This window comes from Anolis carolinensis, chromosome 2 (genome assembly GCF_035594765.1).
Source record: "Anolis carolinensis isolate JA03-04 chromosome 2, rAnoCar3.1.pri, whole genome shotgun sequence".
Classification (NCBI taxonomy): Eukaryota; Metazoa; Chordata; class Lepidosauria; order Squamata; family Dactyloidae; genus Anolis; species Anolis carolinensis.
In genome coordinates, this window is record NC_085842.1 from 190583135 (window position 1) to 190700637 (window position 117503).

Sequence of the window (117503 nt, forward strand, 5' to 3'; positions counted from 1 at the left end):
ACAGTAGAATTAATGTAGTTTAACTGCACTTTAACTATCATGGCTTCGTGCTGTGGAATCCTAGGAACTGATGAGGCACCAGCACTCTTTGACAGAGACGGTTTGTAATACTGTATATATATAAAAATGTTCTGACCGTTTCTGCTTTACGTTAAATGGCAAAACTAAACAACCAATACACACAAAATTTGGCCACAAAAGACATGGTCATCTGGACTATGTTTCGACGTCAAAAAACAAAAACCATTCAATTGGGAAGTCACTCAAAACACCAAAAATGAATACTGATCTCTGTGCATGCACAGACGAGCCCCCACCATAGGAATACCTATGTCACTGACAGGCAGCAGCGCATGCATCCCAACTGAACTGTGAAAACTGTTACTGCACTTGCCGGGGCAGGCGGATTGCGTTACGTGAGGGAGGAGGACATTAGGTCTGCTCAACCACATCAGGAAAGTCCTCCAGAGTGTGGAGGTGAATGAGGCAGAGGAGAAAAGGGTGGAGGACATTAATATGAAAGATATTATGGGAGAAATCCAGAAAATCTCTGAGAAGCAAGATAATTATCAGAAAGAATTGCAGTCCATGTCAGAAAAGCAAAATGCACAACAGAAGGCAATGTATGAGTTAATTTCGAGATGAAAAAGGAAATAAAATAAAAAATTGGACAGATGAAAAGTGAGATGACCAAAGTTCACAGTGATATCAAAGAATTAAAATCAGATAACCTCAAAATGGAAAAAAAACCCATTCAAAAAAACAAAAGAAGATGGAAAGTTTGGATAATAAAAATTCAAGATTCAAAAAACAAAAGAGAATGGAACAAAATGAAATGGAGTTCCAACTAAGGCTCAGGAATGTCCAGGAGGAAGCTAAAGAAAATTTAAGACAGATCACAGTTCAGATAATGGCAAAAATTTTACAATGCTCCAAACAAGACTCAGGAAAGGAAATCGCCCGGGCTTACAGAATTCAAACAAACTATGCCAGAAAGAATAAAGTACCAAGAGACATTATTGTCCACTTTGTCAGGAAAAGTGTCTGGGATGAAGTATTAAGACAGAATAGTTCAAATCCAGTTTACTACAAAGGTGAAAAATTGCTTTTCTTAAAGAATTCCCACTGACAATATTAAATAGACAAAGAAAATATATTTTCTTAATGAAAGAACTTAAAAATTATATATAAGATTCAGATGGGAAACATTCAAAGGAATAATGGTCACTTATGAAGAAGAAAGATATTGGTTAACTATGGAAGAAAAGGCAAAAGATTTCTACAAAAGATTGAAAAAAGATTCAGACTATAAATTTCCAAAGCAATCACTGATGAAAGGAAAGAAACCAAAAAGACCAAAATTTCACTCTAGAAGAGGAGGAAATGAAAACAGGACAGACCACAATGAACCTGAATAACACAGAAGAAGATGGACTCAGAAGACAAACAAAAGCTGGAAGATGAGTGAATGCATTCAACAATTTAAATGTTATTCCAATAATGTAAATGGACTTAATTCACCAAGAAATGGAAAAGGATTTTTAACCAAATTTGAAAAGGAAAATAGGACATTGTGGCCTTTCAGGAACCCCACATCTCCCAGAAACATGTAGCACATTTGACACAAAAAATTGGGAAAGAATTCTATTCAGCCTTTGAGGGGGGAAAAGAGGAATTGTATTATATATAAATCAAGACATTCCATCAGAAATTCTATTCAAAGATCAAAAAGGAAGAATGTTTACTGTATTAATCACAACTGGAATATAAAATATAAAATATAAAAAAGACCCAATTTGTGAATAACCTAAGAGAAAATATAACAAAAACTGAATTTGCTCATATAATAATTTCCAGACTTTAACGGGGTAATGGCCATAAAATGGGACAAAAGTTAAAAAATTAAAATTAGGGAAAAGGAAGAAATAAGTACACTCCCCCAAAACATTCAAAGCCAAATTTGATTTGCAAGATGTGTGGTGACTGCACAATCCTGATCAAAAAAAGATTACACCTCTATTCCCATAGACACCAAAGTTGAATTGACCTCATCTGGACCTCAATACATTAACTACAAAAACTAACAAGATAAAATATTTACCTAGAAAAATATCGGGTCACAGCCCCTTGGAAATTACAATTAACCAAAAAAAAAGTGTTTGGAAATGGCAATTGAATGATAACTTAATTAAGTTGGAAGAGGATATAAAAAAGAACAGGACTATAAAGAGAGAATTCTTCAGTTTGAATGATATTCTGGAGATTAAACCCCAGACAATCTGGGACACATACAAAACTGTAATGAGAGGACACTTGATACAACAGAATGCAGCAAAAAATAGAATAAGAAACCAAAATATTAATGAGATAAATAAAAGAATAGGGAACTAAAGAGAAACTCCAAAAGCTTAGAAACCTTGAGACCAAATGGCAAAGCAACTAAAATTCAAAAAGCAAGACTCCTTTGAAAATGCAAATAGGCTAGGTAGATGGCTCGCAAGGAAGATAAGAAAAAACAGCAACAACAAATAGTTAAAATCAAAGAGGAATACAAAATCTGCATCACAAACAGTGAAATAATGAAATAAATTAAATAGTTTTATAAACAATTATACTCAAAAGATTTAATAGACAAAGAAGAGATTGTACAATCTCTGGGAAAACAAAGACTCCAGAAAATCACAAAGGAACAAAGAGAACGGTTAAACAAGGAAATCTCAGAAGCGGATATTACAAAAGCAATAAAAATATGATCACAAATAAATCACCAGGCCCCGATGGATTTACTGCAATTTTCTACAACCCAGTGCAGGAAGAAATAATTTATTTTCTTAAGAAATTAATGAATCAGGCTTTAACTAACAAAGAGATCACAGACTCCCAGAAAACTGGAGACATAGTTATGATTCACAAAGAAAGTACAGACACCACAGAGGTACGTAATTATCGCCCAATGTCTCTCTTGAGTACGGATTACAATTTTTTAACAAATATTTTGACACATAGATTCAAATAATTTTTAAAAGATGTTATAGGGGAGGAACATACATGGTTCTTACCAAATAGAAATATGAAATACAATGTTAAGAACATTTTGGATATAATAGAGTATTAAGAGACTAATCATAAAAAAATAGCATTACTATCACTAAACGCGGAGAAAGCCTTCGACAACCTAAATTGGGATTTTTTCAAATTATTACGTAAGAAACTTGACATAGGCTTCCAATTCAATAACTCAATAAATGCTTTTTATGAACCCACAGAGAACAAAGATTTTGTTAAATGGCCAATTGACAGAGGCATTTAGTATAAGGAAAGCCACACGTCAAGGCTGCCCACTATCACAGTTGATAAGGAAATTCTGAATAAAAAGAATGACACCTTCCCCTGAGAACACAAGAGGAACTAACCCAAAGTTACAAAAACTGGTTCCAATATATGCAAATTCAAGAATATTATAATGCAGGCCAGAAAATAGGCTTCAATGACACTGAAGAATTTTGGGACAAATTGATACAAATGGGTAAGAAGATAATAACTAAAATATATAATAAATTAATTGATTGGGCCATCGAAACAGAAAGGATTAAGAACTGTATGACAAAATGGGCAAGGAATATTGACAGACCAATCAAATTAACTGAATGGGAGCAAATTTGGACTAAAAAATTAAAATATACTTATGCATCAGACCTGAAAGAGAATTGGCTTAAAATGATGCATCGTTGGCATATGACTCCAAAAAAATTAGGAATAATGTATAAAAACACACAGAACAAATGTTTGAAATTCATATCACAAGAAGACTCCTTCTTGTGGACCTGTAAGAAAACAATTGGATATTGGAAAATGATAAATGAAGAATGCCAAAAGATTTTAAAAGGAAAATTCTCAATGAAACCTGGATACTACTTACTAGGAATGACAGACACAGAGACAGACTTTGATTTAAACAAAGATATTTTATTTGCATACTTAACAACTGTGGCAAAGACAGTTTTGCAAAACACTGGAAAACAGAGGTAACACCAACTAAAGAACAATGGTTAGATAAAAAGACAGAAATCAAGGATATGGTCAGATTAACTTTTTTAATGAAGATAAATACTGGAAGACCTATTAAAGCAGCTGGAGAGAGTATGAGGAACATTTGAGATTGATGAAGAAAGAAAGTCTAATATGAAGACAACAAAGTGGGCATAAGATAATATATTTTTCTTTATTTTTTTAAATACGGAAATAAAGACTAAAAATATTTTATGTGAATGTAAGGAAGAAGAATGGAAGACAAAACTTTTTTCTTTTTCTTCTCCTGCCCCCTCTTCCCTCCCCCTACCCTCTCTTCCCTTCACCCCTTTTTTCTTTCCTCTCGCCCACTTCCCAGTCTTTCCAGAATTCTCACTTTCCCTAGCCTATAACTCCAATCTTTTAATGTATAAATAACTTGAAACTTCTTTAATAAAAATTATAAAACAAAAAAACCCTCTTATTTGCATTTTTTCAAAAACTTACCGTATATAATCAAATATAAGCCAACCCAAATATAAGCCGAGGCACCTAATTTTATCACAAAAAATTGGGATAACTTATTGACTTGAGTATAAGCCGAGGGTGGAAAATGCAGCAGTTATGGGTAAATTTCAAAATAAAAATAGATACCAATAAAATTTCATTAATCCAGGCATCAGTAGGTTGAACGTTTTTGAATATTTACTGTATTTCAAAGAAAAGCAATAAACTAGCTCTATAAGTGGAAAAGTAGGGGCAACAAAAACAATATGGTATCAATAATAACCTAATAATAATAATAATAATAATAATAATAATAATAATAATAATGATGATGATGATGATGATGATGATGATGATGATGATGATGAAAACTTCATTTGTACCCCGCCCTATCTCCCCATGGGGACTCAGGCCGGCTTCCAACATAGTAACAGGCAAACATTCAATGCTTATATAAACAATGCAGAGCTAGATATAGATCTGTAATTATAGACACTAATTTCACATATGCATTTCCCCCTGAAACATTTGCAAATCCCTCTGTGTGTGTGCGTGCATTTCCCCTACAATATTTGCAAGATAGATATTCATATCTATCTAGGCATGTCTATAGATATTTGTGTATTCATTTTCCCCCTGTAATATTTGCAAACCCTATATATAGGTAGGTAAGAATATATTCATATCTATCCAGACATCTCTCTTTATATAGATATTTGCAGAGACTTGCAAACATATGAGGGGAAATTCATATATAAAAATAATGTATATGTTGGCTACAGATACACAGGTACATGGAACTATATGTATAAAGGATTTGCAAAGACCTGCAAATATATGAGGGGAAATTCATATATAAAATTAATGTATATAAATAGATACACATATAAAGGTACATAGAGATTGTAAAAGCTTGCAAGGGGTTAATGCCTATACTGTATATCTGTAGGAGAGTTTAACAAATATTTCAGGGGAAAATGCTTTCATAAGATTAATGAATATATATTTTTCTTCTTCCTGACTTGCAAGGGTGTCTCTCTTTTCAAAACATTCCTTTGATTAAGAGCATGAGAGGCTTTGCAAAAGTAAACACACTGATAAAGGGAGAAGAGAAAAATAGATCACATATTGCAAGCAGTAGCCTGCAGGCTCTGTTGCTGGCCTTGACCTTGACCCGATTATAAGCCGGGGAGGCTTTTTTAGCTCATAAATAAGGGCTGAAAATCTCGGCTTATCTTTGAGTATATACGGTAACTATACTTCAGAATTAAACACAAATTTCATGTGTAGGAAGTATAGAACATGTGTTAATTATACTGCTCTTTCCCTGACAAATCCAGAAAAATCTATTACACTATTCTCAATGTATAAAGTAAATTCTCTTGTTATCCTAAACTTGGATCCTGAAGGATTAGGATTCAGATGGATGACCTCTTGATACCCCACACAAGTTTTGGAAGCAGGAAACATTCCCCTGTTATAAAGTCCTGTCTGTTCTCTCCCTCCAAAACACCATAGGAACAAGTTTTCAAAAGACACAGAAAGTTCCTCATCAGCTGAGACAGCAGGCTCAGCAATATGATTGGTATTCAGGTGGACAATCAGCGGCAAGCCTATCATACTAGGGCATAATAGATTTTACCTGAAGCAAGCCAAGAGCTCATTATTGCAGCCCTGCTTTCCATTCTTTCATCAGAGACCGGAACACCTCATTACCTAAGGGCCATTCCTCCCCGATAATGATCACGGTCACCACTGTTCCCAGTCAGACTCATTTCCTCATGCAGAAAGCCCCATCCAGCCTAAAGGAGACAGACTCAAGCACAGCAAACAGATTTGGGTTTTGTCGAAGGCTTTTATGGCCGGAATCACTGGAGTGTTGAGGGGTTTCCGGGCCATGTTCTAGCATCATTTCCTCCTGATGTTTCACCAGTCACAGATGCAGGCGAAACGTAAGGAGAAAGTGCTGCTAGAACATGGCCATACAGCCCAGAAACCACACAACACCACAGACCCTGAAATTTTTTAGGTTAAACCGAAATGAGTGTCCACTGAAGTTTATCGATGGAGCCTGATTTCTAAATTACTTTGCGCTATGGAACTACTCTTCATTATTCGCTTTAAAAAGTCCCCTCTCCCAACCAAAACTTTTTTCTGGCTATGGTCCTGGTATCTGCATAGCCAGAACACAGCAGAAAGCCCATCAGGAATTTATTTCAAACATTACAACTTAAAATATACAAACAAACAATAATAAAATAGTATAAGGTAAAGGTAAAGGTTTCCCCTGACGTTAAGTCCAGTCATGTCTGACTCTGGGGGTTGGTGCTCATCTCCATTTCTAAGACGAAGAGCCGGCGTTGTCCGTAGACACCTCCAAGGTCATGTGGCCGGCATGACTGCATGGAGCGCCGTTACCTTCCCGCCAGAGCGGTACCTATTGATCTACTCACATTGGCATGTTTTCGAACTGCTAGGTTGGCAGGAGCTGGAGCTAACAGTGGCCGCTCACGCTGCTCCCGGGGTTTGAACCTGGGACCTTTCGATCTCCAGCTCAGTGGTTTAACACACTTCACCACCAATAAATAGTATATCATTATATATTATCAGTAGTAATTATATCTAATATATTAGTATTACTATATTTATTTATTTATTTACTACATGTATATCCCGCCTTCTCACCCCCGAAGGAGACTCAGAGTGGCTTACAAATAATATTTACATACAGTGTATTATATCAATAGCACAGCACAACATTAGCACTATATACCAGCATATTGCACCACACCACTATATTGTAATATTACCAGTAATATTACATGTAATAAAAATATATAATTAATATTATTGTATTGCATTACATTATATTACTATCAATATTATATGCATATACAATATATTATTATTTATTATTGAAAATTATATTGTATGTTATATACAATTACACACACACACACACACACATATATATATATATGCATAGCATTTTACTGGGGGGAGGGGCCTCCAGCTGATGGCACAGAAGACAACATGGAAATGTCTTCCCTCTTCGCCCCAGAGCGTTAGTTGGTGATGGTTATAGTGTATTATTATTATTAGTAGTAGTATTATACTGTATTACATTATAATATTATCAGTATTATATGTATATATAATATATTATTAACATAGCACAATAGGAGCCTCTGGTGGCCTAGGGGATAAAAGCCTCGTGACTTGAAGGTTGGGTTGCTGACCTGAAAGCTGCCAGGTTCGAATCCCACCCAGGGAGAGTGTGGATGAGCTCCCTCTATCAGCTCCAGCTCCATTCAGGGACATGAGAGAAGCCTCCCACAAGGATGGTAAAACATCAAAACATCCAGGCGTCCCCTGGGCAACGTCCTTGCAGACGGCCAATTCTCTCACTCCAGAAGCAACTCCGATTACTCCTGACACGAAAAAAAATAGCACAATGTTAGCATTATATATTACTATATTTACAGCATTTCTGCCCTGCCTTTCTCACACGAGGAGACCCAAGGCAGTTCACAAAACTGACAGAAATTCAATGCCAATAACACAATACAATAAAATCAACATTAAACATTTAAAACAATTGGGCAATCAATAAAAACAAGATACAAAGCTTAAAACATATAAAATGCTCAAATCCATTTGTCCAGGAACCTTGCAACATAGTCCTTAGTCCAGACCGTGTTGAGCCATGAAGTTATTCTTGTCGTGGGTGTCTACTACAGACCCCCGAGTCAAGATGAAGGACTTGATGAAGCCTTCTGTCAACAGCTGACCAAACAGGCACAAAGAAGAGATATAGTAGTCATGGGCGATTTCAATTATCCCGATATCTGCTGGAAAACAAACTCAGCCAAGAGTACAAAGTCCAACAAATTCCTCACTTGCCTTGCAGATAATTTTATGGTCCAGAAGGTAGAAGAGGCAACAAGGGGATCAGCAACTCTTGATCTAATCTTAACAAATGTGGAAGACCTGATCAATACAGTTGAAGTGGTTGGATCCTTAGGGGCAAGTGACCATGTGCTCCTGCAGTTTGCAATACAAAGGAATGCTGAAACTAAGACAAGTCAAACACGCATTCTGGACTTTAAGAGAGCTGACTTCCAAAAAATGAAGGAATTACTGAGCGGCATTCCATGGACGCCGATATTAAAAAACAAGGGAGTTAAGGATGGATGGGAGTTTTTCAAAAGTGAAATACTCAAGGCGCAAATGCAAACAGTGCCAACAAAGAAGAAAAATAAGACAAATGCAAAGAAGCCAGAATGGATGTCCAAAGAACTTCTAACTGAGCTAAAGCTCAAAAGTGACATGCACAAGAAGTGGAAAAGGGGAGAAATCACCAAAGAAGAATTCAAACGTATAGCCAACTCCTGTAGGGAAAAGGTTCGCAAGGCTAAAGCGCAAAATGAGCTCAGGCTTGCCAGGGACATAAAAAACAACAAAAAAGGCTTTTTTGCTTACGTTGGTAGAAAAAGGAAGAAAAAGGAGGCGATAGGGCCACTGCAAGGAGAAGATGGGGTGATGGTGACAGGGGATAGGGAAAAGGCAGAACTGCTTAATGCCTTCTTTGCCTCGGTCTTCTCACAAAAAGAAAGCCATCTTCAACCTCAGCAACATGGAATGGACGAAGGATTGGGGGAAATCCAACCCCAAATAGGGAAACAAGTTGTCCAGGAACACCTGGCCACTCTAAACGAATTCAAGTCGCCAGGGCCAGATCAGCTACATCCAAGAGTATTGAAGGAACTAGCGGAAGTTATTTCAGAACCACTGGCAATCATCTTCGAGAGTTCTTGGAGAACAGGAGAAGTCCCAGCAGATTGGAGGAGGGCGAATGTGGTCCCTATCTTCAAGAAGGGAAAAAAGAACGACCCAAACAATTACCGTCCGGTCAGCCTCACATCAATACCAGGCAAGATTCTGGAAAAGATCATTAAGGAAGTGGTCTGCAAACACTTAGAAACAAATGCGGTCATTGCTAATAGTCAACACGGATTTACCAAAAACAAGTCATGCCAGACTAATCTGATCTCTTTTTTCGATAGAGTTACGAGTTGGGTCGATACAGGGAATGCCGTGGATGTAGCATATCTAGATTTCAGTAAGGCCTTCGACAAAGTCCCCCACGACCTTCTGGCAAACAAACTAGTAAAATGTGGACTAGACAAAACTACGGTTAGGTGGATCTGTAATTGGCTAAGCGAACGAACCCAAAGGGTGCTCACCAATGCGTCGTCTTCATCATGGAAAGAAGTGACAAGTGGAGTGCCGCAGGGCTCCGTCCTGGGCCCGGTTCTGTTCAACATCTTTATTAACGACTTAGACGAAGGGTTAGAAGGCACGATCATCAAGTTTGCAGATGACACCAAACTCGGAGGGATAGCTAACACTCCAGAAGACAGGAGCAGAATTCAAAACGATCTTGACAGACTAGAGAGATGGGCCGAAACTAACAAAATGAAGTTCAACAGGGACAAATGCAAGATACTTCACTTCGGCAGAAAAAATGGAAATCAAAGATACAGAATGGGGGACGCCTGGCTTGACAGCAGTGTGTGCGAAAAAGATCTTGGAGTCCTCGTGGACAACAAGTTAAACATGAGCCTACAATGTGATGCGGCAGCTAAAAAAGCCAATGGGATTTTGGCCTGCATCAATAGGGGAATAACGTCTAGATCCAGGGAAGTCATGCTCCCCCTCTATTCTGCCTTGGTCAGACCACATCTGGAATACTGTGTCCAGTTTTGGGCACCGCAGATGAAGGGAGATGCTGACAAGCTGGAAAGCGTCCAGAGGAGGGCGACTAAAATGATTAAGGGTCTGGAGAACAAGCCCTATGAGGAGAGGCTTAAAGAGCTGGGCATGTTTAGCCTGCAGAAGAGAAATCTGAGAGGAGACATGATAGCCATGTACAAATATGTGAGGGGAAGTCATAGGGAGGAGGGAGCAAGCTTATTTTCTGCTGCCCTGCAGACTAGGACACGGAACAATGGCTTCAAACTACAGGAAAGGAGATTCCACCTGAACATCAGGAAGAACTTCCTCACTGTGAGGGCTGTTCGGCAGTGGAACTCTCTCCCCCGGAATGTGGTGGAGGCTCCTTCTTTGGAAGCTTTTAAGCAGAGGCTGGATGGCCATCTGTCAGGGGTGCTTTGAATGCGATTTCCTGCTTCTTAGCGGGGGGTTGGACTAGATGGCCCTTGAGGTCTCTTCCAACTCTACTATTCTATGATTCTATGATTCTATGATTCTATGATTCTATGATTCTATGATTCATTAAATGCTTGTGCACATAGCCATGTCTTTAGCTTCCTTCTGAATCCCATAAGAGATGAAGCCTGCCGGATGATGCTAGGGAGGGTATTCCATAGCTGAGGGGCCTCCAAGTAAAGCTAGGAAAGTATTCTTATTGAAATTCTTGGATGAACTATGGGCTGATTTTACAACTGCCTATTTCCATGCTTCGGGACCTATAACACTGAATGTTAAAGTTAGAATGGTAACTGCCATTATATTTCCCATTTCTATTTGTATATAGTTGGCAAAGATGGACACTGTAGAAAGCGGAAAGGAAGAAAATCAAATAATCTGAAATGTGGTGCTGAAGAAGAGTGCTGGGGATACTGTTGACTGCTAAAAAGGCAAATACAGACACACACATACCACATTTGCAGATTTCACTTTTCTAGGAGAGAAGAACAAAATTAAAAATAGAACAAAGCTAGTACATTTTGCTCAGGTATGTCTGTCCAGCTAGTACAACCAGTTTTGAAATCTTATTGTACAATTCCTCGTCATCTGGACAGAAAATTGCTTAATACTTATTGTCAATCAGTTAACTGTGAACTTCTCTGCTTATCCCCCTTACACTCCCGCAAATTCATTTTCCTCTGCTTATTATATCACTGTGTCCCATCTTATCTGTTTCTTTGAAATCTTTTCTAGATCCCATGAGGCTCTTTTGTGTTCTTATTTCATCATCAGTCCCCACGCAATCCATTTTCAGGGAAATTCCTCACTTTTTGTCCTTGTGATAATTGCTCTTAAAACAAACCACTGTGTTATATACAAAGAAAGCCCATTGCTACTGGTGAATAAAAAAAAATAATCCCTGGAAAATGAGACTGCCAAAATGTTTCCAAGGGATTAATGATGGAAGCTCTGTTTGCCAGCAGAGCTGAAGACATTATAGAGGTGGCTTCATCACAGAAAATGGACAGAGTTTAGAGAATCCTGGGAGCAAGGAATGAACCTGAGAGAGAAGGCAGAAGGAATGCCAATAAAAACAAAATGGATTTTACAGGGCATAACGTTTATCTGATAGAACTTGCAAAATCACTTAGGTCACTGATGTCAACCAAAGTGCCATAAAATCACAACATTAAATGTCTCTATATAAACAACTGCACCTTCAATACAGCAATGACATATATTTGCTGATTCACGGATAACTAACACAAATTGTTCCTCAAACTGATGGCTTGTGGATATTTTTCTGATGTCACTAATGGGTTGGGTCAGGGGGAATACACTGAAGCTTAATCAGGACAAGAGATGGTCAGGAAAAAATGGGTTCAATGCATATTAGCATATTATGTGGGCTTACACTCCTGGATTCAGTCCTGAGTCTAGATCCCCAAATTCATGCTGATCAGGAATGCATATGTACAACTAAGATAGTGAACCACCTGTGCTTGTACTTAGAGGAATGTGACCTTTTCACAATGGCATCAGAGTTTGTTACAACCTGTTTGGATACATTGTAATGTAATTTAACTGCAGCTGCCTTTGAAAAATGTTTGGAAATTTGAATTGGTGCAAAATGCTACAGCCTGATTGTTGACTGGAACTGATCACAGGGAGCCCATACATTCCTTGTTTCAACTGTCTCATTGTCTCAATGAGCTGATGGAGTTGTGTCATCTCAGGGCCATTCTCAGCAGGTTCACTGGCTTTGTTACTTTTAGTTGGTTGATGGTTTTGCTAAATTACTCCAAACTAGGCAGAGCTGCAAGCTCATCCCTGGTTTGTTGTTATGGGATTTGAAAGAGAGCCATTTTGGCAACGTTGGAACTGTGGTTAAGGAGATTGTGGTAGTGCTCTTTCCAATGCAGTGAAATAGGGTTTTTTTTATCCTTTAGAAGTTTAGTTCCATTTGATGAACTTAGAGGGTTTGTGCCATGATTATTTGAGCCATAAGTGACTCTTATGGCTTTAAAGTATCACTGTGCATAATGGACATCTGCAAAGTGTTGGATTTCTTGTCATGGTTCTTGTGCGTGTGTGTTTTCTATGTTTTAATTATAATGTTCAGTAAGTTATATCAAAGTATATTTGTTTTTTTAAAAAGATTTTTATTTATGCTTTTATTGTTACATTAAAAGTGGGGGAACAATTTAAGCAAGATAGACAAAGACTGAAAGAAGAACGTCAGAGGAATAGTCAATACGGAAAAAAAAGAGAAAAAGAAAAAAAAAGAAAAAAGGAAACTATATATATATATATATATATATATATATATATATATGCATATACATTGTATCTTAGTATATTCATATATATATAAAACAAGCACCAGAAAACCCCCATAGCATCCCCCAACAAAACGTATTTTGTAGCGTCTTCCAGATCCTCTGCTTAGCAGGTCCAATTTTCTTCATACTTGTTCCTTGTCCAGCATTGGTGTTTTTACTTCTACTGGCCTTGGGTTGTTGTTTTCTCCTGTTCTATAATGTTCTATTGTTTATTTTATTTATTTATTTAGTTAGTTATTTTTTCTAGATATTGTTCCAATTTACTCCAATCTGTCCTTTGCCTTTTTGCGTGGTTCTGTGATACTATTTGTGTCAAAATGTCCATATTTTTTATATCTAAAGTATATTTGTGATCATATTTCATACACAATCATTTCTAAATAGGAAAATCAATAGTATTTGTCTATAAAATAAGTTGCTCTTGTCTGTTGGCACGAAGTGCACAGATACAGGATGGGTGACACCTGGCTTGACATGTGAAAATGATGTAGGAGTCTGAATGTGAGTCAACTGTGTGATACAGCAGCTTTAAAAAGTCAATACGATTCTAGGCTGCATCAATGTTGAGATCGAGGGAAGTTATAGTCCCACCCTATTCTGCTGTGGTCAGACCTCATGTGGAATATGGTATCTAGTAGGCTTGAGCGATCCATGAAAAAATTGATTCTAAACTCGTTTCAAAAGTAGGGGGCGCTAGCGTTTCGTTTCTGATGTCATTTCCGAATTTTGCCCTCCAAAATTTTCAAAATTTAACGAAAATTCGTTAGTTTCAAAAGTAATTCGTTAATGGCGGACGCACATGCGCTGTGGCCCAAAACAGCCCGGGGGGAGGACTTTTACGGGGCTCTCCTGCACTCATTTTTTCAGCTATCCTGATCAAATTTGGTACAGTGGTAGAACACAATCCACCCTGCTTGCTCACCAAACTGCAGAGCATTTGCCCTTTCCGCAGATTTACTGCGCAATTTTATAATTTATATAAAAAATCTTTATTTAACAATTGCAAAAATCTGTTCCTGCTTTTAAATTGTTATTTCCTGTTCAATGGAGTTTACTTCACTGTGAAACTCCTTCTTCTACTTGTGTAATATTGTTTCAGTGCCCGTAAATCTGTCAAAATGTTAGGACATTGGAGGAAGGGATTGCGTTACAGGGGGGAAAGAAGTGTTGTTTGTTGTTTGGCAATGTGTTCTCTTACTGTTGTTCTTATTCTGATACTGTAAAATGGGTATACCAGTATTTGCCTGACTTTGCAAGCGCTGATAGGAGTAAGATACCAGCCAAACCGCACTAATGTGCTGCACTGAAGGAAAATAAAAGGCAAAAATACAGCCTCCCTTTTTGTACAAGTTCTATTTCTGTGGATTATGGGTGCTGCTGCACTGTTTGCCTGACTTTACAAGCGTTGATAGGAGAAAGATACCACCCAAACCGCACTAATGTGCACTGCAGGAAAATAAAAGGCAGAAATACAGCCTCCCTTTTTGAACAAGTTCTATTTCTGTGGATTATGGGTGCTGCTGCACCGTTTGCCTGACTTTACAAGCGTTAATAGGAGAAAGATACCACCCAAACTGCACTAATGTGCAGGAAAATAAAAGGGGAAAGTATCCCCCCCTTTTTGATCAAGTTCTATTTCTGTGGATTATGGATGCTGCTGCACTGTTTGCCTGACTTTACAAGCATTGATAGGAGTAAGATACCAGCCAAAGTGCAGTGCAATAAAATAAAAAGGAAAAATACAGCCTCCCTTTTGTCCAAGTTGTATTTGTGTGAATTATGGGAGTTGCAATGAAAAGATTCCTAATAAAACCCCACAAAAAGCTGCTGAATTAGTAATCCTTTTGCCACCAGCAGAAAAATTGCAGTGCTGGTGGGAAAATGGCAAACGCCAAGCTGGTGGGGAAAAAAAGCCCACACACAGGCCCTTTTTAAAAATACCCTCCTTCCTCCAGAAAAACCCACCCTTCTTTCCCTCCTCACCCACCCTTTCCCCCCGGTCTTCTTTGCATCAAGCTTAGCTCAGCCAAGGAAGCTGTGACGCAGCACTGAAATCTTGCTGGAATCTCAGTCTAAGCCTAGCCTAACCTTCCAACCACCCTCTCTCTCCAGATCCCCGGTGCGAATGGGCCATGAGGCTCCCTGCAGTCTCTTTGATTCAGCACTCTTTGAGTGAAACGTGCTCTCCGATTGGCTACAAGGGGGAAACAACAAGCTGGGAAGCCCCAGTGCACTGAAACAAGTTTGGGTGATTTGCAAATGCATTGTTTTTCTAACGAAAAAAACCGACGACATCAGAAAAATTGGCTATCGCGGTTCGAAACCGAGGGATCCACACGACGGGATAATGAGATTCTAATATCGCTTCAAAAGCGACAAAACAAACGAATTACTAACGACAAATGGGGAAATCGAATTATTTGAGCAACCCTAGTATCTAGTTCTGGGTACCACAATTCAAGAAGGATATTGACAAGCTGGAATATGTCCAGAGAAGGGTGACCAAAATGATCAAAGGTTTGGAAACCAAGCCCTATGAAGAATGGCCAAGGGAACTGGATATGTTTAACTTGGAGAAAAGAAGGCTGCAAGGTGATAGCTATGTTTAAATATCTGAAAGGATGTCACATTGAGGAGGGGACAAGCTTGATTTCTGCTGCTCTGAAGTTTACGACAAGGAGCAATGGATTCAAATAGCAGGAAAAGAGATTTCACCTAAACATTAGGAAGAACTTCTGGATGATAAGAGTTGTTTGGCAGTGGAATATGCTGCCTCGGAGCATGGTAGAATTTCCTTCTATGGAGGTTTTAAAGCAGAGACTGGGTGACCATCTGTTGGGGGTGCATTGATTCTACGTTCCTGCATGGCAGGGGGTTGGACTGGCTGGACCTTTGTGGTCTCTTCCAACTATATGATTCTATGATTAATACACATTAAAACAATATTATGACATTGTATTACGCTAATATGACTTAATGTAAGCTTTTTTACCTAGCAGTATAGTTCTCAGGTAAAGTAGGTCTCTTTATATATAGAAAAAAATGTGAAGCCTAAGATTGCAGGTGTCTCCTAGTACAAGCTGTTCCTTCCGGATGTAACACAACTCAGTAGAAATCCTTCTAGAGTTTAAGAATGCGGAGAACAAAAATGTTTGTCAGGAACTGTCTGAAGGGAAAGTCCAAGGGGAAATCCCTCAAGGTGTTCAACGAACAAAACTGATGAGTTAATATTTGGACAGGTGAGCTTGCTGAAGACTCTGTCAGGGTAGTTGCATCAATTTTCCCATAGACAACTGATAGATGTTTTGTGGGTTCTTTGATTCTATGTTCCTGCATGACAGTGGGTTGGACTGCTTGGACCCTTATGGTCTCTTCCAACTCTATGATTCCATGATTAATGCATGTTAAAATATTATGACAATGTATTATGCTAATACAACTTAATGTAAGTTTTTCTTACCTAGCAATACAATTCTCGGCTAAAGTAGATCTTTCTTTAGATTTTATATCTATATATAGAAAATTGTGAAGCCAAAGATTGCAGGTACAAGCTGTCCCTCCCGGATGTAACACAACTCAGTAGAAATCCATCTGAAGGGAAAGTCTAAGAGGAAATTCCTCATGACATTCAACCAACAACATTGATGAGTTAATATTTAGACAGGTGAGCTTGCTGCTAGGTTGGCCCCAGGTGTGTTAAAACGCTGAGCTGCTGAACTTGCGAACCAAAGGGTTACAGGTTCGAATCTGGGGAGCGGAATGAGCGCCTACTGTTAGCCCCAGCTTCTGCCAATCTAGCAGTTCGAAAACATGCCAATGTGAGTAGATCAATAGGTACCGCTCTGGCAGGAAGGTAACGGCGCTCCATGCAGTCATGCCGGCCACATGACCTTGGATGTGTTTACGGACAATGTCGGCTCTTCGGCTTAGAAATGGAGATGAGCACCAACCCCCAGAGTCGGACACAACTAGACCTAATGTCAGGGGAAATCTTTACCTTTTTACTTAGCTTGGCAGAAGCTGGGGCTAAGAGTGGGAGCACACTCCTCTCCCTGGATTCGAACCGCCAACCTTTCGATCAGCAAAATCAGCAGCTCAGCAGTTTAACCCACTGCCCCCCCTCAGAAGTTACTAAAAGCCTTATTATATCCAACTTGTTGGGAAAATCTAACAATTTGATTTACTATAATAAACTTATAACCTAGGTCTGGGCTGTGGCGCAGGCTGGAGAGCAAGCCAACTGCAACCAGCTGCAATGAATCACTTTGACCAGAAGGTCATGAGTTCGAGGCCCACTCGGAGCCTGTGTTTGTCTTGTCTTTGTTCTATGTTAAAAGGCATTGAATGTTTGCCTATATGTGTAATGTGATCCACCCTGAGTCCCCTTCGGGGTGAGAAGGGCGGAATATAAATGCTGTAAATAAATAAATAAATAAATAAATAAAAACCTTGTTGCAAAATCTTTAAAATATGCATATTACTGAAGATGGATGCCAAATATATTATAATTTATTTATAATTTATATTTTAATTTACATATTCAGTCTTCACTTTAGAAATAATCCATTTAATGTAGTGGAACAAATTGCAGAAACAAATGAGCAAAAACAAATGTTTGCACTGAGTGCTCTTCTTTCTATTTGTTTAATATCACTGTTTTCAGATATTTTTTGTCAATAGTACTATTTAATCTACTGAGATGTCACTTCCAAGTTATTCAGGGCATTCTCAGCCAAGCCAAAGGAACAAGCAAAGTTGAAAAATGCAATCAGGCTTTGTTTGCTAGGAGTTCTGAAAAGGACAATTTGTCAAATTGGTTTTTGTTCTAATTCAGTCTTCCATAAACTCCTATCAATTTTTCCAGAGCTGTGGGGAGGCAGCAGCCGCTGAAATTAAACTAGTCTGACAGGATTGTTCTGCCATTTTTGGTTTGATTTTTCCTGCATTTTCTGGTTTTCTTGCGTTATGTTTAGAAGTATGGTCCAACCTGTTCTTGCAACCTGCTAACCTGTTAAAGATATCAAGGCAGTCATAGCTAGTCATAATTGGGTGGCAGAGAGAGGTTTTTTTTAATGTTCTGATAGGCTCTGGAGGTTCTCAGGGGATGGACATGGGGATGAAGTCATCCTTTGCTGAGATTATAAATTTGCCAGTCTCTAAAAGTGAAGAGACAGGGAAAGAAGAATGAGGCAGAGCTAGCTTATTCTCCATTTTGGTAGCTAATAGAAGTCATATCCAAGGGCTGTTAAATCAGGCAATAACCAAACCTCCCTAACAAAAAACGTCCAGCTCTGTTCCTTCTCAAATCCTTCAGAGGAACTATGTTGTGGCTGAAAGTCTTCCTTGGCATCTTTATCTTGCATTGTAGTGCGACTGAAGGAAATGAGCTGTAAGATGCAATACTTTTTTTTTACATTTTTAATGATTATTTTATTATATCAGCTTCTTCTAACATTTGGGGAAATAGGTCAGAATCAAGTCATCATATCAAGTATAAATAACAGAAAGAGTAATTCTTATAAGTTTTGTTTATATTAATGTGTGTTACACAAACAGGCCATAGATAAGAGCAAGGAGCCCGGCTTTTCTCATTTATAGAGTGTGACATGGCAGCATCCACTGCTAAAGCTCTCTTTTTGTCCAAATAGCCCATCTACTGAAAGGTTGGAAATAAGGGATATGAAGGGAAATAAGGGAAATGGCACTGCTGCCATTTGTGTACAAATAGTGAAGTCTTATAGCTAATAATAACTTTGTGGATCTTCCGATCGAGTTAATCAAAGATTATTCATTTATGGGGTCACTTTTTCGATGGATCTGAAACCAGCCTTTCCATTCAAGAAGGCTTACTTTTTCCATGCCGTGATTTGTTTTTGTTGATAGGCACTAATACTATCTTCTGGGATTTCACAGGCAATATCTCCTAATAGTGCCTTCAGTCTTGCAGAGCACCTCCCCAAATACAGCATGTGTGCAACTTGTCAACCTCAATGAGTCTGTGAACCTGAATGTTCTTCTGGAGTACCAAGGACAAAACGTCACCATTTTGAAAGAGCAAGTGAGAAAGCAGAATTTTTTCAAGTGCAGCACCTTTCAGGTAAGACTCAGATTTAGGATACTCGGAAAGAAGTGTAAATGGAGAAAAAGAAGGAAACAAAAAAGCACTGTGAAATTGTAGGATAGCAAATGAAAGTAGACCAAGAAGACTGGGAAGGAGCAACAAAAAATGTAATAATGTTGTCTAAGACTTTCATGGCTGGAATCACTGGATTTCTGTGAGTTTTTTGGGGCTGTATGGCCATGTTCCAGTAGCCTCAGACTTCTGAAGATGCCAGCCACAGGTGAGAATGCTATTCGTGAGAACGTCAGGAGAGAATGCTATTCGAAAATAGCGATACAACCCGAAAAACTCACAGCAATCCAATGTAATCATGCTTAGGTAAAGGTAAAGGTTTTCCCCTGACGTTAAGTCCAGTCGTGACCGACTCTGGGGGTTGGTGGTCATCTCCATTTCTAAGCCGAAGAGCCGGCCTTGTCCGTAGACACCTCCAAGGTCATGTGGCTGGCATGACTGCATGGAGTGCTGTTACCTTCCCGCCGGAGGGACCTATTGATCTACTCATATTTGCATGTTTTCGAACTGCTAGGTTGGCAGGAGCTAGGGCTAACAGTGGGCACTCATTCCGCTCCCAGGTTTTGAACCTGGCACCTTTTGGTCTGCAAGTTCAGCAGCTCAGCGCTTTAACGCACTGTGCCACCAGGAAGCTTAGCATGCTTCAAATCCATCTATTCCAGTATTATTATTAGTAGTAGTAATATTTATTTATTTATACCCCACTTTTTCTCTCCACAAAAGAGACCAAAAGTTGCTTACATTTAAAGCATTTCAATACAATTTAATATCTACAAATATATTAAAACAAAATTAAATATCTATGCTATTTTCAAAATTACAGTTAAATGCCAGTATTGTCAACTTTGGGTTGTTGTATGTCTTTCGGGCTGTGTGGCCATGTTCCAGAAGTATTCTCTCCTGGCGTTTCACCCACATCTATGGCAGGCATCCTCAGAGGTTGTGAGGTATGGATAAACTAAGTAAGGAAAGGAAAGAATATATATCTGTGTAGAGTCCAGGGTGTGGCAAGAGTCCTTTGTCACTGGGAAGCCAGCATTAATGTTTCAGTTAATCACCCTAATTAGCATTGGAAAGGTTTTGTCTCTTGCCTGGGGGGCATCCTTTGTTCAGTCATTAGCTGTCCTCTGCCCTCAGAGTTTTGGTTCCCATCTACTGTTTTGGTTTTAGAGTTTTTTAATACTGGTAGCCAGATTTCAGTGGCTTCTCTGTGTAGTCTGACATGATAGTTGTTGGAGTGGTCCAGCATTACTGTGTTCTCAAATAATATACTGTGTCCAGGCTGGTTCATCAAGTGCTCTGCTATGGCTGATTTCTCTGGTTGAATTAGTCTGCAGTGCCTTTCATGTTCTTTGACTCTTGTTTGGGCGCTGCGTTTGGTGGTCCCTATGTATACAGCTGCATGGTATCCGGTAGACTCCTGCAGAGGAGAGAGGATCCCTCTTGTCCTTCGCTGACCGTAGCATTTGTTGGTTTTTCTTCATGGGTCTGTAGATAGTTTGTAGGTTGTGCTTCTTCATCAGTTTGCCTATGCGGTCAGTGGTTCCCTTGATGTATGGTGAAAACACCTTTCCTCCGGGTGAATCTTTGTCTTTACTGTCATGGCTTATTCTTGGCCTTACAGCTCTTCTGATGTCTGTGGTGGAGTATCCATTGGCCTGTAGAGCCCAGTTTAGGTGGTTTAGTTCACCTTGGAGGAGGTGAGGTTCACAACTTTGACTGACTAGAATAGTTTTCCAGAGTTTCAGGAAGAATTATTTCTGACTCCTACCTGGAGATCATACTGGAGGCTTTTTCACAGAGGCTGTCTATCAGGAGTGTGGTGGAGCCTCCTTCTCTGGAGACTTTTCTGCAGAGGCTGTCTATCGGGAGTGCTTTGATTGTGCCTTCCTGCAGGTCAGGGAGTTGGACTGGATGGCCCTTAGGGGCTCTTCCAGTTCTAGGATTCTTGGATTATATCAGGAGTAGGTAATATGGGATTTAATTGATACACTTTTTCTTTCCTGTCCAACATCTCATACTGACCAAGGCCTTATGGGATCCAAACATTTCTCATATTTTCTTCACTATCTGCCTCCAAAAGAGAAGAGGAAGTGGGGGAGGAAGGCAGGGAGGGGGCTTGAGGAGAACCCCCTTTCTCCTGGCCCACCAATCCCGCTCAAGTTAGAAGGTTTGCCCATGCCTGATCTAAAGTGTTTCATAGATATGAATACTATGTGCACATGAATATTAAGAACATTATATATGCAAAGCACTTCATGTGCATTTGACAATCTTTACAATAAAGCCTTGAAATCAGATTAGTCTTATTATCACATATACCGAGAGGCTATGATCAAAGGCTACCTTACGGGTTCTTGAAACAGGAACCATTAAGATGGGTTTTTACCAGCTTGTAAATCATACTTTACTTAGCCATTGTGCCTCCTGCACAGAAGAAAAAATCATAGTAGAGTTACTTGGGGTAGAGGATTCTTTATGTAATACTAGTTACATATACAGTGGAGAAGAAGTTAGAACAAGAGTGGATGGCCATCTGTTTGGGGGTGCTTTGATTTGCTTTTCCTGCATGGCAGGGGGTTGGATTAGATGTTCCATGTGATCTTTTCCAACTCTATGATTCTATGATTCTACATTTTGCTAGACGATTACTTGACCATACAGGCATATGTTAAAAATATCCGGCTTACAAACGGGACAAAAGAGTGGGAGTGAGACAACAGGAAGTGAAAGAAATCTACCCCAGGAAGGAAAATTCACTCCTGGAAGTGTTATCATGGGGGAAAGTGTATCCAGTGAATGTTTCTCACCAATCCTTGTTTCCACAACAAACCATTTTTTTTTTCAAAATCCAATTATTACAGAGACAGAAAGTGAGATGAAATCTTCTGAACCAGGGCACAAACAGCAAAACAAACACCACAGGGGTTTGCTATGTTATCCAAAGCTCATATATATTATATACTAGCTTGGGGACCCGGCGGTGCCCGGGTCATTTGAGAATGGTATTCTTTGTCTTTCAATGTTATGTATTCTTTTGGAGTGGGTGAACTACAATTCCCAGCATCGTGGCTTAATCCTCCCCAAACCCTGCCAGTATGAAAAGTTGGCCATTTTGGGGCCTGTGAAGCAAGTGTGGTCCAGATCTGTCATTGGCTGGTTATCGCCTGGGTGCAGTACTCTTTGGATGGGGGTGAATGACTACAACTCCCAGAGTCCCGGGACAATTGCCCAAAAACATCTGTCAGTATCCACAGCAGGCAATGTTCAGTCTGTGTGCCAAGTTTGGTCCATATCTGTCATTGGCTGGGTTCAGTGGTCTTTGGTTGCAGGTGAAGTACAACTCCCAAAATAAAGGCCCATTTCCAAAAACACCGGCAGTATGTTCAATTGGTCATGAGGATTCTCTGTGCAAAATGTGGTCCTGGTCCATTGTCAGTGGGGGTCACTGTTTCTCTGGATGCAGGTGAACTATAACTCCCTTTTCCCCAAACTTGTCCAATATGTTCTATTGGTTATGGGGGCTCTGTGTGGCAAGTTTGGTCCTGGTCCATCATCGGCGGGGTTCAGAGTGGTCATTCATTGCAGGTGAACTATAAATTCCAGTACCTACGACTTCCAAATGTCCAGGCCAATTGCCCTGTAAACCCCCCGGTATTGAAATCTGGGCATATCAGGTATGCATGGCAAGTTTGGTCCAGACCCATGATTGTTTGGGTTCGTGGTGTTGTGGGTGTAGGTGAACTATAACTCCTCTACATTCCCCAGTAGGAGTCAAAGTGGTCTGACTTGGTGCAGGGTGAACTACAACTTCCACCATGTGGCGTCAATCCCCCAAACTCCTCCAGTAAATGTAGTTGCAGCTCAGTTCTGCTCTGTTTGTTATGCAGACAGATTTGAAAGGGAAGGGCAGTAGGCGGGGTCATGCAAATTTCACAGCAATGGAGAACCCTGGGGTACCTGCCTGTGGTGGGGAAAAAACCAAAATCTAGGATGAAATGGTCCCCAAATGAAAGCATTCCTTGGGTGGTGGGCCATAGTGCTTGGGGAGGACATTGGCAGGGTTTGACCTACATGTTCATGGTGCTCGCTGTAACTGCAATGTCAGTGCAAAGGAGTGACTTGCTGGTTTTTCCGGAGTGAGAAGTGTAGCCTGTTTGTGGAGGCCAGAGGCTGTCTGTGTGAGTGGACACCTGTGCCACATACACACATATGGGTTTTCACTTTTATTATGGATATAGGTTAGATTTTTGGCTGGAGTTACACTTTAAAAATTTACATGTTCCAGTGTACAGTGTTTCCTCAATTATCGCGGGTGTTTTGTTATAGGTGTTCCGTGCGATAAGTGAAAATCCACGAAGTAGCGGCACTATTTTAATTTTAATAAATACTGTAAAGCCTCCCTCACTCCCTTCCTCCCTCTTTTAATGTACAGTACCTACTGTATTAAGCTGTGGCCATCAAGCTGTGGAGGGCTTTGTGCATGGACTTGGAGGCGGGGTGCCGCCGCTGGTGTTGTTCCATATGCACGCGCCCCATCACCACTGCCGCTCCGCACACACGGAACGGCAGCAGGGACAGCACCATGTGAAGTGACACTGTCCAGAATGGGGCCCTCAGGGATCCAGCCGAGGCAGGGGAGGAAAGAGGCCTCGCCCCAGCCTGGGGTTTTTTGAGGTGCAGGCCGGGCCTACTGGCACTGCCTGTGGGTGGCTGAGGAGGACAGGACAGGCCAGGCCACACCCCTCAGCTGGGGCCCACATCTGAGAAAACCCGCAAAACAACAAGTCCACGAAAAGCGAACCGCGAAGTAGCAGGGGAACACTGTACATACAAATTCAGCTTAAGAACAAATCTGCAAAACCTATCTTATTAGTAATTTGGTGACTGTCTGTAATGTATGTGTATAATGTACTACCTTATCACATGTATCATCCCATGTCCTGCTCCGTTATGGTTCCCCTCCCCCCCTTCTCCCGGCCTCATCACATGGGAAGAAGACTCTTTGTGGCGGCTCGACCGATCTTTCTTTTTCAGTGGCAGCAGGGTATTTGCTCCAGTTCAGCCACAGAGTCACCCCGGAAGTAGTTCTCTGGCGTGTGACGGGAGCCATTGGGCTCCGTGACTGAACTGGAAAAACGCCTTTTTTGCTGCCAAAAAAAAGGTAAGTGTGAAGAGATCCGTAATCTAAATGTAAAAACTGTAATCCTTTGCGCTAAGTACAAAGAAAGCGCAAAGAAGAGAATACAAGAGACTTACCATGTAATGATTTGATCTCCTCCTAGATCCCTAATGCCAGAATCAGCCCTCTGGCTTTCATCACAATCTCCTTCAAAGGCAACACTCTTAATGAAACAGAGCGAAGGTCTGTGGCCATTCAGAACACAGGCAATGTGGTTTTCATCCAGACTGATAAACCTATCTACAAACCAGGAGAGAAAGGTCAGTAAGGCTCACATCTCTTTCATGTCCACAGCAGCATTTGAGCACATGGAGGCTTATGATGAATATCCTTGAAGTATACACTGGTCATTCTGTTATTCTAGTGTAGAAAGCTGGATCCAGAAGCAGCCCAAGATTGTTATCTGAACAATGGGGCGATTACTTTTACATGGTAAATTTTGGGGTGGAAAATTGCCTCCTGAGGGGAAGAGGCTAGCACCTGGATGCTCAGTCCTCCTCCTAAGAGTTTTTCCTCCATAGCAATCCTGATTTGGCAAGACTATCAGAGCCGGCCCTAGGTATTTTTTAAGTGTAGGCGAACAGAATTTTGGCACCCCCCCCCCCCAAAAAAAAACAATCACTGAAAAATAAAAGCGTTGGATAAGCGAAAATGTTGGATAATAAGGACGGATTAAGGAAAAGCCTATTAAACATCAAATTACATTAAGATTTTATAAATTAAACACCAAAACATCATGTTTTACAGCAAATCAACAGAAAAAGCAGTCTCGACTGTGCCCCTGTATGTTTGGCGCCCAAAGCGACCGCTTAATTTGCCTCATTGTTGGACTGGCTCTGAAGACTGTTGTCTCGTTTTTTCAGCTGTTTCCCAATTTCTTCCCTTCTTCCCCTTTCCCCTTTGTTCTCTGTTTTCTTCAGTTGGTACAAATTGCCTTCGAAGTGCAATGGCAGACTGCACTCCATTAGCTCAGCAGGGCGAGTGAAGAGAAAGGGGAGTAATATTGTCCTTCCCAATAGGCTCAGGCAAAGGCAAACTATTACAGCCACTCCTAACTTGTCTGCTTTTCTTTTCATGTTCACTTGAGGGGAATGAGACTGATGGTAAATCATCCCACTGGTCTTTCCTTGGAGCTATGGTATGAAATGAAAGAAGAGAAGAAACACTCAAATCAGAGATGTGAAAAATGTGTGCTGCAGCCTGAGGTTGCCCCCAGATCCTGAGTCACACACCACATAAAAATCCCAATGAGAGTTAATAATATTAACCAAATAATTCAAAATCATCCAAGTTACCAGAACCCCTGATGACACAACAGATTAAACCCTTGTGCCAGCTGAACTGCTGACCGAAATGTTGGTGGTTCAAATCCAGGGAGCGGGGTGAGCTCCCATTTGTCAGCTCCAGCTCCCCATGCAGTGACATGAGGGAAGCCTCTCACTGGATAGTAAAACATCACACATCCGGGCGTCCCCTGGGCAACGTCCTTGCAGATGGCCAATTTTCTCACACCAGAAGCAACTTGCAGTTTCTCAAGTTGCTCCTGACATGGGGGAAAAAAAAGTAACCACCAAATTGCTGTAGTTTGAACAATTTGCCTCATATAACCCGCTAACCCCCACCCATCCCAAAAATGTTTAATTTTGGTCGAAGAAAGGAACTAGAAATTACATTCCTGCACTTCCAAGCCTTATTTATGCCATTCACTATCCCTCATCTACATGGATATTTAATTAAGACAATTGCATATTTCGCTCCAGGTGTTTATGAAGTCTGACAACAAATTTTCAATATACATCTTCCTTTATGGGCACATTGAAGCAGAAACCATTTGAGTCTTCTCTTTAACTCTGTTGCAAAAAGGAATGGTTGGCATGCTTGTGGCATTTTCCCAATCTCATCTCACCTCCCAGAGAGCTATTCGGATATTCAAGGGTCAACTAAGCCCCCAGGTCATGGGTGACAGTCACATTAGTCACATGCAGATAATAAGTGGTGAGGCTGACCTTGAGACATTTTATGGCTTAGAAGGCATGTCACCAGGTTCCGTTTATAGGACAACATTTTTTTCATCATACGCTATCACTTGTGGCTGAGTATAATCATCTTCTGGAGGTTGAGTATTGGCAGTGGGTCTGCAAATGACCCACCAACCTATTCTAGATCTGCATGGCCTTTTGCAGGGATGGAAGGCGGTCACAGCAACAGTTAGCTTAACACACTTTCATCTTAACAAGTTTCTCTTTTTTTCCTCTACCCATGCCTCTTCAAAATCCACAGCACTGTTCTGGGGCCAGTTCTTGAGAGCCCATTCTCGGTGTTTATTCCACATTTTTTAAGGTTAGCTTTCAGCCCATCTTTAAATCTCTTTTGCTGTCCACTGACATTCCTTTTTCCGTTCTTGTAGAACAACATAATGGAGTATTAGACAGGTGATTCAAGAGGTCAGATGCCTACAGGGAGTGGGGAAAACGTGGGCATTTAAAAACTCAAATCAACTTTGCAGATTTGTTGTGTATAGAAATGGTAATGTGAGGTAACTCTAAATGTATGCCAGAACCAAAATTTGAACAAAAATATCTCAATCAATGAGCATCTACTATGTCTTGTTTTTTCCTCCTGGGGTGTTGATTTTCCTGAATTATAAACCTGCAAGAACTTGCTTTTTATTGTGGGAAATAAGTAAATTTCTCTCATAATCTTGTCTTCTCCCTCCAGTGCTCTACCGAGTTGTTGCTTTGGACACAAACTTCACACCAGTTCCTGAAACTGTAAGTATATGAAAAGGAGGAAGAATTTTCTCAAATGTCTTTGTTGATTATTATTATTATTATTATTATTATTATTATTATTATTATTATTATTATTCATTCATTCATTCAGAAATCTAGAAAAGGAAAAAGTCCAATTACACTTCCTATATGGTGGTTACAACATCATAGAAATATAACTGATTTGAATATAAGCCAGTATCTGCTAATATTTAAAAAGTCTTAAACAAAGCTAGTATAAAACATGGCTTCTCGTTATATTTATATTTTTGGAATCACCTGGTCAATTTGCCCCAGTTACAACTACAGATTAATGGATCAATAAATAGAATTGGAACGTTATCTATTTATTTGCACAAAATACTGTCAGGAAATCAAGCAATCCAGAAAACAAATCAAAACCCAAAGCTGTACGTGAAGGTCTACATGCAATGGCAGTACTGAATTAGACCAAAAAAATGCCCCCCCCCTGCTCTGATTTTTATGAAAACACTGTCACCCTCCACCAAAAACTCTTCATTTTTCATATTTCAGGAATAAAAGATGGATGACCTATGCAGTGTTTCCCAATTGCTATCATCTGTATTTTCTTCATCTGCAAATGTCCACAGAAAATATAATTATGTATTATTGATTGCTGACATGAAGTATATTTTTGCATTATTTTGCTCCTTCCTATTCAGCCCTTATACAGCAGTATTCAGGCTGAAAATGCAAGTGTTGCTTGCTTTTAATTGTTATTATTGTCAGCAAAAGGCTCCCTCCTCACCTTTTAGTTCTCCACCATTGAGACTTATGTTCAGACAGTGCAGTTTTCATCAAGTATCAGAAATCAACCCCATTCAAAGATCAGCCCATTAGGAATTTGAAGGTGTAGTTCTTTAAAGTTGTCAACATTTAAAAAAATAAAGCATTCTCCAAGTTGTAATACTTCTTTCTCATTCATCTCTTCTAGTATTCTTCGATTACCATTCAGGTAAGAGGATCTCTGTTTTTGTTTTATATATACATTTTGTTATGTATCTGATGGTGAAGCAACTCATGCTGATGAAATAGAGCAATACAAGGCAGTCATGGATAGTGAAATTCAGACTGCGGATAGCAAAACCATGCCGCGGATACCGAGGTCTCTGGGCTCTCGCTCTCCATGGCTTCCTCTGCCATGGCTCATCTAAAGTTTATTAATAACTAGCTTGGGTACCTGGCGATGCCTGGGTTATTTGAAAAGGGTATTGTTTGTTTTTGGATGTTATGTAATATCAGTTTGGTCATATATTATGCTATTTCTTAGAAAAAACTCAGTCTTTCCTGTTGTTTTTTATGAAGGCTCCATTAGAAAATGCATAAGGATGTGGGTGAACTACAATTCCCAAAAAAATCTTGCGTCAGTCCTCCCAAAACTCCCCCAGTATTCCCAGTTGGCCATGTTGGGTCTGTGTGCCAAGTTTGGTCCAGATCTGTCATCTGCTGGGTTCAATGTTCTCTGGATAAGGGGTGAATTACAGCTGCCAAGTTTGGTCCAGATCCATCATCAGATGAGTTCAGTGTCCTCTGAATACGGGTGAACTATAACTCCTGGATGTCAAGGTCAATCACCCCCAAACCCCACCTGTATGCAAATTAGGCCATGTTGGTTCTGTGTGGCAAGTTAATTCCAGGTCCATCGTTGGTGCAGGTGAACTATACATACCAGTCCCTACAACTCCTATAAATCATTGTGAATTCTCCCCAAACTTCTCCAGTGTGTTCAGTTGCTGATCAATTCTTCTGTTTGCTGTGTGCCATAGGGAAGAGTAGGAAAGGGTCAAGAGGGAGGCAGTGGGCGGGTCATGCAAATGGCGAGAGAAAGGAATGCTGGGATGTGCTCACTGTAACCCGCAGTGTTCTGGGAGGGAGCGACTTGGTGGACAGCACTGGGAACTATAGCCTGTTTGTGGGTGCCAGAGGCTGTCTGTGTGAGCGGACACCCATGCCACATACACATATACAGATTTTCACTTTTATTATGTGTATATAGATTTGACCTGGGGGGGCCTTCACGCTCCACTGACTAGGAGTGCTTTCACACTGCGCAGTTTTAGCACTGTGATCTCACTTTAACTGCCATGTTCCTGTACTATAGAATCCTGTGATTGATCAGTTGTCACTCAAAAGTTCTTGAAGCTGGTCATATCACTGCATTTTTGGGCAGAAATCACTCTAGAGGTAGATTTACCAAGTTAGATCAAGACATTTCAATATCTTAATCAGAGGCCTAGGGATTTGTGAAGTCATTATTATTATTATCATTATTATTATTATTATTTTATTTCTTACCCACCTCTCCTCACAGCTCAAGGCAGATTACAACATTACTAAAACACATAATCAAAACACATTATCATTTAAAACACTCTGTAACATACACCTACTAAAACATTTAATACATATTAAAATACACAGAACAAAACTAAGAATTGGGTTGTTGTATGGCTGTGTGGCCATGTTCCAGAAGTATTCTCTCCTGACGTTTCGCCCACATCTATGGCAGGCATCCTCAGAGGCTGTGAGGCATGGATAAACTAGGCAAGGAAAGGAAAAAATATATATCTGTGTAGAGTCCAGGGTGTGGCAAGAGTGTCACTGGGAAGCCAGCATTAATGTTTCAGTTAATCACCCAAATTAGCATTGGAAAGGTTTTGCCCCAGCCATGAAAACCTTCGACAACACATAAAACTTAGAATTGAAATTTAAAATTTGTCATCGAAACTGTCTTGGTAGACCTGCTAGAAAAGACAGGGCTTCACTTGTGTCTTAAATTCCAACAGCTGATCTACCAGCAAGTCGTTCCACAGTCATGGGGTGGATCCCAGTGGTGTTAAAAGATTGATGACACAAGGAAAGGCCTCTGATGATGTCATTTAGCATGTCTGAACTCATTATGTCTCATAATTGCATAGAGTGTGCCATTCAAATAAAAACCACGAAAATTAAGCAATGCTGAAAATGCATATACTCAAGGCCGGCCCTAGGTAATTTTCAAGTGTAAGCACAAACAGTATCCCCACCCCCATCCCCCGCTCCCAAATGCAGTGAGAGTGGAAGAAGAGAGCCATGGAGATATTAAATAGCAAAAATAATAGGCTTCTTGTTAAAGAAGAATCACTCAATTTGTTGTATCCAGAACAGAATAATAAAGTTGGAAGATATAGATATGTGTATTAATGAAATAAAAATAAATATCTTGTTTGCATTTATGTGTCTTGTACCGTTAATCTGTGTTGTGTAATGCTTCATGTCTTTTAAATTTGTTTTAATGATTCCTTTGTAGGTTTAATTCTATTTTAATGCTTATAGTCTGCTTTGGAATATTTTAAGAGTGAGAAAGTGGTATACAGTATAAATTAATAGTAATATCAAAAATAAAATATAGTATATACAATAATATACAATACAATAATATACAAAATATACAATAATGCTAATACTATAATCAATATTACACAGCTTTTAACAGCATTTTCTAAATTGTTGCTACTGTATTTATTTATTCTGTGACATACAGAATAAATAAATACAGTAGAGTCTCACTTATCCAACATAAACAGGCCGGCAGAACGTTGGATAAGCGAATATGTTGGATAACAAGGAGGCATTAAGGAAAAGCCTATTAAACATCAAATTAGGTTGTGATTTTACAAATTCAGCACCAAAACATCACGTTATACAACAAATTTGACAGAAAATGTAGTTCAATACGCAGTAATGTTATGTAGTAATTACTGTATTTACGAATTTAGCACCAAAATATCACAATATATTGAAAACATTGACTACAAAAATGCGTTGGATAATCCAGAACGTTGGATAAGCGAGTGTTGGATAAGTGAGATTCTACTGTATAAGTAAAAGGTAAAGGTTTTCCCTTGATATTAAGTCTAGTCGTGTCCAACTCTGTGTGTTGGTGCTCATCTCCATTTCTAAGCTGAAGAGCCAGCGTTGTCCATAGACACCTCCAAGGTCATGTGGCCAGCATGATTGCATGGATCACCATTACCTTCCTGCCAGAGCAGTAGCTATTGATCTACTCACATTTGCATGTATTTGAACTGCTAAAAAAACCCAAGAGGTTTCCTAAGGAGTCATAGGATCCTAGTATGGGAGAAAGCCCCACTCTAGGATCCATACAGTCAACAGGTGGCCATCCGACTTTTGCTTTAAAGCAGGCATGGGCAAAACTTTGGCCCTCCAGGTGTTTTGGACTTCAACTCCCACAATTCCGAGCAGCCATGTTCCAGAAGCATGCAATTGATGCATGGAGAGGACCTCGAAGAAACTCAGACCTGACTTGTTTCTAATTGTGTCTTGAGAAACCTGTCAGCAGATGTAACCTGGCCATCTTTTTCAGGTTGGATGTGAGGGCGATCTGGCTGTGACATCTGTCACTCCATTGATCGCCAGGGTTGATTCAGCTGATCTGGCTGGCTAGGCAGATGTCCCCTTCCTCCCTCACCACTCCATGTGCGACCCTCTTGAATCCTAATAAAATTAGGATTGAACAATTAGTTTCAATCAAGTGTGAATAAGAATCCTCAAAAGTTAAAGGCTCGTAAGCCTGTGTTACAATTTCATAGCTACTAAAGAGAACACTTGCCAAAGAATTCATTAATGCCTTATGAGGTGGATAAAATTCCATATGGATGATCAGCATATGAGGATTCAACAAGTATTGAGTGCCATATGTAAAGTTACTGCAGCAGAGAAAATGCTTCAGATTGCTTTCAAGTCCCCTTTTTTTTAAAAAAAAACAACAATATTTGGATAATATTATTGCATTGTAGACCTTGTTCTAAACAGAGTTTGCCACCTTTGTTCTCTGGTGATGGCCTCCAAAATATTAGAAAGGTTTATCAGTAATGTAGGAGGCTATTTTATTTTATTGTTTCTGCTCTTGTTGATAACTGAGGCTAAATCTACACTGTCATATGATCCAGCTTCTGAATCTGGATTATCTACTTTAAACTAGATTAAAATGAGCACACTATCATATGATTCAGTTCAAAGCAGATAACCTAGACTCAGAAACTGGATTATATGGCAGCGTAGATGTTGCCTGAGAAACAAATAGATGTAACCTGGAACAACCAGCTGGTAATCATTAATCTATGTTCTTCTGAATGTCTTTGCTCCCTGTCCGAACTCATCTTTGTTATTCCTTTACAGGATCCCCGGGGCAACCTAATATTTCAATGGCTAAATGTAACATCTGAGATGTCAATTGTCCAGTCATCATGTCAATTAATTTCTGAACCAATCCTGGGGGACTACCAAATCATTGCGGAGAAGAAGTCAGGAACCAAAACCTTTCATTCTTTTACTGTGGAGGAGTATGGTAAATATCTGCACCTGCTGTTTTTAAAAAATTTGAAGAGATTTATTTTTTTTAGATGTACAGTAGAGTCTCACTTATCCAACATAAACGGGCCAGCAGAATGTTGGATAAGCGAATATGTTGAATAATAAGGAGAGATTAAGGAAAAGCCTATTAAACATCAAAATAGGTTATGATTTTACAAATTAAGCACCAAAACATCATGTTATACAACAAATTTGACAGAAAAAGTAGAATCATAGAATCATAGAATAGTAGAGTTGGAAGAGACCTCAAGGGCCATCTAGTCCAACCCCCCGCTAAGAAGCAGGAAATCGCATTCAAAGCACCCCCGACAGATGGCCATCCAGCCTCTGCTTAAAAGCCTCCAAAGAAGGAGCCTCCACCACGGCCCGGGGGAGAGAGTTCCACTGCCGAACAGCCCTCACAGTGAGGAAGTTCTTCCTGATGTTCAGGTGGAATCTCCTTTCCTGTAGTTTGAAGCCATTGTTCCGTGTCCTAGTCTGCAGGGCAGCAGAAAATAAGCTTGCTCCCTCCTCCCTATGACTTCCCCTCACATATTTGTACATGGCTATCATGTCTCCTCTCAGCCTTCTCTTCTGCAGGCTAAACATGCCCAGCTCTTTAAGCCTCTCCTCATAGGGCTTGTTCTCCAGACCCTTAATCATTTTAGTTGCCCTCCTCTGGACGCTTTCCAGCTTGTCAGCATCTCCCTTCATCTGCGGTGCCCAAAACTGGACACAGTATTCCAGGTGTGGTCTGACCAAGGCAGAATAGAGGGGGAGCATGACTTCCCTGGATCTAGACGTTATTCCCCTATTGATGCAGGCCAAAATCCCATTGGCTTTTTTAGCTGCCGCATCACATTGTAGGCTCATGTTTAACTTGTTGTCCACGAGGACTCCAAGATCTTTTTCGCACACACTGCTGTCAAGCCAGGCGTCCCCCATTCTGTATCTTTGATTTCCATTTTTTCTGCCGAAGTGAAGTATCTTGCATTTGTCCCTGTTGAACTTCATTTTGTTAGTTTCGGCCCATCTCTCTAGTCTGTCAAGATCGTTTTGAATTCTGCTCCTGTCTTCTGGAGTGTTAGCTATCCCTCCGAGTTTGGTGTCATCTGCAAACTTGATGATCGTGCCTTCTAACCCTTCGTCTAAGTCGTTAATAAAGATGTTGAACAGAACCGGGCCCAGGACGGAGCCCTGCGGCACTCCACTTGTCACTTCTTTCCATGATGAAGACGACGCATTGGTGAGCACCCTTTGGGTTCGTTCGCTTAGCCAATTACAGATCCACCTAACCGTAGTTTTGTCTAGCCCACATTTTACTAGTTTGTTTGCCAGAAGGTCGTGGGGGACTTTGTCGAAGGCCTTACTGAAATCTAGATATGCTACATCCACGGCATTCCCTGTATCGACCCAACTCGTAACTCTATCGAAAAAAGAGATCAGATTAGTCTGGCATGACTTGTTTTTGGTAAATCCGTGTTGACTATTAGCAATGACCGCATTTGTTTCTAAGTGTTTGCAGACCACTTCCTTAATGATCTTTTCCAGAATCTTGCCTGGTATTGATGTGAGGCTGACCGGACGGTAATTGTTTGGGTCGTTCTTTTTTCCCTTCTTGAAGATAGGGACCACATTCGCCCTCCTCCAATCTGCTGGGACTTCTCCTGTTCTCCAAGAACTCTCGAAGATGATTGCCAGTGGTTCTGAAATAACTTCCGCTAGTTCCTTCAATACTCTTGGATGTAGCTGATCTGGCCCTGGGGACTTGAATTCGTTTAGAGTGGCCAGGTGTTCCTGGACAACTTGTTTCCCTATTTGGGGTTGGATTTCCCCCAATCCTTCGTCCATTCCATGTTGCTGAGGTTGAAGATGGCTTTCTTTTTGTGAGAAGACCGAGGCAAAGAAGGCATTAAGCAGTTCTGCCTTTTCCCTATCCCCTGTCACCATCACCCCATCTACTCCTTGCAGTGGCCCTATCGCCTCCTTTTTCCTCCTTTTTCTACCAACATAAGCAAAAAAACCTTTTTTGTTGTTTTTTATGTCCCTGGCAAGCCTGAGCTCATTTTGCGCTTTAGCCTTGCGAACCTTTTCCCTACAGGAGTTGGCTATACGTTTGAATTCTTCTTTGGTGATTTCTCCCCTTTTCCACTTCTTGTGCATGTCACTTTTGAGCTTTAGCTCAGTTAGAAGTTCTTTGGACATCCATTCTGGTTTCTTTGCACTTGTCTTATTTTTCTTCTTTGTTGGCACTGTTTGCATTTGCGCCTTGAGTATTTCACTTTTGAAAAACTCCCATCCATCCTTAACTCCCTTGTTTTTTAATATCGGCGTCCATGGAATGCCGCTCAGTAATTCCTTCATTTTTTGGAAGTCAGCTCTCTTAAAGTCCAGAATGCGTGTTTGACTTGTCTTAGTTTCAGCATTCCTTTGTATTGCAAACTGCAGGAGCACATGGTCACTTGCCCCTAAGGATCCAACCACTTCAACTGTATTGATCAGGTCTTCCACATTTGTTAAGATTAGATCAAGAGTTGCTGATCCCCTTGTTGCCTCTTCTACCTTCTGGACCATAAAATTATCTGCAAGGCAAGTGAGGAATTTGTTGGACTTTGTACTCTTGGCTGAGTTTGTTTTCCAGCAGATATCGGGATAATTGAAATCGCCCATGACTACTATATCTCTTCTTTGTGCCTGTTTGGTCAGCTGTTGACAGAAGGCTTCATCAAGTCCTTCATCCTGACTCGGAGGTCTGTAGTAGACACCCACGACAAGATCTTTTTGAGTCCCGGTTCCCTTGATTCTTATCCAGATGCTTTCAAGCTGGTTTCCCGGATTACAGTCTTGCATTTCTTCTGCAACGTAACTGTTTTTGACATATAAAGCTACTCCCCCTCCTCTCCCCTTTGTTCTATTTATGTGAAAGAGGTTATAGCCCTCAATGGTTAAATTCCAGTGATGGGAGTCATCCCACCAGGTTTCAGTGATGCCTATGACATCGTATGTGTGGTGCTGTGCTAGGAGTTGGAGTTCGTCTTGCTTATTTCCCATGCTCTGAGCATTAGTGTAAAGACATGTAAGCCCCTGTGACCTCCCCTCGAACTGTTTATTTGGGATTATTGTGCTCTCTGTACTTGGTCCTTGCTGTGTTTGTGCAGCCCTCCGTTTAGCCTTACGGCGGTTCCCTGTGGTCGTGGGTAATATAGTGTTCGCCAGGCTGTTGTTCCCCTCCCCCAGTGGATTTAGTTTAAAGTGCGCCTGATGAGGTTTGTGAGTCTGTGTGCAAAAAGATGTTTTCCTACTTGTGTGAGATGCACCCCATCGCTTGCCAGTAGTCCATCCTCTTGGAAGAGTAGACCATGGTCAAGGAAGCCAAAATGCTCCTCTTGACACCATTTTCTGAGCCAGTTATTGACCTGTACTATTTTTCCGGCCCTTGTAGAGCCATGTCCTACAACGGGGAGGAGGGATGAAAAGATCACATGTACATTATACAGTTTTAGCTTTGTTCCCAGAGCTCGAAAATCATTTGTGATTTTTTGAAAAGTATGCCTAGCGGTGTCATTGGTACCTACATGAATCAACATAAGGTGGGGAGGGTGATGGGGCTTTAGGAGCCTGCTGAGCCTCTGAGTGATATGGTGTATTTTTGCCCCCGGGAGGCAGCATGTTTCTCGAGCCATCCCATCCGGTCTGGAAATGATGGCTTCCGTTCCTCTAAGGAGGGAGTCACCTACTACCAAGACCTGTTTCCTTTGAGGATTGACAGGGTCCCTTTTGTGCAAGACAGTGTGTATGTCCCCTGAAGAGTGTTCCTGTTGAAGTGAATCATGTAGGTGTAAAGTGTTGTCCTCCTCCTCAACATCCCCAGTGCATTCATCAATGACAATCCATTGAGATACATCCGAGAGCCCATTACTCTCCCAAGGATGTTCCTGTTGCTCCTGGTCTATGATTGGGGATGGAGCATTTGCATGATTACATAAGTGTGACTGTGGTGATGCACTGTCCCTGTCAGGGCTATCCCCTGCGCATTGATCCAGGATGGTCCACTGAGTGGTATCTAAGAAACTGTGGTCCTCCACAAGATGTGTTTCCTGATTGTATGTTAATGATGTAAGAATTTCAAATCTGTTGTGTAAATGCAGCTGAGCAGAGGAGTTCTGTGGAGGCTGCCTGGTCCTGCGTCTCCTTCTATGGGTGACCTCCTTCCAAGCCTGAGGGTTGTCTACCTTTGAGTTGATCTCCCCATAAGGTTCCTGATCATGGTCTTGGTGGTGTTGGTGTGATGCAGGCTGCTGATCTACAGCAGCGTGTTGTGCAGTGTCCAAGAAGAGCTCGAGTGCCTGAATGTCCTTAAGGGTCTTAATACGGTGCTCGAGCTGTTGGATCCTCTGCTCCATCAGAGTCATCTGTTTGCATTTGGAGCAGATGTAGTTGTCTAGTTTTTGTGTGAAAAAGCGGAACATGCCACAGCTGGTGCATGTGATGGGAATGTTTTGCTTTTGTTGCATCTCTTGGTGAGCGTGGTGGCCAAGTGGGATCTTTGTACAGTTAAGTAATATGCACGCACTTTATGTGCAGACTGCAACAAACCACGTCTTTGTGTATTTGTTTATGTTGCTTTGTTTCCTGTATGTACTGCAAAGGATAGTTAGTAAAGGTGCCTTTACTAGCCAAATCTTAGCCAAATCCTACCTGAAGCCAGGGAGCAAAAATGTCCTCCTGCTTCCTCTGCTTCTGCGAGAACCAACTGCCCTTCTGGGATCAGGCTCTGGCAGAAACTCACACTGGCAAATAAAGCTTTCCCAGAAACTCAATTAACAGGGGACAATGCCTGCTGTCAATCAACTTAAGTACCTGGCTCTCTTTCAACACAACAGTCACACAACAGTTAGACTTTGACCACAGGAGCCAAGCCCAAACTCAGTTTAAAATCTTAGCCAAATCTTAGCCAAATCCTACCTGAAGCCAGGGAGCAAAAATGTCCTCCTGCTTCCTCTGCTTCTGCGAGAACCAACTGCCCTTCTGGGATCAGGCTCTGGCAGAAACTCACACTGGCAAATAAAGCTTTCCCAGAAACTCAATTAACAGGGGACAATGCCTGCTGTCAATCAACTTAAGTACCTGGCTCTCTTTCAACACAACAGTCACACAACAGTTAGACTTTGACCACAGGAGCCAAGCCCAAACTCAGTTTAAAATCTTAGCCAAATCTTAGCCAAATCCTACCTGAAGCCAGGGAGCAAAAATGTCCTCCTGCTTCCTCTGCTTCTGCGAGAACCAACTGCCCTTCTGGGATCAGGCTCTGGCAGAAACTCACACTGGCAAATAAAGCTTTCCCAGAAACTCAATTAACAGGGGACAATGCCTGCTGTCAATCAACTTAAGTACCTGGCTCTCTTTCAACACAACAGTCACACAACAGTTAGACTTTGACCACAGGAGCCAAGCCCAAACTCAGTTTAAAATCTTAGCCAAATCTTAGCCAAATCCTACCTGAAGCCAGGGAGCAAAAATGTCCTCCTGCTTCCTCTGCTTCTGCGAGAACCAACTGCCCTTCTGGGATCAGGCTCTGGCAGAAACTCACACTGGCAAATAAAGCTTTCCCAGAAACTCAATTAACAGGGGACAATGCCTGCTGTCAATCAACTTAAGTACCTGGCTCTCTTTCAACACAACAGTCACACAACAGTTAGACTTTGACCACAGGAGCCAAGCCCAAACTCAGTTTAAAATCTTAGCCAAATCTTAGCCAAATCCTACCTGAAGCCAGGGAGCAAAAATGTCCTCCTGCTTCCTCTGCTTCTGCGAGAACCAACTGCCCTTCTGGGATCAGGCTCTGGCAGAAACTCACACTGGCAAATAAAGCTTTCCCAGAAACTCAATTAACAGGGGACAATGCCTGCTGTCAATCAACTTAAGTACCTGGCTCTCTTTCAACACAACAGTCACACAACAGTTAGACTTTGACCACAGGAGCCAAGCCCAAACTCAGTTTAAAATCTTAGCCAAATCTTAGCCAAATCCTACCTGAAGCCAGGGAGCAAAAATGTCCTCCTGCTTCCTCTGCTTCTGCGAGAACCAACTGAGTAGTAGTTCAATACACAATAATGCTGTGTAGTAATTACTGTATTTATGAATTTAGCACCAAAATATCATGATGTATTGAAAACATTGACAATGAAAGTGTGTTGGATAATCCAGAACAAGTGTTGGATAAGTGAGACTCTACTGTAATTGAATTTTCTCAGAATGTGTAGAGAAGAAATATCCTTTTCTTAAAAAATAGTTATCTGTTCTTGGACTACGACAACTCATTGGAGAAAAGCCAAATACAACACAACTGCCGAACTGTATACAAAGTATTGTTCCCGTTCCCTTTGCCATTAATGTTTTATGTGCTTGCACGCAATCAATCAATTGATGGATTTGCACTCTAAATAAACTAATACAAATATTCCAATTAATCCATTGAAAATGGAGAAAAGCAATATTATATATAATTTATGTCCCACTTTCTGTTTTCCTGCAACAAAACAACGCTTTGCCCCTGGTCCCCTGAAGCATTTTAAAAAAACAAGAAATAAAACCATTTGAAACTAAAAACAAAAAGGGTGAAACAGGACTAGGAAACACATGGCTTTGCACTTTTTAATGGACTTGAGTTCCCATTATCCCTAAACAACCCCTACCAAATAAGGATGCGGGATAGAATCATAGAAACCTAGAGTTGGAAGAGATCTCGTAGTACCAAGAAGCAGGAAAATGGCATTCAAAACACTCCCGACAGATGGCCATCCAGCCTCTGCTTAAAAACCTCCAAAGAAGGAGCATCCACAATACTCTGGGGTTGTAGTGATAACGCATTCATATCTGGTAAAGCAAAGGAAGACAACTGAAAGCCAACATTTAGCAGGGAAATGGCTCAGAAAAGTCTTTTTAAGGAGAAAAGCCATTAGTGAAAAGTTAAGGCAAGCTTCTCCCCAAGAAATTACACAGGAAATACCATCCTGTAGCCTTCAGGCAGATACAGATGGGAAATGAAAGTGGAAGAGTTGGCACAGCTTGGAATACTTCCTCTTTTTTTTACATCAATTCCCAGAATGCCTGAGCCAGCCATCTAGGACATTCTTGGTATTGCACTCCAAAATTAAAGCACTATCTGGGGCATTCCAGGCCTTGCAGTACAAAAAGGGGGGTTGTTACCTTCTTGACGGTTTGAGGTGTGGGTTGTCAGCTGCAAGGGAGCTACGAGAAGCATGTGGATTATATGTATGCTACTATATATTCTTCTTGTGACAGAAAAGAAGAATAAATCAACATTTTAAGAAATAAATATTCAGTATGCTACAGAAAACATTAGCACAAAGCAAGCACTTTATTGCAAAGCAAGTATATCTTTGCCATATGAAAAGAGCACAATCTGTCCAAGGATCTCATCATAAAGCCCTGGTGAAACGTCCCACTTCACAGGGATCCTGGAGAGGAAAGAGATAGCAGTGGGGTGAATCGGTCACCCCAAGCCTGGCTCCCTCTCAGTGATCCTTTCCCTATCATATGAGGAAAACATCGTCATTGCAGGGAGGCTCTGTGTTGGGTCCATTTTGAGAAAGAAGTGGCCGGCAATGCTTTCCCTCCAGTTGGAGAAGGGGTTTCTGTCAGGAGTGCTTTGAATGCGATTTTCCTGCTACGTATATTTGGCTGGAGTTGCACTTTAAAAATGTACAAATTCAACTTAAGACCAGGACATGAGAGAAGCCTCCCACAAGGATGGTAAAAACATCAAAACATCCAGGGATCCCCTCGGCAACGTCCTTGCAGATGGCTAATTCTCTCACACCAGAAGTGACTTGCATTTTCTCTAGTTGCCCCCCCCCCCCCCTAAAAAAAAAACTTAAGAGCAAGCCCATAGAACCTATCTTGTTTGTAACTTGGGGAATGCCTGTATTGAAAAATCAGATACAAACTGAGCCATCTTGCTTTACAGCAGCCTTTTTCAACACAATGAAGAGCAGTTGACTGGTGATGATGGGTGCTGTAGTCATAGAATCATAGAATCATAGTCTATTGTGGCTGAAAGACAATACACTAGGAAAAGTATTTATAAAGCAACATTAGCCATCTTTCAGAACAAACATCTAATCAATCATCACAAATTCTAAGAACACAGGGATTGGGACTTTCTTCTTAGATCTGCGAGCCTTTGTAGATAGCTCTGGCTTACCACTGAATCAGACCTGTTGCACTATCCACAACCTACAACTAGCAATTTTCTTTGTGACAAGATCCAAAATGCTTTAAACTCAGGCACCATGCTTGCATTGGACAAACAAAATGATATCCATACAAATTTTGAACTCTGTCTCTATGGAGTCATATTGTTTCTTCATGGCCATTTTCTCAATTTAGATGTCTGCTAACAAAGAACAGTTATCAGAAAAATGATACCTCTTTTTGGCACTTAAGAGTTGCCAAGTCACAATGTTACTGTAATAGAGGCCACAATGGGGTAGAATTATGTTATGTAAATCTTAAATCAATAGTTGCCCAAATAAATTCTATATTTTCAGTCTCTATTTTAGATCTGGTAATCCATTGACTTATTCACTCAAGAATCTCATATCTCTGTAAACACACGAATTCACTGCTAATAGTCCACAACCCCAAGAGCCTAATTTCCACCATTTGCTCCTTTTTCTTCTCTTTTCTGCCATCTTGCTTTGATTCTGACCTTTGCATTTTAAGCTCAGTGTTTGCCCATCTTGTGTTGTCATTCTGATTTGCTATGTCTTGGTCTTATCTCACAGTTCCAGAAAAAAATACCTAAAATTTACAAAAACACATATTTAGATCACAGAATAATAGTGGTGCTTCGAGTCAAGAATCAAATCAACAAAAATACGTAAAAATTTCTAGTCAGGAGCCAAAAACTGCAACATTTCATTGAGTAGCTGCTCCTACCTTGACTTTTTCTGTCTGGCAGACTCACCAAAATGTTCAAAATTACAGACTTGAAACTCTGACAAAGCATATAGATTATTTTTATTTTTCCTTCTCCAGTATTACCAAAGTTTGATGGTACAATCCATGCACCAAAAACAATTTCTGTGGAGAATCAAGAATTTGCAGTGAAGGTGTGCGCTGTGTAAGTATTACATACCTTCCAGCTGTTCTTGTTTGTTAGGGACAGTCCCTATTATTTTGCTTTTAAAATGTCCCTGTCTGTCTCTATTTCTTCCATTTTCTCCTTTAGTCTACATCTTACATTAACTGCTGCAAACTGAATTCAAAAGTAATTTGCTTTCAGTTTATTCAGTCGAGAATCAGGAGAGGAATCTTCCCTGTTGGCTCAGACAAAAGCAAACTGCTGCAGATTGTCTGTTCTTCTTTATTAATTTTCCCAATTAATGATGGAAGAATTGCGAGGGAGGTAGTGGGATATACATACAGCTGTGCAATGTCAGTTTGTCTGTCTTATGTGACAAAGTCCCTAGTAAACCTAGAGAATGATAATGACTGTTCACTTAGAAAACATAAATATTTTTCTTACAGAGAATAAAGAAGAAACACCAAAAATAATATTATCAGAATTGAATTTACATAATGGAGGCTGAATACAATAGAGAATGTAATTTTTCTCAAAAAATCCATATATCAAACACATCTGTAGATCTGAATGGTCGACTTGTCATTTCCAGTTATAGTCTGCATTTGAGTCTCTCCTTCCTCAAATATGTTTCTTTTTCTGTCAGTTACACCTACGGGCAGCCTGTGGAGGGAAGAGTTCAGCTCAGTGTGTGTAGAAATCTCAATTTTTATGGAAGCTGTAGAAGGGATCCTCTCTGTGTGTCTGTTAATAAGGAGGTAAGATAACATGCTTCCTTATCCTTCACTGTGTTTCATTTTCTCCCAAAGATTTCTTCTTTCTTCTCCTCAGCCCTTTCCTCTATGACCCTCTGAACTTTTCTATGGCCATATTGTGGGTGCATGCAATCCTACCTACACTGAACATCACATTGCTGAAAATAAGCATCCTGGGACGCTTAGAGCCTTCTTCCAGGTCGGAGCCCCATGGCACCCATCACATGATGTTGTGTGACTTTCAGCTGTGTGCCCCCCCCCCCAAAAAAAATTTAACTGGGGTGAAAGCATCACCAGGTGCTTTCCCCGCAACATGGGAGGCTTCCTGTGTTGTGTTGGCTCCAATGGAGCCAGCATGCTTCTGCATTATTTGGGTGATGTTGCCCTGAAACAATAAAACATCACCCGGGGAGGAGGTGACTCAGTTCAGAAAATGATGCTCTCAAACTTTATTTTAGGTAACAGAATTACCATGGATATGGTCAGATCTGACAAATAGTAATTGAATAGTATATTTATAGTTAACATAATTCAAATAATACACAGGTTTTTGCCACATTTATGCAGGCTTTTGCCCCATTGGAATAATGTTTCATTAGCCTATTTTTCTTCCTGGTGTGGTCTGACCAAGGCAGAATAGAGGGATAGCATGACTTCCCTGGATTTAGACACTATACTCCTATTGATGCAGGGCAAAATCCTGTTGGCTTTTTAAGCAGCTGCATCACATTGTTGGCTCATGTTTAACTTGTTGCCCATAAGGACTCCAAGATCTAGAATGTCTAGATTTATACTTGAGTATCTAGGATAAGTAAATATGTAAACAAACAAACAAGCTATCATATCTTAACAAGAACTTTCCTTTAGAGAAGACAATTACAAGCATTTTTTCTGCTCACATTGCATTTGTTTACTATTCTTTTATCAGCTGGGTAAAGATGGCTGCTTTTCCCACATCTTCATCTCAAAGACCTTTGAGCTTAATCGTTCAGGATATTGGATGAACCTTGATGTCAAAGCCATAATTACCGAGAAAGGGACAGGTAAACTCTTTGGCTTAATCAAAAAGGAAGGGACTGGAAAGATATGAACTTGGGAGACATTTATGATCTATTGGGGAAGATCTTCACTCTGTCCCACCACCTGCTCAAGTGCCCTTGGTGGGAACATGGGAGAGGGCTTTTTCGGTGGCTGCTCCCAGGCTGTGGAACTCCTTCCCAAGAGAGACCAGGAGGGCCCCATCCCTGCTGGCCTTCTGCAAGCAGGTCAAGACCTTCTTCTTCCAGCAGGCATCTGGGGAAGGATAAACAGTGTGTTTTGGGGAGGTTGGGTGGGATTGGAAAGTGGGGCTGTGAGGTTTAAAGACTATTTTAAGTGTATTTATTGTACTTTAATCTGTTTTTACCACACTGTTACTGTTTTTTGTATTGTGCTTCTAAAACTTGACTAAGTGTGGAATTGTTAGCAATCTTGAGTCCCTAGGGGGAGAAAGACATGTAGCAAATAATAAAAAAATAATAAGGGACAACATTGGCCTCATGCAATGACTGAATTTGAGATTCAATGTGGTCATAGCTTGACGTTTACTCTTGGATTGCAGATTCTTACCCTATTTCTTCTCCTATTATTATTATCTGTACGCCCCTGGTGGTGGTGCAGTGTGTTAAAGCGCTGAGCTGCTGAACTTGCAGACCGAAAGGTCCCAGGTTCAAACCCCGGGAGCGGCGTGAGTGGCCTCTGTTAGCTCCAGCTTCTGCCAACCTAGCAGTTCAAAAACATGCCAATGTGAGTAGATCTATTGATATGACTGCATGGAGTGCCGTTACCTTCCCGTAACCTATTGGTACCGCTCCGGCGAGAAGGTAAGGGCGCTCCATGCAGTCATGCCGGCCACATGACCTTGGAGGTGTCTACGGACAACGCCGGCTCTTCAGCTTAGAAATGGAGATGCGCACCAACCCCCAGAGTCAGACATGACTGGACTTAATGTCAGGGGAAACCTTTACATTTACCTATAACACACAGGATTATAACAAATTAATTCATAAATTAATTAAAGGTGAATCTCTAATTTCACATGTTTAATGAATTTAAAATCTTATTAAAATTAAGACTAATTCTTATTTATGTTGGTGGATTCTGCCACAGGAATACAGATTGATAAATCAGCCATTATTTCAATTTCTCGAATACTGGGGACTGTGAATTTTGAAAATATGGACCCATACTATAGAAGGGGACTTCCATACTGTGGACAGGTAAAAAAAGAATCCAAGTATGTTCCACTTGAAATGCTTGTATTGAAATACATGCCAATACTTTTCACCTTTTTAAAAAAAATCATTTTTATTGCAAGATTTGTAAGCAACAGTGTTACATTTTCTTTAACATATATATATCATTTTTCTTGATACAATAAAAACCAAATCCAATACTTTTCACCTTTTTTGGTTTGCTAAGTGAAGTTTGAAACAAAATAGAGATGGGGCAGGACTTCACATGAGAGCCTAGCCTGCTTCTAGAAGACTGGCACAATTCTCTTTTATATGCCCTGTCATATTGGAAGTAAATTTGATAAAGCCTGAACCCTTCCAGATAAATCTTTAAAAGCATGACTTCTCATGATATTGGACTTTGGGTTTTGTCAGTTGATGTTACTTTCACTTCTTTTTATAGGCTGTGCCTAGCAATTCCTTCAATCTATACTCGGCCTCTTTGTTAAACCAGGGTATAGTTTTGCTGAAGTGGCCTCCTGCTTTTAGAGTTACAATGCTATAGTGCAATAATGTCATTTTACCAATTCCTGATGCAATTACACTCTAAAAAGTATACAATAGTAGGCCCTACATGTTTGCTGGGGTTAGGGATGTCTAGAAAACGGTTTTGTCCAGGAACTTCTAAGTTCTCCAAAGTGATGTTGACCACAGAGTCTTGCTGGAGAACCTATAGATTCTTAGAGATAACATACTAATAAAATATGTGAATAATCAAATCCCAAAAATTTGGACTGCAAAACTGTATTTAAAAACAAGGAAGAGGAGGACATTTTTAATGTGCTGGTGTGTCTTGAAATTAAAAGGGGATGGACTCAAGGATGGGAATAGTGTGGTATTTGGTGTCAGGTAGTGTCGGTAAATACTGTAGTCCAGGACTATATAAATATCACTTGGAGATTTAAAAAAGAGAGAGCCAAAGCAATAAATATATATTTGTTCCATCTGAGGAGCTGACTATAACACAGTGGCTAGCAATGTAAGCTAGATCAAATCTCATCATGACTACATTCCAATTTTGTGCTTTGAAAAACCCTGTATATTTTTTCTACCTCATTTGTCCTCTTGCAATATGTGGATAATATGAATCTTTATTGTAAGATAGCTAACATGAAGCACGTGGACTATTTTGAGTATTTTAGTTGTACTGTGTATGCATAAATATTTAAATTAATTTGGAGTTTCCACTATTTGTTATAAATATCTGAGGAACTTCTGGGAAGACCAAAGTGTTGCTAGCAAGCAAAGGAAACATCATGGGGTATCTAATGATAGAATCATAGAATCATAGAATAGTAGAGTTGGAAGAGACCTCATGGGCCATCCAGTCCAACCCCCTGCTAAGAAGCAGGAAATCGCATTCAAAGCACCCCCGACAGATGGCCATCCAGCCTCTGCTTAAAAGCCTCCAAAGAAGGAGCCTCCACCACAGCCCGGGTAAAGTTCTGCTCAATAAAAAGTTGACTTCTGAAAGAGTCCAGGGTTTTTCTTTCATTTCAGATAAAACTGCTTGATGTCAATGACTCACCTATTGAAAATGACAGTGTCCAACTACTCCTCAGTGACAAGAATGTGGGCAATTACAGCACCGATGCAAGTGGCACAGCTCAGTTTTGCATTGATACCTCGAACATCTTGAGTCCTGATTTCTCTCTCAGAGTAAGTTATCAACAGAGTCAAGGTGGAAAGAAAACCTGGTTGCCTTCATGCTGAGGATCAGCAGAGCAGATCCTTTCCCATTATTTCAAAACTACACTCAGAATACAAAGAGTTCTCTTGGCATTTTTAAGACTGCAATAGCAATCCAGTGACGATGTGTGTTTGCAACTGATTCCAACCTGATCCTTCTTGCAAAACTATGCATTATTGAAAAAATAACAAAGAAAAAATAATAGGAAGAATTTCAAATTACATATTTTATTTTAAATACAGTAAATGCAAAACAGAAAAACAATTTAGATTAATGTAAAGGTTTTGGTTAATTTCATGAATACTGAAAAAAGGTTTGATTTGCTCCACTGTAATATAAGAAATTAATCTGATCACCTTTCTAACAGTCCTCTCTTTCCAAAACCAACTGTCAGTGGAGAAGTATTTAGGTTTTGTAGAATAATGGGTCATTACTGTTTGGAAAAGTGCTTCATGCATTCTTCATTTTCCTTCTTCTCCCAACTTAGAAGTCTAAGCCAATTCTAGAATTATTACCATAGCTGTAGAAATGCCTGAAATGTAGAAATTCCACATTTCAGAACGTGATTCTGAATTCTGACATAACTAAAAGGTCTAATTACATATGCCAATATGTGTTGCAGAAGATTAATTCCATTTCTTTGTAAAGTAAAGCAATTTTAACACAGGGATGGGATGAATACAAAAGAAGTGGGGAATTTGGAAGGAGATGCAGGATGCTTATACCACTGTCATTGATGAATGAATTCAAAATGTGCCTTTGTGAAGTCAAACACGTTGAGAATGGTATTGAAAGAGAAAGACACTGAACTATCTGCAGAGGGTAAGAATTGAGTAAAAGAAAACAAAGGTATAAACTTCAGTGGAGTACAATAGACTCTCTTATGGAGGTCCTTTAGAGATTCAATAGTTGTGTCGCAAAAATGCTTTGTTTGTGTATTCCTGCAAGGTAGAAGTTGTACTAAATGACCCTTACAAATGTTAACACTTCTTCTTCCCTGAATATTTTTATATTCTTGATATCTCTGTCCTAAGACTATTTTTTCCTTAGGAAGATATTGGGGCTTAAAATATATGGTCAAATAAGAGTGTCCCCAAAATGTATTTACACTTAACATCTCATAATTCTTGAATTATTTTTTGATATTTTTCAAAAATGTATATTATTAACAAAATTACAATAGCAGAGAAGTGGCATGAAATTATATGAGAAATATTACGTGGGATTTGCCACTTTATGCTTCAACAATTTAAGTAGAACATGGAGCATATTGTCAGCACAGGGCTGACAATATGAACACCTTACATAAACGGTAACTTAAGATGGAATGTGTAACTGATTAAATTATTAGTACAACATTTAATATTCAATATAAATTTATTTACCAACTTTCAAATAATTAATACTATGAGCTATTAAAGGGTGTACTGTATATGCCTTTTTTTTTGAGCCCCCAATGGCGCAGCGGATTAAGCTGCTGAGCTGCTGAACTTGCTGACTGAAAGGTTGGCGATTCGAATCAGGGGAACAGTGAGCTCCCACTGTTAGCGCCAGCCTCTGCCAACCTAGCAGTTCGAAAACATGCAAATGTGAGTAGATTAATAGGTACCACTCCAACAGGAAGGTAACAGCGCTCCATGCTATCATGCTGGCCATGGACAACACCATCTCTTCGGTTTAGAAATGGATATGAGCACCAAGCCCCGAGGTCAGACAGACCTTATGCATGTAGGCCGAAAGTACCTACAATACCTTGTACAATACCTTGAATATTTTTGTGCATGGAATAAGGTTTATGTACATGAAATCATCAGAGAAAGCAAAAGTGTCACTATTTCATCATCCATGTGGACAATTTTTAATTTTTAATTATTTCAGATCTCAGAATTCTGGATAGGGATGCTCAACCTGTATACAATTCCAGTCAGAATTAAACTATTTTGTTTGCAGTGTAAAAGTTGTGACATTCTATTCCCTATCAGTTCAGGTTTGTCTGATTTCTTTCATAGAAATAATGTGAATTTGCATTGATTTGTAGAGGGCATTGCAAAATGCATACATATATCTTCTCTTCTGTGTCTACAGCTAATATATAAACCAAATGAAAACTGCAATAGTGATGGCTGGGTATTGCCTTACTATCCAGAAGGCTATTATTTAGTCCAGCGCTTCTATTCAAGAACAGGCAGTTTTGTGAAAATACATCAGGCATCAAAAGACCTGCCTTGTGGCCAGACCAGAGAAATCAAAGTGTCTTTTGTCTTCAACGACATCAAGAGCAACTCTAAAAACCTAAAGGCACGCACCACAGCAAGCTTCTTCCATGTAGTAAGTAGAAAATCCCCAACATGAAGCACTTGCCAGAAAGTTCAAGACAGAACCATATAACTGCCAAAAGCAAAATTGAAATTTAAAAATATAATGGAGGACAACAACAGACTATTAAAGCACAAAAGGAGGAAGTAACTCAGATAGCATAAGCTTATTTGTTCCACCCTTTACTAAGAGTGGCAGTCCTTCTGCGTGTAATTGGATATAAGGATGATGCCTGCAGCTGATCTGTGCTTAAAGGGACAATGTAAAAATGTAGAAAGGCTACACATTGAATATGTCATTGTCTAGGGACCTCATCAGATGGGCACAATTGCCCATCCTAGGATGCTTGGACTTCATTTGAGACACAGAGCCCGCTGGTTCCAACACATCAACTTCCGGTGGAGCTCCATGCCTCAACTGAAGTCCAAGCTTCACAGGAGGCAGCAGCAACAACACAGGAAGCTTCCCGTGCTGCATAAAAAACAACAGTGGGAAGCTGGGTGGTGATGCTTTCCCCTGTGGGATGGGGTGAGTGACAAGGTGGGCAATATGGAGCAACGGGTTCCCCATGCCCCCCACTGGGCCCTGCTGGATTTGCCACAATCCATGGCGAATCGGGGAGTGAATACATGAGTGATTGGACTACACAACCAAAACAATACCTGATTTTGAAGTATAGCGCAGGGGTTCCCAACTAAGGCCCATGGGCCGGATATGGCCCTCCAAGGCCACAATCCTAATTAACTATCTCATCAGTCAAAAGCAGGTCAACATCTCCCAATGAAATACTGGTAATTTATGTGGGTTAAAATTGTACTTCATTTTAAATATTGTATTGTTTTTTCATGTTGTTTTGCATTACAAATAGAATATCTGCAGTGTTCATAGGAATTTATGTTATTGTTTTTTTCAAACGATCGTCCGGGCCCCCAACACTCAGAGAGACTGCTTAAAAAGTTTGAGGACCCTTGGTATACAGTATGTTCTTGCTATCAAATTTCACCTTTGATGCAAATGTTAAAGTTCCCCCACAGCAGGAATCTCCCTGCACCCTTCTCTCACATCATTCAGGGTCATCTGTGACTTTGTGACTTTGGGTTGTTGTGAGTTTTCTGGGCTGTATGGCCATGTTCCAGAAGCATTTCTCCTGATGTTTCACCCACATTTATAGTAGGCATCCTCAGAAGTTGCGAGGTATATTGAAAACTAAGCAAGGGAGGCTTATATATCTGTGGAAGGTCCAAGGTGGAAGAAAGAACTCTAGTTTGCTGGAGGAAGTGTGAATGTTGCAATTAATCACCTGATTAGCATATTATTTATTTATTTATTACAATATTTATATCCCGCCCTTCTCACCCAACAGGGGACTCAGGGCGGCTTACAAAAAACACGTATATAAAAATTATACAGTGCAATATAAATCCGTTAAAAATTATTATTAACTTACATCAGTATTCATAAAACACATTATAAAATACAGATAGGCGTGTTCAGTTCAAAAAACTGGGTCTGTCAATTGAGTTCCAGTGTACATGATAATAATTAATGTTGCCAATTATTATTCGAAAGCCTGGCCCTCTAGCTTCAAGGCTAATTCTTAGCAAAAGGAAAAGTGTTCTTACTGTACATCAAGGAAACCACTGACCACCTAGGAAAACTGATGAAGAAACACAACCTACAAACTATCTATAGACCCACTAAGAAAATTCAACAAATCCTACGTTCAGCAAAGGACAAGAGGGATCCTCGCACCCCTGCAGGAGTCTACCGTATACCATGTAGCTGTGAACAAGTCTACATAGAGACCACCAAATGCAGCAGCTTTGCCCAGGCACGAATCAAGGAACATGAAATGCACTGCAGACTAACTCAACCATAGAAGTCAGCCATTGCAGAGCACTTGGTGAACCAACCTGGACACAGTATATTATTTGAGAACACAGAAATGCTGGACCACTCTGACAACCACCATGTCAGACTACATAGAGAAGCCATTGAAATCCACAAGCATGTGGACAATTTCAACAGAAAGGAGGAAACCATGACAATGAACAAAATCTGGCTACCAATATTAAAAACTCTAAAATCAGAACAATAAATAAAGAACAACACTCTGAAAATAGGGAAATTCTAGACATGAAACAATCAGGGCTGGCTAAAACCTGCCAACAAAAGATTCCCCCAGGCAGGAATTAGCCTTGAAGCTGCAAGGCCATTAAATGCTAATCAAGGTGATTAATTACAACATTCACATTTGCCTTCAAGAGACAAGAGTCCTTTCTCCTACCCTGGACCTTCCATAGATATATAATCTTCCCTTGCTTCGTTTCCAATATACCTCACAACCTCTGAGGATGCCTGCCATAGATGTGGGTGAAACATCAGGAGAAAATGCTTCTGGAACATGGCCATACAGCCCAGAAAACTCACAACAACCCAGTGATTCCAGCCATGAAAGCCTTCAACAACACTTTGGGTCTGTTGATTTCATCTGCTTATTGTTGCATAGGTTTGCTTTGCTCTGTGTTCTGTTTTCTAAAAGAAGACCCAGGGAAACTATTAAAACTACTTGGCTAGAAAAATGTGGGGTTTCCCACAATGTGCAATTTCTTCAATTAATTTGACAAATAGCCTTCCACCAAGATTATAATTGACACATGCCCATCAATAGTTCACTGTTTAAAGCAACGGAATGAGCTTGTTCAATAACATAATACATTTCAAGAGCATCAAAGATAGCAGTACTTAAATTTTGTAATACTAGAACAGATTGCAACTACGGTGAGTTAAATACTTCAGGACTGTATATGTGCAAACACAGAGTCATTATTTTATTTTATTTTATTTATAAGCAGAACCAAAGCAAAAAAGGAGCCCCAGTGGCGAATTGTGTTAAAGCACTGAGCTGCTGAACTTGCAGACCAAAAGGTCCCAGGTTCAAATCCTGGGAGCAGAGTGAGCGGCTGCTGTTGCTCCAGCTTCTGCCAACCTAAAAGTTCGCAAACGTGCCAATGTGAGTAGATAGGTACCGCTGCGGCAGGAAGGTAACGGCGCTCCATGCAGTCATGCTGGCCACATGACCTTGGAGGTGTCTACAGACAACGCCAGCTCTTCGGCTTAGAAATGGAGATGAGCACCAACCCCCAGAATCAGACATGACTGAACTTAACATCAGGGGAAACCTTTACCTTTTACTAAAGCAAAAAAAAAAAATCAATGCTGGCTATCTGATGAGCTTCCAGTCCTGAGCATTCATTAAATAACATTTTCTCATGAGATGATTTGATGAATAGAAACTCTTCTATGCCCTCAAAAACTGACTGTTTTCCTCGTTGCTCTTGTTTTCTCTCTTGGTGTTCATAGGTGCTTGTGAAGAACAAAATTGTCCATTATGGTGAACACACTGTCCCCTTCCGTGTCGGTGAGTAAATAGTGCTGCCCTGAAATTTAGACAGTGATTCTATCACAAAGCTGGATGTAAGCCCCTAGGAAATCAGTGGGATTTCTATAGGGCATTGCTTAGTATGTAGCCTTAAATTATAGATTTTTCGTGAGCATAATCTCTCAAAAACTCAACTTCATTCCTCCATAGCCATGCATAATGGTCTCTGTTGACAGGTTGCTTATAAGACTATATCCACTATGGATTAACCCCCTTTCCCCTATAGCAGTAGTTCTCAACGTGTGGGTCCCCAGGTGTTTCCCCCTACAACTCCCAGAAATCCCAGCCAGTTAACCAGCTGCTAGGATTTCTGGGAGTTGAGAGTCAAAACATCTGGAGACCCACAGGTTGAGAACCACTGCCCTATAGGATACCTTTATTTGACAGTGGAGGGTGGTGGAGTTTCCTTCTTTATAGTTTTTTAAGAGGCTGGATGCCATCTGTCAGAATGGCAAATGTTGGACTTGATTGCTCTTGTGGTCTCTGCAAAACTCTATGAATTATATGAATATATCTTGCTTAGTGACCACACAGAAATGTAGTGCAAGATGTGAATGGCCTGTAGAAAACCCTGCTATCAGTCTTGCCTTTTGGAAGGCTCCTGCCTGCTTTTCTCTCAATGTTCTCTGTAACTTCAGGTTCCGCGGGATTCTTCAACATCCGACTTGCTGTTGGTCCAAACTTGGCCCCGGTTGCCACACTGGTAGTCTACAGCCTGCACCCTGATAAGGAAGTTGTGGGTGACACTGCCAGATTCCAGATAGAGAAGTGCTTTAAAAATAAGGTAAGGTAACAAGAACCGCAGCACATAAGGAGACGTTAAATGTGAAATTAATTGCACAGGTGTTTACTATAGAAATGGCAGCTGTAGGAATGGAATGAGGTATTGGGTAGAAAAGATGTTGGACCGAAATGTATCTACACTTCATAATTAATGCAGATTGACATCACTTTAACTGCCCTGGCTCAAGGCTATAGAGTCATGATAATTGTGGTTTGGTGGAGCACCAGCCCTCTTTGGTCATGAGGGCTAAAAATCCTGTAAAACTACAACTCACATGATTCCATAACATTGGGTTATGGCAGTTAAAGTGGTGTCAAATTACATTAATTCTATACCCTGTTTCCCCTAAAATAAGACATCCCCAGAAAATAAGACCTAGTAGAGGTTTTGCTGAATTGCTAAATATAAGGCCTCCCCCAAAAGTAAGACCTAGCAAAGTTTTTGTTTGGAAGCATGCCCGCCGAACAGAACACCAGAGCATGCAGGATCGGTAAATGTACGTACCATAAAGTGTTGTACATGGAAATATTGGTAGTAACAAGAAATTCTTGATAGGATTCACAGTTTGTCTGGTTATGCTGGTTTATGACAACTACTGTACTAAATGGAGTGTTCATTTTTTTTGTTCAACAATACATGTGAATTCTTCTTCATGGAAAAATAAGACATCCCCTGAAAATAAGACCTAGAGCATCTTTGGGAGCAAAAATTAATATAAGACACTCTTATTTTCGGGGAAACACGGCAGCATAGATGTACCGAGAGACTTGGAAATCTAGATTCAAGCCCCCACTCAGCGATATAACTGATATTACCTCACCCACGGGCTTTACTAGCCTCGTGCCTTGTACTTTGGCCCAGCTTGTCATCATTTTAAACTTTGTACTGTATTTACACTTTGTTTTACTGTGCCATTGTTCCCATGTTTTGTTTTGTTTTGTTTTGTTATTGTACGGGCACCCTATGGGATGCTATTGTGTGCCTCGTTTGTATTTTAATGTTGTTTTATTGTAATGGTTTGGGCTTAGCCCCGTGTTAGCTGCCCTGAGTCCCTTCGGGGAGATTGCGGCGGGATACAAAAATAAAGGTGTTATTATTATTATTATTATTATTATTATTATTATTATTATTATTACTACTCACTAAGTGATTTTGGTTAGTTGCTCTCTCTGAGCTTAGCTTATATTACAAGATTGTTATAAAGATATAAATGGGGAGTAGAGCCACATCTGCTGGAAGCTGATCATACAATTGCATTGGAAGGTCTAGAGATTTCTAGAGAGAACATTTTAATCAAATCAGTGAATAATCAAATCCACAAAATTCAATCCCACAAATGTGAAGGGCTAACTACCGTGTTTCCCCGAAAATAAGACAGTGTCTTATATTAATTTTTGTTCCCAAAGATGCTCTAGGTCTTATTTTCAGGAGATGTCTTATTTTTCCATGAAGAAGAATTCACATTTATTGTTGAGCAAAAAAAAATGAACATTATATTGTCATCACAAACCAGCATAACCAGACAAACTGTAAATCCTATCAATAATTTCTTGTTACTACCATTATTTCCATGTACAACACTCTATGGTACGTACATTTACCGATCCTTCATGCTCTGCTGTTCTGTTCGTTGGGCATGCTTCCAAACAAAACCTTTGCTAGGTCTTACTTTCGGGGGAGGCCTTATATTTAGCAATTCAGCAAAACTTTTACTAGGTCTTATTTTCTGGGGATGTCTTATTTTTGGGAAAACAGGGTATTTAAAAAATCCAGAGTGTAAAGGGAAATAAGGACTTGGTAGCCCATTAGCCAGTGGGGATTTGAATATCAGACATCAGTGTAGAATCTAGGATAAAAAATAGGTGTATACTTTGCCATGCTGTCATTTTGAAAGTCTGAGATGGAGAGAAATGAGTGTGTTTGCGTCATCCAGAAATTGTTGGAATTCTAATGAAAAACAAGATTACTCCTTTCAATGTTTCTTGCTCATTTCCAGGTCAAGCTTGAGTTCTCTAAGAAACAAGCCCTCCCAGCTTCAAATGTCAGCCTCCGTATTGAAGCTGCTGCCAACTCCCACTGCGCCCTGCGTGCTGTGGACCAGAGTGTCCTCCTCTTGAAACCAGAGCGAGAATTATCAGCAGAAAGTGTAAGTGGGTGACCTTTTGATCCACAGTCTTTGTTCTGTGCTCAGGGTAATTCACAAAATAATGCAGCTGCTTTTCCAGAAGTGACCTCCCTATTCATCTTTCACCCCATGAAGGAGTCAAACCTCGTCCACCAGACAGAGTATCTCATTGGCCCTAGAAAAGTGACTTCTATATAGTGCTCAGCTCAGTCTGGTTATTTACTTGTTCTGGATTCTCATAAGCACCCAATACACTCATGTATAAGTTAGAGATATTTTAGTCAAACCATCAACTCCCAAAATTGAGGTAACATTTTTATCTATGGGTCAGTATGAGTAGAGTACCTTAACTTGTACGTAAGGAACTGTCCCCTTCCTGGAGCAGCATGGTGAAAGGTAAGCATTTAGTCCACCTAGGAAATGTTGGGAGGAGGGGGGAGTAATTTCCAAAAAGGAAAAACATTCAAAGCAGCAACAACAGCATTAGCAGCAGTTCAGCAGCTCAGCGGCTTCTAGTGCCAGCAATAACGCAATTGAGCTTAAGCAATTTAGGAGCAGAGTCAAGCTTAAAAGTTTAAAAAACACTTTTTCAAAGAACTCCATTTCTAGATAGGAACTAGATAGGAACAGGGTCTAGCTATCTAATTAATTCATTCATTCATAGCAGACATCTTGTCTCTATGCTGACAGGAGAAGAACAAAAATTGAAGAATCAGGGGCTTGCCATGTGCTCAGAGAAAGTGGTGTGTTCCTGAGAAACATCAGTCTAACTAGCAAGATGATGAAGGAAAGAAAGGAAGACAGGCAGACAAAAAAGCCAATGGGGGAAGGGCTTTTCCCTGCCAATTAAATCATTTGCCTATCTAAGTCCTTGATGAGGACTACAACATTGTGCAGAAGTGGTTGAGTTCCAACAGGGAAAATGTCAAAAGTCAGACGCCAATTAGAGAGCAAAACAGAGTTTATTCAAGAAATAGCCCAAAAATTGGTCACAAACATAAAAGATGGTTTAGAACACTTAACTTTCAGTGTTGTTAAGCAGTCCAAACAAAAATATGACAAAAAGTACGTTTTAACAAATAAACCGGATTATTCAAGCAAATAACCCGGATTAAACTAAAGGTTCTTCAATTCAACTCAAAACTTTCTGAGTTGGCTTGGAATAAGCAGCCAAAACAAAGCAAAGACTTAGAAACTCCCAAAAAACTCCCCAAAGTTCCAAACTAGCGATACAAACTTAAAGCCCTAAATGGGAACCCAAACTGGGCAAAGGAGCTCTCCACTGAGAGCAACTAGTAAACAAACTTGGAGGCTGGTGCGAAAGGTAAAGCAGCTCCAAGCCGCTACGGAGGCCAGCACCAAGCCAAGGAATTAAAGGGGCAGAGCAAAGAGGCGTCGTCAAACTGGTCCGGAGTCGAAACAGGAAAGGCAGCGAAAACTCGCTACAGGAGCTCAAGCAAACACCAGGAGCCCAAGGAGTGAAGAGGAGAGACGTCGTCAGGATGGTCCAAGGTCTGGAAAGGAGACAGTGATGAAGTCAAGAAACAGGCCAGGAGTCAGGAGCCGTAGATACACACAGACCAGAGAACGATGCCGAGTAGCGTTTGAGAGCGAAGGCAGAAGCAAGGTCGAGTTCCAATCCAAGGTCCAGAGGTTGTAGACATCAATTCAAGGTCCACGAAACGGAATGGCACAGAGAGCCAAGGCAACGGAGGCAACAGCAGATCTGAAGCAAAGCCCCAGTCCAGTCTTCAATAACACGTACAGGAGTCCCAGTGGCGCCCAGCAACACCTTGCCACACGCAAAGTAAAGTGGCTAAACATTCCCAATTTATCCCAATCCCCTGGGCGTCCAAACACCAACGCCCAAAGAGCAGGTGTCCCAATTCATTAATCCGAATCAGAACTCCACACAGCTAACGCCTGTGGGTCGGGTGTCCCAAATTCTTCATCAGAATCCCAATCAACCTGCCCACGTCCAGCTCCATGCACACCTGAGGGTCCATCCTCACTCCTCCAAGCAGACCAAGTGGGGTCTGCTTCTGAAGATACCCAAGTTTCCCCAGTGTCAGCAGTATCCATGCCCGTGACCAGTCAGTGCCCACTTCTTCAGCCACCACCTGTTCCCCAGCATCCATTTCTTCCACAGACTCCCCATCTCAATCTTCCTCAGAAAACTCCCCATTGAGGTCCCTAATTCTCTTTCTGTGCAAATCCTCCAACGAGCCCTCCTCGCGAGGGTTTTTCCTTCCTCTCCTGATCCCACCACTATCATTCACAGTCCCCGAAGGCGCAGTCACAACAGAAAACCTAAAAGAAGCTCTGAGCCCCTCTACTGTCTTCTCCATGGCTCTACTTCTGACCTCTTTGAATACCTGGGTGGGAAAATGATGATATTAGCCAGAAGGCAGCTCACCACCTGAGGTGACATTGATGCATTCCACTCTCTGCAGAATGACTCCTGGCTTATTCATGGGTCATATCAAAATTCTTTTTTTTTTTTTTTGCTTTGACTTATACCTGAGGTTAAGTTATACATGAGTATATACAGTAATCATGGCAAAGGGTTGACCAAGAAGCTATAGTAGAATCATAGAGGAAGAGACCTCGTGGGCTATCCAGTCCAACCCCCTGCCAAGAAGCAAGAGGATGGTTTTTAAAAGTCATACGTAACTCTAGAGTAGTAGTGTTGCATAAAATAAGAATTAAAATTCAGCTTTATGCTGATCGTTTTCCATGAACCTAGTAAACTTCATAGCCTGTTATTATTTGTTGAGCTCTATCATTTGTGTTATGTTAGAAATACTGTAACTGCAATATTATTTCCCCAGTGCCACCAACTAGAAGTTATGGTTACATACAGTGCCCTGAGAAAATTGATTAAACAACAAACGAGCTCTGAATCCTTGCTATGCTAATCACATAGATAGGAATTACCACACAGGCATTAGATATTGCTCATGCACACTTTTTCATTGTCAGAGTAACTCTATAAAATACTGATGCTTGAAATAAATCCCTGTGATGTCTCATGGGCCTTGTAGTCCCGTTCCTAGTACTATTGTGGCAGATGAGGAGGAAAACATGGGATTTCCACCGGTTCAGCCAGAATCGGAGCCCCTGCACCTGGAGGATGTTTGCCCTCAAGAAGTCAGCCAAACAAGCCTTGGGCAGAATTCTCCCCCGTTTTCTCATAGGGACAATTATAATAGAGATAGAGGAACTAGGGAGGCGAATCGCCGGAGCGCCAGAATCGCAGCCAAACAATTAGCTGATTAGGTCTGCTTCCCTTGGGAAATTCTAAGGAGTCATGCATCTGGACAGAGTTGGGTTTCACTTTTAGTTCTCCAGGGAAAGTGTTCTTTCGGCGGGAAACGAGACCCTATTTAGGTGTTTTGCCGCGAAGGAAACCTTGCGGAGTCAACTCGTCAGCTAGAGGAGTGAGATCGTGTGTGGACTACGCAACTCCAGTTCCTTGTTTCCAGGACCAAGTTCCAAGCCTGCCTTGTTCCCCGGACCTCGCCACGGACCTTGTTCTTGCTTCTGTTGCCTCGTATCAAGTCTTGTTTGCCAAGAATCTAGTTTGTTTTCCAGCCTTGTTGTCAAGCTCCAATGGACTAAAAGACCTTGTCATTTCCCCACACTTTGCTCGGCAAAGTGTGTGTTTCGGTTATTGGATTATAACTTTGGACCTTAATATCACCTTTTGGACATTATTTTCCTGGACTATATTTGACCTTTCCTGAAAGGTCTATTTCTGAACTTTATTCTTCACTTGTTTTTATTGACTTTATATATTCCTTTAATAAAGATATTAGATAGATTCTGGTCTCTGCGCATGGTTATTGGTGCTCTGCAGCCTGGGTCCTGACAATCCCATCTCTCTTGACCAGTGCTATAAGTAGCTTGGAATGAAAACACTGCTGAGACTTGGTAGTCATTGTTTTTTATCCGTTTGCCTTCCTGCTTAGTTTCAGAGCTCCTTCCAGCTCCATGCCTCATTTGGAGATGCAATAAGGCTGAAAATTCAGTCCTACCTAACAGTAGCATGTTTTGTGGACATGCCAGGCTTCTTCTTTTAAACAAGACGTATTAAAAGCCCAAACTTTGGCATTTATATAGCTTTTAGATTTCTGTTCATTGATTGTCTGTGTTAATATTTTAATTTAGTAACCATAACAATCTAGTAATTGAAGTGTTGGGCTAAAAGTCAGAGAGTAGTTGAAGAGTTAGACTAAACTCTCAATGAATCTTGCTAGAAAAGCCAACACGTTAAGACTATATTTGGCCTCATGTTTTTTCTCTCTTTAGGTCTACAGTCTACTTCCCTCTGATATGTTTGGTTACTATTTCAATGGGCTCAATCTGGAGGATGACCCTGAAGAGCCTTGCATCACAGCTGACAACATCTTTTATAACGGATTGTTTTATGTTCCTTCAGACATCAGCTATGGCCTAGATATCCATGGTCTCATTAAAGTAAGATTTATACATTCTTATACTGTTGTGAATCTGGATTCCAATACTTTCAATTCCAGAGGATTACTGGCTGAAAGGTGGATGGAGAGGTGGGACTTTTTGAATGATCTTTCAGCAATTTTGTATATGTAAGTATGCAATTTGAATATTCCTTTTGTTTTTCATGTCAGGAGCGACTTGAGGAACTGCAAGTCGCTTCTGGTGTGAGACAATTGGCCGTCTGCAAGGGCATTGCCCAGGGGACGCCCAGATGTTTTACCATCCTGTGGGAGGTTTCTCTCATGTCCCCACATGGAAAGCTGGAGCTGACACACAGGAGCTCACCCCACTCCCGGATTCAAACCGCTGACCTTTCGGTCTGTAGTCCTGCCAGCACAAGGGTTTAACCCATTCCTGCATCAGTTTTAAATTACAAATCAGGAACATAAATGGTTGTACATTCCAAAGTTGCAGGTCTCCAGTCAGTACTGTTAGTCCTCTCAAAAGAATTGCAGGTGATATAGCAGCTCATCAGCAGAGTTGCAATAGTCATGCAACTGCCAATAGACTTTGAAACCGCATCTACATTGCCATATAATCCAGTTTCTGAATGCAGATTAACTGCACTGAGCTGGATTATATTGTAGTGTAGACTCATATAATTCAGCTCAAAGCAGTTAACCTGAAGCTGGATTATATGGCAGTGTAGATCTAACCTCAGAGGCATTCAAGTGGTTTTTTGGGTATGAACAGGAGGGGAGACTAGAAAATGAAAAAAAAGTGGAAATTATTGTGTGAAAATTGTCTTGGGCCAGAAAAAAGTTCCATCACTGCTGGACTTATGCTTCCATGTGAACCAAGGGAGATGCCACACTGTCTGCTAAATGTCAGCCTAGACAGTGGAGGTTTACCATTCAAGGTAATCTCTGAGCTAGAGTTTGGACCAATTATTTGTGGACTAGAATTGTCAGAATCACTCATATAATATTCTAGCTATGGATCCTTGGAGTTGTCATCTTAAAAGATGATTTTTCCTAGGTTTGCACAAGGAATAAATATTATGTAGTGTAAGTCAGTCAGAAGAATCACAATATTTGGAGAAGATTGTGATCATTATAGAGGCAGAGTTAAAACTTGTCTCAGAAAAATGGCCAAAGGTTAGGCAGAATATATACCTCACAACCTCTGAGGATGCCTGCCATAGATGTGGGAGAAACGTCAGAAGAGAATACTTCTAGAACATGGCCATACAGCCCGGAAAACATACAACAACCCCGCAGAATATATAGATTACTAGCTGTGCCCAGCCACGCGTTGCTGTGGCAAAGTATGGTGGTATGGGAAATAAAGTACTGAGGAATTGGTGGTAGTTAAGGTAAAGGGTAAAGGTTTTCTCCTGGCGTTAAGTCCAGTCATGTCTGACTCTGGGGGTTGATGCTCATCTCCATTTCTAAGCCGAAGAGCCAGCGTTGTCCGTAGACTCCTCCAAGGTCATGTGGCATGATTGCATGGAGCGCCGTTATCTTCCCGCTGGAGTGGTACCTATTCATCTACTCTCATTTGCATGTTTTCGAACTTCTGGGTTGGCAGAAGCTGGGGCTAACAGTGGGGGCTCTCTCCGCTCCCTCAATTCAAACCTGCGGCCTTTTGGTCCAGAAGTTCAGCAGCTCAGCGCTTTAACACACTGCGCCATCAGGGGATATTATTTTGTAAAGGTTGTGAATATACAATATTTTTGATTTTTTTGTCTGTTGGAGGCAAGTATGAATGCTGCAATTAGGGGAAATGATTAGGATGTAATGGCCTTTCATCTTTAAAGCCTAGCTGTTTCCTTCCTGAGTTATTTTTTTGTTGGGAGGTGTTAGCTGGCCCTGATTGTTTCCTGTCTGGGATTCCCTTGTTTTCAGAGTGGTGTTCTTTGCGATATTAATTAGATAATCTGTGGAAGAGGCCTAAGTGAAGCCTAAGTCTGCCTGTCCCCTGGGGTGAGTCGGTTGCTAGGAGACCAAGTGGGCAGAGCTTAGCCTTCTAACTGGCAGAAATTGGATAAAAAACAATTATTCCTTTCCCTCTAATTAGGACTTTATTTTTCTTTTCTTTTTGTGGTATCAACCTAGAGCCGTGGATGATGGGTTGTGTTGTCAAATTTCGAGGTTGGGGGGCCTGTAGTTTTGTTGTTTTGTCCGCTGCCCTGATGCCATCACTCTTTTATATATATAGATAAAAAGGGAGGGTGCGATGTAAGCATGCTACAAATAGAAAAAGAAGAGGCTAAAGACCCAGAACAGGCAGCAGAAAAGGCTAGTGGAGCAGGGCGGGAATGGGGGCGGGGGGGGGGGATTTTGAGAACATGAGAGCAGAAACTGTATGTGATCCAGCCTTGGATAACTGCTACTATAATCTGAATTATTTTGCTCAGAGACATATTTTTGTGCTGTCTATCTATAGACCTCATCGCATTGATGAGGGACAGCAGGGGGATTTGCCATTCAATGTGGCAAATCCATGGGTCAGCAGGGAGAAAACGTTGTCTCACATCGCCCGCTTTACCCCTTGCCTCGTCCCACAAGGGGAAGCATATTTTACATTGGGTGCAAGTTTTTATAGAGAGTTGAATGTGTTCTGCTGTCATAGTGTTGTGAGCAATTATAATGCATGGTGATAGTTGTAAATATATAACTCATGTTGGTAAGGAGTATTAACAGATGTGATATTTATTATACATGTTTAAGGCATTTACTGTTCTCCTTCCATTAATAAGCTATTCTGTATTTTAAAGAACACAGGTATTAAATTTATAACTGATTCCAAGCTACGAAAACCCGTTTTATGTTCAAGAGGCTGGAATTCTCCTCTCTTCAGACCCTCAATGGAGATGGCTGGTCGTTTCCCCTCATCCACATCTGTTCCTTTATTTGAAGGTAAATTGTGGCTGATGTAATGCAGTCTTTTCAAATGAGACTGAGGCTGGATCTGCACTACCCTATATCCCAGGATCTGATCCCAAATTAGTTGCTTTGAACTGGATTATATGAGTCTACACTGCCAGATAATCTGGGATAAACAGATAACCTGGGGTGAGATCCTGTAGATCCAGCCAGAGAATGAATGAGTGGAGGGGGAGATCAAGGGATGGCAATACTCTTGCTATATAGTTGTGATTATAATAGCATTTTTAGTTGCAAATATGTAAACAGAAAACAAAGAGTAGAGGTGTTAATTTATTTATATTATCTGCTAGTGAAAATTCAAAACATACTTCTGATGCTGGTTTAAGTTCTAATCCCGTTACTTGGGAATGATTCCATTGATATCAGTAGGACTTAATTCTAATAAACATGAGAAAGGTTGTGATAGCTTATTAAATCTAATAAGCTAACTTCTTTTAAAGATGGGGGCAGAAGATTCCAAAGGTTCTAGGAAATCTATTCCTGAAAGAAGCATCTTTTAGTCTATTTGTTTCAATAGAGATAATTTAGCATCAAATGCGCCTTTGCTATGATTGTTTATATATGCCTTTTAAATGATAAGCTGCCCTGAGTCCCCTTACTGGATGAGAAGGGCAGGGTAGAAATACAGTAACAAATAATTAATTAATAAATAAGTGTAAAAACATTGCTTATTAATTACAGCTTCAAAATTATGATGTGTAAATGTGATGATGGAAGTATCTGGTATCTGAACTACAGGTTTTGTATTGCAAAAGACATGTCTATATAATTCCCTCTGCCTGGTACATATTACCAAATATTTGATTCCCGCTGTGCCAAACCTTTCCCTTTTTCTGATCTGCATTTCTAATGCCATACAATAAGAGACTGGCTCTGAACTGTTTGATTCCAGGGCTCAGAGGTGAAGAGTCACCTTCAAAGTACTCCATAAGCAGGGTTTCCTCACAGACTAAGCAGAATGGATGTCTGGAAATTCAAGGCATGTAACTGATCACCATCACTAGCGTATGTTGTTTTGTATTCTTTCAGCATCTGGCCCGGTACCGCCACCTGCATCAGGAGATGCACTTGGGGCTAATGTTCTCGTTGAGACGGTTAGGAAGTTCTTTCCTGATACCTGGATATGGGACCAGGTTCCCATCAAGTGAGTTTTTGTTACTGGTTTTGACTCTTAAGAACTGCTGCAAAGAACAAGGGCCATTTTGTTCAGGGGTGGAGAAAGTACAGTAGAGTCTCAGTTATCCGACTTCCGCTTATCTGACACTCCAGATTGTCCTATACAAAATCCCAGAATACTTGTAAAGTATCTATACAAACATACGATAGTCTATGTACAAAGAAAATGTGTCCAAATAACATATACAGTAGAATCTCACTTATCCAACACTCGCTTATCCAACGTTCTGGATTATCCAACGCATTTTTGGAGTCAATGTTTTCAATATATCGTGATATTTTGGTGCTAAATTCATAAATACAGTAATTACTACATAGCATTACTGTGTATTGAACTACTTTTTTCTGCCAAATTTGTTGTCTAACATGATGTTTTGGTGCTTCATTTGTAAAATCATAACCTAATTTGATGTTTAATAGGCTTTTCCTTAATGCCTCCTTATTATCCAACATATTTGCTTATCCAACATTCTGCCAGCCCGTTTATGTTGGATAAGTGAGACTCTACTGTATTATTAAAGTTCCCCGTACAAAGCTCAATTTGGCCGTACCCGACAAAATGAAAAGGAGCAACAGCTCTAACACAAAAGTTATTCAAGTCTGGTATAGGTTCCAATGTATATAGGCTTCAGGGATACATAGTCAATGAAAATATCTTCCAAACAATTTAAACAGATGGTTGGTCGTGTTGCTGTATACTGGAATGAAGAAAATAATGATGGAGCACCGCTCTCAAAAAAAGTCTTCGAAAGTAAAGTCCAAATAAAGTCCCAAGTCTACAGGGGTCCCGGGTATTTTTGTACCCTGTTTCAGGGAGAAAATCCCCTTCTTCAGGAGTTGTTATACTCAGCAACAATGAATGTCTTTCTAAAACAAAACATAGAGTAACAAGTATTTTACCAGCAGTATTAACAGAAGTAAAGGTAACCCATATAACAGTATTATACTTACATAGTGCAACGTGCAGTGGGCCTCTCCAAGCTGGGTGTTTGCCGAGAGGAGACACGGCCGGTGCAGATCTTTCCCTCCCGGCAAGTACCCGGCGCTTGAAGAGACCCGCTGTGCATTGTTGCCTAGAAAAACAGCTGTTTTTCTAGGCAGCAATGTGCAGCGGGTCTCTCCAAGCCGCATGCTCACCAGGAGGGAAAAGTCTCATCCCTTCCAGCAAACACCCGGCGCTTGGAGAAGCCCACTGCGTGTTGCTGCCTAGAAATACAGCTGTTTCTCAGCAATGTGCAGCTTTTCCTTAATCCCTCCTTATTATCCAGCATTTTTGCTTATCCAACATTCTGCCAGCCTGTTTATGTTTTATAAGTGAGACTCTACTGTAGCACCAAAGCTTGCCAAAGGCTCCATGCCTTTTTGAGGTTCTTTCACAGAGTTGCTTGTCAAGCCTGTGAAAAGATTTCAATGACTAGATTCCCTTTTGCTTTTTTGTTGCAAGCCACGTCTGTGCCCTGTTTCTTTGCAAGTTCCTGTTGTTCCCTCACTCTTGCTAGGAAATGAAGCATCTATCTTGCAAGTGGTGAAATGGGATGAGAGGAAATCCAGGACTGGAAACATGTTCCCAAACTACAGTGGGAAACGTTAAAGATTGGGTTGGGGTAAGGTGGGTCTCAGCTTTACTTAGGCTGGATCTACACTACCCTATATCCCAGGATCGGATCCCAGGTTATCTGATTTGAACTGGATTTTATGATAATCTAACAGATAACAGATAATCTGGGATAAGCAGTTAATCTGGGATCGGATCCCGGGATATAAGGCAGTATAGATCCAGACTTACACACTTACTCGTGATATCATAAGTGATGGTATTAATGCTCTTCATCTCAATTACATAGCCTTAAATACACAGAACCATTATTCCACGTTATCTTTTTTCTTTTCTCTCCCTTTCAGTTCAACTGGACAGGTTGAACTCTCTTACGTTGTGCCTGACACCATCACAGAGTGGAAAGCTGATGCCTTCTGTGTAGCGCGGGAGGCTGGGTTTGGCATTGCAGTACCTACCACCTTGATTGCCTTCCAGCCATTCTTTGCAGATATGACATTCCCTTACTCCATTATCAGAGGAGAGGACTTCCTTCTCAAAGCCAATGCCTTCAATTATCAGGAAAGATGTGTTCAGGTACATCCATTCATTCTTTCATTGCACGATTTATTTATTTATTCATTTGTTAGTTTTGGGCTAGAGCAAGGGATGGGATAGACTCTTTCTCATAATTGCCAATATAGGTTTAGAATGCACACTGTCCATGGTGGGGAGATAAATGGAGAATGTTACAGCATTATAGTGCAAGAAAAACATAATGGGTTTTGTGCCGTCGCGCCTGGGGCTGCAAACTCTTAGTGAAAGAGGCATGGACGTGACATCTTTCCCCAGGGGATTGCTTCTTGCCCTCCTTTAGGGAAACTGGAACTCCCAAGGACCAAAACACTGTAGTTAACTCAAAAACTGGGTTTATTCTTCACAAAGGGGGTAAAAGAAAATATACATTACAGTCTTTGGTTGTTTAAGTCCATGAAGCTTGTCCAGATCCCTCTTTCTCTGGCTGTGAATGCCGGAGCAAACTCAACCTCAGTCCAATGACCTATATCTGAAGACAAGAGTCTTCCTCTGTTGCCAAAGGACTGATGTGAAGGCGCTTGAGACTCCTCAACGTTGTTCAGGTTGGCCCTGAACATGAAGTGTGAGTCCCAAGGGTAAGAACCTCAGAATTGGTGCTGAGAGGTAACTTTTGAAGGGCTTTTTGAGCCAAGCCTCTCTTTCACGTCCATCCGATAGAGAACTTGCTGATGGAATGAAAAGGAGGAAACACAGTCCTACTCCAGGAAGAGGTGGAGCCAAACAGTTTTGCTGAGTGAGCAATATAACAGGTACAAACAACATTGATTGACAGATATAAATAACCAATCCAACTCCATTTACAGGGTAAGGGCAAAATCAGGCATGATACAACAATTCAAGAGGGGAGGATTTGGATCCCCGATTTGAAACTTTATTTTGAGGCACGTGCTATGATATGAATCAGAGAATGGACTAAGTTATCAAAACCAAAACTACTAACCTTAGAAGAATTCGACTTGAGAAAAGGTTGGCACTCCTATCTTTGGTATAGAGGGGCTGCGAAAGAGAAAAAATTCGGCAATCATTTTGTAAGATCATCCTGATTACGAATATGGGAAAGTACAGGTGTAACCTTTATGTAAAAACACCATTGTGGGTCGCACCGTTGGAAACAAATCAAAGAAGATTACTTGGTTGGACGTATAAAGAAATGTTGATAAAAGAAAGAGACTCTTCAGAATTACAAAAAACATGAAGATATAAAAGTAAAGTACCAAGAAGTTACATGGCTTCAGTATCTGCATATCAAAGAATACTATAATTTGGACAAGAAAGTTGGATTTAACGAAAAAGATGATTTTTGGGATGACATACAACAATCAAAGAAGAAATGAATCACAAAATTGTATAATAAATTGCTGGAATGGGCAACCGAATTAGAAGAAATAAAAAGCTCCATAATGAAATGGGCAAGAAACATAGGGAGACCAATAATGATGAAAGATTGGGAAGAGATATGGCAAAGAAAATTAAAAATTAATTATGCAATGGATCTACAGGAAAATTAGCTAAAAATGTTACACAGATGGTACTTGACTCCTAAGAATTAGGAGTAATGTACAAAAATGTGGACAGTAGTTGTTGGAAGTGTAAAAATAAAGAAGGCCCATATTTTCACATGTGGTGGTCTTATCTTCAAACCAACTGGCATTTGAAATCGCAGACTCAACGTGGAATAGGGGCAAATGGGGCTCAAGGAAAGTGGTCCAGAAGTCTCTCTCTCAAATATTACCTAGGAGCCTTTTAGATATTAATATCGAATCCCTAAATTGGCTGCATAGAGACTTCCAATAATTTGACCGCTCTACATGTCTTCTGATTACATTTGAAGACATTTTTACCATCACGGAGTAACTAATCTCTAGAGATCAGCTTGAAGTATGGGGCATCCGCATTAGGACGGTCTTTATTGAACCCTGGATTCATCCCTTTATTACTGGCTTAAAATCACATCCTCTAGACCAGGGGTCCCCAAACTAAGGCCCTGGGGCTGGATGCGGCCCTCTAAGGTCATTTACCCGGCTCCTACCCTCAGTTTTAGACTTAGGCTTGCCCAAAGTCTGAAATGACTTGAAGGCACACAACAACAACAACAACAACAACAACAATTCTACTTAACTTGACTATCTCTTTGGCCAGAAGCAGGCCCACACTTCCCACTGAAATCCTGATAGGTTTACTGTCTGTTGTTTAAAATTGTTTTTATTTTTAAATATTGTATTGTTCTTTCATTTACTAATATTGTACTATGGTAATAATATAATATATTGTATGTACATATAATATGGATACTAATATTATAATGTAATACAATATAATACTACTAATAATACCATATAATATTAATTATATATTATATATTAAAGGTAATATTACTAATAATATTATAGTATATTGGTATAGTACAATATAGTAATATATAATGCTCATATTGTGCTATGCTAATGATATAATATATTGTATGTACATAAAACTTGTAAGCCGCTCTGAGTCCCCTTCGGGGTGAAAGGGGGTGGAGTATAAATGTATTAAATAAATAAATAAATATCGGGGTTTTGGGGTTTTTTTGCACTACAAATAAGACATGTGCAGTGTGCATAGGAATTTGTTCGTTTTTTTTTTTTCTTTCAAATGATAATTCGGCCCCTCAACATTCCAAGGGACCATGAACCGGCCCTCCATTTAAAAAGTTTGAGGACCCCTGCTCTAGACTTAACGTCTACTAGTAGCAACACTATTCCAAATTCTTTAGATTGGGCCCCCAAAAATTTAGTTATTTGTTCATTGACCCCCCCCCCCCCAGCATCACAATTCTCTGCCCATCTGTTTTCCCAACCCCGCCCACAAACCTTGCCTCATTATAGCCCACCGAATAGTCCACCCAGCACCCTAGACGACTCCCTCCTATTGTTCTCACAAGAAATATCCCTAGCCACTACACAAGATAGGTCTTTATATGGCTCTCCTCCTTGACTAGGCTCTCTAAATGGCAGTTCTGCCTTATCTGGCTCCCTTGGGGGGGGGGACGGTTTCCGAGGGGAAAATATTGAGGTCGAATAAGCTGAAGCTTAATCCTGACAAGGCAGAGGTCCTTGAGGTCAGTCGCATGTCTGATCGGGTCATAGGGTGGCAACCTGTGCTTGACGGGGTCGCACTCCCCCTGAAGGCATAGGTCCGCAGCTTGGGGGTCCTCCTGGACTTGATGCTCAGGTGTCGGCGGTGGCCAGGAGGGCCTTTGCACAATTAAAATTTATGCGCCAACTGCGACCGTACCACGTGAAGTCTGACTTGGCCACGGTGGTCCATGCCTTAGTCACCTCTAGACTGGACTCTACGTGGGATTGCCCTTGAAAATGGCCCGGAAACTACAATTAGTCCAACATCCGGCAGCCAGGTTGCTAACGGGAGTCAATTACAGGGAGCGGTCTACCCCCCTGTTTAAGGAGCTCCACTGGCTGCCGATTATTTTCCAGTCCCAATTCAAGGTGCAAAACACAATGTGGTATTCAAATCTCTATAACTGAAAAAAAACACAATTTCATATAAAATAAGAAAAATATTCTGAATTGAACAGTGAATTTAGCATTTTTAGTTGATAGGCATAACAGCTGTTGATCTGTGTTTGTAGGAGAACATGCTAGAATATGATTGTATTTTCTGTTACCAAGAACATCTAGGCTTTTATAGTTGAAAAATACTCGGTGAAAAGGAGAATCTTACATTCATTAGAGGAGTTTGAATGAAATACCATGTCTTCTGATGTTCTTTGCCTTGTGTGTAGTTGGACCCTCCTTCTCGTCAATATGAGACCAAGGCTAATACAGTATTTTTTTCCCTCTTGCTGCCAGGTCCGTTTTTCACTGGCAGAGTCCCCAGATTTTGAAGCCCATCTTCTCTCACCGGAAGGAGCTGATAATAGGTGTGTGTGCAGCAATGAGAGGAAAACTTCCATTTGGAAGATCATCCCCAAAAAACTTGGTGAGTTGCTTTGCAATCTATTCATGAATCATGTAAGTAATCCAGCTATCTTCAAACTTTAAGCACAGAAGAAGATCAGAAATAACTGGTGGCCCACCTAATGCTTGACCGCTGTTTCATTGTTGTTTTTGAAGCCCTTAAAAGCAATAAAATCCTGAGATTTTATCAACCTTAGTCCTCATCACATGTGAGGCGGAAGCGGGGTGAAACTGTCTTCTTACCATAGTGTTTCATTCCATTTAATTTAAAAAGAAAACAGATAATATATTCATCCCCATTAAAATAGAGCAATTTAGAGCAGTCGTGGATAGTGAGAACCATATGGGGGCGAGGGGAGGCATCCTACATCTGATGAGGTCCCTTGTCTGTGCAATATTCATCGTAGGTATTACCAGTTTCCAGGTTTGTCCTGGAGATAATTTTTCTTGTTTTAACTTTAGACCTGTAGATACCACTAGGGAAGGTGAGGTGGTTACTTGAGGCAGGAGATGTTGAGAGGTAGTAGCAGGGAATTGGAGGAGAGGGAGTTGGATGCCATATGGCTTGGCTTGCACAACTCCCTTCCTGATGTCAAGATAGCCTAATTCCTGTAGATGTGCTGAGAGATGCTATCTCCCCACAAAGGCTAAAAAAAAAAAACTCACAATTGCCAGCATAGTCAATTTTTGTATGTGCACATCCCTCTCTATATTTCCCGCTCTGTAAAAGCCAGAAAGTAAGAGAGCTGATGCAGTATTTGGTCTATAGCAATCAAGGCTAATGTGTCCCCCTCTCCTCTCAACCTGGCCTTTGTATTCTTTTGGTTGTGATGTTATGGTTTTGTGACTTTATGCCTGTAAACCAACACAAGGACACCTTCCAATTTAATGATATACACACTTAAGAAATAAAGAGGCAGAACAAACACCATCAATAAAGACCTTTCTTTCTGGTTTTTTTTATTTATTTATTTATTTATTTACAGTATTTATATTCCGCCCTTCTCACCCTGAAGGGGACACAGGGTGGATCACAATGCACATATACATGGCAAACATTCAATGCCATTAGACATATGACATATAGACAGACACAGAGACAATTTAACATTTTCCAGCTTCCGGCTTCATGAGGGTATGTTCGATTCCAGCCGTAAGGGGAGCTGCCGCTTCATCATCCACTTGTGACACCGAGTCCTTGATGGAGTACTTCCTCATTCTTTTCCACACACTGCTGGAAGTTTTTATGGTTCGTAAATTAGTTAGATTAGCCTCCCCGCATAAAACAGTCTGTCTCCTGAGAAATCTGTATAAAGACCAAGTAGCCGCAGTAAGAACAGATCACGGAACAACAGACTGGTTCAAGATTGGGAAAGCAGTGCGGCAGGGCTGCATACTTTCGCCCTACCTATTCAACTTGTACTCAGAACACATCATACGACATACGGGGCTTGACGATTCCAAGGCTGGAGTTACATTAACAACCTTAGGTATGCTGATGGCTGAAAGTGAGGAGAAGCTGAGGAGCCTTATCACCAAAGTGAAAGAAGAAAGTGCAAAAGCCAGGTTGCAGTTAAACATCAAGAAAACCAAGATCATGGTAACTACACCTATTGATAACTGGCAAATAGAAGGAGAAAACATGGAGGCAGTGAGAGACTTTATATTCTAAGCGCGAAGATCACTGCAGATGCAGACTGCAGCCAGGAAATCAGAAGACGTTTACTTCTTGGGAGGAGAGCAATGGCCAACCTTGACAAAATAGTGAAGAGCAGAGACATCACACTGCCAATGAAGGTCCGCATAGTCAAAGCAATGGTATTGCCCATAGTAACCTATGGATGCGAGAGCTGGACCATAAGGAAGGCTGAGTGAAGGAAGATAGACGCTTTTGAACTCTGGTGCTGGAGGAAAATCCTGAGAGAAGAAGATCCAACCAGTCCATTCTCCATGAAATAATGTCCGGCTTCTCACTGGAGGGAAGGATATTAGGGGCAAAGTTGAAGTACTATGGCCACATCATGAGAAGACAGGAAAGCTTGGAGAAGATCATGATGCTGGGGAAAATGGAAGGAAAAAGGAAGAGAGGCCGACCAAGGGCGAGATGGATGGACGGTATCCTTGAAGTGACTGGGTTGACCTTGAAGGAAATGGGGGCCGCGACGGCTGACAGGGAGCTCTGGCGTGGACTGGTTCATGAGGTCACGAAGAGTCGGAAACGACTGTACGACTGAGAGAAAGAGAGAGATAAAACAGTACCTAAATTATGTTTTTATTCTTTTGTATTGTTGTGTGTTGGCATCGAATTCTGCCAGTTTTGTAAGCCACCCTGAGTTCCTTTGGGTGAGAAGGGCGGGATAGAAATGATGGAAATAAATAAATAAAATAAATAAATTTTCTATTTGACAGATGCAACTGTCTTTTGAGCTGCTTAGGTAAACAACGAGCTAGGATATTAAAATGGCCGGGAGCTCAATCCAACCCGGGCTTCGTTCTCATGCCTTCTCGGTCAGTAGTGATTTATTGCAGCTGTCTACTAACCAGCTGCGCCACAGCCCTGGTTTGGATAAAGGGCAAAGTTATCTTATCTAAGACTGCCTGATATTCAATTTAGGCCTTCCAGATGTTGTTGGACTACAGCTCCCAGCAGACTTAGCCAACCTAACCAATGATAAGCAATGCTGAGGTTGCAATTTAATAACTCCTATAGGGCAATTCAATGCCCATCCCTGACCTAAATCCCTGGCCTCCTGATATGGTAAATTTGGATACCCAGGCTAGCGGTTCCTCCGGACTAAAGGTGGTGGTGCTGAACGCCAGGTCTACAAACAGCAAAACTGCAATCATCCAAGATCTTATCTTGGAGGAGCAAGGAGACCTGGCGTGCATAACGGGTACCTGGTTGGATGAGGCGGGTGGGGTCAATCTCACCCAACTCTGTCCTCCCGGGTACTCAGTGCAGCACCAACCAAGATCTGGAGGACGGGGAGAAGGTGTCGCAATGGTCTACAAGAATTCCATCCCCCTGACTTGTTCGAATGTGTCCATCTGGGGGTGGGTGACCGGGACAGATTAGGGATTCTGTCAGTGTACCGACCACCCCGCTGAACTACAATCTCCCTGCCTGAGCTAGCGAGGGTGGTCTTGGGCCTGGCATTGGAGTCTCAGCGGCTTTTGGTGCTGGGGGACTTCAATGGCCATGCTGAGACCATCCTGTCTGGTGCAGCTGAGGACTTCATGGCCACCATGGCAACCATGGGGCTGTCTCAATTGGTATTTGGTCCCACCCACAGAGCGGGACACAGATTAGACTTGGTTTTCTGCCAGGGATGGGAGGAAGGTGGCGGAGTGGAGGAGCTTACCATCGCTCCTTTGCCATGGACCGACCAACACGTGATCAGGTTTAGACTCACTGCGCCCCCCCAACCTCCGCAGGGGGGGGAGGACCTATTAAAATGGTCCGCCCCAGGAGGCTTATGGATCCAGATGGATTCCTGACGGCTTTTGGGGAGTTTCCCGCTGCCTCGATTAGTGATCCTGTCGATGCGCTGGTCTCTCTCTGGAATGGGGAGGTGGCCAGGGCAATAGACACGATCGCTCTGGAACGTCCCCTCTCAAGTACCCGAGCTAAACCATCTCCTTGGTTCACCAAGAAGTTGGCAGTGATGAAGCGAAAGAAGAGGGAACTAGAATGTGTGTGGTGTTCGAAGCAGAACAAATCAGACCAAACACGGCTGTGTTCCTACCTAAGGACCTATGCCGCGGCAATAGATGCTGCAAAGAATGCTTATATAGGCCTTCTTGAAGCTTTGCTCATATCCCAGTATTGCTCTGGAACTAGGCCTAAGGTCTCTGCCTCTTGTAGCTGACATGGCGCTTGAGGGGAAGTAGCAAAGTTCTCATTGCAACAGATAAGTCATTTTCTTTCTTGTTATTTGCTTCCAGGTAATGTGGTCTTCACCATTACTGCCGAAGCACCACAAAACAGTGGCATCTGTGATAATGGAACATCAGGGGGCCTGAGTATGGGTTGGAAGGACATCCTGATCAAAACCTTGCTAGTAGAGGTACAGTAGAAAACCATCTGTCTTGAAGACTGTCATGGTTATTGACTTCAAAACTCAATAACAGACGGGTAGACATGAGAGAGATTACTATAAAGAAAATACACATGTTGTTTATATGAAATTAAATGTGAGAAAGGAGATGCCAAAAACCATCATTAGTTCCAATACGGTTCTGTGGTACATTGTAGAATTTTTAACCATATGGCCTGCAGTTGAAGAGTGGATAGTAGTAGTAGTAGTAGTAGTAGTAGTAATAGTGGTAGTAGTAATAGTAGTTGTAGTCATTGTTGTTATTGTTATTATTATTATTATTATTATTATTATTTTATTATATGACACAGCAAACAAGATAGATATGCTGGATTTCGTTTCACAAAATCACAAGTCGAACACTTCCCAAGTGTCTAGGAACTTATTATTATTATTATTATTATTATTATTATTATTATTATTATTATTCTCCCTCTATCTGCTTGAGGCAGGATACAGCATCATTAAAATAAGAAATAAAACACTGTTAAAAGACATACGGCGTACAATGAGATACACAGAGTTAAAATACAAGTTAAAATCTTCTGATGAAATGCAGATAAAATTCACAATTTAAAATTGACTGGGTAGACCTGCTAGAAGAGATGGGTCTTCAATTGTGTCTTAAATTCCAACAGCTGATCTAGGGATTGTATTACTTGTTTATAAAGATTGAGGCATTTTCCCCTTTGGCATGTTCATTCACTCCTGTGTCACCTGCTTGCTATTTTGTTCCCTTAGCCTGAAGGTGTTGAAAGAGAAGTGTCCCAGAGCTCTTTCATCTGTACCAAGAAAGGTAGTGTGCCAAATTATTGTCTATCGATGGACTAACAAGGACTTTGAATTGGGGAAATTGTCAAAAATGTTTCGAATTTTTTTGCAATATAGTTTTTATTTATTTCTTAAATATAAGGATACATCGAAAGTGGGGGAACAAACTAGATAGTCATCTAGTTTGTCAAAAATGTTAATGACTTCTGGAGTAGAATGGGACCAGCTCCTGATAGTGTCATGTTTCTATTTTGCAGCTACCTCTATAGCCCCTGCAAAATGCCAGTATGGGGAAGCCTTGTCCTCTCTTTCATATTCACTGACTATCAATCTTTCTTTATTACAGTCCATGATCAGCACAAAGTGGGGCACAAATGCCCTGGGAAGGGAAAACGTAGCTCCTTAGCAAAGCAATTATAAAAAAAAAGATTAGAAAACAGTTTGAAATCACAGTTTGCCAAATGGTCACTGTTGAATTTTTTTATATTGTGGAATGATATTTTAAATTGTAAGTCACTCAGAGCACTCTGGTGGAGAGCGACTAATTAAGAAATAAAGTGAAGTGAAGCTTAAAAACACAGATTAATGTAGTAGGTATGGAACTGAGGGGGGGAGAGACTAATAAGAGGGGTCAAAACGCTAGGACTAAAGGGACGGGAGGGGTGCATTACAAGTCCAGTAGCATTTCAGCTGTAACATGTTGCTCTGACTAGGGTCATCCATCTAATTTAAATTGCTGCTACACAAAACTTAGCAGCACTGTAAGTTATTGTAGTGCTAGAGTCTGAAAGTAGCAGGGTGGAGTGATATTTTTCAGTATGCCTTGGATATTTTAGAAGCCAACGTGCATTGAAGGAGCATATGCTCAGTTGTTTCCGTGTGACCGGATTCACAAGGGCGTAATCTCTCCTTGAAGGAAGTCTTCTGATACCTCTCCTCCAATACAGCTGATGGAAGGGCATGGCATCTTGCCAGGGTAAAAGCCCTTCAGTATTTAGGCACCTCCAGTTTTGTTAGATAAGCAGTGGAGGCTGTGAGGTATCTATTAGCTTCACTAATGATAAAGGCTGAGGTGCAGGTCCAATTGGCGCTGTATGCCCAGGGTTTCGTTGCTTAATGAGATCTTTGGCTTGGTCCCATCCCATGCTTTGCAATTGTCCTTTGGAGAAACCTAGTGTTGCGATCTTTCCTGCCACGGTTTTAGTCCCTGTGGACTGGAAGTCATCCGTCATAGTTAGGGGGGCAAGATCACGTGGGGAGGACAGATGTAGCCAGTAGTTGAGAGTGGCTTTCCATACTTTCACCTTCACTTTCACGAAGCCTGTCTCCAATCGCAGGATGGCATTAGAGACACATCTGCAAGACTGTAGAGTTGATCTTAGGAATTTTGATTGAACACGCTCTAGTGGGGCATAATTTGAAAAGGGGCCAAGCTGAGCTCCATACAGCATTTGTGCCATTGGTTTGGCTTCAAATAGCTTAAGTGCCACCAGTATAAAATATCCTCCTCCTGTCTTGAGATATTTTAAGATGACAGATTAGCTCTTTTGCAATGTCTCTGCTGCATACACTGACTATCCTTTATCCTTTCCAGCTAAAACAATTACATCATGGTCATATAGCATGTTACTCCTGCTAAAATTCTTTTTTATGACTTGTTTTTATTGTCTGATTGATTGGCTTTATTGTTTTGTTATTATTGTTCTGTTCGGGCTTGGCCCCATGTAAGCCGCCCCGAGTCCCTTCGGGGAGATGAGGTGGGGTATAAGAATAAAATTATTATTATTATTATTATTATTATTATTATTATTATTATTATTATTAAAATTTCTCTTCAACACAACCATTGAATATGCAAGGGACATGTCATCTGTGAAGCCAGTTGCAGTCGCACAGAAAGCTGAAAATTCAGATATCTAGTCCTAGTGGTTTCCATTTGGCAGCACTACTGCAAGGTATCCCAGATCTGATCAAAACTGCCATATTGCCACAGTACTTCCAGCAAGCTTTTAACAAAGCTAAATACACAGGAGAGGAAATTCATTCCATATAACTAAAACTAAGGCTGGCCTACATATTATCAATAGCAAGATCTCTTGAGCTTGACCATTGTTATCTTTAGTTTTATTTCTTTTCATTGAGCTTAACTCACTGTTTCTATACTCGTTTGCATTTAAATAATTAAATCCAGCGTTTTCATTGCAGGTACTCCAACCAATGAGCTGGTGTCTCTGAAGCTCCCTGAGAACTTAGTGGAAGAATCTGCAAGAGCATCATTCTCGTGTATCGGTCAGTTGGTAGTAGCTGTCATTTGGCTATTGAAGTTGGTTTCACTGGAATTATCCTTATTTATTATCATTTTGTATCCCAGATGTGAGGAAACATCCTACTTGTTTGGGCATTTTAATTCTTTGTTTTCTTTTGTCATGTCTTTTTAGTTCTAGGGCAGAGGTGGAACACATGGCCCATAGACTGCTTGTGCCCCCAATGAAACCCATGCAGGCCATGATCCCCGCCTATGCCACTTTTCCTCCACTAAAATGTCTGCCCTTCGGGAATGGTAGTTTTGTTATTAAATCATCCAACTCTCATGTCCCTGATCCTGATCTCTTCAAAACAAAACAAAAAATGGGTTTCCTGGATACTTTCTGTTTTGAAGGTATAAAAACGTTTTCACGTTGGTTCTTGGGATGCAAGATTGCTCCCAACTCTTCCAAAATTATCCACTTCTTTTCTAACAGAATGCATTCCTACTTCTCCTTTTACAGTGATATGCAGATTTCTGATCATCTATGCTTCATATTCAGTCCAGCAACCTATTAGTGGCATGTGTAAGCATAATCCCTGGCCCTGGATGTGCAGTACATGAAGTTTTTTGGGGATGTTGCAGAATGGGGTATTCAGTACCTCTTTCCATACTCTGACTGTGCAGGGAGATTGTTCCTTCTTTCCCAAATGATTGAGAGCAGCCAAAATACATACCACCATTACCAGTCAGAGACTGGTGAGATGGAACTATGCCCACAAGCTTCCAAGTTTTCTGGTGCACATAGACTAAATAGGGGGTTTTTCTGCCAAAACCATAAATATGTTGTTAGTGAATTAGTTTCTCCCAGAATCAGCTTTGCCTTTTTTTAAAAAAAATAATAATTTTTTATTGCAAACATTTATAGACAATGTGATTTACAATGAGATGACAAAAATTTGAGAGTGACGATGGTTAAGTACATAAAGACAAAACCATACTGCCCACCCAACCAACCAAACACTTACAAGACCTGAGCGGCAGAAGGGGAAATAATAAGAGGGAAGAGAGAGAGGGAAAAGCGAGAAAGGCAAAGAAGAGAGAAGAGAGAAGAGAGAGAGAGAGAGAGAGAGAGAGAGAGAGAGAGAGAGAGAGAGAGAAAGAAAACCAAAAAACCCTATACTAAAAATAAACATGAATCAAATCAAACAAACAACTTTACATAATTACATTACCATAACACACATCTTTAAAATCGACTTCCATCTATTATGTGGTGTTTCTTATATTATTCCCTTGGTACTACCAGTATCCTTATATCTCCTATCTTGTTTCTGCATCCGTTCTTATTTCTTTATTCTGAGACAATTCTATTGCCCTTCTTACTCGTCTAATATTTCTTTATAGAATCAGCTTTGTCTGATGGCATGTTGCCGGGGGAGCTGTTCCTGGAGATGTTGGCCCCTTCTACACTGCCATATAATCCAGATTATCTGCTTTGAAGTGGTTTTATATGATTCTATGCTGCCATGTAATCCAGTTCAAATCAGATAATGTGGATTTTATATGACAGTGTAGAAGGAGTCATGGTTGCTTTCTCATCTGGCTTTTGTAATTGGAGTGGTATGGCCTTTGCAAGCAGGTCATGGAAAATCATTTCCATGTTATTAACAATCCATCTTGGGACTACCTTGATTACAAACCTTTTTGATGACCCATTTAGCATGCAAGATGATGATCCTGTCCTGGGAGAATTTCCACTTGCACTTATTTCTAGAAACCTATGAAGTTCCCATGGAATCAGGCTGGCCACATGAATAACTGGCATATAGAAACAGCTTTGACAGCTTCCATGAAGATCTGATATTCTATCAAGCAATCATAATGTTCTGGAAGAAAATTATTGCTGAAAGCAAAGATAAATGAAAATAATATTCGGAGGCTACTGTGGCAAGTAACAGACAACCAGATCAAAAGAGCAAAGAGAGGATGAGAGGGGGGGGGGGCTACTATACCAGCATTTCCCAATTTTCTCAGTTTCACAGCCGATGTCTTTCCTGCTGCCGAAAATAAATAGATTGAAATGATTTGCCACAGTTCCTTCAACATTGTTGTCTTTTTGGTAGGAGACCTCATGGGCACAGCCATGCGGAACCTGCACCAGCTCTTGCAGATGCCTCATGGCTGTGGGGAACAGAACATGGCCCTCTTTGCACCCAACATCTACATCCTGGACTATCTGAATGCCACGGGACAGCTGACTGCGGAGATCGAATCCAGGGCCACAGGATACTTAGTTAGTGGTAAGAAACACGACAGTTTCCTTGCCTCTTCCATTGTCTGACATGGAGGTGGGGTTATTTTTGTTCCACAGTCACATACATCACGTACATCACCCCATACAGTCACATATATCACTCGAATTTTACTGGAGAGTAGGTGGCACAATGCATTAAAGCGCTGAGCTGCTGAACTTGCAGACCAAAAGGTGCCAGGTTCAAATCCCGGGAGCAGAATGAACACCCGCTGTTAGCTCCAGCTCCTGCCAACCTAGCAGTCTGAAAACATGCAAATGTGAGTAGATCAATAGGTACCGCTCCGGTGGGAAGGTAACGGTGTTCCATGCAGTCGTGCCGGCCACATGACCTTGGAGGTGTCTACGGACAACGCCGGCTCTGCGGCTTAGAAATGGAGATGAGCACCAACCCCCAGAGTCGGACACGACTGGACTTAACGTCAGGGGAAACCTTTACCTTTACCTTTTAGTGTCCGCGTATGGCAGGGGTTGGAGTGGATGGTCTTGTGGTTCCTTCCAAATGGTTCTATGAAATGTCTCAAAAGAAAGGAACATTATGATTTGTACCCCAAAGTAAGAAATATCAGTGTTAGTTTTGTCTCCTTGGATTGTACAGCATTCCAGTAATTTTTGGGTGACACCTGCATAAGTTATTTATTTATTTGCTTCTTTATTTGCTTATTTAGAGTATTTATATTCTGCTCTCTAGCCAGCCACATGGGCTCTCAGATCGCCATACAAATTGTTAATTTGTTTGCTTATTATGATTAGAGGCCAGGGCAGTGGCAGTTGGGGTAGCTATAGACCTAGGAATGATGGAGTCACACCTGCTTTTTTTCTCCCCCTCCCCTCTGCCCCAAGGCCATCTTATCTTGAACATTTAAGAAACGTGGGGGCAATGTGTTTCCTACGGATCACATGTGGACCTCGTATCAGTTTTGTGGTCTTAAGATAGTCATGGAGCACTCTAACCATTCCCCTTCTAAGGTGACAAAAAATAATAAAAGGGGGGTTCCCGCCAGCTTTCCCAAAATTGGATAAGATTGTCCAGCTACTTCTGAATTTGATTCCCCCATCCCACATTTTTATGTTTGAATTTCTGAGTCTGCTTCAGCCTGCAATGGATGTTGGTGAAAACCCCAGGCATGGCCAAAATTACCTGTCCCTGTCTGAAAGAAAATGATTTCAAGGAAACGTTTTTAAAATGTGGATATTTTCTCATATGAGCCCACAAGGAAGCCTAGTACTCCCAGGGGTTGAGGCAAGAGTGTGCATACTTGCTCTGTGCTTTCTCAGTTTGCTTCACTCGGACGCATCTATAATTTGTTCTCTGCAGCATTTCCATTAATGCCAGAAGAGAAACTAATCCAAATACGTACGGCTGGGTTCTTGTAACTCATCACAGTGGGATTTAAAGCATAGGGATAATTGTGTTACATTTAAATATGTACATTGCTGTGAGGGGCACCATAGTGTAATCTGTAAGTTGGACTAAAACTCTGGAAACTAGGGTTCAAAGCCCCATTTGACCATGGAAATTAATGAGTGACCATAGGCAAGTCACACTCTCAGCTTCAGAAGAAGGCAGATGTAAAAATCTCTCTGAACAAGAAAACCTGATGAAAATAGCCACCACAAGTTAGAAACAACTGGGAGGCATAAAACACTTCCTTTTATGTTAATTTGACATTTCGTTATTAACCAGATGTTTTATCTGGGAAATATTTCCCACTCTTTTGTTTCCAGGATATCAGCAGCAGCTGTTATACAAGCATTATGATGGGTCTTATAGTGCCTTTGGAAGCAGGGACCAGGAAGGCAACACCTGGTAAGAGCCTGGAAAACTGGGAAGTGTCTCTTTGCAGCAGTAATTGGCTGCCATAAGCAAGAAAGTTACCAAATCTTCTCTGGTCACCAAGACTTGGCCTGGTTAGTTCTTGAAAGGAAGAGTATAAGGAAATACCAAGTGATGTAGGTTATATTCAGAGTAAGGCAATGGCAAATCCCTGCTAAATAAATATTGTGACACTTCCTCACTACTTCAGGCATGAATGGGGCAGGGCCAAGCCAGTGTCATGTGATGGCACTCGGCAGACCCCACCCCAAAAAGTAGCAAGGAGCCAAAAGCTCCAAGTATGATACGGTAGTCAAGCATCTCAAGGGCCATTAATACAAATTGCCAGCTGTCAACAAGGATTTGTAGAGAATTGTTCCAGACTGTGTGGATGCCATCTTGGATGAAGTAAACATTCTTCAATAAGAAATTATATGTCAGGTAGGCATCTGATCTTAGATGCTAAGTAGCTTTGCCCTTAGATAGTACTTGGATGGGAGACCACCCTCATATATCAAGCGCTGAAGGCTATATTTCTGAGGAAGGAATTGGCAAAACCATCTCTGAGTATTCTTTGCATAAAAAACCCTATAAAAGTCACAATGGTTTTTTCAACTCCTTTTTTTGAAATATAACCTCCATCCCCAGTATCGATTCAAGAATTAATCAAGACCAACTCTGAATAATATCTAAGATCAGTTGACTTCTGGGATTATACAGTATATCAGTCCTAATAATTGTCTACTACGTTCAGCCCTCCAGGTTAGCTGCAGTTAGGGGCATAGGACTCTATGCAAACGAGAAATATATGAATAAAGAAATTGCTATGTTTTTATCTAAGTGAATACTTCTCTAGGTATTTTTAGGTTTTCCAGCATGATTCCTTGGTTGATGTCCATTGGAAGCTGACCACAGAATCACACAGGAGGGCATTTCTAGACAGGTGTTTCCTCTAGAAATCTCAAGGTCCTCCACCATGACTGGAGAAAGCTGACCATAGGGCTACACTTGAGAACCTAGAAATTCCTAGAGAAAACATTACAATCAAATCCATGAATAATCAACTCCGTGAAAATCATGACCACAGATGGGGAGGGATGACTGCACAAATCAAATCAGATTGAAAGGTGGCTGTGGAAAGTTGTTTGCAAATACTCATGTTTTGTAATGTCTTCTTCTTTCCTTTTTTTTTTTTTTTTTGGTTAGGCTCACTGCTTTTGTGTACAAGTGTTTTGCAAGAGCTTCACTTCGCATCTTTATTGATGTTAATGTCCAAACCCAAACCTTAATCTGGCTGTCTAGCAAACAAAAATCAGATGGATGCTTCCAAGATGTGGGAAAGCTCTTCAACAATGCTCTGAAGGTACAACATTTTATCTTCTCGTATACATTCTGTCCCTCTTGCGGCAATGCTTTTTAATCCTTGTAAATTATTGTGCTTCCTCCTCCTCCTCTCATCCCTCTGATTTCTCTTACTGTTATGCAACTATGGTACAATACCCTTATCCACGGGATATACATTCCTTGACTTACCACAAAACACAAAGGAAATCATAGATAAAAATAATCATTCTTGAAATGGACAACTTCCACAGGAAGTGGCCATAGAGTCATTCTGAAGGACTCAAAGAAATCCCAGAGAGGTACTCTCTCTGGGAATTTGTCATTCTGATTCTGGTAACCTCTGGCAAAAACATAGCATAGAATTGCCAGACGAAATGAGAGAAGACAGGGATCATGCTGTATTCTAAGCACATATAGCAGGGAGTGAGATGCTTTATAGCACTTAGTTGTACTGGACAGAGAGATCAGGTTTTGGCTGACTTTTGATTAGAGTTGCCATATTACTCGGATAGCTGGGTTTTACCAGAATGCCAGGTATATCACCCAGTATCCATTTGAAACATGAACTCAGATTATGTTTGTCTCCCTTAAGATTACTAATATTTGTCCCTACTTTCCTCAGATGGCAGTCCTCTCATGGCTCTGTATTATTGTCAACAGTAAAAAAATTAATGTCCGAAAAATAATCTGATGAGAAGACCACTACATGTGTCTGAGCATGGTACACTGTTATTGCCACTGGATTTTTTTAAAAAAAATTGACCACACTAGGTTTTCTTCCTCCAGTTAATCTCCATAGCAATCCCATACAGTAGGTTTGCTGAGAGGCAGTGGTGCCCATAGTCATCGTCACTAAGCAGAGAGTTGAAATTAGGGCCCCTTCTACACTGCCATATAAAATCCAGATTATCTGCTTTGAACTGGGTTATTTGGCAGTGTAGATTCATATAATCCAGTTCAAAGTGGAGAATGTGGATTATCTGCTTTGATAACCTGGATTATATGGCAGTGTAGAAGGCGCTTAGATCTCCATGTTCCAAACGCAGCACTTTATTGTCATAGCACTAGAAATATGACATAAAGTTTGAAACATAACGAGATAAAAATATTAGCAATCAATGTTCCTAATTTGAATAATAAGACTGCAGTTCAAAGCAATTTGCATAGTGTGCAAAGTAGATGCCAAGATTTAAGAAACTGGAATATGGCAACCCTATGTTTGACTCAGGAGCCCCGGTGGCGAAGTGTGTTAAAGCACTGAGCTGCTAAACTTGCAGACCGAAAGGTCCCAGGTTCAAACCCCGGGAGCGGCGGGAGCGGCCGCTGTTAACTCCAGCTTCTGCCAACCTAGCAGTTCGAAAACATGCCAGTGTGAGTAGATTGCTCCATGCAGTCATGCCAGCCACATGACCTTGGAGGTGTCTATGGACAACAACGGCTTTTCGGCTTAGAAATGGAGATGAGCACCAACCCCCAGAGTCAGACATGACTGGACTTAATGTCAGGGAAAACCTTTACCTTTACCTATGTTTGACTCAGTCACTTGAACATAACTTGCAGGTTTATTCTGTGGGTAACATGGTTTAATGCTATGTATGCTACCCATAGTCCTCTAAATCAGGCATGGGCAGACTTCGGCCCTCCAGGTGTTTTGGACTTCAACTCCCACAATGGGCTGAAGTTTGCCCATGCATGCTCTAAATACTAGAATGTTGTTACAATTATAAGACTGTTAAAAAAGCATCCTCACACCATTTCAACATTGATTAAACCTGTCCTATACAAGTTTACATTTTCTTCCTATCCATATTTTTATTCTGTTTTCTTTCTATGTGTTTTGCATTTCCAGGGAGGAGTAGACAACAGTCTTTCAATGTCAGCCTACGTCACCTCAGCTCTGCTTGAATCTGGATTACCCACCTCGGTATTCATTTTCTGCTGTTATTTAGGGTTCAATCAATCTAGTTCATGATAAAATCCTGCCTGCATTACTGACTTTGAAGAAATAGCATGGATATAGATAATGGGGTTGGCTATTATTGACTTGTGGGGTGTATGTTCCCCTCCACTCCTACCAACTGCTATTGATTTTGCTGCCATATTTTATTTTAAAGCAAAAAAGAGCAACAAAAAAGGAAAGGACCTTGCAGCTTTCTTTAAACAGGAGGTTTTAGCTATAATAGTGGTATGGCCTGGTATGGAAGGAAGACGCCAATCTTAATGATATCACTCCGCGTCCCGTTCAGGGTTGAAATAGAGCAGGATAAAAATACAGTAAATAAATAAAACAAATAATAAATCATTGCCCTCTACCATGGTTTCTAATTTGAAAGCATTTATTCATTTGCTTACTTCACTTGTAAACCGCTTTTCTCACCCCGGATAAGCAGTTTGAGTTTTGGAGTTGTAGTTCACCTATATCCAGAGAGCTCAAACAAAGATGGATCTGTATCAAACTTGGCATGAATACTCAGTATGCCCAAATGTGAATTTGTTTTCTGACGGTCTTTGGTGACCCATCTGACATCCCCTCATGACCCCCCCGCCCACAGGCGTCCCGACCCCCAGGTTGAGAAATACTGGTCTAAATCCCTTGTGCTTGCAAGAAATAGAACTTTGTCAGGAGATGCTGAAGTATGGCTGGAGTGCTTTGGAGTAATGTCATCTCGTTTGTTTGAACTTTTTTGCCTCTTCCTCTTCTTACAGCACCCAGTGGTCCGAAATGCTCTGTATTGTTTGGAGACCAGATTAGAACAAGGAGGTCTCACTGTCCATGCCCAAGCCATTTTGGCATATGCTTTTGGCCTTGCTGGTAATAAGCCCAACCTGGATATCCTGTTGGACAAACTGAATAAATCAGCTACAAGAGTAGGTGAGTCACCAGTTTCACAAGATAATTGCCATTGTCTTTTGTTTGTACTTTCTCTCTGACCTTCCTGTGTACAATTCCTCCTTCACTACTATAGACAAACTGTGCATCTATAAACCTCTAACTCAGAATCGAGATACAAGGTAGAGTACTGGTTTATGTGTTGGACAAGGATTCTGGGAGACTATGATTCAAATCCTTGCTTAGCCTCAGAAACCTTTTGGATGACCTTGGGCACATCACATGAGTTTAGCTTAAGAGAATGACAATATAAAACCACTGCAAAGCAAGTCCTGGCCAAAAAACCTGATAAGAAGATTGCTATAAGTTGGAGTCAACATGAAAGCACATAACACACAGTAATGCATTGTTGAAGACCTTCACAGCTGAAATCACTGGGGTGCTGTGTGGTTTCCGGGCTGCATGGCCGTGTTCTAGCAGCATTTTCTGCTGACACTTCACCTGCAGTTGTGGCTGGCAACTTCAGACAAAACTGGACAAAAAATATATGTGGAGTTTTTTTCCAAATGGCACCAAATCCATTTAAACAAATTTTACAGGAATAATAAAAAATGTGCAGAGGCTATGCATTCTTTGCTTTAAAATGCAATTTTCCAAGCCCTGTACCAAAGTGATTTGATACATTTTGATAATTTTGATCTGTACATAATATTCTACTCCTAGGCCACAATGTGCTGCCAGCCTATAACTCATGTTTCAATCTTTTTGGATTTCGTACATTTTGGAAACAACCTCCACATATAGAATTCCTTGTTCTTTCCCTACTTGCCACTTCTCCGCTTGTAGGCAAGTATAGGAATAAACACACATCTGAAATAGGTCAGGAGAGAGAATAATTTGGAATGATTTGGAGAAATAAAATAATTGTGTCTCCTTTGTGAAGGAAAAAAGCAGGATCTAAATAACAACAACAATAATATAAAAGAAATCTACATTTATGCAAACATTATCCCTTTGTCATTTCAAATGCCCCCACTTCCAAAGCATCTTTCCCATGAAATAAATAAAACTTTCAGAACTGTTTCTTGCTTACTTTTGTGTAATAGGCTATGCTAACAAACATCTGTGATAGGAGTTCTTCCCATTTTACAGTCTTCCATATTGTCCAAAACATTATTCCAGACAGTTTTACAATCCTCTTGATCAGGGGACATGCGGACTGCAAGGAGAAAAGGGATTACATTTCTCTCATCCCTCCTTCATCTTGCTGATGGAACTGCTTCCAACAGCAGAATGATACCCGAAATATCCTGGCCAATATGTAGTTGAGCCCTTATTTAATATGCTACCAGAATCTACCTATTAGATTAAGGTAGATATCTTCCATAGTTACATTAAATTGGCATCCTTATCACTTGTAAAAGTGCCAAAATAAACTAGGCAATGCATGTTAATTTTTTAAAAGAAGGTTATCTGTTTCTGTTTCAACAATGGATAGAATGAATGCACATAGGTTTTGAATTATTATTCTTCCTAGAGAAGGAATTGAGGTAGATGATTTCCACAGGGTACTTGAAAGAATTAGGTTGAACTTTTTCTTCTTAGCTGTTTTCTTAGTACATCTTTGCAATTATCAGGTGGTTCATTATACTGGGAGCGGGATGATAAACCACCAACAGAATGGTCTCCTTCCTTCTACCCCCGTGCCTCATCTGCGGAAGTTGAGACGGCTGCCTATGTACTCATGGCACTGCTCACTAGGACCAACCCAACATCGGCACAAATTACAACAGCATCACAGATTGTGACCTGGATCACCAAGCAACAGAATCCTTACGGAGGTTTCTCGTCCACCCAGGTAAAGTAATTCCCGTTGTACTCTTCCCCTCATGCCAATTGCCGAGGATACATTGATGTTTTGTTTTATTGCAATAAAAAGCAACTGAGGGTTCATACAGATTACATCAAAAAATGATGCTTTCGTAACAGAGAACTTCACTTACTAGCAGTTGGTGACTTTTAGACTTTATTTCATGGACATGGCAAACCAGCATAATAATGATATGCATTGCTTGGTATTCCATGTCCCCATGATGAAGCTGTCAATAGCCCCTGCACATGCCACATCCCAGGACTTACTTTGTTCTGTGACTCCAGGTGCTTCTGTGGCAGCACCTCATAATTGTAAAGAACCTTTACATTCTTTAAAAAAGAAGTGGAAGGGGCACAACAGGAGGGTCCATTTACACCACCAACCTGAAAGCTGGGTGAAATTGACCATCTTCATGTTATAAGTCGGCGCTATCCCACATTGTGGGAACAGCACGGTATAATGGCTACTGTGTAGTAATGTCTTCCATGTCCCATCCAGATCTAAACTAATTTTACTTTCTATAAAAGTCCACATGCACCTTAGCAGACCACTATTCAGCTTTCATGAAATGAGGCACCATGCCAATCAGCATGCAGTGCTTTCCCATTCAACTCTGGTCTTCTTTTTCCAAGTAAGAGTACTCTGAATCTTTTTTAAAAAATGATATTTATTAGGATTTTCAAAAACAAAACATTTACATAAAATAGAAAAAACGGGGGGGGGGGAGACAAAAAGATAGAGAAAAGAGAGAGAAAGAAAAAAATGGAGGAGAGGGTCATGGGAGAAAAAGAAGGAAAAACATGAATAGGGGATAAATTTTTGTCTTCCATCCTTATTCTCATGGGATTTTTAATTTTGTTAGTTCTTAATTAGTATACTCCTGGTTGTTTTCTTTATTGCCTTTCTACCTCTTCAGTTCCATAAGTTGTTCTTTTCTCCTTATTTATGTATTCTCTATACAAAGTCCAGTCTGTTTTCTTAATTGGCTGCCCTCTTTGAATCTTTAATAAAAAAGTTAATTCATCCATATTTCGAATCTCTTCCATTTTTTCTTGCCATTGTTTTTTCGTTGGCGTATCATGTGATTTCCATTGTTTTGCGTAAACAATCCTTGCTGCCATATTTATATACGTGAACAGTTTATCCTCATTTAAATTATGGTTTATTTCCGTATCTGTCAGGCCCAATAAGTAATATTCCGGTTTCATTGGAAAACGTTTTTTCAGTATTTTTTGGGGTTCCATGTGTATCATTTTCCAATATTTAATTGTTTCAGTACACGTCCACCATACGTGGAAATATGACCCAATGTGATTTCTCCATTTCCAACAGGTGTTTTGAGTCCCTTTATACATTGTCCCTAACATTTTTGGTGTAATAACCTGTGGAACATTTTCATCCAGTTTTCCCTCAAGTCCCAAGCATAAGTATATTTTAGTTTTTTCTTCCACATCTCTTCCCATTCTTCCAAATTTATTGAGCAGCCAAAGTTCTTAGCCCACTTAACCATACAGTTTTTTATCTCTTCTGTTTCTGTTGACCAACTTAGCAATTTATCGTAAATTTTTGTTATTTCCTTATTGTCATTTTGAAGAATCTTGTCCCAAAAATTTTCTCTACTACTAAAGCCAACTTTATTATCCTCCAAAAATATTTCTTTAATTTAGGTGTATTGGAGCCATGATAAATGTTTATATTTTCTTTTAATTTCTTCTTGATTTTTAATTTGATAATCATTATTCTTTTTAATCAAAATTTCTTTATATAGTACTCTGAATCTTAAGGTGTAAGGAATTCTGTCCTGCCTCAGGTAGAGGAGAAAAACCAGGGAACAGTGTCCTTTGTGATTTGGAAGGGCTGAGCATAGAATAGAAAGTTGCTACTGATACTGAGAATTGCTACCAACTCTTCTGTGCTTCCAGAAATATAAAACCTGAGGTCTAAAATAATAAATGCAGCAGCCAGCAACAATATTTGTTCTGTGTGTTTACCATTGAATGAAAGATGTGATTAAGGGAGGTTGTAGGTTTTTTTTTAGTACACTTCTGATTATAAATAAATAGTAATCAAGAGCAGGGACTTTAACTTGGCTAAAATGACTCACTTTTTAATGACTTCTATATTGTTTTCCCCAAATGGCCCTTTGTTATTACTTTGCTTTTTCAGGACACAGTGGTTGCTATTCAAGCTCTGGCTCGGTTTGCCCAACTTACCTACTCTAAGAATGGTCAGAACACTGTCAAGATCAATTCCAACAAGCCTTTTGAGAAAGTATTTCAGGTAGACAGTACCAATTGCCTTTTGCTGCAGCAGACCTCTCTACCTGATGTTCCAGGGGAATATGCAGTGACCGTGAATGGCAACGGATGTGTCTTTGTCCAGGTAAAAGTTGACACATCTCCAAAGGGAAGGACAGGATCTGTTGAGGAGGGGGCTAATTCTGCAGCTTTCAATTCTTACTTGTTATGGGATTTATTCTTCACTCCAGTGGGAAAAACCTCTATTCCCCTTGAAACAAACAAATCAGAATTGTTGTGCCCACAATGGAAAATCAGGCCCCACCCACACAGTACCTTAATCATGACAGCTTCCATTTCAAAATAGGAGATGGTTAGACGATGTCACTGGAAAACTCGTGATGATTTGCTACAAAGGAGGGAAACCGCGGGATAAAAACGGGTCCTTTTATCCTGTTTCTGGCAGGAAAGGTAGTTTTTTGGTGTTTTCATAGCTTAGGTTTCATTATTTTCCCACTAATTATTTTTTGATGAGGGAGTAGAGTAGAAAAGCAGGAAAAGACCTTTTTTGTTTTAAAAAGTAAGACAAGGAAAGTATTATATGTTGAAAGTATTATAATGGTTGCAAAATTATATAGTTCATGTTTAGCCAGTAGCAGGGCCGTAGCCAGAAAAAAAATTCGGGAGGGGTTTTGAAAATTTCGGGGGGGGGAGGGGTTGAACCCCTAGCACATACCCCTCCTCGCTACAAACCTGTCAATATCTGCTTGAGATAGTACCTGGAGGGACTCTTAATGTTTTGCATCTCATAGACTTAGCATGGGGATTTGGTTAACCAGTTAAAATTCATGAGTAAACGAGATTTTTTTTATAACTTGAAAAATTTCGGGGGGGGGACCCCTAACCCCCCCCCCCCTCGCTACAGGCCTGTAGGTCTGTACCTTTAACTGGTAGTATGCTTGTATTTTGAGCTTTATCAATCAGATACAGGTGGAGCTATGTTTTTCATTTATATATTCTCTGCATTCTGCCTGTATTATCTCTCTGAGTTTTTTGTTCCTGCAGCTTTATTATATTTTTCTTTTGATACTCTGCAACCTAAGATTTTTACCTTTACTGACAAGGGTGTAGTGGATGTCTGTATTTATTATTTTGGCAATATCAATGAGCAACACTATACGTTACAATACAGCCAGCTGCATGACATTTTTAGCCACATTTTTTCTGAGTTTTTCCTCCCATTCCACTGAGACTCCAGGCCTCTGATTTGCAAAAGTGAGACTGGATCTCTGCAGGCAAACAGCAACTGGAATAGGAAGTGGATTTTTAGCAAAGGCTGAGCTTTGCTCTGTTCAGTAATTCCAGTACAAAGCACCCACTCTAAAGGTGCTTTACAATAGGGTAATGTGGTTGGACTTACAAGTGTTTTTCAGTGAGTACCCAAGGCTATTACATCATTAGAATGTACACAACTGCATTTAGTAATGGCCACTAATGCTATCCAAGAGTACAGGAAAGTTTAAAAGTCTTAATCAAATAATGGAAAATAATGGGAAGGCTCATTGCACCAGCTTTATGAGCTTTGGCTCAATTTTGCATCACAGGTGATCAGCCATCACCTATGGTGAGCATGCATTTTTCTTTTATCTCTATGACATCTTTGCTCAAAGAGGTTTCACCTACTTCCTCAGAACTACACAATCCTGCAAAATAAATTAACTGTGTGTAGCTACACTGAAGAATTAATGCAATTTGACATCACAATAACTGTCATGGCTTAGTGCTATGGAGTCATGAGAGTTATAGTTTGGTGAGGTACCAGCATTCTTTTGTAGAAGAGGGCTTATAAAATTACAACTCCCATTATTCCACAGCATTGAGCCATGGCAGTTACTATGTGTCAAACTACATTAATTCTACAATGGAGATGCACCCCTCAATAATAGTGTGACATATTTGCACCCAAGGGAAAAAAAGCCACCTCCCTAAATTATCTTTAAATTTTCTTTTCACTCTTCTTTGAAGATGTCAGTCTATAAAACTCATCTTAGAAACCATATGGACTCATCTTAATTTTTAAACTATGTTTATTTCCACCCTTTTCTTCCAGACAACTCTGAGATATAACATCATCCTCCCTCAGAAGTCTTCTGGGTTTTCCATCTCTGTGCAGACTGCAAATGCCTCCTGTTCAGACAACGTCCAGAAAAAGTTTACTATTAGCATCACAGCCAGGTATCTCAGGCACAAAATGAATGTGTATGCATGGCCCAAACAGATGTGCAAATTAATAATGTAAAGTCAATATTCTGGTCAATGTAAGGGTGCAAGGACTGATGCAGTTTGGGGAATAAGAAGTAACCTTTACCAGACACCTCTGGCATCACTAGATATTTTGTTACCAGAAAACACTATGGCCAAACAGTCCTGTACGCTAGTCCCCCTGGTTGTACTGGGGCTCATCTGAGTAATATCTAAATACATGTTTATGACTACACAAACCTGCTATTAAATTACAGTGTGCCATCAGTCCATACAATTGGAATAAGGTATGTGAAAGTCCTATATCAATCAGAGAGGATTTTGTCGTGGAAGTAAAATAATTTTCCAAAAGCTAGTTCCAAAGAACCTTCAGCTGCGGAAGCAGAATGATCATGTGGCTGGACGATTTCCTTTGTGTTTTTCCAGATATAGATATACAGTAGAGTCTCACTTATCCAACATAAACAGGCCGGCAAAACATTGGATAAGCGAATATGTTGGATAATAAGGAGGGATTAAGGAAAAGCCTATTAAACATCAAATTACATTATGATTTTACAAATTAAGCACCAGAACATCATGTAATACAACAAATTTGACAGAAAAAGTAGTTCAATACGCAGTAATGCTATGTAGTAATTACTGTATTTACAAATTTAGCACCAAAATATCACAATGTATTGAAAACATTGACTACAAAAATGCGTTGGATAATCCAGAATGTTGGGAAAGCGAGTGTTGGATAAGTGAGACTCTACTGTACCCCCATTAACAAAATAGTTGTGTTCCTGGGCATTCTTTGATTGACATTTTGGTATCAGAGGTAGAAATAGCATATGAAAGATAAGGTCCTACATCACATACACACTTCAATATTTTTTTGCAATACTTTCCCCTCTTTTTTGATTTCTATGCATGCTCAGTAAGGGATGCTGGAGGCAGCTGCTATTTACCCTGCCTATTGTAGATCAGTATCTACAGCTAAGTAGAATAAACTAGAATACAAGCTCATTCTTTCTCAACTCCAATTTTATTGCATTATTCCCTGAAGATACACTGCAGCAACCCAAGATCTTTAGTGTATGTTTCTCCACCCCTTCTTCACCCTTCTCCCAGTGTTGATTCTCCTGTAAAAAAGGAAGGAAAACCCCACCCAGACACAGGATGAGTAGGATTAAATGTGCACTGTATAACAAAACAGTGCAAATATTTGCTGAAAGGAATTTCTGTGTCAAAGGCATTGCTAATAGAGGTGTGTCAGTATTGTGTGTTTCTAGATTCATAGTTTTTGGTAAGTATCTCTAAGCAATTTAGCTATTACATTTGTTCTATTCGTAGAGTCCAAATGCTCTCCAGATGCAACATGTCACTACAATCTAGTATAGTTGTTGCTGAGGCAGTATCTGCCCAGGAAACAATGTATTTGGTGTGTCAGCAAAAGCTACCCACAACAGTTTTGTGCTACCGTGTTTCCCCGAAAATAAGACAGTGTCTTATATTAATTTTTGCTCCCAAAGATGCTCTAGGTCTTATTTTCAGAGGATGTCTTATTTTTCCATAAAGAAGGATTCACATTTATTGTTGAACAAAAAAATGAACATTTATTATATACTGTACAGCAGTTGTCATCACAAACCAGCATAACCAAACAAACTGTGAATCCTATCAAGAATTTCTCATTACTATCATTATTTCCATGTATATGGTACATACATTTATCGATCCTGCATGCTCTGGTGTTCTGTTCAATGAGCATGCTTCCAAACAAAAACTTTTCTAGGTCTTACTTTCGGGGGAGGCCTTATATTTAGCAATTCAGCAAAACCTCTACTAGGTCTTATTTTCTGGAGATGTCTTATTTTAGGGGAAACAAGGTAGGAATCCATGTTTATTGTATGCTTCTTTTTTAGCTACACTGGAAAGCGCAATACCTCCAACATGGCCATTGTTGATGTAAAGATGCTCACAGGATGTGTACCTGACCAGTCTTCTCTGCAAAAGGTAAATAATAGGCCATGGGGACAAAAAGGCCCTGTTTAGTACAAAAGCCAGAGTTGTAAGCAGGACCAATTGGAAATATAGACTTAGTGCCTAGGTGGAATTAAACCCAAGTCCTGTTAATAAATCATTATAATTTTCCTAAAAAAATAAATAAAAGGAAAACTCCTCTTTATAAATAATAATTTTCCTTGTTACAATTTCATTTTCCTTTCTTTGTTATTACACTATATAACCTTATTTTGGGTTATAAATGTCATTTTCTAATTGGTTACCATAAAAACATGGTAAAAGTTTACTAAACTGAAAACACTTTGTTTTTGTGGGACATCCTGCAACACATTTTGGTGTACTTTTTCAATGAATATCTCATAGAGTCTCAACCAATTGAACATACCGTGTTTCCCCGAAAATAAGACAGTGTCTTATATTAATTTTTGCTCCCAAATATGTGCTAGGTCTTATTTTCAGGGGATGTCTTATTTTTCCATGAAGAAGAATTCACATTTATTGTTGAACAAAAAAAATGAACATTTATTATATACTGTAGTGTAGTTGTCATCACAAACCGGCATAACAAGAATTTCTTGTTATAACCATTATTTCCATGTACAACTGGTATGTACATTTACTAATCCTGTATGCTCTGGTGTTCTGTTTGGCAGGTGCTGGGCATACTTCCAAACAAAAACTTTGCTAGGTCTTACTTTCGGGGGAGGCCTTATATTTAGCAATTCAGCCAAAATTCTACTAGGTCTTATTTTTCGGGGATGTCTTACTTTCGGGGAAACAGGGTAGTTTGTGGCAGCCACAAAAACAAAGTTTCCTGAGTATAACAACTACTTTCAGAGTAAGTACTTCACAATTAAACAGGATGCACTTTTAAACCAGGAACAGATTTTTTTCAAATTTTGTTACGTTGTGTTATCATTGTACTCAGTTGAAAGCTTGAAAACATTTAGTAGGATAAAAAATGTCTCATTGTCTGTACCCCCAAAGAAAGAAGTAGAAAATATACAGTAAAAAAACCTTCAATTCTCTTATTAATGATTCCAAATGTTTTGGTCAAACCATACCTGGAATACTGTGTCCAATTCTGGGCACTGCAACTTAAGGGAGATGTCGACAAGCTGGAATGTGTCCAGAGGACGGCGAATAAAATTATCACGAGTCTGGAGAACAAGCCCTATGAGGAGTGGCTGAAAGAGGTGGACATGATTAGCCTACAGAAGAGAAGGAGACATGATGGGGGCCATCTATAAAGATGTGAGGGAGAGTCATACGAAGAAAGGAGCAAGCTTGTTTTTTGCTACCATGGAGATTAGGATGCGGAACAATGGCTTCAAACTACAGGAAAGGAGATTCCACCTAAATATTAGGAAGAACTTCCTAACTGTGAGAACTGTTCAGCAGTGGAACTCTCTGCCCCAAAGTGTAGTGGAAGCTCCTTCTTTGGAGACTTTTAAGCAGAGGCTGGGTGGCCATCTGTCGGGGTGCTTTTAATGCAATTTTCCTGCTTCTTGGCAGGGGGTTGGGCTGGATGACCCACAAGGGCTCTTCCAACTCTATAATTTGATGATTCTATGATAAGTAGGTCTTTCTGCATGGAGTCTGTAAAGTATCCCCACTAGGCTTTGGCAAGTTACTGATGCCATACTCTTTATGACTTATCTTGTAGTGGTTACTGACAGCTTTCTTTTGCTTTCTTGTTCATAGCTTCGTGATGACAGGGTTGTGATGAAGGTGGAAACTAAAGAAAACCATGTCATCTGTTACCTGGATGAAGTAAGTACAGCTCATATCTGTCCCACATTTTGTGGAGTATTACTGAATATACTTATGTATAAGACTAGAGGGACCCCTGGTGGCACAGTATGTTAAAGCGCTGAACTGCTGAACTTGCAGACCAAAAGGTCCCAGGTTCAAATCCTAGGAGCGGAATGAGTGCCTGGTGTTAGCCCCAGCTCCTGCTAACCTAGCAGTTCGAAAACATGCAAATGTGAGTAGATCAATAGGTACTGCTCCGGCGGGAAGGTAAGGGCGCTCCATGCAGTCATGCCGGCCACATGACCTTGGAGGTGTCTATGGGCAATGCTGGCTCTTCGGCTTAGAAATGGAGATGAGCACCAACCCCCAGAGTCGGACACGACTGGACTTAATGTCAGGGGAAACCTTTACCTTTACCTATAAGACTAGAAATGTTAGTCAAAAATCAACCCCAAAAAAAACCTGCAGTTTATCAGTTTATCCGCAGGTCAATATAAGTATTATACCTCAACTCTTTAAAAAGGGGGGAATTTACTTCTCTGAGAAAAGTGACAAATGGCAAGAGCTTAGTTCATTCAAAGGAGTGCTGGGAGTAAAGAGAATTAGTGCCTCTTTTAAGTTCTCCCAGGAAATACATAGCTCTTGCCTTTTGCCATTCAACTCAGAGAAGAGGATGGTTCTTTTTTTTTAAAAAAAAAGGGTTAGCTGGCCCTCTGAGGTGGTGCTGAAGGTTTCACCTCTTTGTTAAATGACCCTTGACTTAGCCATAAGTTATACAATATTTATTTATTTATTTATTTATTTATTTTATATATCGCTCTTCTCCCCCAGGGGGACTCAGAGCGGTCTTACATAATGGCAAGATTAATGCCGCATATGATACAAAATATAGTAAAAACCAACAATCGTAAAACACACTTAAAAATCAATATCATACCCAATTAAAACAGTAAAACACTGTGTGACTGTTATTCCATAATTTTGGCCCCCAAACCCATCCTCAACATATTCATGAGGTCGACCTATGTAGAAATATATACAGTAGGCATGTGCAATCCAGGAAAAAAATGGTTCAATACTCGCTTCGAAAGTAGGGAGCGCTAGCGCTTAATTTATAAAGTCATTTCCGAATTTTGAAGCAAAAAATTCAAAACTTTCCAAAACTTCCTAATCTTCATATGTACCTCATTAATTGCGGATGCGCATACGCATGAATGGAAACATTATTTTCAATGGGAAAACTTTAGGGGTTTCCCTCTCCCTCATTTTTGAGCTATCCTAATGAAATTTGCTACAGTGGTAGAACACATTTACCACTGTTAACTCACCAAGTCTAAGAATGTTTGACTTATCCTTAGATTTTTGGCGAATTTTCAAAGTTTTTATTAAAAAACATTTTTTAATGATAACAAAAATCAGTTCGTAGTTTGGAAGTATTATTTCCTGTTTTATTGGGTTGTCTTTACTTTGAAAGTCATTGTTCTACTTCAAAAACTTTGTTTTTGTGGCTGAAACTTTGTTAAATTGGTGGAGGAAGACTCAACAAACTATAATGTGCCATTTTCTATAGGATGATGTCCCTTGCGCGAAGACAAAGTTTTGGCAGTGTAATCAGGTTTCGCCATATTTTTGTGATAGAACCAATTAGAAAATGACATTTATCAACCAGGAACAGAAATTACAGCACACCATCAAATCACTCCTGACAGATGGCCATCAGCCTCTTAATAAGGAAATCTGTTCCTGGTTTGAAAATGTTATTTCCTGTTTCATTGGGTTTTCTGGAGCTGAGAGTGTGTGACTTGCCCAAGATCACCCAGTAGGTTTCCATGGCTGAGTGGGGAATCAAGCCACAATCACAGTCCAACTTTCAAACCAGTACACTATACCATGCTGTCTCAAAACGTTTTGCAAAAGTGTGTCTCCCTGTGCACAAAACTTGGAGCGAGGAATGGGTGGAAGGAAAAGAGGGAGGAAAGGGTGCCCTGTTTGCTGCTGCTGCTCCAAACAACCTGGGGCTGACTACCTGCTCTCAGAGGGCTCTCTCCTTGTCCAGCTCCCTCTGCAGCCTCTCCGCCCGGGCTTGCTCCTGAAGGCTCCGGGTCTTGCAGGCAATGCCTCCAAGGATCTCAGCCCCACTGCCATCGAGGAGGGAAGGAAGGAGAGAAGGAAGAAAGGAAAGAAGGAGGAGAAAAAGGAGAGGAAGGAAGCCACAGAAGCCTCTCTTGGCTTCCCTTCCTCCTTCCCTCCTTTCTTCCTTCCCTCCTTCCTTCCTTGCCTCCTCGATGGCAGTGGGGCTGAGATCCTTGAAGGCAGTGTCCGCAAGACCTGGAGCCTTCAGGAGCAAGCCCAGGCATAGAGGCTGCAGAGGGAGCTGGACAAGGAAAGGGGCCTCTGAGAGCAGGTAGTTAGCCCTAGGTTGTTTAGCGCAGCAGCAGTAAACAGGGCACCCTTTCCTCCCTCTTTTCCTTCCACCCATTCCTCATTCCAAGTTTTGTGCACAGGGAGGCATACTCTTGCAAAACGCGCCCCTTCTGTTCCTCCTCCTCTTCAATGTATATTCAGGAGTGAAAATGCTCCAGGCTTGCTTTCTATGGGGCTCTTAAGCCTGATGCAGGAGATTGGTTGAAAACGCTTATATCCGAAGGTATGGACTCCAGTGCTTCGAATTGGAAGGTTAATTTAGAAGTGCCAAACCACCTCGGAACTCTGTTCAAATGTATTATGATTAACGAATTTATTACGATTAATGAGGATTCTGAATTAATCGCCCATGCCTAATATACAGTAACCAAAGAGAAGACTCACCACTCCTTTGTACTGTTATTTCTAGCTTTCCTACAAGGCAACAAGTTTCAGTTTTGTGATTGTGCAAGATCTTTCTGTTTCAAATCTCAAGCCAGCTCCAGTGCGTGTTTACGACTACTATGAAATAGGTAGGTTTTGGAGGTGTGATATGCAATAGGACTTTGGCAGGTCAGATTAAGACCACATTGGACCCCCCCCCCCCCCAGCCCGGTGCTATTTGGTGGAAAACTTTCTAACTCGCTTTCATTTGGTTCCTCTTTTCCAGGGAGAGGGAATATTAATTTCATTTCCTTTCATTTCCCGCCTACCTTTGTGACCGTATCTCCTCCTATGAACCTACACAATCTCTTCATTCATTGAAGGAGGCCCTCCTCTTGCTTCCATCTCCGTCACAAGTGCAGCTGGTGGGGATGAGGGAGAGGGCCTTCTCCATGGTAGCCCCTCGGCTCAAACTCGCTCCCCAGGGAGATTAGGCAAGCCCCCACCCTGGTAGCATTTAGGAAGAGTCTAAAAACTTGGTTCTTCCAACAGGCTTTCGGAGAATGAATCCCCCCCCCCCCCCTTTGATAGTCCTTGTACCATTGGCCATCTCCTCACATATTGCACTTTATTTTGCTTCTTCAGATTGTTTACATTAACAGGGCCCACCCCTTCCCAAGTTGCGTTCTCATTGTCGTTACCTACAAATTAACTACCTAGTGCTATAATATTCACTCATTTGCACCTTGCCGAGTTCGTTTTTATCTTCTGTTCCTGGGTGCCAAACCCGTGTTTCAGTATGATTATTTTTATATCTTGGTTATGTTCAGAGTGTTGCATTTCATATGTGTGTTTCTATTCCTTGTATGTTTTATTTGGTTTGCTGTTTTTATTCAGGCTTGGCCTCATGTAAGCCTCCCTGAGTCCCTTCAGGGAGATGGTGGCGGGGTATAAAAATAAATTATTATTATTATTATTATTATTATTATTATTATTATTATTATTATTATTATTATTATTTCATTGTTGTTCCCCCATTTTTCAGTGTATGTTTATGATTTGTTTAAATAGTTTGCCATAACATGTATGAGATGAGTGAATAATATATTATTTTCTCTAGATGAGACTGGTGTTGCTGAATATAAGTTTCCTTGCAATGCAGAAGATTCTTGAGCCCTCTGGATATTTTGAGGATGGTAAGTTGGAAAGCAGAAACATCAGACTTTGGAAGTAAAATCCTGGCTGACATTATCATGGTGGGACATTTAAGGTTAGGGAAGAAACTACATAAAATATGTTTCTTGACATTTCAAGTTGTCAAAATGAGCTATCATATAATCTATTGTGGGAGAAAGTACATTTTTATACTCTGGAAGCTTTTGCTTTGTTCATAAATTTTCAAAGCATTCAAGGCACTCAGTTGGTAATGGCATCGTTAGCTGTTTAGTTGATTTCATGTTCCAGACTCTTTTTTTATTTATAAAGCCATCTCAGCAAAAGTGAAGGTCAGTATAGACAGAAGATGAGCAAAGGAAGATGTTTAATGCTGTTTAAAACAGTGTTTTTCTATTACTTATTGGGGAATTACTAAGTTGTACGTTGATTTGCATGACTTCAGCTGGCAATGAACTAAATCAGTGTCATGATAAAATCATAGAATTGGAAAAGACTGCCAGGGCTTATCCAGTCGAACCTCCTTCTGCTCTGTAGGAACACACAATACAAGTTAGCCTTTGTTAAAAAATTTCCAGAGAAGGAGAGTCCACCGCACACTCCAAGGTTATTACACTGCCAAATAGCTCTTAGTATTCTTTCTAACATTCAGGTGAAATCTCACAATATTGTGTCAATTTAAAAGAAATCTAGCTCTATTTATATGGATATGAGATTTCAGAGTATTTATGGTCTGTTAAGGTCACATGCAGGCAAAAGTCTTAATGTATATGAGAGTTGGGATACACAACTCCCAAGGAGAAGATGGCTCCAGCCCCTCTCCCACTACTGCTGACAGACAGGCTCTAAATTAAAGCTTTTTAGACTACACCTCCCAAGATAGTCACTGTTTTTGAATGGATAGGGTTTACTTGGAAATGATGATCCACTAGCCATAGTGTTGAAAGACACTGTAGTTCAATTGAATAGCTTTTCCAAGCTATGTTCTTAATCATATATCTTTCCAGGCTGGCGCATTAGGAAACCACATGGCCAAGGAAAACATTCTTAGGCAAGGGGAAACAAAAGTTGTGCCCAGACAAATGTGTATTATGAACTTGGGACAGCATAATAATAATAATAATAATAATAATAATAATAATAATAATAATAATAATAACGTAGAGTCTGACTTATCCAACACTCGCTTATCTAATGTTCTGGATTATCCAACGCATTTTTGTAGTAAATGTCTTCAATACATCGTGATATTTTGGTGCCAAATTCGTAAATACAGTATTTCCTACATAGCATTACTGTGCATTGAACTACTTTTTCTGTCAAATTTGTTGTATAACATGATGTTTTGATGCTTAATTTGTAAAATCATAACCTAATTTAATGTTTAATAGGCTTTTCCTTAATCTCTCCTTATTATCCACAATATTTGCTTATCCAACGTTCTGCCGGCCCGTTTATGTTGGATAAGCGAGACTCTACTGTAATAATAATAATAATTTATTAATACTATCTCCCCAATGTGGACTCAGGGCGGCCAACAACATGTAACGGCAAATTTTCAATGCCGTATAATACAATCAACTAATAAATAAGACATACCATAAATTAAAAAAACACATTAAACATCGACATCAAACAATAATGAGACATTACCACCAAGTTAGACAACACACTAAAATTACATTTTAACTCAACTATTATAACAAGACTTAAAATTTTAAAATAAGTAAAATGTTTAAAAACATTAAAGTTTAAAGGTTATAAAACCAAAGTAGCAGCCATTTCCATGTTCCAAGCCGAGCTGAATATTTCATCTGAATATTTCATTATATGCTTGCGAGCATAAGAAAGTTTTTAATGATTTTTTTAAACAAGAGAAGGGTAGGAGCAATTTTAATTTCCTTAGGGAGGGAGTTCCAAAGGTGGGGGCAACTGTGGAGAAGGCCCTTTCACTCGTTCCCACCAGCTGTACCTGAGACGGGGGTGGGACAGAGAGCAGGTCCTCATCCGCTGATTGCAGTGTCTAAACAGACATATACAGAGATGCAGTCAGCTAAGTAGTCTGGACCTGAACTGTTTACGGCTTTAAAGATAATAACCAGCACTTTGTATTTCACCCAGAAACAAACTGCTAGGCAGTGGAGTTGCTATAATGTGGGAGTAGTTCTCAGTTAGTAATCTGGCCACTGATCTTTGGCCCAGTTGAAGTTTCCAAACAGCCTTCAAAGGCAGCCCCACATAGAGCGTGTTGCAATAATTTAATCGTGATGTAACTAGGGTGTGGACTACCATAGTCAGATCTGGCATCTCAAGGTACAGGCAGAGGCGGTCCAACCGCCCGCCGAGGGAAGCATTTGCCTGTGGCGCTATCGTCCCAGGGGCACAGTCGAGCCCCTGGGAGGATGGCGCTGCCACTCACCTCCTTCTCCTTTGTGCCTGGGCCTTCCCGCCGTGGCCCATGTGCCCTGGCCCCGCCTCCCGTGCAGCGCAGGAGGCGGGGCCAGGGCACGTGGTGTGGGAGGCATGGCCAGACCTGGCCCCGCCGCCCACGCCATGCGGCCTGGCCCAGTCAGACTGGATGGGCCTTCTCGCCATGGCCTGGCTGAGCGGGAAGGTCCATCCAGGCCACGGCAGGAAGGCCCAGCCCAGCCACGCTGGCTGGGCCTTATTTATTTCTTTATTTAATACATTTATATCCCGCCCTTCTAACCCCGAAGGTGAGAAGGCTTACAAATTAAATTTACATACAATATATTATCAGCATAGCACAATACTGGCAATAAATTACCGCCTTCCCACCGCGGCCCACGCGCCTTGGCCCCGCCAGGAGGCGGGGCTGCCTGACACGGGTGGCGTGGTCGCCTGATGCGGGAGGCTGGGCCAGGGTGCACGGCATGAGACGCAGGGCCAGGTCTGGCCACGGCTCCCGTACCGTGCGGCCATGCCTCCCGCGGCACGGGGGGGGGCATCAAAATTCATTTTGCCTACTAAGACAAAATACCTATGCACGCCTCTGGGTACAGGCACAGCTGGTGCACAAACTTTAATGGTGCAAAGGCACTCCTGGACACCACCAACACCTGGGTCTCTAGGGTCAGCAATGAATCCAAGATTATCCCCATGTTGCAGACCTGTGACTTCAGGGAGAGTCTGATCCCATCCAACACAGGTTGCAACCCTATACCCTGATTGCCCTTGTAACTGACCAGGATCACCTCAGTCTTGTCAGGATTTAGTTTCAGTTTATTAGCCCTCATCCAGTCCATTACTGATGACTGAAACTACATCTTGACAAGACAGAGGTACTCCTGGTCAGTTGTACGGCGGATCAGGATATGGGGATACAACTCGTAATGGGTGGGGTCACACTTCCCCTGAAGACACTGGTTTGCAGTCTGGGAGGGTAATACATTGCTGACCCTGAAGCCCCAGATGTCAGAGGTGACCAAGAGTGCCTTTGCACAATTAAAGCTTGTACGCCAGATGCACCCATACCTTGGGACACCAAATCTGGCTACGGTAGTACGTGGACTACTGCAATGCACTCTATGTGGGGCTGCCTTTAAAGAGCGCTCACAGCTTCAACTGGATCAGAGATGAGCAGCCAGGTTACTAACAAGCTCCATACAGGGAGAAAACAACTCCCATGTTACAGCAGCTCTACTGGCTGTCAGTTTGTTACCAAGCAAAATATAAAGTGCTGGTTGTTACCTTTAAAGCCCTAAACAGTTTGGGTAAAGACTACCTGACAACCCACCTCTCCTCATATGAACACACTGAAACACTGCAGCCGACACACTAGCGTGTTGCAACACACACTTTGGAAAGCACTGGTTTATGCCTTAAGTATCTATAACTACACCTGAGAATTATTATGTTGCATGGGTCTGATTACCTCTCACTCAGTCACTTGATTACAATATTGGTTTTATCTTTCTTGTTTTCCCAGTTTATGAAGACATCCAGGGCCTAGGACAAAGTTATACTATGGCAAGAAATAATACTTCAGAAATTCAATCATTGAGAATTGGTTTGGGGCAGTTTTCTAGCTGAAGGTTTTGCAACATTGGATAACTGCACCACTACTTTCAAATAAAATGTTTAGATTAATAAAATTATCTGCATTGTCTTTACATCTCATTTCTTCTGGCTGATAATAATCCCTTTTCACTTTCATTCATTCCCTCATTCTGTCCAGGTTTTCCCCTAGTGTCATGCAATCCGTGGAAGGGATACATCAAACACTCCCACCTCCATGATTTCTCAAACACCAAGGGCCTCTAAAGTATGTCGAAGGGATTTTCTTTAAACTCATTGAGTCGTCAGCCAAGTCAAAAGATGACATCACAAGTCCTTCATTTTACAGAATTTGGCGAGCTTCTGCTAAGTGGCTACAAGTGGAAAAGTCTGACATCTTGGTAGGGCCTTGTCACTGGAAGAGGGCTTATTCTCAGACACCTCCAACTCCTCTCAGGGCTCTCAATTCTCTTGAAGGACTTCCCCACCCAAAAGCCCAAAAAGCCTCAGTTCACTTGGTGCTCATGTTTTTCCTTTTCATAGCCCCAGCCCTCAGGAGCAAGGGATACGCCTTCAACTCATCTCCTATCCTGGAGCTCCCATCTTCCAGCTTTCTTTCTGATTTGTCTAGGACAGTGGTTCTCAACCTGGGGTCCCTAGATGTTTTTGGCCTACAACCCCCAGAAATCCCAACCAGATTACCAGATGTTAGGATCTCTAGTAGTTAAAGGCCTAAAACATCTGGGAACCCACTGATCTAGGGGTTTCTTGGTCTCCTTGCCACACCCTCTTCCTGCACAGGCTTTAATTGAGAACAACCAATGAAGTCCTGCTCTTCCACATCTAAGAAGGAGAATAATGGCAGTCCTTTTTTCCTCAGGAATTGCAGTTCTGAGCTAGGATTCCTCCATCCCCTTATGAGACATTGGCCCAAAGTGCAGCGAGAATCAACCAAGAAAAATCATGACATCTGAAGTGTCAGCATAAAAGAGAGGTCTTATGGTTTTCTATATCTCAGCTCTCTTTTTCATTCATGGGAGCAACTTTGAAACCCAGTGATAGAATGAATTCCATTAATTCAAATACAAAAGGAAAAGAGAGAAACATTCTATAGTTCTGTTTACCATCTTTCCCAAGCAAGCTACAATATCCATCCTTTCCCTATAGTGCTGCCCTGCTACTTTGAATGGGAACACTTTCAAACAGTTGTATGAGCATGGCTAACTTCATGGCACGCCAGCTAGTTTCCCACAGGCATTGTGTGAGCTTGTCATTTGAATTTTTATATATATATATTTTAAAACCCAAATTTTTCACAGAAGACTCCTGAGCAAGCTCCGGAAAGAGGCCTGGAGGAGAGTGACATATGCTCCCAAGGAGAAGCAGCCAGGATCGGCCAGGGCTTGCAAGCGCTTGCTGCTGAGCAAGCTCCAGAAAGCGGCCTGGAGAGCAGCATAGGCTCCTGAGGAGAAGCAGCCAGGATCGGCCAGGGCTTGCAAGCGCTTGCAAGCCCTGGCCGATTGCAAGCCCTGGCCGATCCTGGCTGCTTCTCGGGAGCCTACGCCACTCTCCTGCAGGCCGCTTTCTAGAGCTTGCTCAGCAGACAGGCCAAGCAGGCCTTCTTTGGTAAGCCCGCACCTTTTCCTAGAGCCAGCAGGAAGGGAAGGGAAGCCGCAATGTTTTGATTCTCTCTTGAGATCTCCTTGCAAAAGAAGTGAGAGCGGTGTTCTTCCTTGCTTGCTTTTGCTCCTCTCTTCCTGGTGCATTCATTGTTCAGCCTGGCTGTGTTTCAACATTGCAATAGCGCGGGGATTTTGCTGTTTCATGGGGACGCCTGGCCCCACGCAGCGGGTTGCACACTGTTGAGGGCGGAGACGGCAGAATTTAGTGGGGAAGGAGTTTCCAAGCGCATTCATCACTAGATTTGAATGGCGACTATGTTGAGAAGTGCCTAGATTTGAATTGCGACTATGTTGAGAAGTGCCTAGATTTGAATTGCGACTATGTTGAGAAGTGGCATTTGGGTGTGGCTTTCAACTTGCATATGGTAAATGTTTTCTCCTATACTTTGTTCATTTTTAATTCTAAAATGTAATCTACTTTCTAGATAGCCCTTGTATTAAGATATGTGATGTATTTTTTTACATTTATGTGAAGCATTGAATTTTGCCATCTACTACGTTGTAAACCACTTTGAGTCCCCCCAGGGGTGAGAAAAGAGGTATAGAAATGTAAAAAACAAATAAACATAGAGAAAGGTATGTGATGGATGGGGTTACACTTCCTCTGAAAGCTGGGGGTGATCCTGGATTCATTGCTGACCCTGAAGCCCCAAGTATCATAGGTGACCAGGAGTACCTTTGCACAATTAAAGCTTGTAAGCTTGGAACACCAAATCAGGTCATGGTAGTACATGTCTTAACTACATCTCAAATGGATCATTGCAATACACTCTATGTGGGGCTGCCTTTAAAGAGAGCTCAGAAGCTTCAACAGGTTCAGAGATCAGCAGCCAGGTTAACTTCTTTGACTTCAAGGAGCTATTGCCTTTGACTATGAAAACATGTGTTGTTTTCAGGTTAGTTCTCATCAGAACTTTTTTTGCCAAAGTTCATCAAATTCTTCGCCTCTTCTGTCCTCCATTATGCAGTTTTTAGGTTTCATTTTTAGGATGGTGTCTTCAGCCTTACCAGACTCCATACATTCAGTTTCTTCAATCTACTCATCACAATGGTCATGGGAATTTGCAAGCATTTTGGATCAATTGATTCATGTAAATACGGTCCAATTCAGGATCTAGATTCTAAGTGGCATAGTTCTAATGTATTTATCTCTATATAACCCTGTCCTTGGTCTTTAGAAAGGATCTCTTCCCATCTCCATTTAGATGGCAGTCATTTAATGAGCCATCACACATGGGAGTCAAAGCTCCTACCCATCTGTGCTGCCACATCTATGAGTGTTGCTGGATTGTTTTCTCCCTGTCCAGTCTCTCTACAAGGGGAGAGCAGTCAGAAAGCAACCTATGCCATTCCTACCATGCTCTCATATTACCTCAGTATGGAACAGTTCAAGATGGAGGTCTACCTGCATCCCTTAGCCGTTACTTTAGCATTTTAAAGACTTGGTAGCAGGGCTAGTTCATGATCCCTCAGACTGCAGGAGGGGCAGACTATCATTTGAAAAAAACGTGAATTTCTATGCATGCAGCCCATTCTTTATTTGAAGTGCAAAAAATGAAAGAACAATACAAGATTTAATATGAACAGTTTTAACTAACACAAACTTACCAGTATTTCAGTGGGAAGTATGTGCCTGCTTTCAGCTGATAAGATAGTCAAATTAATTAGGACTGTTGTTGTTATGTGCCTTCAAGTTGTTTCAGACTGAGGGTGACTCTAGGGATAGGTAAAGGACTACTCTACTTCTTGCTATCAAAAATGTTTTATTATATCTTTGAGAATATTAAAGAAAGGCAAGTGGCATTAGACTCTTCACCTCTGTCTAATCCAGGCCAAAGACGATGACCTCCAGGAATGTCAAGCTGTGCCCCTGAGCAATGGGCACAGCCCATGCAGACCATTCAGCCATTGTGGACAAACACCTCCAGCTGGTAAGCCTCCTGTTTGCCATCTGGGACTGCCCCAGGTACGAGCCGACTATCAGTGGCCAAAGCTTAGAACAAAGAGACATTGATCACTCCACCACACCTATGGACATTCCCAAGACCTTTACTTTATTTGCCCAGCCTGAGACCAGACACAGAAATCATGTTGTGTACCTTGTTCACATACGCTGGATTCACACTGGCTTGGTGCAGAGCTTTCAGAATAGCACTGAATATCCGTCGTGATGCTTTTGATTCATTGTCTCTGGCATTCTAGACTGTATCTGCATAATGCTGTCATCTACATACGCAGACATCCATTGTCTTCAAATTCCAACTTAAGACCTCCAAATATGGACTGTGTTTCCTGGGACCAGACACAGAAATCATGTTGTGTACTGGTTCACATACACTGGATTCACACTGGCTTGGTGCAGAGCTTTCAGAATAGCACTGAATATCCGTCGTGATGCTTTTGATTCATTGTCTCTGGCATTCTAGACTCTGTATCTGCATAATGCTGTCATCTACATACGCAGACATCCATTGTCTTCAAATTCCAACTTAAGACCTCCAAATATGGACTGTGTTTCCTGGGGATTCCCTCCATCCAGGGACACACCCCCAACCAACTGATTGGCTGCCCCAGGGCTTCCCCATCTAGTAGGGAGGGGATCCCCACCTGCATCATCAAAGCCTGCACCAAACAGAAGGTGAGCTGGCTTAGTCCCACCTCCTGACCAATCAGCCAACCAGCCCCGCACTCAGCCAATCTCAGACAGGGGAGGGAAAATTAAATTGAGGCAATGTTAGTACATGGGTTTTTACTGTATAAAAATGGTTACATGTTCCAATATGGTTATGCTTGTACATTTTGGCATTTTTCGGTACATTGCATTCCTTCTGCAGATTAAAATTAAAGCCTCTGTCCTTGTCTTCAACCCTGGTGAGTTTTACTTCCTCTGCAAACATTGTCAGTTAGCTGGGGTCACCAGGCACGGACACTCGGTATCCGTGGTCCTTAGATTTTTGCATTTTTCAAATGCCAGACTAGATTCAGGCATAAACCAGAATAAACTTTTTTTTCTTCCTTACTTGGAACCCTCTCACACTCAGTTATAGTGCTATGATTCTACTTTAACTGCCATGAGTCTATCTGATTGAATCCTGGAATTTACAGTATACGGAGAGTGATCTAGAATTCAGAGCCAGACAGTTCCTCTATGCTTCTGATTAAACTACAACTTCCACAAGTCTACAGGAAGGAGCTATGGCAGTTAAAGTGGAATCATAGGACAATAATGGTGAAGAATGACAGGGTCTCAGTTTGCTAGGAGGTCATCTGTGTGGCTTACAGTAGCTTCTGCTTCTTTCCATTATTATGGCACATTGTGTCCCCTCACTGCCTCCTGTGCCTTTTATCTCATTCTGCATGTTGTTTGCAGATGACCCATATTCAGACAGTCAGACAGGCTGGTGAGTGATGCCAAGGTAGTACAAGGTGAAAAAAGCCACAACAGTTCCATTCTGCCTCATTCACTTGTTATCAGTCCTCTGACAACCATGGAGAAAAGCAGAAGCCTACTTTTTCTATTCTTCTTTTTCATCATCCTTGGTGTTTCCTCACAACCTACCACTGAACCGTAAACAGCTTGATTGTGTGAATGGGTGAGGGTGTGTGTCTTTCCTTGCCATGTTTCCCACGCAAGTGATTTTTGTCAATTTCCCCCTAGAATGCAATTCTATGCCTTTCCTTGCTGCTACACAAAGCAGACAGATATTTAACTTATGGAATTCACTGCCATAGGTTATGTTGGTGACAGCTGCTTCCTTAGATACTTTTGAAAGAGGGTAGACAAACCTAGGAAGGATTTGGTGATGTGAAGCTTTCATTTTTAGGAATGCTCGGTGTTGGGAGCAGATGGCAGGGGAGGGTAACTCTACTTGTACAGAGTAGTAGCTTAATGTCAGTCCTTGGAAGCTATAGGACACAAAGCAGGCTCACACAGGCAATTCCGTGGAAACACTTTATTGATATCCTTCTTGCCAAGATGAAAACAAAGCTACTACTAACTGAGACCCGCCCAAACCCCAACATGTCAAACAACTACTTCTCCCCGCCCCCCTTCCATGTTCACACCTATCTGTCGACATTCCTTTCCCAGGCTCGAAGGCCAGAGCATGTCACAAATCAATCCTCCCAGCCAGATGGCTCTTATCAGTTAGGCCATTCCCATCCCAATTAACTCTGGTAGGATGGGAACAGATCGGCTTGGTGTGAATGCTGGGCTGATCACATCCTGACATGTCCATGAAATTGGAATTCTTGGGCATTTTTCCAAGTTCTGGCAATGTTAGTTCTTGCTACTCATACAAGGATTGCTGAAATTACTTTATTATATAATTGCTAATTTCCCCAATAATGTACTTGTGTCTTCCTTCTCCGTTTCTCACCCACAAAAGGCATATCAAATAACACATTATTTTAGATGGCCAAATGAAATCTAAAGAATGCCCTATTAAAAAGAAGGCAAATTCATGTTCACATCCTCCATCACTCTTAAACCAACCTGCAAACATCAGAAAAAGATTTACCTTCTGACTCTCACTTTGAGCCTACTTCCCTCAAGAGGTTGTACATACTTTGCAGTATTCTTATGAGGAATAGCTTTCCTGGAGAGGGAGGGAAGGAGGGATTGTAAGAAAACATCTCCAATGATTCCAGCTGTTTCCACAGATGAACAGTGTAACTCAGAGTTACTCCTTCCAAGTGAAGCAGGACGTGTCAGTTCAGGGCCTCAAGCCAGCCGTGGTGAAAGTTTATGACTTCTACGAAACAGGTAGAAATGGGGGCCCAGTAGTAAAACACAGGTCGATATATTTACTTTCATTTGTAACTTTTATGTAAAATTTCAAGGGCCTGACATAGGGTAGCAGCAACTATAACATTATTCTTTACAAATATTCCAAAACCAGTCCTTAACAAAATGGGAAGCAGAAAGCAGTAGAGGGGCTATTAACAGTTGCTATCCATGCAGAAAGTTGGAGCACTGGTGTCACCGAGTTTGGGACTGATGCAATCCTATCCTGATGGCTTTCCTCCTTCTCACTCTGTTTCTAGATGAATTTGCTGAATATGTTGCCCCCTGCAGTGTAGGTAAAGTATAGATTGTGTCTTCAACCCATTTATCACCCTTCAGGCAATTAATTCCAGCTTCTTTTCTCCAGAAGAGTCCTGGAATAACCCAGTTTAGGTATTGTTTAAAAAATGGTCTTTTCACTTTTCACCACAAAGGACAGGGATGCAAGACAGCCTATAAAAAAGTTAAACATAAAGCATTTGCGTGGATAAAGAAGTTGTTTCTTAAGATTATGGCTCACTTACACTCAACAAAGGGAATGCTTTTGTTGTGATGTGCTGTTAGCATTTGTGTTGTCAAATGTGTTGAGAATTATAACAGTATAATTCTCTGGTGGGTTGGAACACCAAATTTCTCAACCGGGAGATGTTCTGAGGGTGTGTGTCTGGAAATTAACTCGATTTGAGTGTTGGAATTGTGGCAATAATAGCATTTGTGGATTTCTAAATGTGTTTGTTGCCACCTGTTCCTGAATATGGATAATGTGGGTCTTCCCTAATTCCCTTTATCAGCAGTAGACCTTCTCACACCAACCAAACCTGAGCATCTCTTTACAACTCCCAATTGCTTACCACATGAGCCCCTTCCAAAATCTTCATGAAGACTACACCTGTATCTGATATGTATGTCTGCAGTTCCAGTCCCTATTACCAAACCTTCCTTGGGTTGCAAATGTGGGGGGAATATAGGGTGAATTGACACATTTCCATGTCCAAAATACTCTCTTCCTCTGCTCTCAAATTTCCCTTTATTCTAATGTTTGAAAGGAGAATCGTGTTGTTAATTCAGTTGTTAACTGGTTCGTCCTAGCTTTTGAAGCAGCAGAGAACCTAGCAAAGTCTGTGACAAGTCAGTTTGGTCCCTGCTGTCATATTGGCTCTAACATTTAAATCTCTAAATGGCTTGGGATGAAGTTACCCTAAAGCAGTGATGGCTAACCTATGACACGTGTGTTAGCACTGACACGCCTAGCCATTTTTGGTGACACGCTGCCGCATGCAGATTGATTGGATGACTATGTCTTTTGTGGCCAAATTTGGTGTGATTTGGTCCTGTGGTTTTGTTGTTTACTCCATGGAAATTATGCACATTACATTTATATAATCATTATATCATTCTATTATTATTGTAGTATATTATCATATGATTACTATTATATTATTATTATATTATTCATTATTCATGACTACATTGAAACTAGAATAGAGAGAAATCAGTGTGGAAACTGCAAGAGGTACCATTGATTGTTGTACATGGAAATAATGGTAGTAAATAGTTTTTGATTTATTAAATACAGTTATATATTACAATTATACATTTTTGATATTTAAACTATACATATTGCTAAATTATGGTTTTTTTCTTGAAGTGACACACCACCCAAGTCATGCTAGGGTTTTTTTTGGTGAATTTTGACACACCAAGTGCAAAAAATTGCCCATCATTGCCCTAAAGCCTCTTTTTTCCCATATGCAGCTAACCAAATTTGATTGTTTTCTTATAGGTCTAATTCTAAGTATCTTACTAGTAAACTGAAATTAATATTAGAGTCCATTTCAATAGTGGCACCATTGGAATTCACCAAAGGCCCACCCAAAATACACAATGATAAACCATATAATTCAACTTTAACTGCAGAGTCTGCAACTCATGGTATCCTGAGATTTGTAGTCTGTTTGGTAGCAACAGTGGAACTCTGAAATGTGCTCTGTAAATTGCAAACCCCAGAATTCCTCAGGATAGGACCACAATATTTTTAAGGATAGTGTGAACGGGTCCCTCTTGCTATCTCTATTGTCCTTGTTGTGACTGATAAAAACCTCTCCTTTTCACCCTTTTAACTTATTCAAAATTGCTTGCTTTTATTTTTCTGCTGGGAAAGTAAAAGATCAAGGACAGGTCAGGACTCTAACGCCCATCCTCCCCAGGAAACCAATGAGGGCCATGCGGGCGCTCTGCACATGATCTGGGGCGCCCTCTACAGAGCGGCTTTTTTTTGGCCTTTCCCTTCCTGATCCTCTTTCTGTGTCTCTCCCTCCAAAGCGGAGGCTCCCAGGCCAGGCAGACATATCAGCAACAGTTCCTCTTTGGCCCTGCCCCGCCAAGATTCAAATACCCCAATCAGACACTAGGGGCGTGGCCATAGAGGGTGAAGGGAACGCCCATCAGGGGCCGGAGCCTCAGGGAAAGGGGCGGAGTTACTTAAGTGAGAGGTTTCCTCTCCTTTTAGGTGTCACATCAAAACACACATGCTTAATGGAACATTTACTAAACATAGAAAACACTTTTTTTTCGGGTGAAGGAGTACATTGTCACCAGGACAAACCTGGGGGGGAAAGAATTATTAAATTAATAATAAATACTTCCATTAAATAATAATATTAACAGCAACAACAGCCTGTTATCTGGAAAGGCATGGCACAACCGTACAGGTGTTTCCCTCCCAGGTTCCACAATGGCAAGATTTAGGCGGAATCGACGCTGCCCAGGATCCCTTGAACTGGATTATATCAGTCTACACTGCCAGCTAACCTGGGATAAACAGACAGGATGTCCCTTCCACAGAAACAAATAGTTTGCAGTTTAATAACCATTTCACATGTTTTTATGATAGACTCAGTTAGGAAATGACATTTGTAACCCAGGATAAAATCTTGATTTTATGTGGCAATGTTAGGCCCTCTATCCCAGGTTCGAATCCCAGATTTTCTACTTTAAACTGCATTATATAAGTCCGCACTGCCAGATAACCTGGGATAAACAGGAAACCTGGGATCAGATCCTGGAATAGAGGGCCTGTCTGGAAGGCCCACAGAAGGGGAGGGGGGTCTTTTTTGTCCCCATATACACTGCGCACTGAAGTCAGTTTCAAACCGCTATTGGGGGGTAAACGTGGCTTTGTGCAGATAGCTCCTTAGTAGGCATGGGCGGGGCTTTAGCAGAGGGAGTGGGCTTCACTAATAAATCTTGCCAAGTGTAACGTTGATAGTTCGAAGCCCAGGTCAGGATGAGCTCCTGACCTTTAGCCCAACTTTTACCTACCTAGCAGTTCGAAAACAAAAGTGAGTAGATAAATAGGAACCGCATTAAACCGGGGAGATATTTACACTCACAAAAAGGAAAAAGTTTACAAAGAAAGCTCTTTGGCAGGGAGATGGAGTGACAGCACCCCCCAGTGGCCGGAACCGAGCACAGCCTCCAAAGATGCCGAAAGATGGGAAAGTCTATATATACCTCTCTCCATTGTCTATCTTATTGTTATAATCAGCACTGAAAGTTTGATGTGTGTTTTGTGATCCGCCTTGAGTCTCCTTTGGGATGAGAAAGGTAGAATATAAATACTGCAAATCTATATATATGTCACGCTTACTTCAAACGACCAGCATGAACACAGACCAAAGGCAGCTGCTATCAAAACTAGTCTTTATTGAAGAACACACGACTTGGAAAAGTCGAGAATGACATAATGTTTACATACAATCATCTTTATTACCTTTGCTACAACATCACACCACACGTAAATATCATCACCCAAGCCCCACCCCATGAATCATTATCATCACTACAACACAAACTACTCATTAAAATTGTTTTGATTCTCACTCCAGAATTTCCCATGCTTTGCTGCCAGGTGTCCGTAGGAACTACAGAGGAGTGCGAATTGTTATGGCTCCGATTCAAGAGCTTGCAGACTCAGCTCTTGGAATCGGTCCCATGACATATATATATAAATGTAATGTACGTTTGTAGGACTCAGTTAACAACAAAACCACTGGGCCAAATCACACCAAATTTTGCTACAATACTCATCACTGTCCAGGGAGTGACCATCACAATAAAAAAATAAAAACAAAACAGAGACAAGACCACAAAAATCCTATTGTTTCCCAACTTGAATACCACTGAATAACCTTGCAGCTTCAAAGCCTGGCTGATTCATACTCAGGGGAATTCTTTCTAGCCCACCATGAATGTCATGAAGGACTACGCCACAGCAACGTGTGGCCAGGCACAGCTAGTAAGATTATAAATGGGTAATATAGCTGTGTGGAAGGGTCTTGAGTCTACACTGCCATATAATCCAGTTCAAAATAGATAATCTGTATTTTATAGGCAGTGTGGAAGAGGCCTGGTTGAAGACGCCTTGGGCGCCATTAAATGGCTCAGTGGGTTGCTAGGAGACAAAGTGGGCGGAGCTTAGCCTTCTAACTGGCAGCAATGGGAAAAAACAGTTATTCTTCTCCCTCTAATTAGGACTTTATTTTTCTTGGTTTTTTATGTCTAACCACAGCAGGGATGGCCATGTCTTTTATGGCCAAGTTTCGTGGGTTTTGGGTGTTTAGTTTTGCTCTTTACTTTAAGGCAGAAATGGTCAGAACATTTTAAGATAGATATAGATTGATAGAAGATATCCATGAATTTTAATTTTTACAAGATGTTGGTTTTAAATTGTTCATTGTTGTTTTTTATTTTATTGTCTAACACTGTAACTGCTTTGAGTCTCTTTTAAGTGAGATAAGCAGGATACAAATATCATCATCATCAACAACAATATTATAATAATAAAATTTTATTTATATACTGCCCTATCTCCTCAAGGGATTCAGAGCAGTTTCCAACATTAAAAACATACAGTCAGTTAAAATACAGCAATTTAAAACACAATAACAGATGTGCATAACAAATTATCAAGAAAACACATAATCCACTATTTAAAACCTAGTAACAGAACTCAAACATAGGCCTTTTGCAAGTTAGGTCAATCAAAACATATAGGATTTGTAGTCATTGGAAGTACAGTAGAGTCTCACTTATCCAATGTTCTGGATTATCCAATGCATTTTTGTAGTCCATGTTTTTAATATATCATGATATTTTGGTGCTAAATTCGTAAATAAAGTAATTACTACATAACATTACTGTGTGTATGTAGTACTACTTTTTTGTCAAATTTGTTGCATAACATGATGTTTTGGTGCTTAATTTGTAAAATCATAACCTAATTTGATGTTTAATAGGCTTTTCCTTAATCCCTCATTATCCAACATATTCGCTTATCCAACGTTCTGCCAGCCCGTTTATGTTGGATAAGTGAGACTCTACTGTATCTTTGAAAATTCTCTTTTTAAACCCACGTCCCTCTCATTTCCATATTCCAACCCTGGACCTTGAAGGCCCAGACCTGCACCATCCCCTTGCGGCCTCCTCCAACAGAGTTAACTATATCAGTCAGCTTTCGAGCGGGAAGGCTTGGCTGGCTCCTTCGAGAGCCCTATCTTTGGGCCTCGCTCAATGGCGCCCCCTTCGGAAGAAGCGGAGCAGGGCGAGAGTCTCGTGACGGCGGAGGTGGATCACGAGGCTGGGAGGGTGTCATTTATTCCCCTACCGATTGGACGTCAAGTTGCCTGTCAAAGGTAAAGCCCCGCCTTACAGGAAGTGGGCGGGACATGATTGGAGCAAGTGGCTTCCCAGCAACCAATCCTTGCAGACACAGCCACCTCCCGCCCTTGTTTGCGCGCGTGCTTGCTTCCGGCCCGCTTCCTGTTTCCGGCGCACGGGGCTGTCGGCGCTTCCTTTCGGGTCAGCATGAGGCGTCACGAGGCCCCGTTGGGCTCCCGCTAACCGGCTTCCTCTCTCGCTCTCCGGGCGGGCTTCCTTCGCAGCCGAGGGGCCACCGGTGGCTGGAACCGCAGGTTAGAGACGGGGGCGCCCTCCCTCCTTGCCACCTTCCCTCGGGGCTTCTTCGCTCCATATGCCTTCCATTGAGACTTTTCATTTTTTCCTCAGAGGCTCTACTTGATCAGTCTTTAAGCGCTGTTTGTTGGTAGTCCAGGCAAATCTCACGAGGCCCATAACACCAGGGAAGCCTCATGTGTCATAGAACCATACAGTCGCAAGGGACCCCAAGGGCCAACCTATTCCGCCATGCAATAACACTATTATAGTGGTTCGCAACCTGTGGGTCCCCAGGCGTTTTGGGCTTCAACTCCCAGAAATCCTAACAGCTGGTAAACTGGCCGGGATTTCTGGGAGTTGTAGGCCAAAACACCTGGGGACCCACAGGTTGTGAACCACTGGTCTAGATCAAGGGATGCAACAGTACCACTCTATTCTGCTTTGGTCAGACCTCAACTGGAATACTGTAGCACCACAGTTCAGGCATGACATTGACAAACTAGAAAATGTTCAGGCAAGAGTAACCAAAATGATCAAAGGTATGGGAGCCCCCTGGAGCAACAGGTTAAATCAAAGGTCCTCAAACTTTTAAAGCAGAGGGCCGGTCCACAATCCTTCAGACTGTTGAGGGGCCGAATTATCATTTGAAAAAAAAATATGAACAAATTCCTATGCACACTGCACATGTTTTATTTGTAGTGCAAAACAACAACAACAATGAAAGAAAAATACAATATTTAAAAATGAAAACAATTTTAACCATCATAAATCTACCAGGATTTCAATGGAAAGTGTGGACCTGATTCTGGCCAATGAGATGGTCAAGTTAATTAGGATTGTTGTTGTTGTTGTTGTTGTTGTTGTTGTTGTGTGCCTTCAAGTCATGTCAGACTTTGGGCAAGCCTGAGTCTAAAATTATTCATTTATTTTACTACATTTATATCCCACCCTTCTCACCCCGAAGGGGACTCAGAGCAGCTGTATGTACATACAGTATATTATATTATTAGCATAGCACAACATTAGTATTATATATTACTGTACATTGAACTATACCACTGTACTGTAATATTATATGTAATATATAACATATAATTCAGTATTATTATATGGTATTATTATTAGTATCATATTGTATAACATAATATTTTTATCAATATTATATGTATATATAATATATTATATAATTAAAACTCATATAAAATATTATATTATAAAACGGAGGGTGGGGGCCAGGTAAATGACCTTGGAGGGCCGCATCCAGCCCCCGGGCCTTAGTTTGGGGACCCCTGGGTTAAACTGCTAAGCTGCTGAACTTACTGACCAAAAGGTCGGCAGTTTGAATCTGGGGAGTGGGGTGAGCTCCCACAGTTCGTCCCAGCTTCTGCCAACCTATCAGTTTGAAAACATGCAAATGTGAGTAGATCAATAGGTATTGCTTCAGCGGGAAGGTAACAGTGCGCCATGCAGGCATGCTAACCAGGTCTTTGGCTTAGAAATAGAGATGAACACCAACTCTCAGAGTCAGACATGACTAGACTTAATGTCAAGGGAAACCTTTATCTTTATGGGAGGCAAGCCCTATGAAGAGTGGCTTAGAAAACCTGGAGAAAAGAGAGGACATGATAGCCATGTTTAATTACTGAAAAGATGTCACATTGTGGTGGGGGAAAGCCTGTGTTTTGCTGCTCTGGCGATTAGAACTCTGAGTAATGGATTCAAATTGTACCAAAAGAGATTCCACTGGAACATTAGGAAGAACTTCCTCATCATAGAATAATAGAGGTGCAAGAGACCACGTGAGCCATCAAGTCTAACCCCTTGCCATTCAGGAAAAGCACAATCAAAGTA

The 117503-nt window shown here is 40.9% G+C and overlaps 2 protein-coding genes across 2 annotated transcripts in view; both read left to right on the top strand.

Moving 5' to 3' along the window:
• The first annotated feature begins 17952 nt into the window (after window positions 1-17952).
• Window positions 17953-103330, top strand: LOC100558851 (ovostatin). The gene is made up of 36 exons (XM_062971381.1): window positions 17953-18459; window positions 18984-19167; window positions 24489-24645; window positions 27104-27156; window positions 28112-28132; window positions 32359-32527; window positions 41596-41680; window positions 42288-42399; window positions 43325-43439; window positions 44545-44654; window positions 46170-46328; window positions 48445-48687; window positions 52039-52096; window positions 52756-52901; window positions 54898-55047; window positions 59338-59505; window positions 62264-62405; window positions 63465-63579; window positions 65514-65742; window positions 69591-69720; window positions 73644-73765; window positions 74537-74591; window positions 76772-76855; window positions 78938-79114; window positions 80854-80935; window positions 82148-82304; window positions 84135-84209; window positions 84992-85157; window positions 86753-86973; window positions 89155-89370; window positions 91336-91460; window positions 93398-93488; window positions 95202-95270; window positions 98086-98188; window positions 99160-99235; window positions 103162-103330. The coding sequence occupies exons 1-35, from the start codon at window positions 18392-18394 to the stop codon at window positions 99210-99212; spliced, it is 4410 nt and encodes a 1469-aa protein (XP_062827451.1). The 5' UTR covers window positions 17953-18391; the 3' UTR covers window positions 99213-99235; window positions 103162-103330.
• Window positions 103331-115509: 12179 nt separating this feature from the next.
• Window positions 115510-117503, top strand: part of m6pr (mannose-6-phosphate receptor, cation dependent) — a 10317-nt gene continuing 8323 nt past the window's right edge. Inside the window, exon 1 of the mRNA XM_008103835.3 lies at window positions 115510-115669. The gene's annotated coding sequence lies outside the window, so the exon portion shown is untranslated. The remainder of the gene's footprint in view (window positions 115670-117503) is intronic.

Coding starts and splice junctions, on each gene's coding strand:
- LOC100558851 (XM_062971381.1), top strand. CDS start 18,392: ATGTTGTGGCTGAAAGTCTTCCTTGGCATCTTTATCTTGCATTGTAGT. Junction 32,528..41,595: donor TTTTACTGTGGAGGAGTATG/GTAAATATCTGC, acceptor TTCCTTCTCCAG/TATTACCAAAGTTTGATGGT. Junction 73,766..74,536: donor TCAAAACCTTGCTAGTAGAG/GTACAGTAGAAA, acceptor TTGTTCCCTTAG/CCTGAAGGTGTTGAAAGAGA.